This window comes from Thalia democratica, chromosome 9 (assembly GCF_965202585.1).
Source record: "Thalia democratica chromosome 9, ktThaDemo2.hap1.1, whole genome shotgun sequence".
In the NCBI taxonomy this organism is placed as follows: domain Eukaryota; kingdom Metazoa; phylum Chordata; class Thaliacea; order Salpida; family Salpidae; genus Thalia; species Thalia democratica.
This window is the reverse complement of record NC_139173.1, coordinates 30259748-30403926: the sequence shown is the minus strand read 5'-3', so window position 1 is coordinate 30403926 and position 144179 is coordinate 30259748. Positions and strand designations below refer to the sequence as shown.

The window sequence follows — 144179 nt, the reverse complement described above, 5'->3', positions numbered from 1 at the left end:
CTACAAAAAACTAATGTAAAGTTTTACTTTGTACTTTACAGTATATCTTATAATAAAGTTTATCAGAAATTAATCTAGATGAGGTTTATGATTATATCTTGTGAAGGTTTTAAATAAAACCGATTTAGAGTTTGAAGTAAACTAAATAGTTATTAAAGTAGAACTAATTGATTTTATAAAGTGATTAAAAAAGGTTGTTGTAGTATACATGCTTACCTTACAAATATAGAAAATATAATTTGTTAGATATGTAATTTATAAGCAAAGTTATCTGAATATGCAGGGTAAGCACTAGTAACTTAAAAATTAAACTAAAATTTGAGTATATAAATTGAAAAATATTTTTAAGTTCAGAATTTAACAAACTATATAGCATTTTAAATACGACTTGGTTAATTGATTCTCATGTATGTTTTTACATGATAAAAAGCTTTAAAAGCAGTTTTAAATTGTCAAGTTAAACGTGTGTATTTTTAATTGAAACTTAAATTCAAAGGTCTTTTTTATATATCTTATCTAGCCTTTAACTAAACCTAACAATTACTAGTAACATAACACTTTTTTAAGTAAGTTGTATTATTAATTTATACACAGATTACATTTACTTTATTTTACAGTTTATTATCAACAAAACAATGTTTTTCACTCTTATACTAATGTATTAGAGATCATCAGTTGTTATAAATAAATCTTATTCAAATAGAATCTCTGATAATATCTTAGTGTCTGTATAAGAGTGAAACATTGCTTTATTGATAATAAACTGTAAAATAAAATATATATAATCTCCTTAAGGCTACTTAAGTTGAGAACTTTTGTTGTTTGATATAAAACAAACTACAATATTACAGATTATATATGTTAAAAATATCAAAATTATAAAAACTACATTTTCCCAGGCGTCAGGCAGCAGTATTATACAATCGAATCAAATTTGTTTAATTTTTTATTTAACCATAAATTCAACAACTAATATAATAAGTTTCTAATAAAAGTATTAGTTTAGTCCGTAAGGGCATGGGGGGTTAATCATCTTTTCACATTTTAGTTTTATTTAATTGAGTTTTAACGAAGCTGTTTTTTGTTTTTTTTAATCTTTTTACTTTTATCTTTAATTTTTTTGAAACTTCTTCCGATATAATTTTCTAAATATTGCAAAGAACATTTCCTGAAAGTTTGAGGTAGTTATCTCTAAAAATGTAGGAGAAGATAGATTTTTAGTGAAGTAGTCTTTTTCGCAGTTTAAGTTTGCGTGTCCCCTAAGGAACCTATTGTTGCCTCCCATTTTGACCTGCTATATCTCAAAAAATACTTTGAATTTTTAAAATCATTAAAAAGTATCTTGTAGCTTAGTTAAAACTCTATAAAATAAGATTAAATTGTGAAAAACTAACACTCCCCAATGCCCTTAACTACAGCAAACCAATATCACTGATGAAGTATTTTTCAAGTCTCATTTTTGAAACCTATGCAGTTTTGCTCGGGTTGTTATATATCTTATATATGAATGATCAAAAAATCAAAATTTTTCCACAGGCATCAGGAGTACAGTGTCTGTCGGGAACAGGAGCCCTGTGCATTGGAGCAAACTTCCTGAAAAAATACTACAACACCAGGAAGCCTGATACCGACGTTTACGTGTCTGATCCTACTTGGGGTTTGTGTTATAGAATATTTAATAATAAAATATTATATATTCATTATTGTTTTCTATTTTAAGGAGCTTTACAGTTTTGAAAATCCGCTTTGCGGTGGTGCTGGCAAGCCGGTAAAGGTCATAATAAATTAATTCTATACTGTTTTTTAGTTTGTTTGGAAAAAAAAGCGTTGTTTTATGTAACAGTTTTGTTTTGTCTGTTTGGTTTGTAAGCTGTGACTCCAAGTTTTTCTGTCTGTATCAATATTATGTTGTAAGATTAATTAAAATATGTAGTTACTAAAATAAATACCCTTCAGTTTGTTTTAAATTTATCTAAAATTGTTTTTATAACAAGATAAACTTATATTTTTTACTACTTTTGTTTTTTTAAACGGATTGGGACAAATGTTATCTATCATAAATTCGTTATGTAAGTTATTATGATACTAAAATAACAAGTGACATTTTACTAGTCAATAATATTGAAAAAAATCATATATATAAAATAAAAGTTATAATAAAAAATTGTAGGTAACCACTACGGAATATTCAGAAAAGCCGGATACAGCAACATAAAAAAGTACAGATACTGGAACCCAACTACAAAAGGACTTGAAATTAATGGTAATTAAAAGTTTTTTTTTTTAAATTGAAAAATTAATAAGAAAAAAGCTTTTAAGTGTAAAAACTATTCTAATGATTATAAGAGTTCAAATGTAAAAAAAAAAACAGAGTTATTGTGTATGGAAAAGTTTATGCTCATTTATGATTATATAATTGATTGTCTACAATGAAGCACTAAACATATTATACTATGCAATGCAGTATTCTTATTATTATATATATTTTTTTGTTAATTATTTTATATTAAAAAATGTTATTAGTCTGAAGAACTATATGTTATTTGAACATTTAAAATCTAAGCTCATTCAAACTTTTAGGCATGCTCGAAGACTTGAGAAACGCGGATGAATATTCGATTGTGGTTCTACATTCTTGCGCCCACAACCCAACAGGTGTCGACCCGACCATGGACCAGTGGAAAGAAATTGCTAAAGTTTGTTGTTTGAAGTGTTTTGTAAAAGTATATTATTAGACTTATTCAAAAAAAATATATAAAAAACGAAACCTATGAAAATTTCGCACTTGTATTTCCTGTTGGCATTACTTGTAGGTGGTGTTTCAAACATTATTATTAAAATTTTAAAAACAACAGAGGTTAACACTTTTTACTGTGTTTTATTTTTAAGTTACTTTTTAAAACTAGTATTTTATTGAAGTGTAAGAGCTGTGAAATATCATTTTAAGTAAGTTAAATCGTTGAATAGTAGTCTTTGCCATTAGTTAGAAATTAACAAGTTTTTATTTATTTAGAGCATTTCAAAAATGATCACACTGTAAACTTTAGACTTTGTTTAGCCATTGGATTAATTTGGAGGTGTGTTTATCCCTGAGGCGAAGTGGCTACATTTTTGTATAATTTTGTTTTTAACTGGAAAAACTTTATAGCTTTAATTTTTTTTATACGTTTATAAACATATTTTGGCTGGCATGGTACATTTCAATGTGTTGTGTATATGATTCAGTGGTATTTTTACTAAAAAATAGTGTTGTCGGTATATATATCTTTTCAAAATATTTAAGGTAACTTTGAGTATCCAAATGAAAACAAGGTAGCAGTTTTGGTGATAATTAATTTGTAAATGCTTTTCTATAACCATAAAAATTGTAAATATTTTTCATTATTGACCTTCTTAATTAACTTACAAACTTTGCCTATGTAGAAAAATTTTCAATAATTTGTAATTAAGCATCAATTTTTACTTTTTTTGTCAACACAGGACTTGGATGATAAACTGAAAAAATTAAAACATATAGTTTTAACACTATTGTCATTGATCAGACACAACGTACATCACAAATGTATTACGTATAAATTAAAAACTGTAGAAATGTTTTACCTCAATTTAATTTTAAAATGCTTTACAGTTTATTTTTAGTTAGACACACTCTTAGTACAATACATTAAATACGTTTACTGTTCGTTTACACTTTGTAAATGTTATTGATATTATTAGTTTTATCATTTTTCATTACCAATGTAAACTTAAATTAAAAAACTTTGATTTAGAGTTTTCTGGCTTTGCAGGATTATTATAATATTTTCGTTCTTAATTTTATCTTAAAAACAAAAAGCTACTGTACAAATTATTTTTATTTAAATTAAAAAGTATTAAAACACTACTTTACAAATAAGTACTCAAAAACGCATTTTACGCTTGTTTTTAAAAACACTAACTAAAATAAAGTAGACTTAAATTAAGGTTTAAAAACTTTTGCCATTTGTTCTAAAATTGTTTTTTATGAACTTTTAAAAGTTAAAAGTTAATTTAATAAGACTTATATTCACTCATAGGTTTGCAGGGAGCGTAATTTGTTCATCTTCTTCGACTGTGCTTACCAGGGATTCGCATCCGGGAACGCTGATCAGGATGCGTGGAGTGTCAGGTATGGAAACATTAGCATATATATATATATATTTATATATAACTGTATAAGTGTATTAACATGTAAGTATATGATGTTATTATATCAAACTTTTTGGTGAAGATGTTCTGAAAACATTGTTCGTCAGGTGTTTGTTTGATTGTGTTTGGATATACGGTAAGTTTGTAATTAAAATTTTATTGTAATGAAATAGTTTTGCATCTGAATAAAATATTGATTATTATTTAGGTATATTATACGTTTTAAATTGTTACATCATTTGTATGATGTTAACTATCTTTCGGAAAAAAAATATGTTATAAAATTTGTCAGGCGTTTGAGAAGTATAAGTATGTTTTTTCAATGTTACATCAAAATATTTGCTAAGTCCATTATGAAACCATTATTTGTCGGATGTTTTATTGACGGTAGTAAAATATATGGTGAGTGTATAATAAAAGTACTAATTCAGGTAGTTTGATATTAGATTAATGTAAAAAAACATGTTACTTTCAGGTACTTTGTAGAACAAGGATTTGAAATTTTTGCGTCTCAATCTTTCTCTAAAAACTTCGGACTCTACAGTGAGTTTTATTGTTTTCTTTTATGAAATTTATTTATTCGTTTTCTATGTTTCTTAACATTTCTGTATTGGTGGTATTTAAATAAAGTTGGCTTTCTTAAAAAAACTTCTGACTCCATACTTGACAATGTAAAAGTATTTTTAATAGTTTTCATTACATTTTTTTTATTAACAAAATCAAGAATGACTTACAAGCTGAATATTTTAAAGATAAACCTTATCAATTGTATTAAAATAATTTATTAATAAAAATATATTTACTAATGAAACAAACAGAAAAAGTAGATTTGTTTTTTAAGTTTATTGTTGCAGAACTGTTGCTATTCACTAAGTTTATGGTCGATTACAACAAAACCTTAATTTTTGACTACTAAATACGTTTTATGTAATTCAATAAACTAAAAATTTACTTTTGTTATAATACTTATCTTTGTCTCAGAAAATTAAATATTTCCTTAAGTTATGTAAGCATTATCAATTTTAAAAACCTTGGCGCTTTTTGTAGCTTTTGCTAAAAAGTATATATTAGTAAATTGTTTTTTAACGCATCTCATTTTTAGCCATTACGATTCTGCTTAAAATTTGGAAATACGTTTCTAGAGAATATGTTAAATGTTTTGTTTACAGTAAACATTTTTAAAGATTATAAAGCTAAATTGAAGAAAGTTGTTATTTGCAAACTGAATTACAATAATGTAAATCTACCTAATTTTTTTAACTATTTCAACTTGTTAGTATACTCTAAATCTTTTTCTAGCATACAGACATTATAATTTTTTCATTCTAATTAAAATTTTTCCAACATACAGACGAGAGAGCTGGCAACTTGACACTCGTTCTCCGCAACTCGGCAGCAGTCACCAAATGCTTGAGCCAGATCGAGCTGATCATCAGGCAGATTTACTCCAATCCGCCCAATCACGGCGCCAGGATCGTTTCCACCGCGCTGAACAACCCCGCGCTCAGACAAGAATGGTAACAAGTTTAATTTGTTTTATATTTACAATAAATTATTTTTAATGAGTTCAGTTGTATGAATGAAACAAGAAGTAACTTAGAAATGAGATAAACCATGCCTGCAATTTTTTAATGAATAGCGACAATAAAAAATTGTTACTTTTTAGCAAATTGAATTATTAAATGTTTGTTTTAGAAATTTACCAAGAACTTTAAAGATAAGCAGTGTTAAAATGTATAAAAAATGTGTATTTGCTTAAAGAATTTAATGATCACATATTGTTTATTTGATATTATTTAGAAGTTTAAAGAACAAAGTAAATTATTATCATAAGTAGTTATTAAATTGTTTGGAAATTAATTTAAAAATTAACGGAAGCTAAAATAATCTAGTTTATGTTTTATTTTTAGTGTACATAAAAAAGCTTAGCACTAATTTAATGTTTAAATAACGTATGCTTAAAATAAGATAATTTTACACTAATTAGCTAAGTGAATAATAGTTCTTAACTAAATAAGATCTAATTTTTGTGTTTTCAAGTTAGTTATAAAATTGTTTTAGTTGTTTGTAATAACTTTAAACACAAATTTGTAGCTTATAGAAAGTAAATTTATTGTGCTATAAAATATAGTCTAAAGTAAAAAACAACTTTGTCTGTAGACATAGTTTTTTGCCTTTTTTTTTGTTATTTTTACAGAAACCATAATTTTTGAAAAAAGAAAAAAAGTACTTTACTATTTAAAAGCAACTGTAAAAAATATAATTTTTAAGATACTTTTTTTTTTCACTTCGAAATTCTTGAAACTAAATTTGAACTCGCAATAAAGCGACTTTGTTGTATAGATGTATAAGTAGTTGCCTTTATTTTTCGCATAAAATTTGAAATATTTTGTAAACTTTTGTTGGCAAAAATTACTTTAATACTGATTTAGGATTAAGTTAAAGGATATCAACAAGTTCCCAGAAAACGGTAAAATCTTAAATGTTACAAGCTTAGTAAAATTCATCTTTCAGATAAACTTTACTAAGCTTGTAACATACAAGATAGTTAAAATTAGCTTATTTTTAACTTTTTTAGTATATATTTCATATCAAATCTTACACTAACTCCAAGTAGTTTTTTTAAAAGTAATTTCTTACTAAAATAAGCCAGATTAATTTTTCAAGTCTATTTAGTCATAACTGAATAATGGATACTATTTAGATAATGTTTTAATGTTTTTATGTCATACCGAAACTAAGTATAATTAATAAAACTCACGTTTTTTTTCACTTACAAAATAAAATCCTTTACTCAGGAACGAGAACATCGCGCTTATGGCGGGAAGAATCAAGCAAATGAGAGAGTCTCTCTTCTCCAAAATACGCGCCAAGGGGGTTCCCGGAACTTGGAACCACGTGATCGATCAGATCGGAATGTTCTGCTTCACCGGACTTTCCAGTTTGTTACATTGTTTGGAAAGTATTCAGGAATGAAGTGGTATTTTCTTCAACTAAAATGCTGAAGAGTAGCAATCTTTGTTAAGCAACACAATACGTAGAATATATATATTTGCCTGGATATATATATATCCAGGCAAAATTTTTTTTTTTTTAAACTCACTCTGAATCCATATTGTCAAGTATCAAGATGCTAAAATGATAGGATTTAGTTTTTTTTCTACTTTTAATGATACGATAGAAGAATTGTAAAAGTGTTTTGAAAAACCGCTGAGATCTGGACATAAAAATTGGTAATGATTTATTTCTTACAACGACTGCTGAAATTCTTGTTTTTTAATAGGTGATTTATGCTTGCCTTATGCAGGGTTACCACTCAGTCAGGAAAAGTCAGGAAAAATTTAAAAAAATGATAAAAGTCAGGAAAAGTCAGGAAAAAATGGGGGGTTTTGAAAAAAAGTCAGGAAAAGTCAGGAAATTTCATAAAATTAAAAAAAAAGTCAGATTTTGTCAGTTTAAATTTACAAAATTCCTTGTTTTCCAAAGCCTTCAAATGGTAAAAATTAATTAAAAGTCCTTTAAAGTCAGAAAAAAATACCAAAATTTTCCTAGAAGTTTACAAATATATTTAATTTTATTTCCAATGCCTTCATCTGGTATAAATTAGTAAAATATCCTTTACAAAACTGCAAAAATTGTCTATAAACATATTGAACAAGCAGATTTTGTAAGCTTTTTAGTATTGATGATCTGTAGCAAGGACACTTCCATAGTGAAACTGTCATATATATAAAAAGTTTATCTAGCATAATTTTAGAATCAAAGTGTTTTTTGTTTAAGTAAATAATTGAGTTCTTTATAACTAAACAGTTAGTTTAGTATTTTATGTAACAAGTTAATGTGTATACTTTAACTCTTTATAATTTTTTCAAAGTTGTTTAAATTTATAAAATAAGTTATAAGAGAGGTATATGCCAAGATTAAGTTTGTTTGTTTTTTTTGTAGAGTAACTTAAGTTTTTAAAGTAAATAAGAGTATATTTATTTGTTACAAATTTTATACCAAACGATAAGAGGAGTTATTTTATAAATGAAAGTAAAAATAAATGACTGTCAAAAGAAAAGAGATGAAGCCCACAAGTTGTGGCTTGATTTAGAGAAAATATGCTATTCAACAAGTTTAGGGGCAGCAGATGAGAGTGATTTAAATAAAATGATGCAAATGATTTTAACTGCCAAGAAAATGAAGCGGAATGCAGTTCAGATGAAGGAAACCATATCTTCATTAGATGAAGAGGTTGAAGTGCTAATAAAAAACAAAAAAAAAAGAAGTTTTAGTACATACATTTAAAAAAACAGTATTTGATTAAGTTCTTATTGTTTTAATGTTTAAATTGTAAAAGTTCGTTATTGTTTTAAGGTTGGAGTTGTGAAAGTTCCTTATTGATTCAAGGTTTTAATTGTAAAAGTTCCTTATATGTCGTTTGTTTATCTAGATACATTTGTGCTAGGAAATGCTAAAAAATTGTGTCTTTTTTCAGACAAGCTGTGTTTTAAGGTAATAATACAAGTATTTTGCTGATAGAGCTGTTTATTACAAACATCAATCATACACAGATGGTTTAAGCGATGTACTGGAAGTTTGATGATAGTATTCAGCAAAAAACTGTTGTTTTTAACCTGTATTTAAATTAGATTGAAAGCCTTATATAGTTTCAAGTGTTAGATTATGTATTTTAGAATAAGTTTAATTTAAGAGTTTGATTTAGAAAAGTCAGGAAAATTTTGGTAAAAAGTCAGGAAAAGTCAGTAAATTTTTCTCAGCTTGATCAGTGGCAACCATGCTTATGTTAAATTTGCAAATATGAAGAAATTAAGGAGGATAGTTCTAGAAACTATTAAGCAATATGCATCTTGTACCTTAATTTTTAAGATACTGCTTGTTGTACAATTGCAATCTTAAAAAATACTTAAATTGATTGCAAAAAATGCGCGGCTACAGATCATTATTTTTTATTAAAACTATAGATTACTGAATAATGTAATTTATACACAAGAAGGAGTTCAATACAACTTGATACCTTTTGTTTTTTGTATTTTAAACAAAAAGATACTTATAGTAAACTTTTAATTCATATAAAAATTTGCGATATATGTTTCTTTATTACTTTTTAATATTTTGTTGTAAGATAAGCCAACATGTAATTAAATAAAGAAAGGTAGTCTTCAGTTTAGTTAGTCTGCTTCATGTGCAACATTTTGCTTTCATTTTTGCTTAGTGAATTAGTTGAAACAAACTTCAGTTATAATGAAAACTATTCAATGTTATTTTTAATTTTTTTTTATGCCTCCAAGATTTAAGGTTAAGATAACAAAATATTTTTTTATATAAACAGTAATAAAACTTTTTTATGATCAAATCTAATGTAAGTAAACAAACTGCACAGTTATGATTCTATCTATTATAAACATTAAAACTAGATTGTTTATAAATCAGTTTGAAAACAATTTCGAGTTAACACATTTTAATATATTAATTGATGTTTTATTTATTTCAAAATATTTTAAAAAATATTTGCAAGCACGTTTAATTACTAAGCTACCCTGAACATAAATAGTTGTCAAAATTTGATTGAATACAGGGCTATTGTAAACATTTGTGGCATAAAGTTTGTGGTTAAAAACTAATTTTTGTAAACTAATTATTTGAGTAAACATTTTTTTTCAATATGTAGAATTTAATCATAAATAAAGTACTAATGTATAGTTTAAATTTTTAGAAAAACAAAGTTTTAAAACAACTAGTTTTGTTCGATACAAATGTAGAAAATAAATTACCGTATGATTAGTTAAATTAAAAACCTCTTCAACTTATAGTGAAAAGTTATAGTTTTATTTCAAAAAAAAACCATTAATAAAATGTTTAAGATACAAACTATTTGATAATTTTACTCAATTGAATGGCTATATACTAACTTGTTTAGTAAGCCAATATTTAATAATATAGAAGATTATGTTGAGTTTTTTGTTATTTTTTTGCTGGGATGAAACTAGGATAATTTTTTTTCTTTTCAAACTTTATTTGTGACCTTCTAATCATTCAATAAATCTATTTATGTACAGTAAAAACCATTTCAAAAACTCAGAAAAACTTGTTTTAAAGTAAGTTAAACACAATCGCATGCATACATTTTTGTTATAAGAAATCGAATAATTTTATAATCGTTTTGCACAGCTGTTTTTATTTTTTTTAACTAATCATTAGTTATATTTTTATTGGTAATTAATTATATTTATGTAACTAGTATTTATGTTTATTTAACTACATTAAATCAACCCACAGGCGATCAGGTAGCATTTCTGAAGAAGCGTCACTTGTACCTTATGGGTAACGGAAGGATAAATATCTGCGCTTTGAACGAAGACAACATCGACTACTTCGTCGAATGCGTGGCTGAGTCCTTCCAAGATGGCAAGCTTTAAACATTAGTTGCATCAGAATATTATGAGTTTGTAAGAATAAAAAAAAAAACTTCTGTGAGCTTATATCCATCAAAATTAGTTATTTTCAAAAAACAATTGAAATATGGTTTTGTAAAGTTATATGCATCAAAAAAGAATCATTGTTTTTTCTAGTATATTGGACTTTATTTTTTATTTTTCGAACCATCTTTAGTACAAGTTAAATAATTTATTTATGCTCGAGTTTTAATATCACAATGTACTATATTTATCAATTGTTTTAATAACACAATGTACTTTATATTATATATTTAAAATATAAATAATTAAATTCTATAGTTAATTTTAATGACTGTGTTTCTAATGTTTCTGTGCTGATTACACTATTCTTTTAAAGTTTTTAGAATTTTTAAAGTTAATTCGATATTTTACTTTGATATGAACCATTGGTGCGAAATATATGCATGTGATTTTAACTTTCAGTAATAAATTGCTTATACAATGATAACTGATTTAGAATATTAAAAGTATATTTTAAAACTAAATTAACATTACAGGTAAGTGAAGTTTAAAATTTTATAAATGTATTTAAAAAATACAGTTTAGAAGTTCATTTAAAGATACAGATTGTGTGTTTTTTAAATTTAGTTAGTTTGAAGGAATAAAGCTATAAGTAGTTAAGAAAGTTGTTTTTTAATTTTATAAACTTGCTACTTTTTTCTAATAATTTGGTTAAAATAAAAAGACATAAACTTGAAAAGTTTTAAGTTATCAAGAATCCGAGATTTTAATTTAGTTGTTGTAAAAGACCATTAAGTATAAAACTTGAATACCAGAACTACTATGTTTAAATAATTTTAAAGCTGGTTTTCAACTTTTTTATATAAAAGTAATAGCAGTTCTTAAAGAATAGTATAACAAACATTTTCAGCGCAGTGAGAAAATAAAAGAAGTAGAAAAAAAGTTCAAACTAATTAAGTTTTTGTATAACTAAAAGTTAAGTTTTTAGTCTAGAAAAGTTTAAAAAAGTCGTATTTAAAATGCTTTATAAAAATTATAAAGATTTGATAAAACATTTAATTAAATCATTTATTATTGGAGCAGTTATCCAAGTTAGAAAACACGTTATATTTTTTGTAACAAAATTTGTGATCATTATAAAATGTATTAGTTTGTTTAAGTTAAACAAACATGGTAGTGAATGCGAATCTGATTCTTAAAACAACAAATTTTGAAGTTTTTCAAAGCAAACACAACAGTTGTTTCAAGTAACAAAGTTAGTTGGGTATTATGGATACAATTTTTCTAGATAATATTAAAGTTAAAAAAAAAAAAAATAGATACTTCTAGAAAAGTAAGCAAATTTTGAAAGAAATATTCTCATGCATAGAACATTTTTATAAACTAAAGTTTGTTTTCAAATAAAAATTTCTGTTAACCTTGAAAATTTATATCAAATTGCACTACAATCTTTTTCCAACCGTACTAAATTTTTGTCGTTCACTATAACTTTTATAACAAGTTTCTCTTACCAAAAAAATTGTTAATTTTAACATTTTTTTATTGTTTTTTTATAGACTACTGTTTTATTGTTTCTTTTATTACAATATATCGAACTATTTCATTAAAAATACTGTTTAAAATTTTAAAAGTATTAACAGGGTTGCCACAAAAACTGGAATCCTAGAAAAACCTTGAATTTGACAATTTAGGCTAAAAAACCTGGAATTTGCGAAAATTTGAAAAAAAAACTCGGAGTTTTGAACAAAAATCACAAAAAAACCCTGGAGGTTTGTACAAAAATCATTAAACAAGCTAGAATTTAAAAAAGTTTTTTACTTGTTAAGTAGTAAAATATTAATTTAACTCAAAACATCTCCCATATAGATAAACATTTTTTGTCATCATCAAACTTTTTTTTTATTAATAACGCATTTTAATTATCTTTTCAATGTTGTTATACTACTTAGCACACTTTTTATTCTTAAACTTAGCTTAAAACTAAAAATAGACCCAATAACAAATGCTTTTAAAAACCTGGAAGAAATTCAGAAAACCTGGAAGAAATCTCCCATAAAAATTGGCAACCCTGTAATAAAAAATAAGATTTTATTGAAACAAAAGCTAGTTCAATACAATCAACAAAGAAAAATATTGATATATATTTACTTAGGTGACTTTAAAAGAGAAATTTTATGTTTTTATTAAAGCAAGTTAATAATCTTACAGTGCTCATAGTCATTTTAATAACAACAAAAAAGGTATATAAAACCATTTTGCTGTGCTATTTTTATAAATCTTTTGATAGTTTTTATGTATAGATTGTTGTAGGCACAATTTTACTTCAAAACTCAAAGGCAGATAAAGTATAAGCAGAAATCCACTACATAAAAAAAACTTACAAAGACAGGAAAAACAACTACAAATTTTATGCTAAAATATCAAATCATTACAAGATGAGTACAACTTTCAAAACTTTGGTATTTCAACAGATATTTAAACTTGTTTACATAATGATTTCATGTGTGACACGGTAGCATAAGGGTTATAATTATAGCATTGAAAATTTATAGTTGAACGTTGCAAGATCGAATCCTAGTAGTCGACACATAAAAAAAAAATAGTTTCTTAAAATTCAGTGGCTTTAATTAGCTAAAACTTGTGTATAAAGTAAATTTTGTACGTCGAGTTCTTAACTAGTAGGGCATTTTTAAACTTGCTAAGGTTTTTTTATGCAAAAGTCTAAGGAGCATAGAAATATGTTAAAGTATTATGTAAGTAACGACAAAATCCTTTAAATTAAAGAATAACGAACAGTTAAAATTATTCATATAAGTATATATTTGTAAACAAGTGGAAAAAAAAAAGTTTTATATTTTTATAGAAGGAAATAATAGTTATCATCTGACTATATGATACTTGGGGACAAGTCAAGTATGCACGAAGACAAAGGGTCGTTTTTGCCGATGGTAGATGCAACTGCGGTCTGTAACACTAAATTTCAAGAACGTCTGAACAGAAAGTGATCTAAACAGCTTTTATGTCAGTAACTAAGAGTTGGAGGAGCTAGCTTGTGATCGCGACGGATTGCGACTAGATGAGTCTACAAGACAGAAAAGCAACACCTTAAGAAGCTCAAACTGAAAAAGATAAACAGAAAAACTTGATTTTTTTGTTGAGTTACTTTTTTATTTGTTTAACCTTACGTTGCATCATTGTGTCTGTCTTTATTTTAATTGAAAGTTATCATAACACTTTTGTGAGCTTTTCAAGTTATTGTTTTTTCTGGAAAACACGCATAGCTGACTTTGGTAGATATCGGGCCTATTATTACTAAGGGTTATAAAAAACTAACACAAAATTAAGTTTTAAATTATAAAAAGTAAAGTTCATCAGAGCAAAAGATAAAAAACTTAGTGTGCGAACTTATAAATTGCATAAAAAAAGTTGACCAAACAAAAGATAGGCTGAGAAAGTAAAAAATAAGAAATACATAACTTTTTGACTTTTTACACATGACTTCTCATAATAAAGTAATAAAAAGCTTTGTAAAGTTTTTTTCAAACAGTTCATTATAACAGAGTTACAAGTTTAGAGCGGCTTTAAGGTTATTTATGCCAATTATTTTAGTATTTGAACTAGCTGCTTTTGTAAAAAGTTGATAAGAAAATGAATTCTAGATTTAAACTCTTAGTAGTTGTAATAAAGCAATTTTTTGTGTAGCTAATCGTTATAAAGATTGTTCAGTGACTTTTATCAAGATAAAACTAAAGCTTAAGTATAACTAAGTTTAAGAAAATAATTAGTTAACAAAACTAAGTTTAAAAAAGTAATGTGTAATAAAAAGTTAAACCTAAAGTTTTCTTAAAACAGTTTTTAGTTATGTGGTCGCATAATTACGTGACAGGTATTGAAGTAAAGATAATTAATTTAAAGCAAAAAAACAGAAGTATAGAGCTTTAAGATTGTTGTTGCTTTCGAAGTTTAAAAATATTCATGGCAGTTTTTGAAAAGTTTAAAAAAATAGTATAAAAACTTAGTTTAAGTTATATAAAGTTTTCGAAACAGATTTAATATTTGATTTATTTTTGATACTATTTTTGATTAGTTTAACCAATAAAGCTAAGCTTTTAAATATAAAAAACAAAAAAAGTTTGATATAATTTTTTTTATAAAACTTTTTATTGTTTTGAGTTCTATTCAAAAAGTACCTCACTAAGTTAGTTTAAAGTAAGAATGAAATATAATCAATGACAAAACTTCTATATTTTTGAAAAATTATTTTTTTTAATCTTTTAATTTTATTGTTCATTATACTTTAAAAAAAATTTGATTTTTTTGACGAACTAAACAATAGAGTGTATTACAACAAAACACCAATTGTTTTTTCTTTGTGTAAAAAGACAAAGTCAAAACTTATTCTTCAGTTTTTTGTGTAAGTCTTAAGATAAAACTAAAGTTTTGTAGTAGGTTTTTAACATTAAAAAAACAGTTTTGTACGAATTTTATCATTTGTTTGTAGCTATATAGTTGTTTTATGAAACCAAAAATATTAGTTTTTCAAGCCTTTCATGCGGAAAACTAATATTGTTGCTTGTAATAAACTTAGTTAATTTAATTTTTGATCAAACATACATTGTAGAATATATTTACAAGTTAAACGAAAGAAGCTTATGTTTTAAGTTAAAACAAACTAATTGACTTATTTCATTTATCAACTTTTTTTTTTTCATAAATGCAAACGTTTTTAGCAGGTTCTATGTTAATATAAGTTGCACTAAAACTAACTTTTAACCACATTCTCTATTGTGGTTGAAATATAGTAAAGTAAATAAAATAATAATTTTTAGATTAGTGTAGAAGATTTAAAACGTTAATTGTAAATTTAAATTACAATACTTAAATTTAAACTATTATTAAAAATATAATATGATTATAACTATCAAAATTTTATTTTAGATTTATTTCCTTCCTTAGTTTTTAAGCATCATAAAAACAATTTTTTTAACAATACCTAACTATTAACTTTTTATATAAATAATTTAACAACTTTTAATTATGAAACCATTTTAACTTTTTTTATATAAGACTTGCCATGTGGCTAACAATGAAAGCTTCCTTTAGATAGAACCTCATTAGAATAGAAGATAGTATAACTTCCCTCAAAAAATTATCAACTTTATAAGTTATACAAGTTTGCTTTTTATAAAAAAAAAAAATTCTCCAAAGATATTTTAATATAAATTGCTTACATGCAATAAATGCTGAATACACTTTTGTGTTACAGCTCTTTAGTATTTTGTATCTTTAAGTTTAATATACTTTAAACTATTTATTTTTGCTGTGTTTACAAAAATTCTTTTTGCTTAGGTCGTTGGAATGCTGTTTAATTTTAAAAAACTGTTTTGACCCGGTAAAATAAATTTAACTAGTTTTTTTAAGCTTTATTTTTTAGTTAGATTATTTTGTTTAGACGCTGTTTAAAGCTTTCCTATAAAGTGCTTAAAATATTTTTCATGAGTATTTTTACTGTACTACTCTTTAAAACCGCGGAAGCAATGCAAATAAACTTTAATCTTAATGTAATTTTTTTATCGTATTATAAAATATAACAGTAAATATATTTTCGTTTTACAAGTAAAAACGAGCAAAAAGATTAAACATAATAAACGTTCCTTCTATTGTCTTATAATAATTGTTTAAATACTTATCGTAAACTAGTTATCGACCACAAAAGACTATAAAAAATAAAAGTTATACATTAATCTTTAAGTACATTGTTTTATCTGAGCTAGTATTAATCTTGTGTAAAACTTTGGTAAAAAATAAAAACGTTTCAATTTGTACAAACTCTAGTTTTTATTTAATTTTAGAATTTTTTTCTAAAAACTACTATTAAAAGTTAATCCTCTTACTATTAAAAAGACAATTTAACAATAGTAGGATTAGTCTTTATTGTAATTATAAATCTTAATGACAAGCCATTCACGTTTATATGCATCAGTAGAAACATACAATGTTTAAAAAGGTATTGATTAGTTTTTTTTTGCACTTTAAATGTTAGTAACATATACAGAAAAAACTTATATACAGGAACATTAGATATTTTTATTTAAATAGGCAAGCCTTACTAAAAAGCTTGATATATTTTTGAATGAAAAATTAAACCAAAAATTAAAGTTTAAACTGGTTTGTGTACTGCTAACAGTAACAACAGCAGAAATGACACTTTAACTGACTAATGCCAACCCACTAGCCTCGAATACCCATGCAAGTTTTCACTGTGAGCAGAAGAAAAAAACAAGAAAATTAGTCAAACAATAACAAGTGGCTTAAAGTTAGTTGGTACATAGAGTGTGGGTGTTACAGTAGATAGAGAGGAGCAAGTTTTAAATGAATCAGTTTCCGGCGATTGCGTTGTACAAAAACGCTGTTGGCTCAGCAGAAGGCGCAGAAGCGAGGCAGCAAGAGTTGAGAATTCATTGCCATGTGAAGCATTGCTACATTAATTGACTTTGATTGGACTCATTAAAGTATGTTTCTTTTATATATTGTTTGTATATGTGCATCTAATATTTGTTTGTACGTTGAAATATATAGTATTGTTGTGAATGCAGTATTGTAGCTTTAATAAGTCGATGCATGAATTGCATACACGTCCAAGCTTGAACGAGAGTTCAATTGCAAGATTAATAATAGTAAAAAATAATATTAATGCTGATGTTTGATAAGAAAAAAAGTTTAGAATCAGTTTTTAAAGTCACTCCGCAAGTTTGGCTAAGAGTATTTTGTAACTTTTAGATAGAGGTGCTTTGTTTTAAAGTGAATCATACATTTATAAACTAACAACATGAAAAATTTTAGCTTTTTTGGTTAGAGCTTGCTTTTACATTTTATTTATATATGATATACTTTATTTAACTTACTGCAAACTACTTGAAATATCTAATTTTTTAAACTTGAAGTATTTTAATTTCATTTTTATTTCAAAAATTTTTATTTCAAATACTTTTATTATTTTAATGAAAGTAAGTGAAACTTACGAGAGTAATTTTCGTTTGAAAAACTTTTTATGTATTAAATAAACAAATGTTTAAATTAAAACAAAAACAGTTCTAAAAAATATGAACTTTGACTTCTTATTAGTATAAAACGTAAAACAACTACAGCGTTTTAGCTGCAGCGATTTTTTTCGTTCACGTTAAAAAAAGCTTTAAATAAAATTACGACGTTAAAACTTTAATAAAACCAGTGACGAATTATATTTAGGAAAAAATAAGCCATAAATACCTATTAATAAAAATGTATTTATATAATAAAAAACTGTATTCTAGTTTTAACCTTATTTAAATCGCATTTATAAACTAAAACGGTTTAAAAACATAGGTTATATAAAATACAATAAATTTTTACATCGTTAAATATAAAAATACAATATGACCTATCTCTGAAAAATAATTAATAACTTATTTTACAACTAATTTTGACAAATACTAGCTGTATAGGGGCAAAATTAACAGAAATATTAACTATTAGTTATAATTAATTATAAATATGTAGGCGGATTCAAAGTCACGTTTATCAAATTTAAATTTACATAAAAACAGATTAAAACTGTTAGTTTTTAACTGCTTTTTAACGCTTTAAACAATAGTCTTTTTATTCTAGTGATGATAAAAAACTCGTTTTTTGTTACTGCAGGCAAGTATGAAAAGTTTATTAACAATAAGTAAACAAACACCTATGTGCTACTTCTACATAAAATACTTACTAAGCAAAAACAAGATTTTTCTGTAAATTTATTTAGTCTTGAGTACTTTTCTTAACTTTGTTTATTTATAGTGGTAACGCAAGTAAGTATTTTTTTATTATGATAATTAAAAAACGTAGTAACTTTATTTTTCAGAAGCTTAAACAAATAAAACCTCTAATTTTATTGCAACTTTTTTTAGAACAGTTTTAAATAATTCATTATCATAAACATCTGATTTTCTTTGTTAAGAATGATACTAAAATATTGATCCTTATAAGTCTATCAAATTATTAGTTTATTTTATAGAGATTTAATATGTAGACCGTGAAATTAATTGTTCTAGATACTTACTTAAAGTTGTGTATGACCTAAATTTTTATATAAACTAAACTTATTCTGCTCACTTGCTTGGGGTGAATAAAAAACCTTATAACACTTTATGATAATTAGTTTTTCATAATTGTAAGAATTTTTTTTTTCTAATTACTTTAGCTCCTTTTCAGTAAAATTACAACTATTGCTTTTTTTTAATACTCCTTATATCAATATGTAAATGCCAGTAAATTTTATTTTATAAAAAAAAAACCGTTACTACGTGTTAGTTATTAATTTCATAAATAAAAAAAAATTTTATTTAAAAGTTTTTAGAAATAAATAAAACATTCAAAATGCTTAAGTGACCATTCTAAGGCATAAGTCATCCTCAAATAACACCTTATGTAAAACCATAAAAATATTTATCTTTGGTGGATAAAACTATAAAAAAGCAACTGAGACTATTGTACAACACTAGAGTTTATTATAATTGTCATACATCACAAATAATTGGCTTGGACTATTTAGTTCAACTACAGATGATGAGAGAATGTTTTAACTCTTCATTTGTAGTTGAACTCCATTGTTATGGCCACACTCTACAATAAGGCAGCAATTTATAAAGTAAGGGCTAGTATTTTTTCCAAGTTGCTCGCAGGCCGCACTATAAAAAATGAGTTTTTTTTGCAGGCCGCAGAAGTCTAAATTAATTGCTTTAGGTGCACCGCAGACCGCAGATTTGTAAACCGCTACCCAAACTCTACAATGACAGCTAATTTAAGTATACATTTTTGTTAATAATAAAATCATTTTTTACAATAAGTGAAAGTAAAACAAAGGTATATTATTGAGAATAAACTTTAAAGTTACAAACTTTAAGTTCTTAAAGATGTAAAATTCATAGATAATAAAAGTAGGAAAAGCATATAAATACAAATAGATATACTCATTTGATATACTAACTTGTTCGACTGTTTTAAGAGCTATAGGCTGCTTATAAACTAAATACAAAATTAGTAAAATTGTAGTACACAGTAGATTGCGGATGGAAACAATTTTTGATTATTTTCTAAAATATAATAAGTTTTTACCAATCAAGAAATATTTTCACATTTTTGTCAACTAGCAGGTTTCCCACTTAAATCTATTACGGTTTTTAACGTCGTCATTAGAACCCTTACCGTTTATTCAAGCTACACATGCAATTTACCACACGAAAAATAATAAAATAGTCTTTAATTAAGTTTTACTGTTAAAACAGTTAGACAAAAATATTTTATGTGTACAAAACTATTGAAAATTAAAAATAAGATAGAAATAAGCTAAGTTTTTTGCAGTAGTTAACTTTATCAAATACAAAGTAGTAATATAATTAAGTAGTTTTGCAGTGTCAACTTTATCAACAACAAAGACTAAAATATTTGAAAGAAGCTTGAAAAAACAAAAAGCTTTACAGTATAGGAAGTTATATGCTTTTTATACAAAAAAAGTTATATCAATTATTTTATTAAGTATTTTCTATTTTGATAAGTTATATTATAATATATAAAAACAATAAACTTTTTATAAGTTTTATAATAAAAATTACTTCATTTAATGATAACCTTAAAAAAATTAAAAAAAAAAGTTACTGCAATATAATATTTAAGTATGTATATTTTAAAGAAAATGTTACATTTAGAGTTAATACTTACAAACATTTTATGTCATACAATACATTTTAATACAACATTAAAACTTTACAAAATATGTTTATAAGTAATACTACTACATTAACTTTACTTCGTTTTCAACTTAATTTTTACAGTTTTATTACTTGAAACTTTTGTAAGTTTTAAAATAAAGTAGTCAAAGCTTTGAATTTACAGATTTGTTTTCTAAATAACAATTAAAGTTTATTATTAATATTACAGCTTAGAATGATAAACCTTTAGATAAGAAACAAGAATTTTTTTTCCGCAATATTTAACTGATTGTTTTAAATAAAATACCTTAAACGTTAAAACTGGGTTTTCTTAATTAAAAAGTATACATAAAGCTAATATACATGTACTTGTAATATTTTAACTAAGCTGGCTATTTTTTTTTTAATAAAAAAGTTAATACCAGAAGCGTAGCTTAAACGATTCTGTAGATACTACATTTTACTTAAAAATAGCTTATGATTTATAATTGTAGACTATAAAGGTTTTTTTTTATGTCATTATGGCTCAACTATTGTAAGTTTGAAAAAATTGCACTTTTTTAAGTAAACTGAAGCAGATTTGATCATGCTACACCCATGGTTTGTGTTCTTTTTAATTAAATTTTCTCAAAAAGTTCTGAAATATATTAATTTTTATCATATATAAAACTACAAGAGTTTCGTATTTATCTTACCAAAAAAAAAATAATGATTATGTTGTCTTACAAGGCTTAAAATAAAATTCAATACAGTACCAGTAGAAAAAATAGTTTTTTATTCAAAATTTTAATAAATAAGTTGGTCCACCAAACAAATTTCTTATCGAAATACTTCACCTTTGAATGACCTTTTAAATTTTTAAAGGTAGATTTTTGTTTGTTGTGATTCTTTTTGTCATTAAAGTTTAACATGAGATTATACTTTTTTGTGAAGCTCATTTTTATAGAAAATTTGAAAACAAAAATATTAAAAAATGTGTTTAAGTTAAAAAACAACAAATTTTTTAGAATTATACCAAAACTATTTAACTTTTTCAAAGGTAACAAATTAACTTATTTTTTATCTATAATAGTTGAAGTTCATTATTCAATAGACTTATTCTACTTATAGTTAAATACTTGTTTTAATCAAAGCCTATTTTTAAACTACATTAAAACATTTGGAGCCTTCAAATTTGTTAAAATATATCTTAGATTTTTATTAAATCGTTAAAGACTTTAAATAAAGTTTCAAAAAGTCTTTTAAATTACAAATTTGGCAGTAAGTTTAATTAACGATAATTAAAAAGTCAAAATGTGCTGTATTGGAGCTAAAACAATAAGCCATAGCCAAGTATATTCAACAAGTAAATATAAGTTACTACAAAAACAAGGATTTATAAAAAGTACTATTTAAGGCTATAGATATAAAATGTTTAAAAAGCTTACATTAAATTAGTCTAAGCAAAAGTTTCATTACACATTCCTTGCGACTTTGTTTAACTTGATGCAGAATCACACAAAAACCAAAAACTTAATTGAATTAAAACAAGCAGCTCAAGAAATTAGAAGCAGTATAGTGTAGCTTGTTAGAACGGAAGTGTGTACATGAAGCATTAGAAGCAACGTCATCTTATTGTTCACTAATTTGTATTTTCTCACACCACTTTTTATCAGCTTTTCTGCGAATTTCCACTCGAACTTTTTGTTAACTTTTTACTACGTGTCTTTTGTCTTATTGTCTGCTGCTAAAGTCTATTTGTTACATAAGTAATTGATTGACTGCACTTATTATGACTTATTGTAGGTGTCATTTTCACTATTTTGTACTTGTTTATGACAATAAGAAATATTTGAATTAAAACAAAAAGCTAGCTGTCAAGTTGTATTCTTTTAATAATTTAAATTTAGTAATTTTTTTAAAAGCTCAAGCTTTACTGTTATTCAATCAAAAACTAAAAAAAGTTGTTAAATTAAAGAAAGTTATTATTCGTAAACGACAAAAAACTAAATAAATTTTTCAAAACTAAACTAAAATTTATTTTGTTGAGACTTAATAGTTCAAGTTTTTAGAGAAGAACCAAATTTAGCTTTGAAATAACTTTGATAAAAATAGTGTAATGATTAAAAAGTTATTCACTAAGTTGTTGTTAGCAAAAATAAAATTCAAAAAAATTTGTATATAAAATGATTCAATAAAAACCATTTTTGACTCAAAACATAAACCGGTTTAGCATGAAAATTGTTTATAGAACAATAGTTATTGTAACCAAGCTTGCTAAAACCTGTATTGTGCAATGCTTGCTGTTTAATGTTGCTTAAGCTGATGTCATAAGAAAATAATTCCTAATAAAAAGCCTAAAACGTTTTTTTTTCAAACTGCTCATAAACGCTTCAAGCTTAATATAAAAGTATTCAACAAACTTTTAAGAACAAATATAATACAAAAATATTTTCTATTTTTATACTTATAAGCTTGTAAAAATTCAAAAGGTACTTGTATATTAAGCTAATTTTTTTTTTGTGTCTTTGAATAAAATTACCACTTGTTGTTTTATTAGCATACTATAGTGTGTGGTTTATTGAACGAAAACGAAAAATTGCTCAATTTTTTTTTTGGTTCAAGGACCTGGATACGCAAAAAGACCTCACGGTCATCGAGTTGCATACCTAACTTAATCAAATTTATAATGAGCTAAAAATGAAAAAAAAGAAAAAAAAACTTTATAGTTTTTAGTATAGAGCAGTGGTCGGCACGCTACTTCGAGTCCGTGAACCTTAAATCACAAAATTAAAATTCTGTGCACCCCAATTTGCATTTAGTGTTTAAGAATATGTAAAAAATTTTAATCGTTTATTTTTACTAATAATTCGGTAAGACCCAGTTAATTTTTACAGGCTAACTTTAAATTTACCAGTTTACCCTATCCATTTCAATAAACTTTTGATATTGATGATCTAATTTTTACAACAATATTTTACTTATATCACCCAGGTCTAAAATACTAACTAGATTATTTAATACATAGCCACTACCCCAATTAACAATCAGTAGTCTTGGTACTTTTTATTGAATGGTAAATTTAAATATTTAGTGAAGTTAACTTAATAATTTTTTATTAAGCGATTACTATCTGTGTTTAACAAAGGTATTGCCACGTCCAAATAACGAAATCCTTAAGAATATATGCTCACTTTGGTTTTTCTTTGGGCGGCTAGAGTGGAAAAATTTTTACATAATGTAACAGAATAGAACTAGGAGAGTACAAAAATGGTCGTTTTATTAACAACAAAAATGGTCAATTAGATATCAAGGTTGAATATGTCTTAAATGTAGAAAGATTGAAAAAAAAAAAACTTTAATTTAGTTTCTGCGCGAAAACAAAAAAATCATGTACCCCAAAATAAGTTTCATGCACCCAAAAATTCTCGTGCATCCTAAAAGAAATTGTATGTACATTAGTGTGCAACAGTGTACACCGTGCCGACCACTGGTATAGAGTATAGATACTTAAATGCATCGCTTTAAGTTTGCACCTGAAAGTTTATGGATCAAAGCTTTCAAACAAAAGCATCACTAGAATGTCTTCAGCATATTCAATAAGGTAAAAAAAAGATAGATATTATACAAGATTTTTAAAAGAATATTCTTATTTGTTTTATTTGGTTTGTATTATATATACTATGTAATATGAATTTTTTAAAATGCTATAAATAAAGCTTAATTCCCGTTACCTTAGCTAAAAACTTACCAATAAAAATTAAGCAAACTTAATTTAATATTCTTCATTAGTAAAAGTCTCCTTAAGAATGCTCGAATGCTACATTTTATAGAAACATGAACAAGTCTTTAGTTAATTGAAAAGTAAGTTTAACTTGTGTTTATATTTGATTCTTCGTAAAGTATTACTTAAACTACATTTATGTTTGTAAGAACAAGTTTACAAAAATATCAAAAACGATACTTATAGTATTTAGAACATTGTTTAATTTATTATAAGTATTATAATAAAAGTATTTAAGTTATTGACTAACTGTATTGGTATATAAATAAAAGTATTAGCTGTTAGTAAATATGTTTAGGTTTTTTTTGAAGTCAATCTAGTTCTAAATTAATAAATATAACGAATAAAATAGTTTATTTGGTGTACATTAATGTTTTGATACTATTCTAATAAATTTAGCTAGTTTTTACTAGTTCAACGTTAACATGACATAATTTACCTATTTTTAAGTAGTTTTTATACAAAAATCCCATGCTTAGTGTTTAAAAATAAATCTAAAATACAACATTATTTCAATCCAATGTTTTTAAGTAATGTATTGCATTAATAATAAAACTTACAACTAAACAGCATAACAAAGTATATAAACATAAATTTACTCAACACAGGTAATTATTGTTTTTTCTATAAAACAATTGTAATGATAAATTCTAGGTTTAATTTAAATAACACAGTATTGGGAAAGAACTCTGGTATACTTTATTCGTTTTTAAAAGAGTTTTATCTCTTTATCAGGAGTTGAAAAAATTTTGTAAGTAAGAGTTGATTGTATGTAAACAAAGTTTTCCGTAGTTGTACTTTACAAAAGAAGTTTGTTAGGTTTTACTTTTGTTTATTAAGTTTCAATAAAACAGTTATAGATTTAGCAACGATGCTTTTTAAAACCAATTTTTTGCTCATTTAAAAAATTTAACTATTTTGGTTGTTTAAAAAAAGTTTTGTTACATTAAAAAATAAATGTCCAAAAGTTTAATTTGTATCAATAAAACTTTTAGTTTTTATATGCTGATTTTTTTGTGCTTTATTTGCGGATTTAAATAACCCTTGATGAATTTAATAGAGAGCAAGTGTATAAGAATACAGTTTGCCTTTTGGTTGTATCTTTTCTTAACCTAAAAGTTACTTGTGGGTCTGATAACCATGCTCGACAGACCACAGTTTTTAAATTTTATTTTAAACAGTAGAAGTTAAAAAAAAAAAACCTTGACCGTAAGCGTCTAAACTATAATTCACAGTGCAAAGTAAAAATTTACAGAAGTTTTTATTTTATTTGGTGCCGATTTTTGCAGGATAGCTAGAAAAAAATTAGTAAAGTATTAAATTATTAACTTCAAACTTGTCCCAGAGATTAAATCTGATTTCTTTTATAAAAAAAGCAGTGCAGGTTTAGTAGCAAGTTAGGCAAGTACTAAATGTTAAAAAAATAATTAAACATTTTTATTACATTAAGTGAAAATTTGTTAGCTTTTTCGTTTTTGTCATAAAATTACTGGATCAGATAAATCTTTAATAACTTTTAGACTATTAGCTACGTGCCAGATTTGCACAAGGCACCACTTTCACACGACTAACAAACTTTACATAGATAGTTCTGGCCTTAACTAGAAATTGCAAACATCATTTTCCGACCGTAGGAACTAAGATCTGTTCCTTGACCTATATTGTAAGGTGTGGAACCTACGAGCTAAATCCTCTAACCGGTCACGTACTTTTCAGCTTTTAAAAACTTGTGCAAATTAAAATTTGTATTTTTTATAAAAGTGGGTTGGACTGTTCTGTTTGTTTGGTTTTTAGTGCACAACAGCGCTTATGATTTTCGTTTAATTTTCGCTGTTAAAGAGTTTTTAACTTATTTGTTTTCATATTTTTTGAAGTTGCGTGGTTTGCAACACTTTTATTTAATTAAGTTTGGTATATGACAGTTTTTTTGGTGTAGCTCTGGTTCGCCAAGTAGAAATTCACACACATCCACTTTAATATAAACCCTAGTTACTGAGCCCGTATTTTCAAACATTAATCACCTATAACCCTTGCAACTTATTTTCTACACTTTAGTACCCATCAACTCTAACATAGTATCTACAACTACAAGCACTTAATATATAGTTCTTATTTTAAGCTTCAGCCATAAAAATTGCCTAATGCAGTTAGATACCCTTAGCAAGAATAACGATTAGTGAAAAAATGACACTGCGCTGCCAAAATAGTGTGCTTTAATGTTTAAAACTAATATTGTTTCGAGATATCCGTCTCAATATATACCCTGTGAGCTATTTTCATTGTTCATAATAGACCCCAGAACAAACTCTTAGCAAGAAAAAATACGATTGGCGAAAACGTATAAACTAATTGTTTTATATAATAAATAAATAACACATTTTTAATTCAACTTGTGTTTTACATAAATGTCTTTTCTATTCAAGCTTGTAATAAGTTGCTAAATAGATAATATTAATTGTAAAACAAATACTTCTTCCGAAAAAACAATAATATCTAAAAGTTAATATAATTACATGTACATTTATTAAAAAATAGGCAGTGTTTAATATTCCATATCAAAAATTTAAAAGTTTTTGTGAGGAAAAATTTAAAAGGTTTGTGACTAATTTATGCTTTCAACACAAGTAAAATAAGAAAACAACTCATAGAAAAAGCAAACTGGTTGAATCTTTTTGTTATATCTTTCACACATTTTTTTTTCAAATTACAAAGTTTTTGCACGGGTGTTTTTCATAAACAAAGTAAAGAGCTCCCTGTAAAACATCGACGAAAGTCATCAGACCAAAAGCTTTGAGTTACATGTTATATGAATTGAGCTCAAAACTTGTAAACAATCTATTTTGATCATACCACGTCGTTCCTTAGACCAAAGCTACGAATTTAGGTTTTTTCTATTGAGAGCTTGATCTGATGATCTAAGTAATATAAACAGTACTTTTTGATTTTTCTATAAGTTTGAATAGTACATTTTTTCACTATAAAGCTTCTTAATTAGTTAGTTTGCAAACTTTCCAGTAAATGTTATACATAATAGCATGGATTGCCAGTTTTTATTAGGAAGTGCAAATATATAACAAATAGTGATGTACCGGACCCGGATCCGGACTTTTTTTTCAAACTAGAATCCGGCCGGAACCGGATCCGGATTTTTTTTTCAAATTAGAATCCGGCCGGAACCGGACCCGGACTTTTTTTTCAAATTAGAGTCCGGCCGGAACCGGATCCGGACTTTTTTTTCAAATTAGAATCCGGCCGGATCCGGATATCAGACAAAAATGGCAATATCCGGCCGGACCCGGATAGTGAGTCCGGTACATCACTAGAATAAACTAGCCTGAGTCAGAATGAGGTTTTTAAAAAATGAAAAAAAAGAACTTTAATCTAATAATAAGTAGAACAGCTAGCCACAAGGTTTACAAATTTAGGTGTTATTTACAATAAAAAATCTGAAATCAAGTTCTTGAACAAAATACACTAGAAAATTACAAAATATTGAAAACTGGATCAGCTCAAACTCATACAAAATATAAAAGAAAACTAGCCTGAGTTTTTATAAAAAACTAAACTAGCCTGAGGCAGTCCAAGATTTTCTAAAATTCCCAAAAATTTTCAAACTAGCAGGGTTGCCACTGTTTACGTCAATAAAACTAGCTAGAGTGAGTATAAACAAGACTGAGTCAGAATGAGGTTTTTAAAAACTAAAAAATTACTTTAATCTAATAATCAGTAGAACAGCTAGCAAAGGTTGACAATTTGGTAGTAAAGTTGTGGACTGATTGTGGTACACTTAACTTATTAGTACTACCCATCATAATTAAATCCTACCTTATTTAAATTAATATCTAACAAATACTAAATTCTAACTGAGACTACTTTCTATAATCAGACACGACAGTTTTGAGTGATGAATCTTTTATATTAAACACAACAAGAAATACTAGCATATACAAAATTATTAATTACTTTGGTAACACTTTAAAAACCGGAAACTATTTAAATCTATATCAAAAGACTTAAAACAAAAAATTAAATAAAATTTTTAGTAAACAAGAAACTGTAAAATTTTTAATAAACTATTAAACTATAAACCTGGCTTAAATATTTAAACAATTAAACACCTGTTGAAATATTCACTTTTAAGACAAAACACTACTTACAATAACCATTCACAAAAACGTTCAAGATATTTTGTTGCTTCAAGCTACACACCAAACTAACCAACTGCTTACATATAAACTGCCTGTCATGTTCTGATGTTTTGTTGCATCAGTATTTAGTTTGAAACATTTCGTCATATGATTCTCATTGGCTTGTACATTCAACCGTATTAACTCTAAATATTCTTCGAGCTCAACTTTAAACAATAAATAATGCAAGTATTCATTCCTAAGTTTTCAATTTTACAACATATGTAAAGAGTTGCATTTCATGAAATGTTTATTTAGAGTTTAAATGTAAACAAATGTAAATTAGTCACGTGTACAAAGTGAGCCAATCACGGTAGGTGTTTAATTTTAACTGACGAAAATGACTCTTATTAATTTTCACAGGGTTTGTTTTTGAAAAAATACTTTTCAGTATGCTATTTTTACTGACTAGATCCGGGTCCGGCCGGATTTTTGTTAGGATCCGGCCGGACCCGGACTTTTTTTTCAAATTAGAATCCGGCCGGAACCGGACCCGGACTTTTTTTTCAAATTAGAATCCGGCCGGAACCGGATCCGGACTTTTTTTTCAAATTAGAGTCCGGCCGGATCCGGATATCAGACAAAAATGGCAATATCCGGCCGGACCCGGATAGTGAGTCCGGTACATCACTAATAACAAACAACTAATCTTCCATTATTTTGATTAGTGCTTTTTTTCTATGTAATTTTACAACAGTCTTCTTATTAAATTGAAAACATGGTCATTTTTAAGTGTAGATTTATTTAGTAAAGCTAAGTTTAGAACATACCATTTTTTTTCTTAATAAAGTTTAGTTTTCTTAGATTTAAACCTTGATCGAACTAAACTTCAGATCAAAGTTGTTCTTTAAATTTTATTGTATTATTTTCAAGACGTACTACTTTTATTTAGCTGCTAAAGTGGATTTACACAATACATGGTTGCCACAGATCAAGCTGAGAAAAATTTCCTGACTTTTCTAAATAAAACTCTTAATTTAAACTTATTTTAAAATACCTAATCTAACACTTGAAACTATATAAAGCGTTCAATCTAATTTTAATACAGGTTAAAACAACAGTTTTTTTTGCTGAATTCAATCATCAAACTTCCATTACATCACTAGAATCATCTGTGTATGATTGATGTATTTGCAATAAACAGCTCTATCAGCAAAATACTTGTACTATTACCTTATAAACACAGCTTGTCTGAAAAAAGACACAAACTTTTAGCATTTACTAGCATAAGTTTTACTTATATAAGTTGTTCACTTAGTTTAGTAAAATACTATCCAAACTATTTAGTATAAAATCCCTAACCTAAAAATCAATTAAAAAAGAATATATTTAAGTAACTGTAAAAAAAAAAAAAAAAGTAAACTATATATCTGTTGTATATAGTAGTATCTCTCATTTAGTACAAGATTTGTAACAAATAAATATACTCTTATTTATTTAAAAAACTTAAGTTATTCTAAAAAAATACAAATAATAAGTAAACTTAATCTTGGCATATACCTCTCTTACAACTTATTTTATAAATTTAAAGAACTTTGAAAATTTTTAAAAAAGGTAAAGTATACACATCAGTTTGTTACATAAAATACTAAACTAACTGCTTAATTATAAAGAACTCAATTATTTACTTAAACAACAAACACTTTGATTCTAAAATTATGCTCGATAAACTTTTGTGTATACATTACAGTTTCACTATGGAAGTGTCCTTGCTACAGATCATCAATACTAAACAGCTTACAAAATCTGCTTGTTTAAGTATTATTTTGGTAAAATTTAATACTTTCATTTATTTACATGCAAACACTAAGCTTATTCATCAACAATTAAAAAAAACTTTTGATTAATAAAATTGTAAGAAATTATTTTTTATGTATTTATATTAAGAAAATTAGTATAAGCAATAAAACAGGCGTTAGAAAAATTTAGACTAATAAAAACTAAAAACTCATACTTCAAAAAATAAAGTAAAAACAACACCAAAGATACAATGGAAAAAAAAAGTTTAGTTCAATAAAACACATTATAAAAATAGGTATATAAAGACTATAGTTACAATACTAGTTACACAACAATTTTTAAACTAAAACTAATTATTTAGCAAGTATATTTAAAAATAAAGGTTATTCTAAAAATATATATAAACTGGTAATTACACAAATATATATTTTAAAAATTATAAACAAGTGCATTTAAATAGCAAGGGATATCATGTTGTTGAGTCTTTTGAATTGTTCCTGCGAAAAGTGAAGTTTATCACTTGATATTTTCAAACTGGAACTTTTTAAGTGAAGTTGCCCAATAAGCTGTTTGTTTGTTTTTTAATCAAAAGTTGGTTTGTAAATGATTTTTTAAATTATATGTTAATAAATACAAGTTAAAGCCTGAAAATAAAAATAACTAATCACAGATTTGTTGTTACACGACTTTAGTTGCTATATATTTTTATAAATAAATTATAAAACTTTATTTCAGAAACATTTCATAAAGTCTTGTTTTAAAAACAATGATAATAACTAAAAGCTCAAGTTAAATTTAGACTCATTATTTATATTTATATAAATATCATTTTTGTACTACTAGAACAAATTAAAATAAACATTCTCTTTTAGGAAATTAAATATTGTATTTATTTATTGTATTAAACAAATATAATTATCAGCTGAAACAAAAGCTTTTTAACTTACTTAAATAATATAAAAATATTACCAAAAAAATTATTAATACTAATAAAATATAAAGTTGGGTTACAATTAAATAAGTTTTACAGCACTGTTTAAAAATTAACATAACTTATTGACTAGTATTAAAACTTACACATAACTAAAAAAAAATTTACTTGTTGAAGAACAAAACAACTATCGAATTTCTTAAACTTAATTTGAAAAACCATAAAAAACCGAAAATTTATTAGACTTCCAAGTGATGAATAATTTAAAGTATACGTTACATTGAAAGCTTCAAGTTTAAAAGTTCTTCTACTTTTTGATTATCAAACATTATGTATATCAGTTAGGTAAGTAAAAAATTGTATTATGCATAATATGTTGAAAATTTAGACAGTCTATGTTTTTAGAAGTTTTTGTACAACATATTTTTGTCATGCGTATACCTATAAAACTAATAAAAATATAACTGTTTACTACTAATGTATACGAAATAGAGAATACAAAAACTTTTTTGTTTCGTTGTTTAGTACATAATTTACAAATGAAACTCATTGTAACTTCAACTAAAAATTGTTACTTTCATTTTTTTTCAAACCATAAATATTTTTAAATAGTCCTTATTCTAATAACCTGACTCCTGGGGGCAAGTTTGGTTTTGTTGGAGTTCTTCTGCAGCTTGTGCATAATATCGGTTATTTTATCGTTCAATACTTCCTTTTCTATTTGCATGTTGTTCAGCTGCTCAACTGGCGACATGGATCCTTGAAATTGTAAAAAGTTACATTCATATAAATTATTAAAAATAAGAGTTGCTTTATATTTTAAGTGCTTTTTTTAAACCCTTAGCAAACACCAGCCCCGAATGGAAAGTGTGACAAAAGGCAGTGAAAAACTGACATAAATTATAAAAGTTCGATTAAAGGAAAAAAAAAATATCAAACAGTAAATTAATTAAATTTTATTACAATTTAAAGTAAACAAAATTTTCAAAAGTAAGTATGCACAACTAAGGATGTAAAAAATATTAAAACATTTTTACAAAAGACATTTAAAAACTAACAAAAAAAAAAAACAATACATTGTAAAAACGTTTCAATATAAATAACAAAATCTTTACTTAAGGGTAACTTTTATACAGTTATCTAAATCAAATAACATATATAATACAAATAGAAAGCCATACAATAAAGTATTAGTATAAGTAAACATTTCAAAGTTGAGAGTAAAGTATGAACAACAAAGAAATGACACAAAACTTCTAAAATAGTTGAAAAGTTAACTTTGTACGAAAGTATATATCAGAAAGTAAAGTAAATAATTAAATAGAGTGAAAGACAGAACACACAACTAACCCTTAGTAGCTTTAGAACTTTAAAATACAAAACTATCAAAAAACAAAAATTAACGAAATGTAAATTCTTTTAACATAAGAATAAAGTCTAGTTTTTCTTAAGTTATTAAACTTAAACAACATTTATAACTTTCCAAAAACTATTTTATTTTGAAAATAAAATTAATAAAACACAAGAAAATTGAAATGTTCAATGTTTAATATAAGTTAAAAGTCTATTTTTCAAGTATATCAAAACTACAAAAAAAAACAACAAACCCTTGGTAGCTTTGGTGAGGTCAACAACCTTGGGTACAGCCAACTTAAGTGCTTGCTTCTGAAGCTGCTTGGCAACGTTCAAGTTCCTGTTGTGCTCTTTGCTGTGCCTCACTTCCATCAGTTCCTCCACACCGAAGTCAGGCAACGACTTGATTTTTGCAAATAATAATTAAATATTATTCTTTATGAAAATAATGATAAACATTTATATTCGAAAACATCATCAGATAAATTTTGATTTAAAAGTGAACTGTAACAGATTTTATTTTTCAAAGTTTTTTATAGTGAAATTTCTTTTGCAATTCAGTACAAGAAGTTAAACTGTAACCAAACAATGTACGAATCGATAACCGAAATATTTTACGTGCACCAGGGCCATATACAAAACTTTTTGGGCGCTCATTTTTGTTTTGTTGTTCAATCAACAACATTACAGCGAGCTGTCTTTCAAATACGCCAATTAAAAAAAACTAAAACTCTCAAGTCCAACCCAACATATCCAGAACTTAACTAACTCAATAACCTTCTTAGTTAAATTTTGAGTAACCACAACAATTCCTTATGTCAATCTTTAAGGAGACAATGTACAAATTTATAATTGACATTTTTGCACATCCTTTATCGCAACACACTATTAAACAACAGTTCTCACAGGAAGCTTTCATAACTAACTGCGTTTAAAAATTTCAAAAGTAGATAAGATTTGAAAACTTAACCCGTCTAACATCCAGTCCCACCTATACTGTACTTAATAAAAATAACTAAGGTTTTAGCAGTCAAACAAAAAAATTGTCACGAAAAGTTTTCAAAAGTTTTACGAAAAGCTTAACAGTATTTTTCAAGTATAAATAATTGTTGCGAATAAGTTAAAGCTCTTACGTTTAACTCTATTCAGGGTTATCACTCTTTTTCAAATTTTTTTCCAGGTTTTCCAAATTTCTTCCAGGTTTTTGAAAGTACACATTTTTGGGTCTTTTTTTAGTTTTAAGTTAATTTCTATTTAAGAAACTGTGTTAAGTAGTATATAAATATTGAAAAGATACTGTAAAGTTACTTTAAATGTGTTTTTTAATAAAAAAATGTTTGATGATGACAAAAAATCTTAATTATATGATAGATTTTTGTGTCAAATCAAAATTTTACAACTGAAAATGTTAAAATTATTAAAAAATTCCAGGTTTTTCCAGGATTTTGATCAAAATTCCAGGTTTAAAATTTTTTTTAAATTCCAGGTTTTTCCAGGTAAAGTGGCAACCCTGTCTATTTCAACAAGCTAATTATAATACTAAAACAAAACAACAAATCCTCACATCAAGTTCACTGCACATTTTCTCTCCCATCATTTTCATCTTCATCTTGCTCTCCTCCCTCAGCGCCGCCCTCAGCGTTGATATCTGCTGTTTCAACACCGGGTATTCCCTCGAATCGAGAACATATTCTTCCAACTCCGCCGAGTCACCTGGAGTGAAATTATGTACAAGTAGTTTGAAACGTTACTGAGAATGTATACAATTATGAATCTTTAGTTTTTGTTTTAATGATTCTTAATAAACATATGCCTACTGTAAGCTGCAAGCTATTAAGAAATTTAATGAGTTAAGAATAACAGTTTGCCAATTTCGTTTGCCCTCCTTTGAAAACTAAAATGATACGCTTTATCGTCTTGTTTTTTAAAATAGTATTTTTTTTCTAACACTTGGTTTTAATTTTTAACAACTTAAATACCCATGCTCTGAGGCGGTTGGGTAACAGTCGGTCTCCGCATGCCCAGGTCTTGAAACACGCTCCGTTTCTGCTGCGCTTGAATGCGTTCCTTCAGCTCCGACTTCTCGGCTTCTAATTGGTCGATGTCGTTCTGCATCGCGTCCAACGTTTCGTCGAATTCCCTGGAAAACTTTATTTTTAGAAACACAATAAAATATATCCTAATTTACAAATTTTATTTTTGTTTTAACATAAATACTGTTGATGTTTAATGTTTTTTCGAGTTCTCCATGGAAGGTAAGACATAATATTTGGACAAATATAATAAATTTATTATTTTTTTGTACAGGAAAAGTATACTTTAAAAAACTACAAACTTCATTAAACTTTATTTTGCTTGTTTTTTTATATTTTAAACTGTAATATACTACTATTATTCTCAGGTTCAACTTTATATTTTTCTTACGATTCAAATACAAACCACAATTGTAAAAAACGTTTTTTACCTTATTTGCATTCTAGGTATAAATATTTTAAGATAAAATTGTTAATTTAATTCATAAATTCAAACAAACTTTTCTTTTTTCTTGTTGTCTTCGGTGATTGAGTCGAGTTTCTGCTGTAGGTAAGTCACCCTCTCGTGTTTTTCTTCCGAAACTTTCGTCAATTTTCTTTCGTACATGGCTGTGTAAAAATAACAAGTAACTAGAAGTGAAATCTCAGTTTCTTGTTTAATCAAAAGAATATAAAAGCTTCTAAAATTTTCTTTCGTTATTTTACTTAAAAATATTGTTTGTTATAGCGATAACATTAATATTCATGCTTTTTATTGTTATAAGATAAAAATCAATTCAAAATTTTTCTAAATTACTATATTAATCTAAGTTTTACCAAATCTCAGTTTGACTTCTCGTATATTGTCATTCTTATATAAGTTAGAAATTTGTCTAAATCATTATTTAAAAACTTTACCAGATCTCAGTTTAGGGTGCTTGTATAATCTTATAAACTTTGAAACTTACACAAGTTTTCTAAAACAATTTAATTCAAAAATTCTCACCAGATCTCAATTTAGCTTCTTGTATATCGTCGTTCTTCCCCTTGATCTTCTTCTGCATCTCTATAAGGTCCTGGTCCTTCTGACCGATCTTGCCAATCAATTCCTCGCAATCCGCCAACTCAGACTTTACCTGGATCGACCTCCTTTCGCACGGAGACACCACCTGTGTTTGGAATTTAAATGAAAAATGATAAATTCGATGAGATACTTCAAACTATGGCAGCGAAGACCCGAAAGTCGACATCCGAACTTAAACCTTTTTCTCTATCGAAATTATATTCTAATACATTTTAAAGTCTTTAATTAAAAAATTTAAATAGTTGAGGATTTGAAACTAAGTAGTTGTTACAGTGTTTTAAATTTTTATTTTGTAATAAAGGTTCGTAAAAACTTTTTCCACTGGGCTCAGTGTATAAAGTAGAAATCTAACTACTTATTCAAGCTTTAACACAACCCCTAATATTTGATATTTGTTGATTTTAAGCTGTGTAAAGAACAACAGTTTATATTAATTAAAATCTTAAACAATTTAAGTCTCACTTAGAGTTTCCCAAAGTGCGTTACTTCAGAAATTTACTGGACCATAAGCAGCAAAGGGGGTGACTAGTGAAGTGGCCATAAGGCCATAGTTTGAAATTTACACTAGTAGAAAATCTGGAGTTGGTAATGGTGAGCAAAAGAGTCTTAAGTTTATTTGGTAGTTTTGGAACTCACACGAAAAATTTTACTAACACTAGACCAGGGATTCCAAAAAAAGGCTATTTTAAAATGTTAGAGGGACCATAAGGCCATCATTTGAAACTTACACTAGATATTCTGGAGTTGTTGATTATAAAAATGTTTAAGGGTAGTCTTTTGACAAACCTTATTGAAGTGGATCATTGCTTTTTAAATCTCTTCGAAAGGGGCCTTCTATGAAAAAATTTTTAAGAATCCTTGGATTAATTTGTGCGATTTTTTCTCAATTATTCTCAGTGAATTGAAGCGACACAGAGTCAAACACAAAAAGTTATGAAAACTAATCATGTCGGTTAAACATAAAATGTTCAAACTAGAATTTGTACGAAAAACTTAAACTGATTCTAAATATTGCCAGCTAAGACTTAGAGAAGCAACGTCTGAAGTTAAAACAAAACCATACTTAAAAGATGTAACTTATATGCCTTTTTACATGTTGTATGTTATGATATCGCTGGTATCGCGACTTCAAATTAATTGAAAAAAATTATGGAGTTAATTCAGTGATAATGTTAAGAAACTATATTTAATCAAAAAACAAAAAATTGACGATAATAAGTTACATGACGTCACCACGAGCCTTAGAATACAAAATTTTAATTAAAATTTGCAAAATTTAATTTGAGTTAAATAAAAAGTTAAACAGAATAAATTTTTTTCAAGATTTTTCAAAAACTATATTCAATTTTAAACTCCCGCAAACAAGTTTATCAAAAACCCAGAAATTGAGAAAATAATTTCAAAAACCACTGATTGAATCAAAGGATTTCTCAAAGCACTTATGTTACACTTTTTTTACTATATTTTTTTCTATTCTTGTTATATATCTTGAATAATATTCATACTGACAATCATTGTTTTGAAGGTTTTTAATAAATAAAGTATTTAAATCAAAACAACAATACTACAATTTTTTGAATAGTATTTACCTGAAGATAATTGTGTGAATATCACAAATACAACTAATATAAACAAAATATTTATGTAAAATAATTATAAGGTTGTGTATAATTAAGGTTGCCATAGGATTAAAAAAAATCAGGTTTTCTTAATGACTTCCAGGTTTTTGGAAGTACAATATTTTTTGATCATTCTTAGTATAAAACTAAACTTTGGGTGAAAAAACAGTTTTGAATGGCATAAAAATATTTAAGATACTGTAATGATACTTTAAATATATAAAAGATTTTTCGTATCTAATCTAAATTTCATTATTTTTCATGCAAAAATTCCAGGTTTAATGGCAATCCTTTAATACAGACACAAAAAGACTTAATGCTAAAACAATTTCAATTACCCGAGACTTGAACGCAACATCCGAGGTTAAATCACTTTATTTCGAAAGTTACATTTCATTATAAATTTGAACTCATTTTCATTTTCGTAGAATAAATGGTAATTTTATCGGAGTTTGTGAAAATCTGAATTATAACTGAGGAAAAAATTGAGTGGATTGTTTAGTTTGTTAAAAAATTAAAATTTACAACTTGTTTAATCAAAACTACATGACTTCCTTAAAAGTCTCAGAGTAGAGAATTTGAACGAAAAATTGAGCCTTTTAAAAACCTCAACCATATGATTGATTCATTGATGTTATAAAAAATGTAAAATTTGAATATACAACGTGTATTCCGAGATTTCGCATGTAGTGCGATTACAAAATAAATTTTCATGACTATCAAATAAGTGGTTGTCAGAATCAAATGTCGAAACATATTTGTAAAAATTTTTAATTCATAAATTGTTGGTAAAAGCAATGTGACATCACCACGAGTCTCAGAATGCAAAATTTTAATTAAAATTCGAAAAATTTGGTTTGAATTTTTTGAAAAGTCGAACAGAATGAACGTTTTTTGTTATTTGAAAATTCTAAAATATTTTTTAATTTCGTAGAAGAACTTACCAGAAGTAAGGAAATTATTCTTTTACAATTTTGAATTAAATTGAGTTTTTTTGAAAAATTTTACAGAATGAATGATCCTTAAAAACTTTAAAAATAAAATTAAACACATTTTGAAACTCTCGTAGACGAATTTACCGAAAACCAAGAAAATAATAACAAAATTTCACCTAAAACAAATGATTAAAATAAAAGAAATCCTCACATCTTTAGCGTTTGTTAAAAGTAATGTTTTCAAACATATTTTTTCATTATTCACACAATGCATATATTTGATTATAATTTTTCTAAAGCTTTTTGGGAAAAATAATCTTCAAATTTATAAAATCTAAGCAAGTTAAGTATAGTTTTTCGATGCAATTCTTCAATTGTGTTTACCTGAAATTAGTTTCTTTATTCAGCACAAAAAAAAATGCAAAATAATCATTTAAGTTAACAAACTCGATGTTTAAACTAATTAAAAATAATTTTTTACAGCCGAGATAAGAATGCAACTCCCTTAACTAATCCAAAATATATTATATTTGATAGACTGTAATGATTACAAACAAGTTTGAATTGTTTTCCGGCTGGTAGAACATGATGTTACGAATATTTATTGTCATCGCACATGTTGCGACTGCAACAACTTTAAAAATTAAGACTCAAATCGTTCAGTCGTTTTAATTTGTTGATTATTTAATTCATAAATTGTCAGGTAACAACACACGTGACGCCACTACAAGTCTCAGAATGCAAAGTTTTAATTCAAACTCATGTTTTAGAAAATAAACAAAAACATTATTAAACTTTCATTGACGACTTGATCATTAATAAGAAAATAATAATAAAAGCAAAAATAACTACTTTACTTTAAAGATACCCTCACAGCCTTAGCGTTTGTTCAAATAATTAATTATCTTTACCGCAAGATCAAGAACAGCAGCATCCGAGACAATCCTACGACCGGTTTCGTCCCAATTAGGACTCATCAGGCAGGAATACTCGCTAGAAACCTCTGTTATGAGCTTAACCAAGCGGGATTAAGTACAAAGTACTGAAGCGACCGTTTGTGGGTAAAGTTGAAAAAACTGACACAGCTAAATCATTAACAGCCCAACGACTCAGACATTGTCAGCTTATTGTGAGATTATAGTCTGCGCTCGTTTGATCAGTTTTAAGCCGTAGTTATTACGACCATCATCAACAGAGTTGAGATGTTTCGCGCCATCAATAATATTTAATGAACTTTACCGCAAGATCAACTACAACACTTATTCTGCCTGATGAGTCCTAATTGGGACGAAACCGGTCGTAGGATTGTCTCGGATGCTGTTGTTGATCTTGCGGTAAAGTTCATTAATTATCATTGATGGCGCGAAACATCTCAACTCGTTTGTTACAAGTAATATTTTCTAAACTTATTTTTCAATTGTCACACAACACATATTTAGTAATCATTGTTTTGAAGTTTTTTGAAAATACATAGGTTTTATAGTAATTAAAATGATAACATCTCAAGTAAGGTTTTTCCGATGCATTTGTTCGAATTCATTTACCTTAAAACAATTGTGTGGTGAGCACAACAAAGAGCTTATGTGAACAAAAAGTTCTGCAAACTTATCCAATTAATTTATTTATGTTATAAGCAAAAAGACTTGGTGTTTTAAACTACAAAAAACTAAATTTGAACAGCCGAGATTTGGAAGCAACGTTTAAATCTAAAACCTTTTTTTTTGACAGTTGGTATTGACTAAAAAAGTTTATAGGTAATTCTCGATGTCGCAACTATAAGTCAATATCTTAATGATCTGTAAGATAATTTTCAAAACGTTTAGAATAATTTATTTAAATATCTGATTTACAAATTGTCAATTAAAAGCAACGTGACGTTGTTACGAGTCTCAAAACGCAAAAGTTTAATTGAAATTCGCAAAATTGATTTGATTCTTTTGAAAAGTCGAACAGAATTATTGATTTTTCGAGAGTTTTGAAAAATTGAAAACATTTTAAAATCTCGTAGATGAACTTACCAGAAGTGAAGAAAACATAAAAAAAATTGTACTTACAACAGTCTATAAACCTATACGCTAAGTAAATTTCCGAGCTTAAACACTTTAATCAGATAGTTTTCAACAAAAATCAATCAAATAAGTTTTTCTTGTTTGTCAAGTAACAGTTGATCTAAGTCAAAAGTTACAGAAAATAGCGATCTTAAATTTTTTGATATCCATATTGTAAGTGTATTAGTACATAATATTGTGAAAAGTAGATAGTTTCTAATTATAAAAAATCGACTTAAATAAATTATATGACTCGATTACGAGTCTCAGAATGCAAAATTTTAATTAGAACTGGAAAAAATAATTGTTTGAGTCTTTTAAAAATTTAAACCGAATAGTTGATTCTTAAGAGTTTTGAAAAGTTAAAAACGTTTTTAAAATCTCGTAAAAGAATTTACCAGAGATCAAGAAATTGACAAAAAATAACAAAACTTATTGAATACCTAAAATTGTTGATTAAAATAAAAGTTATTGTTACTGTAGCGTTAGGTACAAGTAATATTTTTAAACATTTTTTTTTTCAATATTCAGACAATACAGTTTAAAGTTTACCTTTCACGTCAAGTTCACTTGCAGGCTACAATAACTTATTTAGAGTAAATATTTATTTATATACAAATTTGGTAATCATTGTTTGGATTATCTTTAACGAAAGAAACATTTTCATACTGATTAAAATAAAAGTAACTCAAATTATAATTTTTTCGAAGCATTTAATCAATTGTATTTACATGAACATAACTGTGAGATCAGCACAAAATAAAATCTTGTGTTGACAAAAAAGTATGTAAAATAACCACTCAATATATATCTATTAATAATAATAAAATACAAAAATACTGAATTGATGGTTTTAAACAGGCGAAACTGGAAAGCACCGTTTGAATATAAACATCAATCATTTTTTTTCAAAAGTTATTGACTAAAACAAGTTTTGAAAATCTTGCCCATTGCTAGTATTAAATTCATAATAGTTATGTCAAAAAGAGCGATTTCAAAGTATTCACTACCGAAATTATTTGTTTTCTAACAAAAACTGATTAAAAATATATCAGGATTGCCAAATATTTTTGGCAAATTTTCTCCAGGTTTTTGAAAATATACACCTTTGGGTCTATTTTTAGTTAAATTTAAAGTTTAAGGTAAAAAATTGTGTTAAATAGTATAAAAATATTGAAAAGATACTGTAAAGCTAGTGTTTTTTTAATAATAAAAAATTATGATGATGACAAAAAACTTTTATCTATATAATAGATTTTTTGTGTCAAATCGAAATTTTACTACTTTACATGTTAAAGTTGTCAAAAATTGCAGGTTTTTTAGTGATTCTCGTTTAAAATTCCAGATTTTACTTTTTTTTTTCAAAATCTTTCAAATTTCAGGTTTTTTGGCAACGTCGCCACGGGTCTCAGAATACAAAAAATTAATTTGAATATTGAGTTGAGTTTTTGAAAAGCTTAACAGACCGACTAATATTTCAAAAATAAAAAAATATTGTAGACAAATTTACTAGACATTAAGAAATCAATTACAAAAACCTTAATTTAAATAACCGAGATTTGAAGGGATCGTTTAAATTTTTATCATATTAATAAAAATGTATAATTTAATTAAACTGTGATAGTCTGTTTAAACAATGATAATTTTTTAGTTTTTAAAGACTCAATAGATTTTAATTAGCATGTTAGTTGTATACATTAAAGTAATTCTAGTCGTATTCTAAGCGACTCCAAATTCGTGGTTGAATGCAAAAGTTAATAAAGAGTGAATCATTAGTTTCGATGTTGAAACTACTTATATTGAAAAATTAAATTAACAGATATAAAAAAAAGCAGCATGACGTCACTACAGATTTCAGAATGCAAAAACATTTTTTTTTAGTTTTTTTTTAATTCAACAGAACTAATGATTATTAAATGTTTTGAAAAATATTTTCAAAATCTCGTAGATAAATTTACCGGAATCGAGAAAGAGGCAAAACAATATCTAAACTTTTACTTATTTAAAATAAAACAAATTATCACAGCTTTAGCGTTTGTTACATGTGCTATTTTTCAAACATATTTTTACTATTTACACAATACATTCATACTTGATAGTCATGTTTTAAAGCTTTTTGGAAATAAAAAAATTAACTAAAATTTGGATAATTAATTTGAGTTTTTTTAAAAGTCTAAAATATTTTTAAGTCTTGTAAACATTAAGTGAAAAACTTTATCCTAAAACCTCTTACGATTTAACATTAAGTCCAAACGTGAGCCTTAATCATTTTAGTTCGGCAGTTATCAACAATTATCACTATGAGATGTTGGCTTTGTTTGTGTTATATTTAGACAATCCTAAAGTTTAGTTATCACGAACAACACAATGTCAAACTAAATTTAATAATAGCATATATTAGCAATCGAAATTCTTGAGAGAATATATATACTTAAAAATAAAAAAGTTGTCTAGTACAAACTACGTGACGTCACTAAAAAGTCTCAGAATACAAAATCTTTTATTATGTTTTGAGTCTTTTGAAAAACTCAACAAAATGGTTGATTCTTCGAGATTAAAATAAATATCCTGGACAATATTACCATAAATTAAGAAATTGATGAAAAAATAACAAAACTTTTTATCTAAAGTACATTTGAGACCAAAAATAAAAAAAAACGCACATATTTAGCGCTTGTTACAAGTAATATTTATAAAGATATTTTTTCAATATTCACAAAATACAGTTTTAAGTTGATCTTTCACGTCAAGTGTACCGTACTGCAGACTACAAAAACTTATTTAGAATAAATATTTATTTACATAAAAACTTGATAATCATTATTTTGACTATTTTTTAAGAAAAAAATCCAATACTAATTAAAATCAAAGCAACTTCTATAGAACTTTTCCAAAGCGTTTATTCATCTGTATTTTCAGGAAGATTACTAACAGTGAGATCAGCAAAAAATAAAACTTGTACACATAAAAAACATGTTAACTAATAATTTAAGTTATATTTAACAAAAACAAAAAGACCTGATAGTTAAACTATTTACAAAAACTTAAACAGCCAAGACTTGAAAACAACGTTTAAACTTAAACAATATTCATATTCAGGTTTTAATGTCCACAAAATTTTTTGAGTACACTGCCTGTTTAGAATATAAACCTAGTTACCACTATTAGGGCAACTTCAAATTATCACTTGAGCGTAATTTAAATTGCTCTGTTAGACCCTTTTAAATTTTGAAAGTAATTTATTGAGAACTTAAATTTACAATTTTTAAAAACAAAAAAAAGAAAACATAATTTTAAAATAAATTAGTAATATTATTTTTATGAAAGCTGAACAGATTGCACGATTTTTTGTTGTCTGAAAATATAATAAATTTTAAATCTCATCAGAAATAACTTTTTATACGAGTCTTGTAAATCAAAACTTTAATTTTTACTGAACAAATGTTTTAATTTCAAATTTTATTGAACAGTTAAACAGAATGGCTGATTTTTCAAAATTTATAACATTTATATTATCCCATAGACGAGTTCACCAGAGATAATGAAAATAATAATAATAAATTAACCTAGAAGATTTTGCAATTTCAAATTTAGACATTAAGTAAACGTCCGTGCTAAAGAACCTTAACAATTTTAATTTAAATTAAAATATCACTTTAATATGTTTAGCTCATATACTTTTTTTTTGTTATATAAATACAATATTTATTTCAACAGTTTATTACTAACAAAACAATGTTTCACTCCTATACTTGCATATATGAGATCCTCACTTGTTGTAAACAAATCTTATTCAAGTAGAATTTGAATTCATTCTATTTGAATAAGATTTGTTTACAACAACTGAGGATCTCCTATATGCAAGTATAGGAGTGAAACATTGTTTTGTTAGTAACAAACTGTTAAAATAAATATTGGATAAAAATCTCCTTAAAGGCATCTAAGTCGAGAACTTTAAGTTGTTTAATTCTAACCCAAATTACAGTATTATATAAACACTAGATTTAGTTATCGCGAAAAAAGCGACTCAGAATAATCCAATCTTTATCCGCGCTGTATGACAGTTAACATAGTTTGTTGACAAAATATTCTGTTAAAAATAAAAAGCTGACGAAGCTGCATGACGTCACCGCGATTCTCAGAGTACAAAATTTTTATAAAACTCGCATTTGTTGTTTTATCTTTTTATTTATCAAAATATATCAAAAGTTTGTTTTATCGGGTTGTTTGAAAAGTTTTATTCTTTTCGTAAATAAGAAACGGTTTTAGAATCTCGTAGAAAATTTTTAAAATGTACAATATTAAGAACTGTAGAATAAAATGAAAAATAATTTCTTCAATAGTAAAAACATATCTCGTAAATTAAACTGCGTCTGAAGCAAACAATTACATTATTTATTATAAAGTTTTCAGACCATGTGAAAATGATTATAAAAGTTATGCCTAAAAGTATCTAAAATCGAAAAAAACTAAACATCTTGAGCGTTTGTTACACTCAATATATTTTTCATAGTTTCCACAATTTAAACTGTTAATAACAAGTAATAAAGCACAATAACGTTTTAGCTTCATCTTAAATAACAGTTACAAAAATAATAAATATTCAATAACTTTTTAGCTTCATCATCTATAACAAATAGTAATAAAAATACCTTTTTAGCTCTATCTTCCATAATAAATTTTAAAACAAAATACCTTTTTATTTTCATTTTTCACAACAATGTTAAAAATACCTTTTTATTTTCATTTTTCACAACAATGTTAAAAATACCTTTTTATTTTCATTTTTCACAACAATGTTAAAAATACCTTTTTATTTTCATTTTTCACAACAATGTTAAAAATACCTTTTTATTTTCATTTTTCACAACAATGTTAAAAATACCTTTTTATTTTCATTTTTCACAACAATGTTAAAAATACCTTTTTATTTTAATTTTTCACAACAATGTTAAAAATACCTTTTTATTTTCATTTTTCACAACAATGTTATAAATACCTTTTTATTTTCATTTTTCACAACAATGTTAAAAATACCTTTTTATTTTCATTTTTCACAACAATGTTAAAAATACCTTTTTATTTTCATTTTTCACAACAATGTTAAAAATACCTTTTTATTTTCATCTTTCACGTCAAACTCGCCATCCTGTAGACTCGTGACAATGCTGTTGATGCTGGCCACCAAGTTGCCAAGTTCCAATCTCAACACTTGCAGCGGCACTTGATCTTGGTATATCTGAATGAAAAACATTAAAATAATATAAAATAAAAGATAATATTAAACATAGATAATAATAATAGATAATGAAAGCTAATGAAATACGATACATTGGTCCTGGTATATTTGAAGTAAATAATATATGATAATAAGCATAATATTAGATGATATTAATTACAGATAATAGTGATAGTAACTGTAAAAGATAATGAAAAAGTATATAATATTTCTGGCATATCTGAAGAAAGTTAAGATGAAAATTTTAGACGATTATCACAAAAGTTAGACTTTAAAATCTTTGTTTTGGCGGAAAGTACGTGAATTTTTTATTGTAACTTAAACACAAAAGTCTTCTTCCTAAAAATAAAATTTTTGAAATTTATCACAGTATACCTATATTGAAATTGTATTCAATAAAAAATGACATAAATTTCTACCAAAAAAAATTAAAAACTACTTTAGAGAACTTAACTTAAAGTTCAACTCAAAAAGCTTTCATTAAGATAAAGCTTTGAAGTGTTAACACAAAAACATGAAAAGCAAGTGAAATTTCTTTAAACAAATCACAAACATTAATTTTAAAAAAAATACTATTCATCACTTATGGGTAACATAATAAGTATGAAAATTCAGAAATATTCAAAATACAACTAAGTAGCAAACAAAACCTCTTTGGAAGATTTTCTCAAAAGTTCTGATATTTTGTGAGTGGGCAACTGTACTGAATCAGTGTTGGTCTTACACAAAGACTCCAACCAACTTCTTATCATTCTTTCCACTTGGCTCAAATGAGCGAGGTTGAACAACAGTTTGTCGTCGACCTGTTTGTATAAACTTTGAAGTCAAACAATAGATAAATTAGACATAACTAGTTTTTGAATTTTTAAACTAGATTGTTAATTTAAGATTAACTTTGTTGTCAAATAACAGATATATTTATATAACAGTTTGATATAATCGGTTTATGTATTTCAACGACTACTCAAAAACCAGCATCAGTAATGTTTAAAGTATTTTATTAAAATGATTATCCTTTATTGTTTAAATTATACTAACTTTTTTTAAACTATTTGTCTTCTATTAAATTTGTATTTGTCTAATAAACTATTAAATTAGAAACAAATTTATCATAATATTTACAGTAAAAGAAGTTAAACCATTTAAACAGTAGCATTACACAAGTTTTATTATAAACTCGAACCTCCTTGCCATACTTGAGAGTAGAGTAGGAGGTGGGAATTTTTCTTTTTGCTTTCTTGTTCAACTGCTGTATGTCGTTGGTCAGTGTTGAAACGTCCTTCAACAAAACTGATACGTCTGATGTTTCCTGACCGTCCTGTTACATGTATATTTATTTATTTGTACTTATTGACATTATAGATTTTTTAACTTTTTTATGCAATCAAATTAATTTGTATCATAATAAACCAGCATGTAACACTTAAAGCTTTATCACAAAAAATTGAGAATAAGTAAAAAGATGTTTCCTGAACGTCCTATTATATGTAAATGTTAGTGTTGTAAACAACACAATATGAACAAACTTTTAAACAAATATATTTTAAAGAAATTGAATTCGGACTTGCCTGTATACGTTTACCAGCGACATTTGAACAATTGATTCGAAATTATTAAAAAAAACTAAACAAGGTTATTAAAAAGCAGCATTTATATTTTAAAAATTTAACTAATTCAGTTTAGTAAAAAAGGAAATTGCCAACATTTTGACTCAATAATTTGCCTGTATATGCTAAATTTAATTGTTTGTTTATATAATTTCAATAACAATGTTTATATACTTAAAGCAAGATCCAGGGTTGCCACTCGTTTTTAAAAAATTTTTGCAGGTTTTCCAAATTTTTTCCAGGTTTTTAAAAGTACACATTTTAGGTCTATTTTTAGTTTTAAGTTAATTTCTATATAAGAAACAGTGTTAAACAGTATAAAAACTTTGAAAAGATACTGTAAACTTACTCTAAATGTGTTTTTTAATAAAAAAAAAATTGACGATGACAAAAAAATTTTATTTATATGATAGATTTTTTGTGTCAAATTGAAATTTTACTACTGAAAATGTTTAAATTATGAAAAATTTCAGGGTTTTCCAGGTTTTTTGATCAAAATTCCAGGTTTTTCCAGGTTTTTTACAAGTTTCTCAAATTCCAGGTTTTTCCAGGTTAATTTTGCCTAAATTGTCCAATTCCAGGTTATTCCAGGTAAAGTGGCAACCCTGAAGATCGCTTGAAGAAAGAGTTATAAAAAAAAAAAGCTTATGAATTTGTAGAGCTTAGAAAAAACTGCTTATATTTTAATGCAGAGTTCAAACTTTTTTTAATTTTATCAAAAACAACTTAGACTTTTAGAAAACGCAAGTATAAAACTAGGTCAATATTCAAGAAAATTTTTTAAGAAAAAAATAGTTTTAAAACAAACTCACTACTAAAACTGATTTCAACTTTAATCTTACAATTATACATAACTTGAAAACCAGTTGAAACTTTTACAATTTTTAAAATGAGTCAAGTAAAATGAAGCACAACCCATAAAAAACGACTTGTCAAAATAATTATAATTTCAGAAATAACCGTAAGTAAAAATTTGGTGTGATAATAATCTATCAGAATAAATTTTGAAACCTGAACAAACGATTTCAATGTTGTAACGTTCAACTGAATGGGCAGTATTGTGGATTTTAACATTTTTTACAAGTTAAATATTTCAAAACTTTTTTTATAATAAACGCAAACCTGAACAAACGATTTCAATCTTGTGACGTTCAACTGAATGGGCAGTATTGTGGATTGTAATAATGTTTATCAAATCAATTACTTTTAAACTTGTTTTATAATAAAGAAACACAGTATATGTTTAAATAATTTAGTAGGACAAACCTGAACAAAAGATTTCAATCTTGTGACGTTCAACTGAATGGGCAGTATTGTGGATTTTAACATTTTTTACAAGTTAAATATTTCAAAATTTTTTTTATAATAAACGCAAACCTGAACAAACGATTTCAATCTTGTGACGTTCAACTGAATGGGCAGTATTGTGGATTTTAACATTTTTTACAAGTTAAATATTTCAAAATTTTTTTTATAATAAACGCAAACCTGAACAAACGATTTCAATCTTGTAACGTTCAACTGAATGGGCAGTATTGTGGATTTTAACATTTTTTACAAGTTAAATATTTCAAAACTTTTTTTATAATAAACGCAAACCTGAACAAACGATTTCAATCTTGTGACGTTCAACTGAATGGGCAGTATTGTGGATTGTAATAATGTTTATCAAATCAAATACTTTTAAACTTGTTTTATAATAAAGAAACACAGTATATGTTTAAATAATTTAGTAGGACAAACCTGAACAAACGATTTCAATCTTGTGACGTTCAACTGAATGGGCAGTATTGTGGATTGTAATAATGTTTATCAAATCAATTACTTTTAAACTTGTTTTATAATAAAGAAACACAGTATATGTTTAAATAATTTAGTAGGACAAACCTGAACAAACGATTTCAATCTTGTAACGTTCAACTGAATGGGCAGTATTGTGGATTTTAACATTTTTTACAAGTTAAATATTTCAAAACTTTTCTTTATAATAAACGCAAACCTGAACAAACGATTTCAATCTTGTGACGTTCAACTGAATGGGCAGTATTGTGGATTGTAATAATGTTTATCAAATCAAATACTTTTAAACTTGTTTTATAATAAAGAAACACAGTATATGTTTAAATAATTTAGTAGGACAAACCTGAACAAACGATTTCAATCTTGTAACGTTCAACTGAATGGGCAGTATTGTGGATTTTAACATTTTTTACAAGTTAAATATTTCAAAATTTTTTTTATAATAAACGCAAACCTGAACAAACGATTTCAATCTTGTGACGTTCAACTGAATGGGCAGTATTGTGGATTTTAACATTTTTTACAAGTTAAATATTTCAAAATTTTTTTTATAATAAACGCAAACCTGAACAAACGATTTCAATCTTGTAACGTTCAACTGAATGGGCAGTATTGTGGATTTTAACATTTTTTACAAGTTAAATATTTCAAAATTTTTTTTATAATAAACGCAAACCTTAACAAACGATTTCAATCTTGTGACGTTCAACTGAATGGGCAGTATTGTGGATTGTAATAATGTTTATCAAATCAAATACTTTTAAACTTGTTTTATAATAAACACACACAGTATATGTTTAGATAATTTAGTAGGACAAACCTGAACAAACGATTTCAATCTTGTAACGTTCAACTGAATGGGCAGTATTGTGGATTTTAACATTTTTTACAAGTTAAATATTTCAAAATTTTTTTTATAATAAACGCAAACCTGAACAAACGATTTCAATCTTGTAACGTTCAACTGAATGGGCAGTATTGTGGATTTTAACATTTTTTACAAGTTAAATATTTCAAATTTTTTTTTATAATAAACGCAAACCTGAACAAACGATTTCAATCTTGTGACGTTCAACTGAATGGGCAGTATTGTGGATTGTAATAATGTTTATCAAATCAAATACTTTTAAACTTGTTTTATAATAAACACACACAGTATATGTTTAGATAATTTAGTAGGACAAACCTGAACAAACGATTTCAATCTTGTAACGTTCAACTGAATGGGCAGTATTGTGGATTTTAACATTTTTTACAAGTTAAATATTTCAAAATTTTTTTTATAATAAACGCAAACCTGAACAAACGATTTCAATCTTGTAACGTTCAACTGAATGGGCAGTATTGTGGATTTTAACATTTTTTACAAGTTAAATATTTCAAAATTTTTTTTATAATAAACGCAAACCTGAACAAACGATTTCAATCTTGTAACGTTCAACTGAATGGGCAGTATTGTGGATTTTAACATTTTTTACAAGTTAAATATTTCAAATTTTTTTTTATAATAAACGCAAACCTGAACAAACGATTTCAATCTTGTAACGTTCAACTGAATGGGCAGTATTGTGGATTGCAATTCGCTGCAGTGATTCAGCATCTTGTCCCTGCAATCGACTTCCACCGATGACAAGTGAACTTCGTATACGTGCTACAAAAATACTTGAGTCAAATATAAAAATGTATAGAAATAATTTAAACCAAATTTTAATATTTTTAAATTTTGAATAGTTTTTTCTATTGATACTGCTTAAAATAGTGGTTCAAAGATAAAGAAACACTCGACGCTACTTTTTCAGTAGCAAATACCAGTTGCAGTCGTAAAGCTAAAAGTAGACTGTTAAAATGCTTATAAAAGTATAAAAACACAAAAAAATAAATAAGTAAAGTATCAAGTAAGCTACTGTTGTTGATGGTCGAGTTCAGTGCTTGCTAATGTTTGCAAACAGTTTATGCGTTTATATTAAAAAAAGTAGTTGTTTTTTTGTTTATAGTGACTTTTTATTATCGATATTTATTAACAGTCATGAACAAAGAGCGTATGAGAAGATCACCTTGAAGTACTGCAAAGACCTCAATTGTATTACAAACAAATTTACTTCGTTGTTTACTTGTTATTTTGTAAACTCAAAACTTAAAACTACAATTTCGAAATCAACCTTGATTATACATTGTACTCTAATAAACACATTTATTAAGCTTTTGAACGAGTGATATTTGAAATATATGTCATTTTTGAATGGAATCACTTTTTCACAAAACGACATTTTTGCATTTTTGACTTTTGTATAACAAAGATAAAGTTAAGTCATGGCACGGCAAAATTGATGCCGTGGAAAAGCGACTAGTAGTGTAAAAACAACCTTCTGTGCATTTTTGACCCGACCATGATAAACTAGATTCAATTTTTTATACTGGAATACTGAAAAGACTTAAGATAGGTACTAGTTCAATTGATATCAGGCATTGCAATATTGAAGAATGCATGCAAGCTTAGTATGTTGTTTTAAATATATGTCTGAAAAACTTTCAGTGAAATTAAATCTTCACAACCTCGTAGTACTGAAGAGACTTTTAAAAGTATATTTTTTACATTTTTTTTAATAAAACTATCCTACCTTGAAATACTGAAGACTCTTGCTCAAAGGGGCCGTAGACATGGTTTCGTCCAATGTGTCCTTCTTGACATGGTGGAAGAACATGTTGAGAGTTCTGTCGTGTTGAACCATCTCACCCTGCAATGTTCCCATCTTCTGATACAACTCCACATCGCATTTGTTCAAAATTCTGTTTGAAAAATAAAGCTAATAAAAATTCCACATGACATTTGTTTAACATCTGTTATATTAACTAAAACTAAATATGTTCAGTTTGTGATTAAAAATAACAAAATCACATTTGATCAATACTCTGTAAGAAAAGTTTGAATCAAACCAACTCTAAAATATAAAAAAACTCATTGAAAGTTGACAGCAATAATTTGAGCGACACAAGCTGCAGATGGAAACTAATTAAATATACTCATAAAAATAATAAACAAACAAACTCGTAATAAGTAGACAGCGGTAATTTGAACGACACAAGTTCTCGGTGGAAATTACTAATTATTAATAAACAAATAAACAAACAAACTCGTAATAAACTGAGAGCAGTAATTTGAACGAAACAAGTTCTCGGTGGAAATTACTAATTATTAATAAACAAATAAACAAACAAACTCGTAATAAACTGAGAGCAGTAATTTGAACGACACGAGTTGCTGATGGAAATTGGTGGCAAAAGTCAGCTGATCGCCCTGTAGACCCAACATATCGCCCGATTTCTCAATACTCGCCACCTCATCAAGCTTGTACTTGTCAAACACGTGCTTTGCTGTATAAACGTTATGTAAATTACATTTACTATAGATTAATATTTTTTTAACTATTGGTTGATCAATGTATTGGTAAATATACATTTATTTTAGTATTTTTTTTACCCTTCATTAGAGTCTTTACGTCAACTGACTCAAGCTTTTAACCCAACTTTAAAACTCTAATTTAAACATTGTTTTTAACTAAGCATTCAAAACCAACCAGGTATAATAAACTTTTTTATCATCCTGTGCGCCAACAGCACAGTTTGTATGCATTGGATTTAAGTAAAAATTCATAAATGAATAATAATAATAAATAATAATAATAATAATAAATAATTTATAACTAAGATTATAAAAAAATCTTTAAAATACAATATTTCAACAAACTACTTAAATGGAAATTAATATTTTTAATAATTTCAAAACTAGCCAAGTATGTTGCACTAGTTACAAGAATTTTTAAGTCATTTTAATATAAGACACAGTTTGAGTTTTTAAATGAACCTTTAAAACCAAAAAAGTACATTAAATTAGTACAGAAACCAACCAAGTATGTGACACTTTTTCATCATCCTGTGCACCAACAGCAATGTTTGCACGCACTCGTGGTCCCCGCCCCTCCTCCTGAATATGGAAGGTATGAACATTGACACTAGGTGGAGCTCCAGCTCGGCCTGCTCAACCTGAAGCTTGGACAACTCAGATTCCACCATCCGAGCTGACGTCTGTCAATAATGTTTTGTTCTGATTTTTTTGTTTACTTATGTTATCAATTAAATGAGGTTTTGATATCTTTGTTGGTATATCATCATAATTAAATTATTCTTATTCAACCATTCGAGCTGATGTCTATTAAAAAATTTGTTTTGTTTAATTGTTTTAGGTGTTTTTATAGTTGTAGCTTTATAGAAAAAAATAAAAAAAACGGCTTAAAGCCTGTTGTGTTCGTATCATATTATGTTATAATTTTTAATCTATTTTGACCTTAAATTCTAGTGAATCTTTCACGATAAACTTTTCTTCTTTTGACTCTCGCATTTAGCAACTAATGAAGTTTGATACTGTATGAGAATATTGTGGTGCATAATAAAGTACATAACTTTGTTAGCACCTAACTTAAACTGATTACAAGAACAATTAGCATTAAATATACTTTATTAACAATTTTTACATCAACAACACTAGCGTATGTTTTATTTCAAATGAACTGATTATATGACAGTAAGTTTTTTTTTATTAACAAGTTTTACAACTAAAGGTAAAAAAATGATTAAAAAAATTTCTATTTTGCAGCAACTCACTTTAGTTTCTACCATTTTGATCTGGTATTCGACAGCGGGTTTCAGCTCGGGGAGTTTTTCTTCGGGGTTTTCCCCTTCTTCACTACCGACTTGCGCCCTCTTCAGTTCCTCGTTGGAATCCTGAAGCTCCTTGACGAGGTTCCTGAACTTGCTGATCGTTTCCTGTTGGAATTGTATAAATAATATTTTACTGAAAATATTATTAAAGTTTATTTTTGCTTAAATTTCCTCTGATGGTTTCCAGAATAAAAATTTAAACATATAAAGTTTGGTGCACAAGTTACTTGTCCTTCATACAGCAAATTAAGATAGATAAGCTTCGAGAAAATCACGAATTCTACCAAGAAAGCCCAAGTATCTCCCACAAACTCTGAGCTGTAGCTAATTGGTTTCAAAACTCACAATATAGTCGTTGGCGTTGTCCTGCGCCGCTTGCGTGCGCCTCTCAGCGGCCAGAAATTTCGTCCTTGAAAGGTCAACCTGCTCCCTAAGCTCGAGCTCCTGCTCTTTAGCGCCCTCCTGCAGCTCCTCGTTCATTTCGTTGATCGCCTCCAAGTCTTGCACCTTTCAATAAAAAAGATTTTTTAGGGGGAATAATAAAAAATAAAAAAGGTATTATTATCATCGGTTTTTTTTTTCGAAATTTATTTATTAGATATTTCAGGGGAATAACAAAAATTTTTTGTTCGTTTTGATTGTCTGCGTAAAGCAAACGCAAAATTAAAAAAATTAAAGGTGTTTTTTCCATTACTACTTTTTGTCGAAACTTTATCATATTCATATGAAGCTATAGTCTGTTGGCAGTTTGTTTGCAAAACGAAATTACCACGCACGAAACTACTACACAATACACACAACACTGTATTTATCCGAACCTGCTCCTGGAGATCTTCCAACTTTTCCTCGAGCTCCATGTTTTTCTCGGTGAGGTCCGTAACCATCTCTTCGGCCGCCAGCGATGCGTCCACCTGCTCCTTCAGCTCGTCTCCCAGGTGCTCCGCCTGCAAAATATTATTTGAAGATATGTTTTAATAATACTAGGGTTGCCACTCTTTTTTTCAAAATTTTTCCAGGATTTCCCAATTTCTTCCAGGTTCTTAAAACTGCCCATTTTTGGGTCTACCTTTAGTTAAAGTTAACTTAAAGGTAAGAAACTTTTTAAATAGTATAAAAACATTGAAAAGATACTGTTAAGCTACTTTAAATATGTTTTTTAATATAAAAAAATTTTAATGATGACAAATTTTTCTTATTTATATGATAGGTTTTTTGAGTCAAATCGAAATTTTACTACTGAACATGTGAAAATTGTTTGAAATTCCATGTTTTTTTTTCAAAATTTCCCAAATTCCAGGTTTTTCCAGGTATTTTTTGCCTAAATTGTCAAATTCCAGGTTTTTCCAGGATTACAGGTAAAGTGGCAACCCTGTAATACTAAATTGATGTGTTAAAAATAATTTAGCGCAACTACAAGCTTTTCAACTTGTTACCAAGGTTGTATTTTTCTACAACATCTTTTTACTGATACGGTAGAGCTGTTATCCGAGTAAAAACAAAGCATAAAAGTTAAGAGCTTTGAGTTACCTCTTGTTATCAATTTTTATCTACTTACATCACGAAACCTGAAAATAAAATATTCAAGTATGCTTCAGCTTAAACTTTCAAGCGCATTAACTTGTAATTTTTTCACTTGTTTTTTTCATTTACTTTTACAGTTTAGATAAAGGTTACAAATATCGGTCTGCTTTAATATTATCGCTATAACTTTCAAACAAAAAATTCAAACGCTCACACTAAAGCAAAACAAAAATGTGAAAACTCTACCTCCCTCAACTTCTGCGATATCTTCTCGTTCTTTTCCTTCAACCTCTCAACTTCTTTCTCCTTCTCGTCCAACTTCTTTTGCACGGCGACCGACTGGCCCTTTTCAGCCGCATTCAGGTCTTTCAAGCTGTTTATAAAATGTTTTCTTACAAATTTAATTATCAGAGGTTTTCAAATGCTAAATTTATTTTATTTTTGATAAAAAACTTACTCAGTTAAATAAATATAACAGATAGTACAAAAATAATCAGCAGTTTTTTAAATATGTAAAAAAAACATAACTGTAAATTTTGAAGTATTATTTTAATAAAACTTACCTTTTACCTTATTTACAACTTTTATAATTTAATCTTTAAATCTTCAATGATATGCCCTCGAAGATATATTAAATAATTACCTGATAATCATGTCTAACGGTATAAACTTTTGAAATTTTATCTTGTCTAAATTAAAACTTATAAGAAATACACACCATAAAATAAGCACAACCTTTACAATAAAATCTTCGTATACACTTTTTATAGTTTATATAAAAATCTAAACAATAAAAATTTAACATATCCTGTTTAAACTTAAACGACTTACACTTCGAAAATTACTTCTAGTTTTGTTAAGAAGTAAAAATTTCCCGATACCTGTAATAAAACTTGTCAATACAAGAAGCTCAACTTAGAAAAAAAACAAAGTGGACTCCCCTATGGCTTAAATACTACTGGTCAAACACTTTTTTTTTTCAAATAGGATTGCCAATTTTCTTCCAACTAGAAATTTAATTTTTTTAGTCAGTTTTACATAATATTTATTTTACACAACTATTTTTTTATATTAAGATAACTTCAAGGTAGGAGACACCCTAGAGCCCTTTTGGTAAGCATTTTATTTTATTGAATTAAAAACTAAATGATGACTAGATATGCTAAATATCCAAACTCACTTTATAATTATAATATTTATCCAAACTTTATTTATAAAATACCTCTATATTTAAAATTAACTTTATAATAATTATGATTGATCAAACTCTCTTTTAAAAACATTTTAAACCCACATTATATCCCTGCATTTACTAACAAGTAAACTCATCACTTAACGATATCACTTTTAAATAAAACTCACTTTACAATGTTAACACAACCAAACTAACTTAATGATAATGTCCCGGTCATAAATAGTAAAATTAGATAAATAGCAAAAGTTATAATCACACAAATGTGTAATGATGTATCACGTGTTAACTTGTTCAAGTATTGTAACAAATAAAAATTATAGGAACACAAATTTTCTAATACAATCAAACCAACTTAATGATTAATTTGTTAACCTTATTACTTTTAAAAACTAGACTAATTAATCAAAATTTCAATATAATAATACCTCTGTATTTCAGACCAACCTCATAATGATAATATTTAACGAAACTAACTATTTTATATTTATTTAAACTCACTTTATAATGATAATATCATCAGACCAACTTTATGATGACATTTCTGTACTCTGACATGTTAGGACAACATATTTTTGTATTGTTATACATATACCATTTATTAACATGTTATAGATTTGAAGAACGAAAATATTATAACAATATATACTCACTTTATGATAATATCTCTGTACTTTACAATCAAACTAACTTAATGATGATGTCTCTGTATTTAAAATTCACTTTATAATATTCATTTAAAATCAAACTAACTTAATGATGATGTCTCTGAATTTAAAATTCATTTTATAACAATTCAATCAAACCAACTTGATTATGACGTCACGGTACTTGCTGTTCTGCTCCTCCAGCTGCTTCACCTGGTAGTTGGTGGCAACCGACCCGTCGCCCTCCGTCGCCTCCTCCATTTCACTCTTCAGTATCTCCAGGTCCGTTTCCAGCTCCTCAACTCGCTCCTTCAGCGCTTCGTTCTGTTTGAAAATGGTGGAGTAAATTTTTAAATTATTTTTAATTTCTCGAAACTAAAAAAAGACACGTTAGCGCTACATTAGAATGATATTCGCCAACTTATCTTTTAAAATAAATTAATGAAATACTTGATATATGGATAATTTCTTTTAAGGAAAAAAATTAAAGAGTTAATGAAGTGATATATTTTTGAAAATTTTTAACAGACTTATTTCTCTTTTATCAACCCTTATAAATACAATAATACTTCAGTGCTTGATAGATACGTGCACAAGGAGATAAAAATAAAATAAAATAAACTAATATATGTACGTACATTAACTAAAGTAATTATAAATAAATCAAACTTCAGTTTGCAGCGAATCAGCTTTCTCTTCCGCCATTTCCTTGTCCAATGTGGCCATTTCAATATTTTCGTAATAATCGTTCATATCATCCATATATTTCTCCTTAGCTTCAATTGCTTCGTCCATGGCCTGATTGTTATTATAATCAATTATTTAATCATCAAAAATTAATTCTGTTTATTTAAAAATCGTTTGGAAACCTTTGCTTGAAATATTAGTTAAAAAAAACTCCGTATGCTTTCTTATAAGTGAAAAATTAACTCATAAAGGCCAGTTTTCTTTTACATTCTTAAAACTCTTAAGAAAAACATTGTAAAAATCAAAACCTGTATCTCTAGAAAGATGAGCAACAATAAAAAAGAAGTTTAATTAAATTTAATTATTTTCATTAAAATAAACGAGAACTTTAGCAGTTTATTCACTGATTAATTCAGATAAAGAAATTTTAAATAATAAAGCAAAACATTTTATATTTTTGAAAATAAAAGAATGTACTTGCTTTTACACAGCTAATACTAAACAACTTTAGGTTCTTTAAAACCGCATTATATACGTTATTTTAAAACTGACAGCTTTCGCTTCCCTCAGTTGCTTGGATATTTCCTGAACTTGCTGACTTGATCTCGTCTTCGTATCAGTCAGCTGCTGAATTTGGATTCGCATCTTCTCAACCTCCTTTAGCTTCGCTCTGTCTTCCTGTTAAGTATTTACACTACAATCATATATAAAAAAGTGTATTGTACGACTTTTTATATTTAAAATGCACTACTTTTTATTTAAGTATACTCATTAAAATATTCTAAAACACATATTCTATCTTCCTATAATGTTTAAACTTGTTAAAAATATTATTGTTATAAAATAATCATTAACATTTTAAAAATCATATTTTATACTTCCTTTAGTTTCGCTCTATCTTCCGATTGTAATTATTTTTGCTTTAACAAGTTATAACAAGCTTTCAAATCAAACTTTATTTGCTAACTTATTTTAAACTAACTGAATCTTTTTGATATTAATTTAGCGGTTTTTAACTTAAAGCAGGGTTGCCACTCGGTTTTCAAAAATTTTTCCAGGTTTTCAAAATTTCCTCCAGGTTTTTAAAAGTACACATTTTTGGGTCTTTTTTTAGTTAAAAGTTAAGTTTTAGGTAAAAAACTGTGTTAGATAGTATAAAAACATTGAAAAGATACTGTAAAGCTACTTTAAATGTGTTTTTGCATAAAGAATTTTTGATGATGACCAAAAATTTATTTATATGATATGTTTTTTGTGTCATACCGAAAATTTTCTACCTAACATGTAAAAATTGTTTAAAATTCCAGGTTTTTCTAAGTTTTTATTTTAAATTTTCTCAAATTCCAGGTTTCCCGGTAAATGGCCAACCCTGTTAAGGGTATAGGTTGTACCAACAAGAGGTTTTTATAAAACAATAAATATAGTTAAAAAACATTTTTTTGTTTCATCAAAAATTAATAGTTTGCATTGGTTAAAGAAATGCAAAATAAAATTAAACACTAACCTTGTATTTTTATTTGTTGACAATTAAGTTAAATTACTTTAACTTTGAATAATAACTTATGCATTAAATGATTCAAAACTAAAACCAAAATAATGAATACAACTTTCAACAATTTACTTGTCTTTTCATTCTGATTGTTTCGTACTTTTCTTTCCAGTCTTTAACTTGCGCTTTCAGTGTCTCCAACTCAAGCATGCTCATTCCAGGAGCCAGGGACCTGTACAAAATTGAGTATAATTAATAGAAACTTTAAAAAACACATAAGTATGTGTAAAAATTACTAAACAAATTGCAATCCGAAAATTAGAAATAGCTGATTTAACATGTTGTAAAAAAAAAGAACTGGAAAAAAAAAACTATTTCATTATTTTATTTACCACTGAGTTTTAAAAACAAACGTTATAATAATAAAAAAAACTGAATGGTACACTCATGAAAGAAAAGCAAACAACCTGATATAATTATAAAACTGTACAAAACTAACTGGTAGCCACCAGTAGACGCAGGAGGTTGTTCAACCTGCTGAGGTTCCTGCTTGACTTCTTCCTTCACTGCAGCTGCTGGTTCTACTTGAGGGGGTTTCTCAACAACCTTCTGAAGCTTGTCAACCTTCTTCTCCCTCTGAGGCATGCTGCTCATGCTCTTTCTTGCCGGGTGGCTCACCTTGGTTAAAAAATAAAATAACTACTAGTGGGAAAAGAACAAAAACTTTAATCAGCTGTTATAGCTGTTAGTTGTCAATTAAGTCTTAAATGTGGCTCACCTTTAATAATATATCAAGAATACGTGATTGAAAAAATATGTTGCCAGTTAGAAAATTGAGTGAAAAATCAAACTTTCAGCTATAATAGCCATAAAAATTCATTAAAGCTTACAAAAATCTATCTTCTATGATAAAACTTTGTTAAGTTTTAATTAAATGTAAGTTTAAAAACATTCAATAATCTAATTCCATCTAACAAACATAATATACATGTTACCAGTTAGAAAATGAACTGAAAAATAACAGATTTAGCTATTAAAGCAGTTAGTTATCCATTATGTTTATTTTAAGCACATATTTTAAAGCTATAACTCATTTAGTCATATGTAACTTTGGTTCCATACTCAAAGAATTCTATTCAGAAACATTAAAAAAAAATATAAACCTAATAAAAATTCATTTTTAACATTGAAACATTAAAAACTTTAGTTTTACGTCTACTTAGAAAGTACAATCAAATAAAATGCATTAGTTAATGTAATAGCATCGAAAACATTTAAAACTTTGGTTTTGTGATTATAACAAGCTTCAAGAAAAAACAACCATCTAAAATGAGTAACAACTTGTAAAATAACTCTAATGATTGCTTATAAAAGGTCCACAACATTACTATATTCGTTATAAAACTTTGGTTCTACACAGTCAGCAGCTTAATTGTGCAATAATATAACTATGATGTTTATAATTATAAATATCTATAACTGAAAATAACTGCTGGTAACAAAACAACTTAAAAGGATAAATATTTTAAGTGTATAATCGAAATCTTTCTTTAACGTGCTGTGTTAGCGTTCAAAACACTTGTAATTTTAGTTTAATTTTTAAATCGCCTCCAATATTGTTACCTTCGACTTTGACCGGCTACTCAAAAACTATTTTGAATTTTTGAATTTTTAAAATCTGTAAAAGCATCTTGTAGCTTAGTAAAAAAAACATAAAATAAGATCAAGTTGTGAAAAAAGTGTTTACCCCCCTATGCCCTTAAATAAAATACAGTCATCTTATATATACAGAAAGTTTATTTTAACATGTACTAATATTGCAACCAACCTGTTGTTGACTGGATCTCTGCGGAGCGAGTGATTGTCTCGTCGGTTTCCTGGAAGCCGGGCTCTTCATCCTTGACCTGTTGCCACCATCGTCAAGATCTGATGATTTCAAAAATAGGGGTCAAAAATCAAAAAAATAACTTTTCATAATGGTTCTTTAAACCAGGTTTCCTTAAGTGGACCAAGCTGCCCCATTGGGGACCATGAGCAGTTAAGGAGCCAAAGGGGGGCCATGAGGTCATAATTTGAAACTTACACTAGATATTCTGAGGTTATTGATTAAGAGAACTTTAAAGTGTTTAAAATGAGGCGTGCAAAATAAGTAAATGCTAAAATTATATTGTAGTATTTGTTGAAGCTTAATGTGAAATCATACTTTTTGGTTTATCAAAACTAAAGCTTTTTATTATGTTCTTAAAAAATTAAGGGTATTTTAATGTTTGTTAAAATTTTTTGAAATCAACTTTTTTGGTATTAAAAATTTAAGTCTTTTGTTAGGCTGTTTTTGCAGATCTGTTTACATTTTAGGTGAATAAAAAAAGGGATTTTTAAATACTATTGTAAAAGTTGTCTTCCCATTTTGTTTGGTAAAGTTTGGGTCCATTTAGAATTTTAGGTTAAAATAAAAATTAGTTTTAAATTTTTTATATTTTTAAAAGGATTATTTTGTGTTATTTACAGTTTAAATAGCTAAAACTATTTTCATGCCTACAAAACAATTGAATCAGTATACAGCCAACAAAAAATATAGCTGTTAAAAAATTATTGCCAACAAACTACAAAATCTGTGACACTTTCAAAATCCACCCAGTCAAATTCAAGAACCGCTTACCGAGTAAGGGTTAGGGGTAACAGTGATAGTGAATATAAAAATAAATTGAAAAAAATAAATAATAATTTAATAAATAAAGAAAAAAAATTGGGTGAATTTTGAAAGTAGGTGTATTTTATTGGGGTGGATTTTGATAGTATACCATAAACTACTACTAAAAGCAAAAAAATATGAGCTGTATTAAAGATTTTAAACATTAAAATAACTGAAAACAAATAAACTGACTCTTTCTTCTCACGCTGCTGCTGATCACTTGAATTTGGTGTGGCCTCACAAAAACACCTGAAATTTTAATAAGATTATTTAAACCATGAATTACTAAATACTAATAATATAATTTCCAGGCAATCATGTAGAAATTTTTTCATAGGTAAACTTTTAGGTCTAAATTTATTTTTTAAACAAATTCAATTTCATTCATTAATTTGAGTAACTGGTGCAGTTAATTTTTGTATTACTCTTTAATTGTTCAAGGATAGAAGTTTGACTTATAGCACTTACTTGCATTCAAATTAAAATAAAAAAAAGTTTAGGTAGAAGATTTAACTAATCAAAAATTTAGTTTAAAAGAAGAATTATATATCTTAAAAAAAATGTTTAAGTACAATGTTACACATTTAAAACTGCAGTAAAAAAAAATTGTTAAAAATCAATTATAAAATTATAATTGTACAGAAAACATATCAAACTAAATTTAGATTCAACTAAAATAAAATTTAAAATATTTCCAACCGTGTTTAGGAGCGCATTGAAAGTATCTTTTGCCCTGGACTTCCCCGTCGTTCTTACCAAGAGGTTCATCCAATTTCACGCCCACCCATTCTCCACTTAAATATTTAGTTTGATTTTATTAATAATTAAGAAGTTTCACTTAAAATTTTTCAATGTTTAATCTTTCTAATCTTACTTGATTGTTTGCTGTCTTACACTCAGAAATTTAGTTTAAAGACAAAAAATTCCAATATTGATATTAAAGCATGAACATCTAAAACGAATATGTAACAAAATATTAGTAAAAATGTTAACAAGGACTTAATTTAATTTATAAAAATAGTTTACCTCATAAAATTTCAGTATATAAGCAATTAAATTAAATATGTTAATTGAAAATTTGACATAAGAATAAACACCTGATAATTTACTTATAAAGGCTTTTTTTACTTAAGAAATTGTTTAAAACATACTTAAGAGGTAATTTAAGAAATTTTATTTTATCAAGGTTTACTTTATAAAAACTGATATCTAAAACATTATGCTCTTAATTTTGTAAAATGAGTCTATAACTAATGCTTATTTGTAGCAATTCAAAGAAAGATTATTAAAGGTTTTTAAAACTTAGCTTTCAGTAAAAAAATACTTAAAATTTTTAAATACAATTACTTAACCTTAACTTAACAATTAATTACTTTTATAAGTGTTTTTGTTGCTATTCTTTAAAACAAAATTTCTTTAACATTTTTTGTAGAAAATTAATATTAATCAAATATATAATAATTAATGTGGGAATTAGATATTTAATTTTTTACCCGGATATAATGAAAAAAAACAGTTAATTTGTACATTTATTATTATATTTAATTAAGCTTTTTACTTTATATTAAATTGAACACAAATTTTTATTTAATATAAATAACTATACAGAAAATTTAAAAAAAAATTTAAACTTACGTTGAAAACTGAGTTGTACCAACAAATGCAACAGATCCTTTCAAGTTCTTCCCAACTATCTCAACTTTTATTCCGACTTTTATTTCAGTCATTTTACAACAAAATAACAAACTACAAAAATAAAATTTTATTTTTATGCTTCTTATAAATTATTTAGTTTTATTCATTAGGTGACAAAAATAATCTATAAGTGTTGGGGAATAAGGGCATTTTTTATCAAAAAGTATCTTTTTAATAAAAATTTAAAGTATAAGATGTAGGACAGTTTCCACAAAAATCAAAGCTTTTAATTAACTTTTGTGATATAGTAATTTTGGAAAAAAAAAGTTTCCACCCAAAGTTCAACTTTAGAATTCTTTAACTTTTTCCAAATATATTTCCAGGAAACTTAAAATTTATCAAAATGTTTATTTTCTTCATTTTTCAAGCTACTGACTCAAAATTTTATGGAAATGTTCCTTGCATTATAAAAAAATCATATTTTTAAGATAAAAACAAATGTAAAAAAAAATATGAAAACATATTTTTTTTTAATTACTCAATAATTAAAGTTCATACAACACAATTGTTTATTTTTAACTAAAGACTATACTGATAAATTTTTAAAAGATTGCCTAAAAACTGTAAGACAAAAAAAAAAAGGTGTTTTTCTCATATAATAAAGAACCTATTGAGCTCTCAAATTTTATTCCCGTCATTCCCAAAATACAAACTTTCATTATAATAAATGGTAAAAAGCAACTGTTAACTAAATTAAATTTTCTTAAATAACTTGTTAAAAAGTGCCTTAGTCCCTATGTCTTTAATATTTAGTTACAATAAAAATTTAGTACTAAGGCTTCTGTTTAAGTTCTACTAAAGGACTAGATAGATACTATATGCTTTTTTAAGTAAAACAATAATAAATGTCTATCAAGTTATCACTATACAAAAATTTTACTTTAATATTGCAACATTTGAATTTTATTTCAATTTTTAAAACAATAGAGTTTATTTTAAATTTAATTACTTCACTACTTCATGAGTTTGTTATGTAGGTAAGATACTACATGCTTTTTTGAAGATACAGGGTTGCCACTTTTTGAGTCAAAAAACTTATAACCAAAATATTCAATCTGAGACTTTTTCAAACCTTTATATAAGTTTTGTTTTACTTTTCAAAAATTGAAGTCAAGTTAATAAAATGACAAAATATTGAATCTGGATCAACTAAAGATCAATCAAAATCTAAAAAAAAATTCCTGTGGTTATTAAGAAAAACCTAAAACTATCCTGAGTTTTCCATAAAAAAATATATATAAACTATCCTGAATAAGCATTGAAAAAATCAACACATCCTGAGTTACATTGAGCTGTCCTGAGTCATCCTGAGATGATCACTAACTTCAAAACATTCAAAAACTAACAAAAAAATTATCAGTGTCCAGAGTGTGTAGCAACCCTGACATTAGCGTAAAGTACATAATGATTAATGAAGTTAAAAAATAGGTTGAAATAAGAAAATTTTCAAACCTGAAAATACAGTACAAACAATAAAACTTATGAAAAAATTGACAATTGTATACATGAAATCATTATTACTAAAATTTTATTGCATATTTATACTGTGTACTACTTTTAAACAAACTCTATATAAGACTTGAGATATAAACTTAAATAATATACCTCAATATGATCAATTCAACTTAGTTAAAAAACAAGACCAAGATCAAATAATTAAGACGTATAATAAAAATTTTATACTCACTTTTCTTTGAAAGTTTAAAAAGCATAAGATAAGTAAAACTTTTTAGAAGCGTAAAAAAAATTTTTTTTTTTTTTTTCTTGTTAACACTTTGTCTTGTTTTTCACACTGATAAAAATAAAAGTTTTACAAACTAAAAATATAATAAAACAACTTAAACTATAAACTATAAAGCAATAAAGTGGTAAAAAAAACTAATTTATTTTTATGATATATAACCAAGTTAACAAATTTTTCAAAATGGTGTGTTACAGGACTACAAAATTCTAATTAAATTATTACTCATTAGACTATTTAAGTTTACGGGATTTATCAATAGTAATTAAAATATAATAATACATCACAGATTACTTTAATTAAGAGTAAGTGAATAAACTAACACAACAATCATATATATTTGTTAGTTGAAATAATCAATTACGTCAATATAGTTTATTAAGTTACAAAAAACAATTCAAAATATGTGATTCTAGGACCCTGGTGCACAAATAACCTTTTAATTATCAAGCCGCACATTACAGATACCCTTTAATGTCTTGTCCATGTCTTTATACATGTTTTAATACTTTTTAATACTTTTAATACATGTTTTCCCAATCAAATTTATGCTGTAGTTCCTACCAAAACAAATACCCCTCCATGTCATTAACAAAATGATAGATGTAGTAACGGTATAGTTTGAGATTATTGTTTTTTAAAAATGAAAATTTGATTACATTAATAAACACAATTAAACTGTTTCACTGAACTTCCAAATTGTAAATCTTTTTCAAATAGATCTATTGATTTTTTGTTGCAAACAGCAATAACAACTACAAAGATGCTTGAAGTATTTAAAGGGGGTTTTCTCTACTATGATAAAATGTTGTACCCAATTTCGAAACAAAACCGAGAACTTTTACGAAAGTAGTATTACTTGAGGGCGGGCCAGATGTTTTAAAATTTAGGCGTTGGTTAATTAATTATTTTATTTTTTCTTTAAAATTTTGTGTTCTGAGACTTTTAGTGAAGTTATGTAGCTTTAATCAAACAAGTTGTGAATTTTGTTTTTCAGAATAGACAAACTAAACAGTCTACATTCTATCCATTCAATTAATTTCTTCAGTTATGGTTTAGAGACTCGCAAGAATTCAGATAATTTACATTTATTCTTCGAGTATGTAGTTGACCAAAAATTTTGAACTTTCGAAATGAAATGATTTAAGTTTAGACCTTGCATTCAAGTCTTGGATGTATAAAGTTGTTTAAAAATTAAGTCTTTTTGTGTTCATTATAAAGGATTACCATAAAACCTGAAACATTTACTGGAAAATAATGATATTTAGATTAGATACAAAAAATATATTACATATTTCCTATTTTATATCATTTAGAGCTTTAAATATTGTAAAATACACTTAAAGTATTATTACAGTAGCTTTTCAGTATTTTTATGCTGTACAAAATATTTTTTTTACCTTAAGATAAGTTTTATTCTAAAAATAATCAAAAAAACTTGTGCTTCAAAAAACCGAAAAGAATTTAGATTTAATCCTATGACCAACCTAATTATACACAATCTTATGATTATTTTACATAATTTTTTTGTGTATATTAGTGTAATTTGTTCTGATCACACAATTATCTTAACGTAAATACAATTGAAAAAAAAACTTTGGTTGTTTTGATTAAAATACTTTTCCTTTCGAAACCCTTTAAAACAATGATTATCAAATATGTCTGTATAATGTGAATAGTGAAAATATATGTTTAAAAAATAAGTGTAACAAACGCTAAGGCTTTGAGGGTTTCTTGGATTTCAACCAGTGTTGTTAAGCATAATTTTTAAAATTATTTTCTCAATTTTTTGATTTTTGATAAACTCGTCTGCGAGAGTTAAAAAGTAAAAACATTTTTAATAAATATCGAAAAAACATTCATTCTGACTACAACTATCACATCACAGTAGATTACAATATTACAACTATCACATCACAGTATACCGCAACAATACAACTATCACATCACAGTACATCGCAGAAATACAACTATCACACCACAGTATACCGCCACAATACAACTATCACATCACAGTACATCGCAGAAATACAACTATTACATCACAGTAGACCGCAACACTACATTATCACACTACAGGTGTTTTATAATGTAAGTAAACTTTTTATGCAGTTCTATAAAAGATGTAGTATTGATTTTAAACTTCACAAATTTTCCTACAATCTCTAAAATAAAATTTAAAATAAATTGAACTTACTGCAAAAAGTTAAATTAGAATCACGGATTTTGAATATAACATTAAAACTTTAATTCTAACTCAGGGTTTCCCAAAGTCATTTACTAAATCGCCCCCTTTTCGCCAAGTTTGAAAAAAATCGCCCCCCATGATTTTATAAAGTAATTTTTCTCTCGATTACGCACTTTTAAGCCAAAAAAGTTGTGTTCAAAATGTATTTTAGTCTGGTTATTCTTTTGCACGCATTTTTGAACTGTGTTCAAATTAATTTACAGTGCTTGAAAAAATAAATTACAATTATTTTCTTATAAGCCCAGTAAAGTGTATTAAAATACTTAATTATTAAAAAGATTTGTGTAATTGTAATCAATTCTTTTTAGATATGAATTGTTATAAAACTAATGAACTTTTAGGTTAGTGGTAAATGATTTTTGTAATCAGCAAGTCATTTTTAATAAAAATCCTTTATAATGTGGACTTATTAAAAAATTTACTTGCGGGCTGCATATTTTAAATAACTAACATCAAAGAAGATTAGAAAACTCGAGCAAATTTGTAATGACATGATTTAGTATCATTGTGATCAATGAAGTACTATTTTGAACTGAAAACCAAGTTGAAAGCGTATTTCAAGATAATAAGTATCAAAAAACTTAACTATATTTGTTTTCTCAATAAAAATAACAATATTGAACAATGAAAAAAACGTTTAAGATATCTGGTCCTAGGACCTGGTGCACTAAAAACCTTTCGGTTATTGGGTCGCATACCACGGATAACTTTTAACGTCATGTCCAGGACAGTTTTAACACAAGTGGTTTTCAAGTTACTTAGCGGGCCCAAATTTGACTTGATCTTGACAGTACGTCACCCATCTAAAACCTGACATTATAATAATCTTTCATATAACGGATTTCGGACATTTAGAAGATAATGCTAAGTAACTTATTTAAGCCGAACAATATACTTATATATATCTAGGCATATTTTAAAAATACTATAACAAACATTAAAAAAACTACAAAAGAATGAAGAGATTATTTTGCACATAATTGGATAAAAATTAAAACATCATTGCTTATCTAGTTTTAAAATGTTTGACCGACTGGTTGATTATCTCAAATGAAAAGTGGTTTTATCTTTAACTTCTCTTAATGAAGTAAACTTATAATTTAAATAAGAAGTTATAAGCAAGTTAGTTATAAAGTTATAAATATAATTTTGACCTTTTTAAACTATATGTTTTGTAGTAGAATACCATGAAATAGTATTAGACTTGGAATAACCTTCAAAAAACTAAACCTTAATTCTAACAATATTTTTTATTGATTTAAATTTATAAAATAAAAACTAAAGGTTTTATATCTAAAACTGTGAAGAGAAAGTAATCAATTAAAAATAAACTTTTAAAAAGGTTTAAATTTTGTTTTTTAACTGTAGCAGTCTTTTCGATGGCTCATTTAATTCTGTTCAAAATTGTTTTTTTTTTCTAGCATTCAGTCCTAAAATAATTTAACATAAGAAAATAGTGAAAAATTAAAAGCTTATGTAGAAATATTAAAATAAACAACACATTTTAATTGTCAAAATATTCTGATTTAAGATAAAACAAAAACAGTTGTACTAATAGTTTAAAATTCCTTAGAATATATTTTTTTTTACCAATAATAAATCAAGTTTAAAAATAAAATTTATTTTAAGAATCCTTTAAGTGAAAAATTAAAAAGACCTCCAATCTATAATCTTTTAAAGCCAAATATTTTTTTTGAAATAAAATCTTTAATGGTTATCAAAATTATTTTATATATACAGATAAACAAGTAATAAAAAATCTGTTAAATAAATATCTTTCAAACAAATATTTTACTCACTATGTCAAAAAAAAATTTATTGTAATGTAAAATGACAAATATAAACTACAAAATTAAACAGGTCAAAATAAAATTTTTAATAACTGTAAAGTATAAAGCACTTAATAAATACAGTGGACTTCCGCTTGAGTTCGCACTTTGAACAAAATCAAAAAGTGCGAACTCAAAAAATCATTATCGTTTTTTGTACAAAATGGCAAATTTTAATATTTTATAATGCAATAATGTTATGAATAAACATAAAATCAACTAAAACATAAAATAAAAATTCCTTAAAAAAAATACATATAAGCTTTTAAATATTATAAATTTTTTTTATAAATACTTAGTAAGTAATAGACTTTATTTAACTTAAATTTAAGAAAATATTAATTTCACTTTTTTTTGGTAAAAAGTACGAACTCGAGAGGAAGTCTACCATAATTAATATTTATTAGGCATTAAGCAAACGTGTTGTAGAATAAATAACTTTATTAAATTGTTTTTGTAAAAAGACTACAAAATTACAATACAAACAAGGTTGAATAAGAATTATTTATAAAAATCTAATACAATAAAAAAACTTACATAAGATAATGTCTGCTACTGAAGTTTAATCAAATGTGAAGGATGAGCTTTATGACTGCTTGCAAGATTTTCTATACCTGGTTTTAAATCAGTCAAATAAAGCCTTAAGTCACCTCCTTTACAAAAATCTAGATTAGATCTTTTGCTCAAGTTGTTGATAACTGAACTAAAAGCTTTCTCAACAACAAAGCTAGAAGGAAATATTATAAACAACAATCTAACTTCATCCCAAATGATTGGTAACTTTTGTCTTAATTTTTGTTAAGTCAAAGAGCTTTCATATTGTTCTTTGAAAAAATTTACTTTAAGTTCAAGGTCAATTTGTAATTCTAAAAAGGTTTCCTGTAAGTCAACTTTTACTACATAAAGATCTGCTCCGAAGGGATCACTTTGGGACGTTTAATTGAAAAACGTCAATAAACTGTTTATCAATTTCACTTTTAAGCTGTTCAAGAGGAGATAAAAATACTTCTACTTTACCTTAACTTATTTGAAGTTTTAACTAAGTTTTTTAAACTTGCAAAGTGTGAAAACTGATTAATTTTGAAATTTCTTTCATACAGGTCAGGTTGGTTTCTGAAAATGATTGTCTTACTTTTGACTTTCACAAGGTTAACGTTTTTACCTTTTAAAGTTTTGTTCAGATCGTTGAACTTACCATATAAGTCTGACATGTAAGCAATGTCTATTTTTCTTTAAACAAGATTGTCTGCAAATACCTTATCCTTTTCAGAAAAAAAAATGAATTAAAAACAGCTAAAACCTTTTCTAGACAGTTTCCTTTTGATTACCATCTAAATTGTGTATGCATTATCAAATTAATAAAAACCTCGTCATTGCACAGCTGTTTAAACAGACGACAATATATAGCATGTTTTTTTACTAAGTAACTTGTCAAAAAACAATTGGAAATATCATGATGTGATAGCTAATAATCGATAACATAGACTTTTACAAACCATTCATGATCCAAAATAGCACATATGTCAAGTTATGAAATGGTTAGAGAAATTCCGATAGTCTATACTCTATGACCTATTTAGTTGTTAAATAAGAAAACATGTGAATAAAATTTTGTAATTTACTTAAAAAAAGGAGTCGTAAGAACTTTTTTTACGTAAACAAAATAGACTTTTTCGATTAAATTATACATCAGTGTCAAGTATTTAATCGCAAGCTAAAATTAGTAAAATAGCAAGATAAAAATTAAAAATTTTTTACTGCCCAAAATTTCAAAATCGCCCCTCTTTCGCCCCCTTACTAGTTATCGCCCCCCCTATCGCCCCTTTACTAATTTTCGCCCCCCAATTTACTAAAATCGCCCCCAGGGGGGCGATATCGCCCACTTTGGGAAACCCTGTTCTAACTACTATAATTAATAATTTTAACTATTTTAAAAACCAAGTTTTTTTTCTTGTATTTTTGAACATATTAAAACAACCGGTTTGACCATAACCTAAAATTTAAAAATAATCAAAAATTACGCGTAGATCAACAATTAGTCTACAAATATTTAAAACTGTTGTCCGCAACACTATGGAGTCTAAAAACATCAGATCTCAGTTATTTAATTATTTAAGAAATCAACCTTTGACGCAGCTCTTTAAAAGACTCGCTATTTTATTCTCTTACATTTACATATTTTTTTCCTAAAGGTCTTGGAATTTGAAAGCCATCACTCTAAGTAGCATTCTCCAATATTTTTATCTACGTAGTTGTTTTGTTGCAATCTACTGTGGTGTGACAGTTGTATTGTTGCTATCTACTGTGATGTGGTAGTTGTAACATTGTTATCTACTGTGTTGTGATAGTTGTATCATTGTAATCTACTGTGATGTGATAGTTGTTATGTTGCGGTCTACTGTGATGTGATAGTTGTACTGTTGCTATCTACTGTGATGTGGTAGTTGTAACATTGTAATCTACTGTGATGTGATACTTGTAATGTTGCTATCTACTGTGATGTGATAGTTGTAATATTGTTGTCTACTGTGATATGGTAATTGTAACATTGTAATCTACTGTGATGTGATAGTTGTAATGTTGTGGTATACTGCGATGTGATAGTTGTATTGTTGCGGTCTACTGTGATGTGATAGTTGTACTGTTGCTATCTACTGTGATGTGGTAGTTGTAACATTGTAATCTACTGTGATGTGATACTTTTACTGTTGCTATCTATGGTGGTGTGGTAGTTGTACTGTTGCTATCTACTGTGATGTGGTAGTTGTAGTGTTGTAATCTACTGTGATGTAGTAGTTGTAGTGCTGCGATCTACTGTGGTAGTTGTAACATTGTGATCTACTGTGATGTTATAGTTGTAACATTGCAACCTACTGTGATGTGGTAGTTGTACTGTTGCTATTTACTGTGATGTGGTAGTTATAACATTGTCAATTATTGTGGTGTGATAGTTGTATTTCTGCGATGTACTGTGATGTGATAGTTGTATTGTTGCGGTATACTGTGATGTGATAGTTGTAACATTGTGATCTACTGTGATGTGGTAGTTGTAACATTGAAACCTACTGTGATGTGATAGTTGTATTGTTGGGGTCTACTGTGATGTGATAGTTGTACTGTTGCTATCTACTGTGATGTGGTAGTTGTAACATTGCAACCTACTGTGATGTGGTAGTTGTAACATTGCAACCTACTGTAATGTGGTAGTTGTATTGTTGCAATTTACTGTAATGTGAAAGTTGTACCACTGCTGAAACTTATAATTTAGAATGTATCAAATCTACAATATATATTTTAACATACAAATCAATAAGCAGATGTTGGTGTTTGGTGATATATGATTTGCTTCCTTACAATTTTCGATAAGTTTATCTTTCTTAAAAAATGTTTTTCCAGCTAACTACTCTTTGTATTAATACTTGTTTGTTTGCTATCATTGGTTGATTTGTATTAGTGACGTTATCATTAAAGCATCACTAGCTAGCCTAATAATACTCTAAGAAACAGGCCATATACTAGGCGAGACAGTTGGCCTTTTATTAAGCCTATGCAAAGTTTTTTTTAATTTTATTTTTAGGTTTTGAATTTTGATCGCACAGCAAGTTGTTATATGTTTGAGACTACATGAAGAAAGTTTTTGTATTGAAATTAAATTTTTTTAATATATGATCCATACAAATTTTTATCCCTCAAATTACGTAAACAAAGTACTCAAGTGCTGAGAATTTAGGTAAAACTTGTATGGATTAAGTATTAAAAAAATAATAATAAATTAAGAAAAAAATATAATAACGTCATAAAATTTAAATATATAAGTCCATTAAAATAAAAATTATTGTGTAAAGTGATAGAGGTCTAAATTTACACTTAAAAACTACCATAAAGATATTTTATTTATTAAAGTTAATATTAATAGTAGCTTGACAGTATCTTTTTCATAATGCTATTTTGTTTAAGACAGTTTTTTTACCTATAATTTAAATTTAAACTAAAAATAGAAGCAAAAACTTGTAGTTTCAAAAACTTTTAATTGGTGCATTGCACCTTTGCTTAAAAATGTCTTTCTCTATTGTTGTGCTTTGCATTGAAACTAAACCTAGATATTTTACTAAAATGTATAAGTTAGTAAAAACACCACTAATAAAAACTCTAAGATGAATAATATTTGTTGTATCAGTACTTTCATCTCAACAGGTTGATTAAAGTCCTAAATTGATTTATGCGGCTTTATAATCTTCAGACATTTCTTAAACACGAATTTTTGTTGTCATTGAAGAAATAAACAAAAATATTTTACTACCGCCAACACGAATTCTTTAAAAAAAATGTAAAAACAAACAAGCTATTTTAAAAATTTGAAAAACTCAGATTAGGTTAAACCTGTTTAAGAATTTTTTTTAAACTCAGGTGTGTGAAACTTTTGTTTAAAACACTTTGAATAAATCTTCGAGTTTTCAGAATAGTTTTTATGTGTAGTGTAGCATACTAATTGCAATCTTTTTCTTTTTTTCTTACATATTGTGTACTTTTTTGTAATGATGATATTTTAGTTAGCATCTAAGCTTATTTTGAAGTTTTTAGATTTTTCAATTTTGAACAAACTTAGGTTGGTTTGATATAACTCAAAAAATTTTGCTTTTAAAGTGGCAACCATGTAAGAAACTAATTAATTACTAATAAGGCATTTTATCAAAGTATTCAAGCATTAATTGTGTTAAAGAATTAGTTTTAGCTTTTTTACTATACAAAAAGGTATCAATTGAAACTAATTAATTACTGAACTTTTTAAAGAGTGCAAATTATTTAAGACGCAAAAATTAGTTATAAAAGTTATTATTTATAAAATTATGAAAAAGTGGTTCATAATATCAAAAATGTATAAAAGTGACCCATAAATGTTTTCCAAGCTCGGTTTTTATAGAGAGCTAGGTTGTAAGTAAAATAATAAAAATATTAAGTTTAACAAGTATTTGAAACAGTACGTAGTCTAATAATTCTTAAGTATAATATTCAATGTAAATTTTATTCCAATAAATATTTATAATTTGAATATGTATTCTGTGTGTAGCTAAAAGTCATCTAAATTAGTATAAGTAATAAAAGTAAATTTTCTCTAGTGTGACTAAAACTAAAAATAAAAGATTATTTAAATGTCACTAAAACTTAAACTTCGGCTCGCAAAGAGCTTGAAACTCGAAATTTGGCCCGCGAGCACCAACTGCCTGCCAATCCCTGGCCTAGATCTTCAATTCGAAGTTAATGTTAAAAAACAATATATAGAACATTGAGATAAACGAAATAATTTTAATTTAAGAAAACAAGTTTTGATTTTTCATTTTGGTATTTTTCTTGACAAAAAAAAATCTAAAACGACCATTTTTTTAAAGGACCTTTGCGTCAAAAATAATTCCCAATACTTTTCGAATTTTAATTGCTTAAAAGTCGAAGTAACGTTCTATTAAGCATAAAAAAAACTTTGTTTTAGAATTATTAATAAGAAAGATATGCTATGAGGAAGTGAGGCTAAGTTGGAAAAAATGGAAATTTGAAGTTTTCTGAAAATCTATGGTAGTAAAAGTTTGTAGCTTTAGTTAGTTTGTTGATCTCTTGTTAATAGTTTTATGTCTTACAAAGTGCATTCATTTTAAACAGAGTTTTTAAATCGTGATCACTGCATTTGTATGAAACAATGTGTAGAATAAAAACTCTCAATTTGAAATTGCCTAATTAATGTTTATTAAAAACAACCATTACAATACAAGTATACTTTAAAAAGTATAAATTTTAAACTAACAGTCTTATTTAAGTTTATTGTTTCATGTTTGAAGAGTCTTAAATGTTTAACTGATTTTGAGAAAATGAATTTTTGGTAATAGTTTAAATTAGTCAAGAATTTTTAAAATTCAAATACAAGTATGATAAAATTTTCCGTAAGGTGTTACAACTTAAGAGTTCAATTAAAAGAAACTGGTTTTTTATACTATAGTGTGCTTAATTATACTGATAGCTCGCATTTAATTTCAGCTTTTAGTCGTAGTAAACCTATTAATTCTTACTTAGAAAAATTTAAAGCCTGGGCCGGCAAGTTTTTATAAGTAAATCTTTAAATCATCAAAATCTTTCGTAGACCACCACTTTATTTAGTTACAATAAACAGAATCGGAATATAACAGTTATTTAGTTATTACAATGATTGATTCTAAACTTAATCTAAAAATTTTAATTTAAAGTGGCGAAGGTTGCTTTAAAATAGTGTATTTAATTTAAGATAAGTTCATTAAACTGATTTGTTCTTATATCTAGTCCTAAAGAATATGTCGTGTAATTCTAATGACAAACAAAAATTAATTATTACGTCATTTTGGTACAAACAACTTTTGCACTATACTGTGATTCAAAAACTTACTTTTGTTATAAAAACTTAACATTATGCTTTCTTGTTTAACAGCTTTAAAAGTTGTTAAATCTTTGAACAAATTAACAGTCTTAAAGAAACCTTAAACAACATCTACTAAAGTAGAAGATGATACTTAAAAAGAAGAATTTATTTGTCAACAAAGAGAAATTAAATATACATTTGAAAAAAGTTAATTTTTAATCGTATTTGCGATTTTTAAGTCTGAGTTGAATTCTTTCATCGTTGTATTCTTATTTTCTTTTTATCTACAATGAAAAGTCTATGCAGTCTTCTGTATTTAATCTTACATAGTTCTTTAAGAATTCAATTTATTGTTTGAAACTAAAACTATACTAACAATTCTTACTACACTTACTTTGTATAATTCCAAAATACTTTCTTTCTTTTTCTATTTATAGCACTAAAGTATAAACTTCAAGCATTCTGAATTTTTAAAATTTGTTTAGCCCTAATTTAACGGGTTTTGTTTTATTTAGTGTCCACTTTTAATCATCTTGATTTTGAAACCAACTGAGTATTTATTTTTTCGTAAACCACTCAACTTTTATTATGTATTTCTGTTCATTAACACAGCTTCATTTTTCTCGACCTATCCTATTTCCAAAACTATTTTCTTTTCACATCTTTGTTTGAACATACAGTTACCTTCACTTCATTATAATAATCTTCATTCAGTTCTACTTCAAAATAGTACTCAGCATGGTCAGTGTTTAGCTCGCTTTTTAACCAATCGCTGCAATGGTTATTTTCATAATTTGATGTCGAAAATGGTTTTTGTTGACATCGGACATTTTTCCAACCGTTGCCATAATTGACTTTTTTTCAAATCTTTGTTTGAACATACAGTTACCTTCACTTCATTATAATAATCTTCATCTAGTTCTACTTCAAAATAGTACTCAGCATGGTCAGTGTTTAGCTCACTTTTTAACCAATCGCTGCAATATTATCATTTTTTTGATCATGACCCCTACATGCTGCCTCAACAAACAGCTATCTACCTCAATCTTGATGGTCTTTTTTTAAATAAACGAGTTTTAAAGCATCTGTGTGAACTTAACATGCTTTAAAACTATCTTTTATCTTGTACTTGAAACAAATAAAAATAAAAATGTCAGTTTCCAAAAGTTTTTTCAAGCGAGGATCTCAATTTTTTCAACAGCAGAATCCAGGATTTTGCAAAAATAAAATGTTTTCTGAACCTATTCAGCTTTTATTTTTTTACACTTTTCAGCCAAATCATCATTAACACTTTAAATTATCAAACAGAAAGTTATTTAGGAAAGCTTGGTTTTAACTCATGTTTAAGTGATTGAGTCTGATATAAACTCTTCGTTGTTCTATTACTACTTTTATCTTTATCTTGGGTTGGATTCCATACAGTCTTCTGTATTTATTCATGTAGCGTTCTCAAGTAAATTCAACTTTTCGGTGTGATGCTGTTAAAGTATAAATAAATTGTATTACATTTACTTTAATGTATTAATTTACTTTGTTGTTTTACTGAAGTAAAACCTCGTGCAAAAACTCAGGTATTTGTTTACTTTTTATAAAACACATGCAATATAATACTTCAATATATTCATAGTTTTGGATGGCTAGACTTTTACTTCAACTAAAGTAAAAAACTTGTGCTAAAAATTAGGTACTTGTTTTTTTTAGCACATTCAATATAGTTTTTTGATGTTTTCGATTTTTTTGTTTGGTTAGAAATAACTTCATGGGTTTTTAAGGAATTCCACAACAATCCTTATTTTGTAAGCAACTGAGTATTATTATTTTCTACTAGATTTTCGATAGTTCTTGTTTTTCTTTTTTTATGACAGACAGTTCACTATTTTTAGTTATTTCCAAAACTATCTTCTTTTCACATCTTTGTTTGAACATGCAGTTACCTTCATTTAATCACAAGCAGCTTCCTTTATTTCATCACAAGCAGCTTCCTTTATTTCATCATAAGCAGTTACCTTCATTTCATCACAAGCAGCTTCCTCTATTTCATCACAAGCAGTTACCTTCATTTCATCACAAGCAGCTACCTTCATTTCATCACAAGCAGCTTCCTTTATTTCATCACAAGCAGCTTCCTTTATTTCATCACAAGCAGCTTCCTTCATTTCATCACAAGCAGCTTCCTTTATTTCATCACAAGCAGCTTCCTTTATTTCATCACAAGCAGCTTCCTTTATTTCATCACAAGCAGTTACCTTCACTTCATTATAATAATCTTCATCTAGTTCTACTTCAAAATAGTACTCAGCATGGTCAGTGTTTAGCTCACTTTTTAACCAATCGCTGCAATATTTGTCATTTTTCTCAACCATGACCCCTACGTGCTTCCTCAACAAACAACTATCTACCTCAATCTAGATGATCTTTTTTAAATAAAATAGTTTTAAAGCATCTGTTTGTACTTAAAACTATTTTTATTTTGTAAGTTCATCTGTTTTCTACTTTTTTGTTGGATTCCAAAAGTTTTTTAAGGTGAGGATCTCAATTTTTAAAAGCAGAATCCAGAATTCTGCAAAAAAATAATGTTTCCTGAAGTTATTCAGCTTTTATTTTTTTACACTTTTTAGCCAAATCTCATTTGAAAAGTTTATCTAAAAAAGTTACCTAGCAAACCGTTTATTCAACCATATTTTTGTGGATTTATTTATTTTTTTTGTTTCTACCTACTGTTCAATGTAAACTTTACCTTTTTTATTAGTTTATGATTTTACTTATCAGTCTTTGTAATAAATCTTCATTGCTTTACAAAACAGCTCTGAAAGCTGTCATTATTCTCATTGTTATAATTCTCAAACTTACCTTTCATTCGATGTTAATTTTTATAGCACGATGTTGAAGATGATACTAACGGTGAACAAAAAACATTTTAAAAATATCAAGCAAAATTTTATATTGGAAAGCTTGATATTAAGGCATGTTTAGGTGTTTGAGTGTGATATAAACTCTTCGTTGTTCTGTTGATATTTTTATAGTTATTTTTAATTCTTATAGTCTTAAGCATCGATCTCAAATAAATTCACTTTCTCTTGTGATTCTGCTGAATTATAAATAGTTTGTAGTACATTTAATTTAGTGTGTTTAACATTTTTATTTATTTACTGAAGTAAAACCCTCGTTCAAAAATTCAGGTATTCGTTTATTTTGTAAAAACACATATACATTATGTTTTTCAATGTTTATATCGTCCTGGATGGGTTAGATCCTAACTTCATGGGTTTTTATTGATCTCCACTACAATTAATCCGTATTTTGAAACTAACTGAGTATTATTAATTTCCATTGGTTTTTCAATAATTCCTTTTTTTCTATTCTTAGGTTAGATATTTCATTATTTTCAGCAATACCACCGCTCTTTTCATTTTCTTCCTTCAATGCAGTCATTTCATTTTCTCAAAGGTTAATAAAGTTCTCGCGTCTTTCGTTGAAATGTTTTTTCCAGTTTGACCCGCCATAATTGACTTTTTTTCAAATCTTTGTTTGAACATACAGTCACCTTCACTTCATTACAATAATCTTCATCTAATTCTACTTCAAAATAGTACTCAGCATGGTCAATGTTTAGCTCACTTTTTAACCAATCGCTGCAATGGTCATTTTCATAATTTGATGTCAAAAATGGTTTTTGTTGACATCGGACATTTTTCCAACCGTTGCCATAATTGACGCAACAAAAGTCACGCTCGACTTGCAATCACGATTCTGACATTCCTATAAAAATTTTTAGCGGTGCAACACTTCATTGTGGCTTTTTTGATGTCAGCAGAACTTGTCTCTGTTTGCTGTACTTTTGGCAATATAAACATACTTTTTATTTTCTTCTTTTAATACAGCCACCATTCTTATCATACTAATCTTAGATGTTATTATACTTGCCACTTTAATATTCGTCAGTTTGTTTGTTCATTAACTCTATCTTTAGAGTAAAGTAGTTAACGATAGTAATTATAGAAAAATTTATAACAGCTTATACTTGATAATTCTTTACTTTTCATTTGTCGAAAAAAGTAGTTTTAGTTGACATGTAAGCTTAAATTTCCCATAAATATTAGTGCAGACTGTTTTGCTAATATTTTCTATTGCAGATGGCCCAGCATAAATAATTCTGTATCCCTCTTTTACCTCAAGTATTTATATTGTTAAAAGTTCAAGTATAATTTTATCTCGATTAATTTTCTTCTTTATGTCGAAAGAAACTATTTTTTTGGTAACATCAGAGCTACCTTCTTTATTTTAATTATCTATTTTCATAACATATGAAACATACTTGACTGTTTTCATCTAGTTTACAGATATTAAATGAGTTCATCTAAATTAAAATCATTTTAAACTTTGATTTCAAACTTATTTCAAAAAATTGAGTTAACTTTTTCTAAGTCTGACTTTAGTTCTTTACTTCATATATATAGCTTTACTTTCTTAATTTTTATTTACAAGCTGTTTATTAGCATCTTCTAATTCAGTCTTTACACTTTTCGTACCACTATCAAGGTAATGTTTCTCTTAACTCAGCCTGATCGTAATTATTAAATATTAAAAAATATGCCTCAGTTGGATATCAAACACAAAGATTTATTTCTTAAGTTCAAACTTTGTTACTTTTTAAATTCAATATAGTCATGGTGCTTCTTTTTATAAAAATATAAAACTAATAGAAGCAATCATAGTTTTTCTATAAACTTTTTAGAATCTAAATTAATTTTAATATTTTAAAGTAAATTTTAATAAATAGTCAATAATTTAGGGTGCTTTGTTCAATTGAATTTTCATAAAATATAACTTTCCGACCAAAATATCTTTAAAATTAAGTACTAAAACTATGTTCTTTAAAATACTAGTGCTTTGTAGATAAAACAATTTTGTAATTTCAAAATGTTATAAACGTACAATAAGCAAAGTTATAATTATTACGTCATTATTGTACAAACAACTTTTGAATTTTACTGCTTTTCAAAAACTTACTTTTGTTATAGAAACTTAACGTTTTGCTGTGTTATAAAGTGTTATAATCTTCAAAGAATTTAAAGGTTTTAAAGAAATGTTAAATATCATTGCATAGTGTCGAAAATGATACTTCAAAGAATAAAAATCATTCTAAAAAACAACAAATAAATGAAGACTTATAAAAAGTTAACTTTATTTACGATTTTATGTCTAAGTTGTATTCATTCATAATCTTTTTAGTGCTACTATTACTACTTTTCTTTTTCATTTATAAGGATAAAACTTTGCAATCTCTTCTAATTTGTTTTAGCAGTATTCCAGGGAATTTAAACTCTTTTTAACTGCTGTTATACAAATAAATTCTTTCAAACATACTTTATGCTGTCCCAGAAAACTTTTTTCTATCCATATCACTGAAGTAAAAGCTTTGTGCCAAAAAAAAGGTGTTCGTTTAACTTTTAAAAACCAGACAAGGTATTTTTCAGAATGTTTTGAAACCAACTGAGTATTAATACTTTCTGTTATACTTTATTATGTTTGAGAAACACGGGTGTGCAAGCCGTTAGAAACGAGAATTTTTTTTAATCATCTTCGAGTTGCTTGTTTTTCTCCACTTTTTTCTGTTGTCTTTTGTAGTTTTCTTTGGAATCCTTGTTGTAAATGACAACCTTACATTAGATCTTGGTTTCCAACTTGGAGGATTGACTGCTGTATTAGGTCTTTTTCAATGTCAACAATCGCTTCACCAACCGACGCGTCAGAAATATATACAAAGACGTTAAGATCTTCCACAAAATACTTGTAACGTTGCAACCCACGACACAGATCGGCCAGGTTTACCGTGTATCCGTCTTTTTCCGGAAGTTTTCGCTCCTTTTTTCAACATAGGTTAGGTTCTTCTTTTTTGATGTTCACAAACCTCGGTGTAGAGCGTTTTTCTCTTGTTATAATTTTTATTGCAACTGGGGCTCTCTACACTTTTTCTAACCTTTTTGCCTAAAATATCAATTGTTTGTGGCTGATGAATGCTAAGATTTAACATCATCTTGAATATTTTTTATTCTTCTTTTGTTGTAACAAGTTTATTTTTAAAAAGCTGCCCCGTTCTTTCGTTTAAATCTTTTATTATTACTCTATATGAATCATATTTTAGTTTTTATAAGGTGATTCACAGAAAGCAAATGTCTTAGCAGCAATATAGGCTTATACTTTTTTGTAATTATGTTGAAGTTGTATACATTTCCAATCTTTATTAAAAGATGTGCTCTTGGCTGCAAAACAAAACTACAATTTATTTTATTATACTTTCAACTGATTTTTCAATAAAGCATTTCATTGCTAAGCTGGTTTTCTAAGAACATCATCGTAATATTCTTCTGTCTTTTAATGCCTCTTTTTCGTATCTTTTTGCTTAATTGTATTGCAAACCAGTTTTAACAATTAGTTAAATACGGTAAGATTTTATATAACAATCAACTTTATTACAAAGTTGTTCATTGTTTTTAAGACAGTAACTAACATGTTCTATCAAACGGTTACTTTTGTTAAACTTTTCCTGTTCTTTCACTTATACATTTTTTGTCTTTTTGTAAGTTATTTTGAAAATAAAATCTTAAAATTATTGAAACCTTAATTGACTTTTATCAAATTTAAAAAAATAAAGAAACACAATAAAAATTTTGGTAAAAAATATACTAACGAAGATGTAGTACAAAGTTCTATTGGAAAAGTTTATTTAAGTTTTGTTTACGATTTCTAATTTGAGACAAGTTCTTTTAAAACCTTTCATTTTTCTATCTTATCTTAAATGGTAAATGTATGAAATAATCTGTATCTATTCTTCAGCGATCTCAAATAAGTCCAACTTTTGGTTTGAAATTGCTATTGTTATCGTAACAACTTTACAATGTTTCGCACATTTCAGTTTTTTTTTCATAGCACTAAAATTAAAACCTGGTGCAAAAAAAAAACACAGGTATTAATTTGTTTTGTGGAAGTCACTTACAACATATATGGTCAATGTTTTAATTGTCATAAGTATGTAAGCCCTTGTTTTTATTGATTTCATTTTTATTTTGCAACCTACTGAGTATTAATACTTTCTAACATTTTCTTACTAATCTTAGATTTCATTATACTTTTCACTTTAACATTCATCAGTTTGTTTATACAGTCACGTTGTTGGTGACAGCAAAGCTGACTTCTGTATTAATTCTTTCATTTCTTTTTTTAAATTCATATTATATGAAGCACGTCTTACTGTACAGAAAGTTAATCAACTCATCTGGTTTTTTGAGTTAAATACAGTATACTTCCAACTTTTATTAAAGTTAACGTTCAAGAAGTGTAACAAGAGCAACTTTCGTTAGTTTTAAATTGATTGTTTAGATTTTTTTTTTCTTCTAAAGATCCAAATTTTCAAGCTCAGTTTTTTAAGTTCTTTTTTCATCGTAATAACTTTTTCTTGGTTTTTCAATGCCTATTTTTTTGATTTCTCCATTACAGGTTTGTTAGAATTTTTTTGAGAGGTGCTTTTGGTGGCAACAAAAGCATTTTCATTATTTTAAGTTGATTGTTCAAGTCCTTTATTTTTTAACTCATTGGACTCTTTTTTGTTAACCTCACTGCTTTTAACTGTTTTTATATTTTCTTGGTTTGTTGCCGACTCTATTTTCATTTCTTTGTGCTTTATTGAGTTACAGAGATGTTAGTATAAATATTTATCTAATATGGTAAGGTTTTCAGTATATTAAAATCTATTTTTTAAACTTAAATTCAAAACAAACAGTTTTGCAATTGTATATATATATATAGTATAGAAATAAGTTGATTAACTTAATAAATTAAATTTTTCAACACAGAGCCCACTTTAAGGTTTTTAATAAAAAAGTTTAAACAAGACGTAAACACTTGCGGAACTCAAGTTTCGTGCCTACGCACTCCTCAACTGCAAAACACGTTCAAATTTATATAGAAAATTTCTCCAAAACAGTACTTAATAATTAACCTAGCTTATTAAAGCTCTATTTTTATTTTCAAGCTTTCATATTTTCTTTATCAAACCATTTGTTGGTTCCTTGTGCGTCCTTGAAAAATTTAAACGCACTCTTTGTTTCAACATTAAAACACAGTTGAAACATTTTGAAGGTTTAATTCGAATGTTTACTCACCACTTAAATAGGTGCTCTTGGCAACAACAAGAGAATTTTCACTAAATTTAAGTTGATTGTTTAAGTCCTTTATTTGATTTTTTAGTGTTGTAAAACTAGTGTACTTTACTTATCACAGAGTTAGTCTACTAATGCTTACAAAATACCTTGTTTCGTCTATTAGAAAAAGTAAATATTTAAAAAACTAGCTGTCTTCATTTTTGACTTTTATTCATAGTTAACTTGAGGTACATTGTTTTTCCAACTATTTTTATAAAGTTAATTGGATTTATACTTAAAACATTTTTTACTAGATTTCAAGAAATAAATAGGTTTATAAGTCGCACATTTTTAATATTATTAATTTATTGTTCTTTTTAAAGCTGCTGTAAGCTTGTATTCAAACAAAATTGCAATAAATGTTGTGGAATCTTTACATCAAAATTTTTAACTTAACTACATAAAAGTGTTACTTTTTGAACATAGAAACTGTTTTCTTTATTATGCTTTTTGTTTGTTCTTTCTTGTGGTCAGTTAAAACTCAGTATTTCTCAAAGTTTTTATATTAGTTTATTTTGCACAAAAAGTTTGGTGAGTAATGAAAACACTTTTGAAATTGTCATAAAACTTGTTATTTTTTAAAATTCAAATGCGAACTTTTTAGAATTTTGTACAAGCTTTAGTACATCATCATGTAAGTCAAATACAAATTAGATTTAAAAACTGTTATTCTACAAATATAACTTTATCTATGCTGTAATACTAAAGTACGTACTTTATATATAACCGGTATGCTTTTACTTATAAAAGTTTGTGCAAAACAACAAAACTTAAATTTCATTGTTGAAAGTATACAGATTTGCTATAAGTTTGCTTATTTTATTGAATTGAGAGTAAGCAAAAGTTCTACTTTTATGTTGTTTAACAATTTTAAACAAAATACTATGAAAACTTTTTTCTATGAAAAACTGCCCGCGACTTATAAAGAGCTGCCGATTTCTAAAACTGTAAAACATATTAACTCTTTTTTTATAACTTATACTGAAGTTTTTTAATAAAATATAATCATTATTCACTATTTTATATGTTTATAAATAACTTTATAAATGCTAAACTAAACATAAAAGTTTATTATAAAAGACAAACTATAAGTTTTAACTGAAAAACAACAAGTTAACAAATAATAACTTTGCATGTGAAAGTTTCTAATCTTACAGCTCTTTCAAAGCTAATATAGAAAGTAAAAATCTTATTATTTTGTTAAAAAACTGATACAGCAAAAACGATATTCATTAACTTTTTCAAAGAATATTTAATGTTAGATGCGTAAAAATGAGATCCTAGTAAATTAGCCCAATGTAGTTTGAAATTTTTTTATTTCAATTTTAAACACGTTTTTGTTTATAAAACTATAAAAAACTTACTTTACATAGATTTGTAAAAAATTAATTGGCTGTGTCTTTTGATAAATCGTTTATAAATTTCAACAAAACTTTCTAACTTAAGGATAAAATACAAACTAAACTTATTTATCAAAGACTTCACTTCAATTACCTATACTTTACTTGAAACATTTAGTTTTTTCCTAAAAATTTGCAGTAAAAAATTTAGTTGTTGTTTAATTTCTTAAATGTAATAAAGAATTTGGAAAAACAACTATACTGTTTAAACTACACATTTTTATCTAAAGAAAAGTTTTAAAATTATTCAGTATTGAAGAATGTTTTTGTTTTCTACAGCAAACTAAACAAAAATAACTAGTTTCATTTCAACTATATATCTTGGTTCTTGCCAGCTGCACGTAAGACAGAAAGAACAGTCCGAGAGAAAGTACGAACAGTGCTACGTAATTCTGCCAAAGTTGCCACTCAGTAACCACCGTGCCGTCGCCAATTCCGAGTTGCGACGCGAGAAAGCATTCACCCGTTATGTTGTAACTGTGTAAACATTTTGGGTTAAAAAAAACTAAATCAATTTACTATTTATATTATTAATGTTTACATCTACTATATATATTTCACAGTACAAAATAAACTACGTTGATTTACTTTGATTGTAGCTGTAGAAATATTTTTTTGATGTTACACAATCTATGATTTTTCATAGTACTAGATATACTTTACAACAAAACTTTGCTTTGCACTAATTTCTAAAAGTATTATTGATTTCAAAACAAACCACAGCTGCCCAGTGTTAGTATCGTTGTAGAATTTACTGCAGCCGAATCTGTCTTCGCTAGGTGGAGACGTGGAGTTAGTCAGGCACGCGTTGAATGTCTTACCTCTAAACTCGTTTATTGCGAGCCCCTTAAACATAAAATAAACGTTGTTGAGTTATCTAAAATATGTACATACTTATCTAAGTTATATGTTGAAAAAAAAACTAGAAGTTTTGTATTTTTTGAAACAAACAATATCTGCTGTTATTCAGTTTTTATTTTAGCAACAATGGCTAATAATTGTTTGAAAATTTAAATGAAAATATTTTTACTAAATTTATTAAAGTTTACTTCATACTAATGAAGTGTCTTTAGAAGTTATCAAACTTGCACTAACAGTGAAGCCGTATTTGGAAATACTAATGTATTGGATCCAAGCAAGCCAGGGTAGAACAGTATCAAGATTTAGAAGTAGTCCCGAAAATAACTGCAGATTAAAAGAAAATTATATTTTCTACTTACAGTTATTAGTAGTAATAAAATTAATAGTTTATATCATTGATCCCAAAAACTTTTCACAGTAAATCTATATAACATAAATAATGTGCACACTAAGAAAGTTAAAAAATACTTTGTTATCGTATTAGTTTTGTTTTTTTATTGAACTCTTTAAATAAGTATTAAGAACTTAATAACAGTTACCAAAGCTTTAAATTTAAAATTTATGAATTAATTGTCTATTAACAAAATGTAAATTTATAAACTTCAGAACGATTTTTTTCACTGTAAATTTAACAAACGCTGAATTATTCAATGCTTAAACGCCCAGCAATGCAATTAATTTATCAAAACTCACAATAGCGAACACGAATGTGAGGTTGACCAGCGTGTTTGATGCTTCGTACGTCTTCAACGCCGTGCTGTAGAACAAACAAACAGCCACTGAGGAGTAGCCGATCAGAAGGACCATCAGCAGGAACAAGAAGAAAGCTCCCACTTCATGTTTAAGACCTTTGGAAAACGCAAGTTTAAAATTTAAGTTTGATTAAATATTGTATCCACGTTTAACACTTATATTACTAGCAACTACAGCTTTTGTTTTTTTGATTGGCTTAAAATAAATCTTTACTTTGTGTTACTTTACATAACTACTTTTGTTTTTTAATCTATTTTAGTATTTTAAAAAGTCATTATTTTTGCTAAAGATGTGTTTCAACTTCATTAAAGCTTTAAAGAAAATACAGAGTCATAAACTTAGTTTTACAAAAAAGAAAAACTAAATCAAAATTGTTTTTGTTTCTTGACAGAACAGCTTATTTCATTCGTTCTGTTTTAAGTTTTGTTTCTTTGCAACTCAATTAATAATTACATGATTCAAACTTAATTAGAAATTTTGTTAACTACTGACACTAATTTTAAGGATTTGGCTATTTTAAAATTCCCTACTTTTTCAATTTAACATACAACATTTCAAAATCAACTGACCTACCATCCAGTAGGTGACGCTGCAGAAAATAATGGGGCCCAATGTTCGCATGGGTATGAGCTCGGCGAAAAGTCTGGCGAGAAAATACGAGATCACGCGGTAATAACCACTCACATATTCGTGTCTGTGTTTTGATTAATAAAATATTTGTAATAGAAAAGAAAATACGAGATCACCCGGTAATAACCACTCACATATTCGTGTCTGTGTTTTGATTAATAAAATATTTGTAATAGAAAAGAAAATACGAGATCTCCCGGTAATAACTACTCACATATTCGTGTCTGTGTTTTGTTTAATAAAATATTTGTTATAGTAAAGAAAATACGAGATCATCCGGTAATAACCACTCACATATTCGTGTCTGTGTTTTGTTTAATAAAATATTTGTTATAGTAAAGAAAATACGAGATCATCCGGTAATAACCACTCACATACTCGTGTTTTTGTCAAGTATTTACTATGCTTAGCTAAATAAGAGATTTAAAACACACAATAAACGTATTTTCTGTGTTTTGAATGAAATTTAGTTTAGTTGTGTTTTAATAAATTCTGCCTTAGGTTGCACAATGTTAATAGTAATAATTTTTTTTTTGAAAATAGCTAGTACAATATGTATATACATATACACATATATTTTCTTAATGGTCCTGACTATATAACATTTCGGTTTAATAAACAAAAAGTTTTTTTTTTGTCGCAGATTTTTAAACATGTATTTATACAGTGACAGATTGCTGCCTACTTTTGGTTTAACAAAAGTTTAAATGCACGGTAAAATACAGTCTTGCTACGTGTTTGTAACGTAATACTGTATTAAAAACCTTGGTATAAAAACAAAGTTTCGAAAAATCGTATAGCATATGATTTAAAACAATTACATAAAAGTTAGCACTTAAACTTTTAAAGTAAAACCTCATACTTATTTGCAAGTTTTACAAACACATAGGCAACTGAAAGTAAAAGTATAAACAAACACGAATAGTTCTTTGTCTCTGATGAAAACTTGCACTGCACTGAGGGAACTGAACAGAAGATTAGTTGAAATGAAGAAAAGAACCCCGAATCTAAAATTCGTATGGTAAAGTATTATTTTTACTCTTTGATATTTATTCAAAATAAATCAAACCTGTTTTGGGTGCCAGTTGTTGCACTGCCACCTAGCTGATAGTACAAAAGTCCGAAAATAACTCCAATGAAAATATTTACAACTAGCTGGAAAAAAAATGCTTTTTTTAATCAAAAAATTAAGATTAAAAGATTGAAAAAGTTTCTCCAAAGTAAAATAAATGTTTATCATGTGCTTAGTTTTTTAAAGAACGTCAAAAAATATTTACAGTAAATTCATCAACATACTTCACATTTTAATGTGTACAAATTTGGTTCAGAGTTTTATTCAAACACTTTTCACAAACTGTTAGTAGCGATCGAAAAACAGTTTTACTTTTCTTCATTAAAAACTTTACAATGAGTAATAATTGACAGTTTTGAAAATCATAACGTTATAACAATCTCACAGTTCCAAAAGTAGCAACTGGATTTCTGATGACATTGTAGAAAGATCTTTTCAGCAGGATTTTCAGTTGGTGTAAGAATGGCGTGGCGTAGGTTGAAATGTCTTTAAAAATGTTACCACCTGTGGTTGAACATCAGTTTGCGAAAACTTTACAATCAAGTTTCTTATTTTTATTAACATATTAATAAAATAATTTTTTTGATAAACTATTAAACTTACAAGTTATACTTTAAACTGTTCTTAGAATTTGAAAAAGAAAATCTTTAGTTTTATAAATTTAGTGGAAACAAGTTTGTTCTATTGCAAACAAACAAAAATTGTAGTACAATAAACTTGATACTTATAATCTTGTGTTAAAGAGCTCATAAAAGGTTTGTAAGTCAGTTACAATCACTTCATTGCGGAATTGAAAATTGCAAAAAACAAACTACATGATTACTATAGATCAGTGGTCGGCACGGTGTACACTGGTGCACACTAGTGTACATTAAATTTAAATTAACATGATTAACATAGATATAAGCAGCTTAGTGCTGTATTTATAAAAACTAATCATATCTTGAACTAGATTTCCAAAATAAAAAATAAATTAATTTTTTTCTAGTTGTAGGGTTATTATTGTAAAATTATGTGTTTTTTTTAACTACCTTTTTCCTTTTCGTTTATTCCATTCAGCTCACTCCTTACATTCTTGCAAAGGTCGCTCTTCTTGTAACAATCAACGAATCTCTCACAAACTGGAACTTTCTCCCCATCTTCATTGTGACGTAACACCGTCGAGTCGCCGTTGATGACGTCAAGAATAAAGTCGGCCGGGTTGTTGTGCTTCTCGCATTCGTACCCTGTTACGTCATAGTTCGATTGTTTTAATGTGGTTAAGTTTTTGTTTAATCAAATTAGATATTTATTTTAGCGCATCCTACTTTTAAAAGCGATACAACAACTTTTTGATGTCATAATCCGTTTGTCAGTTGTCAGGCAATTCAGGTAATACGTATATCTACAGTTTTATTGTAAAATACAGTAAAATTTTATACTTGTTACCTTAAAACTTATTTTTATCTAATGGTAATTTATGTTACCTCAAGAAGTATGAACAAAAGTAAACTATTATTTTAATCAAAAAATATATATGAATTAGCTCTATATACCGGTTATCTAAGTAGCATTAGTTTGCATTTAAGCAGTTTAAACTTTATTGTATAGATGGACAACATCTGTCCGAATAAAACAACTAAATGTTTTAAAAAGGTAATTAGTTTCGACATTTCAAAAGATACTACAGTAATTGTAAATGATTAAGAAAAAGTTTGTTTTTCCATTAATCTACTATATAACATGCGATTATGCTAGCAATTTATTAAAATATTCACAAATTGATGTAGCGTAAAAGAAGGAAATTTTAATGGCTACTCATGCGTTACCGTTCGTGTGAAGTTTGTTTTCTACAAATTTCACAATCACTTGTAATTACCAGTTATATAAAACAATGTACTTTAAGCACGCAATATATAAATTTAATACAAAAAAGCGTTATTTGTAAAATTAACATTAATCAAATATGTAATCAAATAATAATTATTACAAACATACCAAGCTTGGCGAAGTAGGGTAGGCAATCCGACGTTTTACCGTGGTAAACCAGCTGACCCATGGACAACAGAGTCAGTGAATCGAACAATCTGAATATCGAGTACCTGGGTTGGTGGATTGAAAATATTATCGTCCTTTTCTGATCTGCTAACCTTACAAATAAAACCTTTTGTTAATTTAATTGACCGTTTAAATATGTACGAACGATTGAATTTTATAGATGTTTATTTTTGCTAAAAACTAAAAGTTTTAACATTTTTATATTACATATTATACTGTAATAATGATTAAACACAAATCTTAATTTTAGATTAAAACATAAATTATAGTATTTTAACAAACACACTAAGTTGTTACAAAAGTTATACCAATCATGTAGTGCTATAATTAATCTAATAGCAAAAATTACTTAAAGTTTCAAAGATCAAACTTTTTTGTTGCTTTGTTTGTTTTCAACTATGCTTTCAGTATTTATAAAACTAAATTTTAAACGAGTCAAAACAACAAAAACATTTCATGAAGAAAAATAAAGTTATGTGCGAATTACGAGTCCAATAAAACTGATAATAATTAACTTTATTAAAAGATAAAATTAATATTGATAATTTACTGAGTAACAATCAATAAATACTTTTAAAGCAACAACTTAACTTTATGTGCGGTTTATAAGACCAATAGTAATTATAAAAGGATTTCCTGGAATTGAAAAAAATCTGATAAAATAACAACAAAAACGTTCTATAGAAAAATAACAAAAACTTTCTAAGCAGCAACACAACAGAATGAGCGGTTGAAGCGTCCAGCCCAGTGGTCGGTTCATCGAGGAACAGTACGGACGGATCTGTTATCAGCTCTATTGCTATACAAGTCCGCTTCCGCTCACCACCACTGATCCCCCTCATGAACTCCGTTCCCACCTGTGACGTCATAATTAAAATCAATATACAACTGTTTGTGACGTCACAACTAAAATTCAGACTTTGAAATGTTTTTGAATGTTGATTTTTTTATTAACCTATGTGAATTCATAACAATAATTTTTTTTTACGGTTGATATCTTTCATAAAGTTGTGAAGTTACGCTTTTTCACTAAAAAAGATACTCCAGGAATTAAAAAAGGCATACTTTTGATTATTTTCAACAAAACGTATAAAACTAGCTCTCGTATCGGCGCAGGAGTTGAGACCGAGATCGAGCAAGCTGTTTTCAATTATTTCCTCCTTTTGCTGGTTTGTGGTGGTTCTTGGGAGCCTCAGGTTGGCGCTGAACCACAAATTCTCCCGCACCGTCAGAGTCCCTTGGCAGATATCGTTCTTTGAAAATATCGGTTAATAAAAAAACTTTATTTATATGTAAACTTTATTGAATTTTTATATCTGTTGTACTCAAAATGTTTTTTATCTATTTGAAAGCTACATTTCATTTATTTCAAGCTTTCAAAGTTAATAGAAATGACTTAATTGTTTATTTTATGCTTATACAATTTTAAGTATTTTTTCTTTTGTTTACTAAACTCATAACTTTTTTGTTTATTACTTTGTTTACCTACTTTGTTTACTAAACTCATAGTTTTTTGTCCTTGTAAACAATAATCTTGAATATTCTTAAAAACCTGTATAACATATCCACTGATCCTTTTAAAGTTTTTCGGCAGAGGGCCTCCATTAATGAGAACTTTACCAGAAAGACCTTTGGGATTTTTTCGACCGGCCAAGATGTCCAACAAGCTGTTTGTAAAAAAATATAGAATGATTTATATTTTACATAAATATTTAATTTTAAAATATTACTATGTTAATTAAATACAGTTTAAAAAAAATTGTTTCAGTTTATTTAAAACTGCTGTTTTAAACAATACATTTCAAAGTTAAGTTAATTACAAAGGTTTCAAACACACTTAATTAATGCAAGTTTAATTTAACTAGTTTAAACCATATGGATTTTTTATAATATTTTTATTGTAACCTAGATTTTCCACTTCCAGTTGGTCCCATGATTGCGTTCAGGCCTGGTCGCATAACTCCGCTGAAAATTAAAATAGTTTGAACTAGTTTAATATAAAAAATACTTGGCCAGTCGCATCATTTTTTTATGTTTTGGGTGTTACAATCATTAATCAATGCATTAATCAATTAAACTTTTCTTTTCATGATATTTAAATATCTTGTAGTAGAATTAAATCTGTGAGTTAAATCTATTAAGCTTTAAAAAAATTGTATTTGCAATAGACGTTTAGCTTGCGTAGTTTTGAAAACTTTTAGGTTGCTAGTTTACATTTTGTAAAAATAATAATAAAAAAAATATACAAAACCAACTAACTTGACATCAGATAGTATATTTTTGTTTTGTGCTTGTTTAAACCAAACGCAACAACCGGATTTGGTATTCACATTGTAGCTGACGTCACTAAAGCTCATCAGTGTGTTTCTTACAGAAGATTTTTCATCCATTTTGAATATTATTTAAAAACAACTAAAATTGATTATGTATGTAAGCTTTTGAACACAGTGTAGTGTTTAGAAAAAGAATTATTTCGTTTTAGCTTAGCTAAATTGTTTTCTTTAAATTTTTTTGTTTCAAGTCAAAAAGTTAATAAATTTAATTTTTTTTTAATGGACTAATCATAATTTAGTTCTTAGACTTGAGTATTAAAAAAATAATAATTACGTGAACTTTTGACACCTGAAAAAGTAGGTAACATGTTTGATATGCTAATTTTCAAAAAGTATGTATTAGCTATACCTTCACGAACGAAACATACTTGAATAAAATTTGTATCTCTTTTACTCGACGCTAGTTAATTAGGTGATTAAATGTGCATATATATAACAAAAAACTGTGAAACAGCTATTATTTTCTTTTGAGTGTTGTTTAAAGTTTCGACTAGTGTGTTAGGTACCACTATATATTCTATCTGAAAAAAGTTTTCTTCACAGTTTTTAGACTAACAAGTTTCTAACAAAACTAAAACAACAAATCCTTCAAAAATAAAATCAGGATTACAGTAAATATTTATTACACTGTTAACAAAGTTTTTCATCGAACTTTATAAGTCTCTAAAATTTAAAATATTTTGAACAATACTTTTTGTTGCTTGAAAAACTTTTGTTTTATAACTATTAGTTTAACAAAAACAACAATTTTTTTAATGAGTTTTTTTTTAACAAAAACTAAACTCAGTTAGCAAAATGTTACAGTTTTTTTTTCACTTAATTAGTTTGCTAACAAATTAAATAACAACTTTTACTAAACTATGTATGGTACAGTAATTATATGGCTAAAAAACAAATTTCAACATAAGCAAAACAAAATTTTTAAATAGCTTAACTTGAAAATGCTAAAACATCGATACTATTTACTGAATAGTTTTTAAGAAAATATCATTCAAAACCACGCTAAAACTAATATCCTGTAAATATTGTTTTATACTAAAATAAAATTCAACAAAACTTTTGAACTTCTGTAGCTCACAAAACTTTTTGTTAAGCAACACAAGCTTTTAAGTTTTGCTTGAGTAATTCAAAGGCGAAAAATATATAACTTCATACAATTGTCGGTATGTTGCATAATTTTCCAAATCAACCAGCTATAACCTAATACTGGAAAACAACTAGAAGCAAGCTACTTTTTTAAAACGATTAATGCAGAAGTATTGAAACTATGAAAAGTTTTAAAACATCCAAACCACTCAAAAACGATTAGGAGTGTTTATTGTTCTTATGTGTTCTGTCTATAAAACTAAATGAAATTAAATTTGAAAAGTTTAAAATGAATTTGATAGATAAATTCGAAGAAGACTTAATTTTACTTTTGGTAGCTTTACTTTATTAATTTCTTTTTTATACAGCGATTTTTAAATGTTTTATAAGGTTTTTTACAATTAAAAAACAACACTTAATATTATATAAAGACCAAAATTTAAACACTAGACTCGGAAATACTTTAGATTATACATTTAAAATAGTTAAAAAAAATGAAAAATGTACATAGTTCAAAAAAAAAATTATATAAAGTTTATTAACAGTATTTTCTTAAGTGTCAAAATATATTTTTAGTAACATAATGTACCATAACCCTTTGTTCCCAACTTAAACTATCTAAAATATAACTTTTTAAACGAAAACAAACTTTAAACAAAAAACTTATCTATTAACACTTCGAGTTATACTTATCGTTGGCTTACTTTCGAAGCTTTACAAACAGCCTGAGGGAAAAACGTATGCTTTGAAGAATCTTAATAAACAAATATCGCAGTATTAGATTTTTAAAATGAAAAATTGTAGTAAAATTGAAGCAAAACGGATTCGGGTAAAAATCAATTTGTTTTTTAGTTTAAACTTTATGTGTGTAAGAAATGTTTTTTTTTACTATGTAATCAGAGTTGAAAAGGTTTTCGTATATGCGAATCATGTATGCTTCTGTTAAATTTAAACTTTCACTTGTTCTGTAGTTTTTGAGTAAAGTGTTAATTAAAAATGTAGAAATTTGACGATGAAATCAAAAAGCAAAGATTTTTTATTAGTTTTTCAAGTATTTTTCCATGTCATATGTTAAACAAACTTTCCACAGACTTTCGATCGCAAGTTGTTAGGTTTTTTGCTTTTTAAACTTTCAATACTTATTGTACCTGGCTAAACACATTACGAAAACTTAATATTAGTGAGCAAGTAAGAATTTACAACTTGTTTTATGGTTAATTAAAACTAATTAGACAGCAGCTTTGCCAGAACTAATATAACAAATTTATTTATTTTTTTCGAATTTTTTTCAGTCAGAACATTTATGTAAAATGTGTTTACTGCATCAATAAAAAATATTTTCTGGTCACGCTGGATTGTTGTAAATACTTTTTTATTTACTGTATATTATGTTATAGTTTCTAAAAACTACGGACTTTTCGAAAACCTGCTTTTGAAAATTAAATATGATAATATTATTCGACTACATCAAAAATGTTTTTATCACTCACCAAATTTTCTGTGCACAATAAACTGGTATCCACTGTTCTCACTTTGAGAAACACTGAGTTTAACTCCGAGTAACAACGAAAAATACAGATCGAAGAACTTAGAGCTTCTAGAATAAAACTTTTCATTTGAAAACGAGATAACGCAAAAATGCGATAAATAACTAATAACACAAAATGTATCTACTTTTGTATTGGCTATAACTAGTATAAGATATTAATCCAACTATTTTAGAAACATTTTTTTAAAACTTTATGCTTGTTATTTACCAAATAAAATAAAACAAACATACTTTTGTCATCAGCTACTAGCTCAAAAAGATGAACTAAAAAACTGTGAAAAAGACAAAAATGATGTAGAAAAATTAAAGTCAGTTACATTAATTTTAAGTAAAATTTGTTTGCTTTTATTAATTTTTAGTACGCCGGATTTAGATTCTTAGAAGTTATTTTTTTTAAATGAAACTTTTTCCTGGCTTAATTCTTGAATTTGTTTAAAATAGCATCAAGATTGTAATAAATATAAAAGTTAAAGTTTTTCAAATTTAATAAATAAATCTCTTAGTTTGATATCCTACTGAGTTATTTTTTTTATACAGAATAGTTACGATGAGGTTGAATAAAGAGAGATAACACTTTGATAGTGAGAAGAAAAGTGTGAAGACTGAATTAGAAGATGCTAATAAACAGTTTGTAAATTAAAATTAAAATAAGAAAAGAAAAGTTGTATAAATGAACTGAAGAAACTATAACTGTTCAAAATATAGTTTTAATCGTTTGCTAACAAAAGATCCTAGTAAAGTAACTTCACTGGAATATAAATAAAAACAAATTATACAGTAATCTTCCTTTATTCTACCAACATTTGTTTCTGTGTGTCAACGAATCAACACACTTCAACTGGGTTCTGTAAAAAAATAATTACTGTAATGAGAGAATAGAAGCATAGAATAAATTCAATATAGTTTCTGTGACTTTTATTGCCTTCAGCGTCGTTAAGTTTTATTAGATTTTATTGATTTACTAACTAATGGTTAATGTTTTATTTTTGTTCAAAATAGATTACATAAAAACAAAATTAATGTTCTTGCAATACAAATTAAATAGTTTAAATAACCTCATTTACATTGTGAAGTAATTATTAGTTGTAACGAATGTATTTTTTTCTTTAGTTATCAACAGTAAATTTTGATTTAGTTATCTTTCCTATTAACGTAAGTTGTTTGTTTATATTATGTTTTGTTGTGTAATTTAGCTTACTTATTCATTTTAGACTTAATAATTACAAATATCATATAGTTTTATAACAGTCGGATTTAATATTAAGTATTTCACCTATCAATAACTATTATCTGTAGAAAATATCTTATTTTAATGAAAACATATATACACCTACTTTATTCTATGCTTCTATTCTCTCATTACAGTAATTATTTTTTTACAGAACCCAGTTGAAGTGTGTTGATTCGTTGACACACAGAAACATATGTTGGTAGAATAAAGGAAGATTACTGTATAATTTGTTTTTATTGAAGAAACTTTAGTCAGAAGTGAAATCAAGAAATTATTCATTGAAACATACATACATTTCACACTTAAAACCATACTATTTTATTAGCTTGCTCAAAAACTTTTTATATAGCCTAGGGGGAAAAAATATGCTTTAAAAAGCTTTATTTTCTCGTCGAACTGAGATTAAAGAATTATATATTTTTTTTATTATCTGAAGAAAAGCTTAAAGTTTATAAAAAAATTTAAAACTTAGCCAGTTTAGTTCATAAGAGAAGTTATTAGTTTAAATGAAAAACTATACATTAAAAAAGATATTCTCATTAAAAAGCATTGAAAAAGGACTCAACAAATATTAGTTAAAAATTTATTGTGTTTATAATGAACTATATTGACAAATTATAAACAGAAAGAAATAGCAGTTGTAACTAAACACTTTTGTAAACTTTTTCATTACTTAGATTATTCAAAACAGTACATCAGTACAGTACAGGGATCTGAATTTTTTTAAAGCATATCCCTCTAAGTCTTAGTTAAACCAAACTAAATAAGAAATTATTGCAAAGCATCTTTCTTAACAAATTTTTAACGTTTAAGCTACGGTTCAACTGTACAGTAAGATGTTATTAAAATTAATATATCTTTCGAATGTTTAAAATGTTATTTATGAGCTTTTAATGCTTAATCAGTTTCTAAATTAGTATAAAATTGAAATCATCCTTTTTCATGATATAGTCATCTCAAACTTTGAATAAACTACTAAAAACTATTTTGGTTTCTAAACATAATTAAATCTGAATCATCTTTAACTTATAAGATTAATTTATTTGTTACTATGTGAAAATCAGAATTTAAATCATATCATCAAACATGTTTACTAAAACTAAAATAATGATATTTGCACAAGTTTTCTGATAAGATGCACATACTTAAAGATAAATATTCAAAACTTATTTTATATTGTGTCACTAGTAGTAGTTGTAAATATATTTCATAGTCCAAAAACAAAAAAAAGTAAATGAACGAACTTGTAGTTTCCATAATGAATTTTAAATAAAATAGTTAGTTTTTTCCAAGTTTCTTTACACAAGTATAAGTTTTACAACTAACAGATTGACATTGCAACCGTTTTTTATGTTTCAGTCGTAAATTAAAATTTAAAATCTTATATACTTATTAGATTTAGCAAGCTACTTGTGACTAATTTGATGTGTTAATTAAAGTTTTAAACTATATTGTTTTCTATTAAGAGTTTTATATATTTTTTCTAAAATACCGTAAAAGTTGTTAATACCGAAAAGATAAAGTAAAAACGCGAATAAACAATGAACTAAGATAGAGATGTCTTATCAATATAAAATCAAACCTTTAAGTGATAAATAAAACAAAGTTATTTTTAATTTTTACATTAAGTTTTGCAGAAAAATTGTTTTGTACTGAAGTTTCATCTGATAAGGGTGAAGTATATAAAAGTTGAGATATAAATATATTTTTTTAAGTATTAAATAAAAAACATATATGCTACGAAAATTGTACTTAAACTAAGTATTCCAGTTATATGGTTTTAAGACACTATAACATTAATAATGCCTCATAAATTTTAAAAACTTTTATTTTAACTCTAATTTTTAATACCATTTGAACAACATTCGAAACATAAAATTTGTAAACATTTAGAGCTATTTTAAACTTTATATTTTCTTTTATTAATAGCCTTGTATAATGATTAGACTTAATGATTCATTATAAAACCAGTTTGAAACATTTAAAGTCAAATAAATTTATCAAAGACTTTTATTTACTCTATGGTGATTTAGATTTAAACAATTAAGTAAATTTTAAAAATCTTTCTATAAATTAAAAAAAAAATTAAATTGGACTTACCTTAATTGACTTATTTTGTTTACTAAATTTTTTATTAGGTTTTTTAATGTATATTTATAGAGTTAATTAAATTAGTTAACTAGATAAAATCATTTCAAGTACCTCCTATAGACTTACAAATGTTTTAAAAAACAATTGCCTCAATTCAACAAAGCCTATTTTAATACTTATATTACATTAAAATTTCCTAATGTCTGGTTTTAAAAGCTCGCTAGGTATCGCTAGAGTGAAAGTTTCATAATCAGAAAGTAAAAGCAAAGAAAATGTATGAACGACTAAGACTAAAAAATTGTAAATATAAAATCAAAAACTTCTAACTGAATTGTTTTTATAGCATTATATTTAACCGTAAGTCTTTATTTTGTAACTAACTATTCACAAGTTTTATTAATAATTTAATAAATTTAAATTACAAAGTAATCAGTATAGGATTTTTACGTTAAAACTTCATAAACAGCTAAGCAACATATTAACTTTGCTTAAAAGAAGTAAACTGTTAGTTTTATAGGTTGAGATATTTTTAATAAAGTTTTAGATATACTTTTTTTTTTCAATAACTTTCACTAATATTAAAAAACTAAAATAAAAATATTTATTTGTAAAGTAGTATAACTTAGTTGTGGCGTCACATAATCAACATTTTCATTTCTTACTGAGAATATTAAGTTAAAATTATAATAAACAGCGTTTTTATTTAAACAAATATGAAATAAGTAGTAATAAGCTAAAAGTTCGGCTTTTCTAGTTTTTCTGCTTATAGTTTTTGTAGTAAATGAAATTTAGAGTACAATATGTTTTAATGGTAAAAAAGTGGATTTTACAGACACAGATAAACGTTTTATGGCAAATTATAGCTTCTAAAATTATTGAAAGTTTTGTTAAAAATAACAAAATTGTTTTTGTAAGTGCAAAGTTGTTGAGACTGGAAGCTAACGAAGCTAATTAAAACAAGTGAAAGTTATGTTATCAAAACATTACAATGACTGCTTATAAGCATAATATTAGAAAAAATCTAAAAAGTCTGACGGTTTTAGTATGACTTTTTCAACTTGTTTATACCAAAACTGTAGTAACAAACAAGACATGTATATACGATTACAAATATATGTGTTCAGCAGACAATTGTTACCTAACAGCAATATTATTTATCTGAACTTAAAGCATGCGTTAAAATATATTTTCATAACGAAAACATATATTAATGTAAACTCTTAACCTAAAACAAATATTCATGAAGCATATTATTGGTGTAATAGTTCTTTTCGAATTTTAGCAAAGTCATTTGTAACTTAAAATGAATAAATTTACACGTTTACTTTAAAACTGACAGTTTTTAACAAAAATGTCAACTTTTTTTATTTGTATGTGATTTGTAATTCATAAAGTAAGTTTACCGTTTAATTACAATAAATAGAAAGTAGCACATGACATTTACCTTAATTACAAAACAAATAAGTATTGAGTACAGTTTCACTTTTATAATGCAGTATCTACAACTACTTATTATACTACAAAAAATTATGTATTAGTTAAAAAAGTAGTTATTTTCACTAATAATTTTTTTTGTATTAGTAACTTTTTTACTATGAACCTGGTTTTTAAATAGAGAAATGAAAAGCTTACATTCAATTGTTTTAGATGCTCAACAACTTTACAAACAAATTCATGTGATAACCTAGACTTTAGAGTTTTAGACTAAATTAAATTACTTTTGGTTGTACTTTTAAAGTTCTTTTGCTTAAATTTCTTAATCACATATTTTAGATGCTTTCAAGGTGGAAACGGGTCTAAATTGCGCGTAGACAAAATTGCTTGAGGCTACTAAATTGCACGTGGGGACTAAATTGCATGAGAACAAAATTGCACGAGAGTACGAAATTGCACGAAGACTAGTTTGCACGCGGGTACAAAACTGCACGAGGGGACAAAATTGCACGAAGACTATTTTGCACGGAAACTCAATTTAGCACGAGTTACAATTTTGCACAGAAGGTTAATTTTGCACGACAGAAAGTTTTGCACGGAGGGTCAATTTTGCACAAAAAAATACTAACTTAAAATAAGTAAGTAAAAATTTTATAAAACCTTTATATTTTATAAAAGAATAATAATAAGCATGTATAAGTGTAATTAAATTAGATTTATTTAGGTTTATATTAATTTTATTTATTTTTTTGAATTTATTTAGCATTTTTAAAATTGAAACTAAATTATTGTGTCTAAAAAATTAATATAAATTTAATAAGTTTTTAGTAAATATAAAACTAGAATTTTATTTTCATAAAAATATCCATTATTAAAGAATAAACATGTATTTATGTAAACTTAAATTAAATTAAAATTATACTAAACTTCAATATGAAAGAAAACAAGATTTTAAATAAAAATAAATAAATAATATTTACATGGGTAGGTGTTAAAATTGCACGAACGTAAAAAATTGCACAAAGGGACAAAATTGCACGAAAGTACTTTTGCACAGAAAAAAAACGAGCATGCAAAATAGTGAGACAATTAAGTAAATTTAGAAAGGAGAAAATCCGTCTGATGAAATTTTTATTGTGCATTGTACAGAAAGTTCTGTTCTAGTAATAAAAGACTACCTAGAGTGATATACCTTTTCGTGAAAAATCTGTTTACGTTAGTTGTAGTTTAAATAATTAACACTAAAATTGTGAATTAAGTGTGCAAACAAATCATTAACATTATATCTGTTTCAGAGTTGTTAAAATTTTAATAGTTTCTATGCTAATTGAGCACTGAAGCGGTTAAGCTTTGATTAGCTTTAAGTCAGTGATTTCACGCTTGAATAAAAAAACAATACCTTTTACCAGGCTAGATCTGCTTTTTTACATTCGACATCAGTTTCGTTTTGTTTAACAAAATGTTTTATTTAGTACTATTTGGATAGTTACTACTTGTTTTCATTAAAAAGCTAGCTTTTATACCGATATGCAATATTTTTTTTGACTTAACACTTTATAATTATTTTATTGGTTGTAAAACTGCAAAAGTTAGAGCTATAAGAAGTATTTTTAAATATTTATGATGATTTTTTTTTTAACTACAAAAGTATACTTTAAAAATTGTCTAAACATATTTTGTTTAGCATAATATCAACTACAGGTCCATAAGTAGTAGATGAATAAAGTTTTTACCACTAACAGCATTTTAGAGATGTTTTTAAAAGAAAATAAAAAAACAAAATAAAAGTTTGTTTTTTCCATTAAACTTTCTAAAAGAAGACAAGACGAACAGATCCATTCATTTTATTAATTGAATCTTAGTTTTAACTTTTATTCAGTAATAAACTTTTCAACAAAAGTTCTTAAGTCAAAGTTTAATAAACTTTAACAAATTTAATAACGTTTACTAATGATATTAAGTGATTTAATGTTAATGTTAAACAAAGATGTGCTAATTATATGCAATATTTTTTGTACATTTTTTGAATGATTTTGTGTCGACTAAAACATCTTGAGGAGTTATAGACGTAAGATGAAATTTCGAGGAATTTTTTACATTATTTGAAATATACAATCAATATCAAATTTTAAGAGTGGGTGGAGCTAAAAAATAAAACAAAAACAGTCGCACGAAAAAGCGGAACGAAGAGAATATTTCTACTAAGCATGCTGATACCATAAACCTCTGTAATGATCTGTATGGCTCGCCACAAATTTGTCTTACAAAGCAAAGCCTAATGAAAGCGGAACTTTCTAAGGCTGGAATTTATTTTAACCAGGGAGAAAAGAAATATGAAGGACTTTATTTTCTAATAATTTTAGTAAAAAGTACATGGGTCATGTCTTACATTAAAACAGTTTAGGTAAAAAATGCGTGGACAGTTTAAAATAGTCATAATTGAGGGTATTAAAAGAAATTTAAGTTTTTTTTTTGCTTCGGTGACCATTAAAAAATTGAGGGTCTTTGAAATTTACAATCGGGCTTTTTTGTATATATTATTAAAATATAAGAAGTTTGGAAAAAAAAAATACAGCAAAGAAAAAAAATTAAAAAAATTAAGAATAATTTCATCGTTTGGAGTTAAAGTATCCAAAAAAAGCATTTTTTTCTAAAGGGCCCCATTCAAAAAGTCAAACCAAAATCCAATGGATTTTTTTGAAATAAACGGTAAAGGAGCGTTCTCTAGAATATAAAAAAATTTAGTCAGCTTTAAAGATAATGAAAATGATAGGATGTAAAGTTTCGACATTTTTTTTAATGCAAAAAATGCTAATCGAGCTAAGTTAACGGTTGTAAAATAATTTGGATTTAAATCTTTCTTTTTCTAAATTTTGAACAAGCTATAAACTTCAATTTTACATGTGATTTTTTTTCTCTTTGACAAGGAAAGCTTTAACTCTTTAATATTTGTCTTTTACCAGAAATTTTATTCAAACCTCCTAATAAATTTGTAATCTTAGTATTACTTTAGCTTAATTCTTCAATTTTTTCCTAATGAAAAAGGTTATAAATAAAATTTGTATTTAACTCTAACATTCTAAACTGCTTTTTTTTTTCCAAAATCGCGTTGTGTTCATTTTTATTATGTTTTATTCAGGTGTTTTCAGTAACAATACTAAAAGTACGAAACTAAATACAAATTCTAAATACTAACTTAAAGGTTAAAAAATGAGCGAAACAGTATCAAAGGACAAATCGCACGACAGTTTGTTTACGTTTAAAGTGTTTACTGATTCACAATTGTTAGAAACTCTCAAAAGCATTAATCAACATCAAGTTTATTTGGAACTGAAAGACTTTTGCAATGATGAGTTAAAGGTATATGTTTTTACAACTTTTATTTTAAATATGTTATTAAAATAACAAAATTTCTTTTCAAACATTCTTTGAAGTTTACAAAAATAAATTTACAGTTTATTTTTACATAACCACTTTTATAACATAAGTTTTAATAGTTATACAGTTTAATAGATTGAATAAAAATTTGAAAAACAGCAAAGTATTGAGGTACTACACAATGAAGGGCAATTTTACAAGATGGCAGAACTTGTTCTGCAAAAAGGTGAACTTGGACAGTTGAAAAGTGGTTGGACTCTGGCGTTAATCAATGCTTTGGAAACAAACGGTTTGGTTGAAATCGCTTCGGTTGTTAGGCCTGGTAAGTAAATATTTTTAGTTACAAATATAGTTTTCAAACATGACTATTGCTCAGTGAACTAAACATATTTGTAGCAAAACACTTGAAATCTATAAAAAAAAGCTTTCAATTTAAAGCTTAAATTGATATCTCAGTTTTTAATTACTACCATTTTACTAATGTTAAATAGCGAAATATGATTTTTGTTTTAGGTTAATCACTTTTATTGGATAACTTATATTTAATTTTAATATTATTACTATTATTATATTTAATTTTGAAAATACGTTTACTTTTTAGATTACTCTGACTACATCATCTACAACGAAAACCAAGGCCTTTATGGTAATTTTTTTAATTAAATAAAAATAAGAATTCAAAATGAAAAGGTTATGTGATTTTTAGTTTATGTACAGTGTATTTTTTGTTTCGTTTATTATCTTTTGATTAAAATATGGTAGTTAGTGTAGTAAACTAAACTGTTACTTATAAAGAAAAGTTATAACTAAAACAAGTTTATTTCGAATTTTTTGTACTTAAAAAGCATATATAAACAATATTGTTTGGTTAAAAAGTTCAAAAACAAAGAAAAAAGCTATATTTTCTAAAACCTGTATCTTTCAAACACTAATATAGGTTTTAAGGGTGACTGTAAAAGTTTTATTTTAAATGTAAAACTTCAAAGCCTCATCGAAAACTTTTCAAAAAATAATTTAATACATACAGAAAGTAGCTTAATACGCGTAATCGAAGAAGATCTTAAGAAATTCTGTAGCATCTTGAAAGATCCAATAGGAAAAAATGACAGTGAAGAATATATGCAAGGTCTACCAGTTGTCCACCCAGTTATAAAGCTCAGTGAAGATCATTTCACGAAAAACAACGCTATAACAGATGGAAGGTATCGAGTTCTTGAAGAACAAAGAAGAGCTTACAAAGATGCTGAAATAGTTCTTTTTGATGAACTTGTTGGGTTAGATTGTTTTAACTTGAGCATTTTGAAAAAAGGTTTCTATCTTATTTGTAAAATTTTTACAAAAAAAAAATTTTGAGAAACTTTGAATTATTATAATATTTTAATAAATGAGTCAACCTGTGTTAAAAGTTTAACTTTTTATGATTGTTGTTAACTACAGATGCTTAGTAAATATATTAGAATAACAACTAATAAGGACTTAAGAGTTAATATACTTAAAATATATAAAAGTTTACAGAACAAATAGATTTTATTTTTAACTATTTTAATATGATAATTTTATCTAAAGACAGATTTTAATTTATAAACTTTCAAAAAAGTAATTATTTAAAAGATATTGTTGTCTTTAGTTCAAAACAAGATTTTGTTCATCCAGCTTCAGTTTTGTAGCCTACAATTTTAAAAATATTCATGCAGGTTTAAAGTTTAGTTTTGGTTTCGTTTATTTTAAGTTAGTTTTTTTACTAGGTCCACTAGTAATGATGAACAGAGAAACGAAACATCACGTCGAAATTTAAGAAGTCACTCAGTTTATATGTTGATAATAGGCCCAGCTGGTGCAGGAAAAACTACTATTAGCAAGAGGGTAGTCCTCAAAACAATAGAAGAAAAGCGACGCTGTGTGTTCGTGCCTCTAGCATTTCTAGATCCAAAAAAACCAATTAGTTTAAAACAGCTGTTACTAAGACTTCCTTTGATGCACTTAACTAACAGATTCCAAGTGAAAGAACATGACTTAGATGTTGCGTTTAAATGGTTACTGCAAAATCAAAACATTATAACTGTCATTTTTGACGGTCTTGATCAAACTGATATAAAGTTTGAAGGTTTAAAAGTTCGATCTCAAGTAGAAGTTAAGGAAGAGTTTAACCCTTCCGAATTAATGTTTCTGCTTTTGTCAAGAAAAGTTCTACCAGACGTCAGACTTGTTTTAACTTCTAGGCCGCACTCAATCCTAAATTTCCATCCTGACATACAACCAGATCATGTGCTTTTTTTGGATGATTTGACCGAACAAGACATGAAATCTCTTATGGAGTTTTATATAAACACTAGGGATGTTGACAAAATAGTTGCAAAGCTTTTAGAAAAATCACCAAGAGTGCAACAGCTGATTTACTGTCCTCTTTTCTTACGCATATTCTGCCAACTGTATGACCTAGTCGGAAGTGTGGAAATTTGGAAGGTTGTTCAATCAACAGCCAATCTTTTCGACGAGCTTTTGAGACGGTTGCAGCATTCATCTCACAACGCTGGAGAGATTCAAGACGAAAACAATCTTAAAAAGATTTCAAAGTTAGCTTTTACTAAAACTATGGTTGGGTCGGTTGTAATAAATCAAAACGACCTCAAAAACTTCAACATAGAGGCGAAAGATGTACAGGACCTTATTATCGGAATTCATGGGGACACAAGTGCTGCCCTTATTGGACCATGCATGTTTTATTTTTCTCATCAGAGCATACAGGTAGGTCAAAAAAGCTTAAACTTTTTAAATTAGTATACAAGACCTCTGTCTATCTTTTAGCTTAGAATTAGGGAAACGTATATATAACTCTAATTAGTGTTGGTTTTTATGTAATCATGAAATGTTTACTTTAGTTTTATGTGCCTACACTTTTTACAGGAATACTTAACCTGTCAACATGCCTGGTTAAGACTTTCATTTAATCAGTTTTGTTGGTTCTTGCCACAAGTTTTTCCTGAACTTGATAGTTTTGGTAGTCCTAAGAGAAAGGATAAACTTTCTACAGTACGGATGTTTTTAATTTCGCTGATGAATATCATTTCGTTTGGTATGGTTTTTGTTTATTGTTGATTCTTAACCCTCTTTTTTCTAAAAAAAACTAGCTTTTAATAATAGTTTATCAAGATTAGTGTACGTCATTTTTAATACTTTACAATATAAATAGCAGTTAATATTTTTAAGCTGTAATAGAAAGTTAAGTACGAGAAGCTAGTGGAAGAAACTTTGACACCATTTTTATTTATTCCGTAAATGTTGAAATATGTTTATATGATGATAAGTATAAATATATAAACTGTTGTTCTTAAGCTATTATGTATGTAAACAACAGTCTCTAAAACATAAACATTTATTAGACTCGAACGATTTACTCCAAAGGAAAGATAAGCTCATTCAAGCATCAACAGAACATATAATAAAATGTCATGGAGAAAAAACCTTTAGTTAGTTGCTTTAAACAAACAGAACTAAAATATAACTAAAACTGTTATAGCAAATATATTTTTCTAATTTAACTATTTGAGTATTTTTTTGTTTATTTTTACAGATCATTCATACGTAATAAGAACAGATTATGTCGAAATATGTAAGACTAACATTGTGAATCAGCTAAAACAAAAGCTAGAAAACCATAAATTCAATATATGGACTGATCATAAAAAAATTTGCAATGATCTCGATTTTATCACAAAATTTACTAGCAAAATAGAAGAGATAAGATTCAACTCATATGACAGTTTTAATTCGAATGATATGAAAAAAATAACAAACTCTCTCTCATCTATCAATGTTAATGTGTGTCTTTATTTATAATTTCAAACATTTTACGCTGCAAAACTAATTGAAACTGATTAATATAAATCTCGTTATGTTTAACAGTAGCTTCATCATATATAATGTTTAATACTGGTATTAAAATAAACAGATCGAAAAGTTTAGTTTGCATTATGTGAAACTATTTGTTGATGAAGTTATTAAACAATGCTTAGAACTAATTTCTAACCGTAAAATGAAAACACTTTTTATTAAGTTGGACTATTCAGTAAAAGATGAAATGCAAAAAAAAATTAGTTACAGACTTGCAGAAAAAGTTGTTGAAAATGTTGCTCGTAGCAGAAGTACACATCAAGTTAGTGCACAGTCTTACTTAATCTAAAATCATGCTTGTGCATTGTATAACACAGTTTGCACGTGTTTCAAGCTTAATACTTTATTCCTTCAAACTTTTTCTCACAATAATGTTTATTTTGGGGCAAAAATAGTTTTTATCTATAAAAATTAAATAATCAGTTATATTAACATAGTTATATTGTTAGTATTACGATACATTGTTATAGTTTGGTTTTTATTAGTTAATATATGTGTTTTTTTTAATTGAAGCGTTGCTAGTTTAAACACTCTTTGCAACTTGCTATAGTGAAATATTAAAACATTATATAAACACAGGAAATAATTGTAGAACTTGAAGACTGGGACATAACTAACTTGCTCAAATTTAAAGTTTCTGGAAAATTTATAACTGCCTACATAAACTGGTTTATTTGTCTTATGTTAAGTTGTTTGTTTGATTTACAGATAATTTTATTTGCTTTTAAAAAATAAGATATTAAACTTTAATAATACTTTTAAAAACCAGGTTTGTTGTTGCTGAAAGTTTGAATTCAACTCACACTGACACAAAGTTAATTTCCTTGTTTTCACAAGTAAAAGTATGTTTAGTTGATCTATAACAAAACTGCTAATCATTCATAGTACTTATGTAAAATCTACAAGTTTTTAAAAAAATTATAAACATGTACTTCAAAGTTTTATTGAAAAGTAACAGTCTTGTTGAAATAAAAATTTTAAAAATAGTTATAGTAGTTAGGTAACTTTGCTATAAAAAGAAAATAACTAGTATAGGGCAAACAAGTAAACAGTTAAATAACTATTAAACGAGCGATATCTAATAAAGATTGCGATAGTTTTTTAAGTTTCTGCCAAATGGGCGACTACAAAAATGATTTTGAGAAACCATGGTGTATAATGAAATTTATGACTTAAAATTTCATCTAGTTTCATAAAACAAAACTAATGTCCTTAGTTTATAGTTAATTAAAACATAAATCGAAACTTCACTCAAATAAGAATATTTGAAAATATTATTACTAAAATCCGAAAAAGTTAAATATTGCGTGAAAGTTAGTTTTTAAATAAAAAAATTATAGCTAGATTTAATTTATAACAAATAATACTATCAACTTGTTTTAACATTTGTTCATATTTTTCTTATAATATTTCATGATAAAAAAATAATTAGTGTTAACTAATTTAGAAAATATATTTCAGCAAAGTTTTAAGATGTAATATTAAGTTTTATTTATTAGAACTTGAACTACGAGCTTGTAACAACTGTTTAAATACATAATCAAAGTTTCCAAAATTGATTTACAATAATAAGTTTCAATTATTAAAAAGATGGAGAAGTTTGGATTTTCAAACGTAAGAGAATGCAACGAAGAACTATTTATATTAACAAAAAAAGTCTTAACTACTATTCAACTAGAAGTTTTTTGCATAAAACTGCATTATGACCTATCAAACGACGAAGAAAATAAAATTATTTCCGAAATTTTTATAAATATATCTGAATTACATTTTTCTACTAATAGAGTAAGCCGTCTTTGCTTTTTGGTACATACAATTAACAAGTATAAAGCAAAATTTAAAAAATTATATAAGTTCATTTAAAATTTAGAACTTATGTATACTTATTTGATTACGTAAAAAACAATAGCTTTATACGACCGTTTCGTATGTGAGATATATTACCTGATATACTCATCAGTAAAGCTAAAGTTTATTAACAATGTTTAACAGAAGTTTAAAATTTTATATTTTATGAGTATTATGACGTAGTATTAATGAAAGTTTTTGTGAAGCAATTTAAGTTTGAAAAACACTCTGATTTTGTTAGTTTAAGAGTTTGTGCGTTTTAAAAAGTTTGGAAAGTTTGTATTAGAAATTTTTTTTAAACTATGTTTAAAAGTAAAATTCGTGATCGCGGCTTAATTTTACTTTTATTTAATATTTAGTTAGTTTTGAACTTTAAAAAAAATAATTTTTGGTAACGTATGTATATATTTTGTCTTTCGCATTTTTTGTTTAGTGTTATGTCCTTCAGATTTATCAATTTCTATTTTTTTTAAGTTGCAAAGTTTGCAGCCGAATTTAGTACTGAATTTTGATTTTGTCCTGTTTAGTATTTCCCATTTAATTTTGCAGTCTGTATTGTTATCTTTTAAACTCCAAATATAGTTTGCCAGTTCTGTTCTATGTCTTTTGTTGATGTTGTTGAATGATGATTTGTGGTTCCTATATCTTTGTCTAAATCTATTTCCTGTAGATCCTAAGTACTATTTGGTTATTTTGTTTGATGTTTTTGTTGCTCTATATATTATGTTTGAAACTAGGCATTGATTGTTTAAAGGGCAAGGTTTTTTGTTGCAATTGCAAAGTGTACCTTTTGTGTTGCTTTTATCGTTTATATTGTTTTTGTTAAATATTTTATTGTTTAGTGCCACTTGATTGCTTCTGAAATTACTTGTACAACTGTAAGGTACTTTAAATACGTTGCGGATAAATATTAAATCATATGTGTGGTTTTTATCAAAGGATGTGGTAATCAGATTTAGAAATTGTTTGCCTATTTTATAACTTAGACTTAGACTAAACGGTGGGTTGAAAAATATTGTATCTTTTTTACTTTGTCTTTTATTTCTTTTTAATAGGATGGTCTTACCTATCAATCTTTTTTTTTTTTATATTCAGAGTATCTTTGCAATTGGCAGAAATTAATGCTTTTTGGTTAACTTCTTTTACATTGTTAAAAGATTCTTCATTTTTAGATGCTTTTATTAGTCTTCTGTTTATTGGTTCGGTTAGTTGTCTTAGTACTTGTCGGGGGTGATTTGAGTTGTTGTTTACGTATAAATTTGGTGACTTTAGTTTGTTGTAGGGTTGGTAACTTGAGTTTAATATGTTAAACGACACATCTAAAAAATCTGTTTGGATTAATCCTGATTCTGTTGTTATTTTAAAGCTGTTTTGTTTAAATAGTTTAATCAAATATTTAGCAGTGTTATCAGCTGATCTCGGTAACTTACTTCTTGTTATCCATAGTCCGTCATCTCTATATAATCCAAATTAATTATCTGTAAAAATCTTAGTTTTTAAAATTTCATTCAGTAAAAACAGCCTCTAAAATCGCAAATCAAATTAAATCAAGCCGGGAACACGAATAGCTTAAAACATTTTCTAATACAGTTTATAGCGTTTTTTTTTTATACCTTTCCAAACTTTTCAAAATGCATGAATTCTTAAACTAACAAGATCAGCGTATTTTTTCAAACTTAACTTACTATACAAACAACCTCTAATATTACTACGTCATATAATTATAAAATTTTAAAATTCTAAACTTCTATTAAACACTGTTAATAAACTATAGATTTATTGATGACTATATGAGGTTATTAATCTCATATACGAAACGGTCGTATAAACATATTGTTTTTACATAGTAAAATATAAAATCACTCCTTAGCAAGCACTATTGGCCAGAACTTTTAAAAAATCTTTTGATATACATAAATTTATATAGAAAACAAAATGATTATTTAAACTTAATCGCTTTCTACAGAGCCCACTTTAAGGGCTTTTTATAAGTTTGTTAGGCAAATGTGATTAAAAAATTCCAGAACATACTTTTCATTAGGACAAAAAAATAATGTCTTAATCTTCAGCTAGTTCAATTCAAAGTAAATAGCACTTTAGTAAATAAAGGTTTAAAAGTTATACAAAAAACAAAAAACATTATGACGTAATTATTGAATGTTGTACAGTACAAATATTACAGATTTTTAAAAATCGTACCAGCAGAATATTTAAACATTTAGCTTTATGAAACATATGTTTTAGTTTGTTTTTAAAATTTACTTTTCTTAATAAATGTGGGCTCTAGGAAAAGTGCTTAAGTTTATTTAATTACACTATATATTTGTATATAAGCTTTTCTTTACAGTGTGTTGCTAGATTTCTATACATTTTTTAGTAACCTTTTCATTTAATTCAAAATTAAACTTGAATTTCATTTAAGATTCTATTTGCCATTTTTAATAAACAATATGCTATATCTTAACTTCTACTAGTAAGTATTTTTAACAATGATACTTTTTTAAATAAACAAAGTATCCCTTAAGAATGCTTTGTGTAAACATTAATCGGTTTATAAAATATTTAACCATAAAATGTTTTTATAAGTTTGGTACAAGAAGAATTTTGTCTTCTATTTTTATACGATTGATTAATATTACTATTTTAGGAACACAAATTTATTTTTTGTAACAATTAAAATTTTTAAACAGATATTTTCAGTCATCGTTGAAAATTTTGAGGAACAAAGTTTAATAAAAGTAAAACTAATAAAAGAAGACCAAAAAAAAGTATTCTATGAGTAAATAACGTTTATGATTCAAAGAAATATCAAAGCGTATAGATACTTACTAATAAAGCAATAGTTATTTTTTTCAAGTTTAGCCACAAATAAAAAAAATAAAAAATTAAACATACTTTTAGAAAAAATTTTTCATATAGTTGTTCTATCTGACTTTTGATACCTCATTTTTATACTAGTTGCAATAGTTGCAAACAAAATAACAATCACTAAACATTTTGTATATAATATTAGAAATGCTTATTATATATCCCAAGGATTTAGAAAAATAAAAACATACTAAATGGGTGCACGACTATTTAAACTCTGACAATTCAAATTCTTAAAAACAATTGAAAGGGCTGCAAGTAAAAAAGTAATAAATATTTGTTAAGTATAAAATATATATATGTAGGTCCTATTAATACCTACCGGCAATTTTATTTTGCAAAAAATTAAATATATTTTGAGATATGGCTTAAATAAAGTAACAAACATAGTTATTTTTAGTAATTTTAAAATATTTTGAAAATGTTTAAGGTATGCAAAAAAAAAAAATTGGCTAGTAGATTTTAATAATATCTACATACTTATTTTTTCGAATTTTGATTACTTTTTTAGATATAGTTCTTTAAAAACTATTTAAGAACTTGAATTGTCAGAGTTTGAAATGTAGGAGTTTGAATTGTCATGTAACCATACTAAATGTAAATTATTTTGTTAGAGATTGTTAATATCCATAAAATTTGACATTTAAACTAAGTAAAAGACTAAAGATATGAATATAGGTATTCTAAAACACCTTAATTAAAGTTAAAAACTAACAAAAAGAATCTTAACCTTACATTTTAAAAATATATAAAATTTAAATAATAAATTTTCTTGATTTATATGACTAAACAATCTCAGTGACTTTATTTTATAGAAATATTGAACTCAATGTTAGTGATTCTGATGAATTTGCAATAATAAAACTTTTAGACTATCTCCGTGATTCGAAAACAAAAGTAAGTTAAATTAAAGTTTTTATACGTATAAAGACAAGACAAAACTTAAAATTGTACAAAGCTTAGTGAAGCAGTTATAAGTTTATGATAACATTTTTTGAAAATTTTGAATGGTTTTATCTATAATAGGTATTTTTATTATTTTAATTAACAAAGGTACTATATACTAAAAGTAAAGTATTATTTTTAGAAAACGAATAAGTATTCTTCAATCAATTTCTCTAAAGAGCGATATCTAATAAAGATTGCGATAGTTTTTTAAGTTTCTGCCAAATGGGCGACTACAAAAATGATTTTGAGAAACCATGGTGTATAATGAAATTTATGACTTAAAATTTCATCTAGTTTCATAAAACAAAACTAATGTCCTTAGTTTATAGTTAATTAAAACATAAATCGAAACTTCACTCAAATAAGAATATTTGAAAATATTATTACTAAAATCCGAAAAAGTTAAATATTGCGTGAAAGTTAGTTTTTAAATAAAAAAAATTATAGCTAGATTTAATTTATAGCAAATAATACTATCAACTTGTTTTAACATTTGTTCATATTTTTCTTATAATATTTCATGATAAAAAAATAATTAGTGTTAATTAATTTAGAAAATATATTTCAGCAAAGTTTTAAGATGTAATATTAAGTTTTATTTATTAGAACTTGAACTACGAGCTTGTAACAACTGTTTAAATACATAATTAAAGTTTCCAAAATTGATTTACAATAATAAGTTTCAATTATTAAAAAGATGGAGAAGTTTGGATTTTCAAACGTAAGAGAATGCAACGAAGAACTATTTATATTAACAAAAAAAGTCTTAACTACTATTCAACTAGAAGTTTTTTGCATAAAACTGCATTATGACCTATCAAACGACGAAGAAAATAAAATTATTTCCGAAATTTTTATAAATATATCTGAATTACATTTTTCTACTAATAGAGTAAGCCGTCTTTGCTTTTTGGTACATACAATTAACAAGTATAAAGCAAAAATTAAAAAATTATATAAGTTCATTTAAAATTTAGAACCTATGTATACTTATTTGATTACGTAAAAAACAATAGCTTTATACGACCGTTTCGTATGTGAGATATATTACCTGATATACTCATCAGTAAAGCTAAAGTTTATTAACAATGTTTAACAGAAGTTTAGAACTTTATATTTTATGAGTATTATGACGTAGTATTAATGAAAGTTTTTGTGAAGCAATTTAAGTTTGAAAAACACTCTGATTTTGTTAGTTTAAGAATTTGTGCGTTTTAAAAAGTTTGGAAAGTTTGTATTAGAAATTTTTTTTAAACTATGTTTAAAAGTAAAATTCGTGATCGCAGCTTAATTTTACTTTTATTTAATATTTAGTCAGTTTTGAACTTAAAAAAAAATACTTTTTGGTAATGTATGTATATATTTTGTCTTTCGCATTATTTGTTTAGTGTTATGTCCTTCAGATTTATCAATTTCTATTTTTTTTAAGTTGCAAAGTTTGCAGCCGAATTTAGTACTGAATTTTGATTTTGTCCTGTTTAGTATTTCCCATTTAATTTTGCAGTCTGTATTGTTATCTTTTAAACTCCAAATATAGTTTGCCAGTTCTGTTCTATGTCTTTTGTTGATGTTGTTGAATGATGATTTGTGGTTCCTATATCTTTGTCTAAATCTATTTCCTGTAGATCCTAAGTACTATTTGGTTATTTTGTTTGATGTTTTTGTTGCTCTATATATTATGTTTGAAACTAGGCATTGATTGTTTAAAGGGCAAGGTTTTTTGTTGCAATTGCAAAGTGTACCTTTTGTGTTGCTTTTATCGTTTATATTGTTTTTGTTAAATATTTTATTGTTTAGTGCCATTAGTTTGCTTCTGAAATTACTTGTACAACTGTAAGGTACTTTAAATACGTTGCGGATAAATATTAAACCATATGTGTGGTTTTTATCAAAGGATGTGGTAATCAGATTTAGAAATTGTTTGCCTATTTTATAACTTAGATTTAGACTAAACGGTGGGTTGAAAAATAGTGTATCTTTTTTACTTTGTCTTTTATTTCTTTTTAATAGGATGGTCTTATCTATCAATCTTTCTTTTTTTTATATTCAGAGTATCTTTGCAATTGGCAGAAATTAATGCTTTTTGGTTAACTTCTTTTACATTGTTAAAAGATTCTTCATTTTTAGATGCTTTTATTAGTCTTCTGTTTATTGGTTCGGTTAGTTGTCTTAGTACTTGTCGGGGGTGATTTGAGTTGTTGTTTACGTATAAATTTGGTGACTTTGGTTTGTTGTAGGGTTGGTAACTTAAGTTTAATATGTTGAACGACACATCTAAAAAATCTGTTTGGATTAATCCTGATTCTGTTGTTATTTTAAAGCCGTTTTGTTTAAAAGTTTAATCAAATATTTAGCAGTGTTATCAGCTGATTTCGGTAACTTACTTCTTGTTATCCATAGTCCGTCATCTCTATATAATCCAAATTAATTATCTGTAAAAATCTTGCTTTTTAAAATTTCATTCAGTAAAAACAGCCTCTAAAATCGCAAATCAAATAAAATCAAGCCGGGAACACGAATAGCTTAAAACGTTTTCTAATACAGTTTATAGCGTTTTTTTTTTATACCTTTCCAAACTTTTCAAAATGCATGAATTCTTAAACTAACAAGATCAGCGTATTTTTTCAAACTTAACTTACTATACAAACAACCTCTAATATTACTACGTCATATAATTATAAAATTTTAAAATTCTAAACTTCTATTAAACACTGTTAATAAACTATAGATTTATTGATGACTATATGAGGTTATTAATCTCATATACGAAACGGTCGTATAAACATATTGTTTTTACATAGTAAAATATAAAATCACTCCTTAGCAAGCACTATTGGCCAGAACTTTTAAAAAATCTTTTGATATACATAAATTTATATACAAAACAAAATGATTATTTAAACTTAATCGCTTTCTACAGAGCCCACTTGAAGGGCTTTTTAATAGTTTGTTAGGCAAATGTGATTAAAAAATTCCAGAACATACTTTTCATTAGGACAAAAAAATAATGTCTTAATCTTCAGCTAGTTCAATTCAAAGTAAATAGCACTTTAGTAAATAAAGGTTTAAAAGTTATACAAAAACAAAAAAAGCATCATGACGTAATTATTGAATGTTGTACAGTACAAATATTACGGATTTTTAAAAATCGTACCAGCTGAATATTCAAACATTTAGCTTTATGAAACATATGTTTTAGTTTATTTTTAAAATCTACTTTTCTTAATAAATGTGGGCTCTAGGAAAAGTGCTTAAATTTATTTAATTACACTATATATTTGTATATAAGCTTTTCTTTACAGTGTGTTGCTAGATTTCTATACATTTTTTAGTAACCTTTTCATTTAATTCAAAATTAAACTTGAATTTTATTTAAGATTCTTTTTGCCATTTTTAATAAACAATATGCTATATCTTAACTTCTACTAGTAAGTATTTTTAACAATGATACTTGTCTACAAATAAAGTAAGCAGGTTTTGCTTTTTAGTTGTTAAAATTAGGTAATATTTAAACAAATAAAAACTTTAAAAGTTTATTTTGCTTTTTTATAGAGAATAAATTTATTTAGTTATTTTGCATAACTGAACAGTTTAATTATTTTAGAAAAAAAAAAATTCTTTTAACAATTAAAATTTGTAAACAGACATTTTCAGTCGTCGTTGAAAATTTTGAAGAAAGAAGTTTATTAAAAGTAAAGTTTAAAAAAGATAATCAACAAAAAGTTTTATTTGAGTAAGTATTATTTATGTTAATTGAAATTATATAGACGTCCGTACAACCACTTACTCGTAATGTATTTAGAATTAGAATACTGTTTTTATTCAACCCCAGCTGAAAAAATAAAGCGATATTTAGAAAAAAGAACTTTCACAAAACTATTTTATCTTCATTTTTAAATTAGGCTTTTAGACTAGTTTCAAACATAGAAATAACTACTAAACATTTTATTTTTACTATCTAGAGTGCTTTTCATACATACTCCAGTGTATATAATAATATGTATACACATTTTTTACATGTAATTTAGTTTACAAAGTTATTTGTAAACTACAGGTACTATTTAATCTGAAAATTTCGAGAATTTTAAACATTGTTTAAACACAATATTTCAAATAATAACTTAAGCAAATTTTTTATGGTTTAAATATTAACTTTTCTAAAATAATGCATTCATAATTTTTATGATTTCTACGTCTATACAATCTTATTAAGATGTATTTTAGAAATATTCGATTAAATTTCAGCAGTTTTAATGAAGTTGCAGCTAAAGAAGTTTTAACTTATTTACAAGTTTCTCAAAAAGAGGTAAGTTACATTTTATTTGTAATGAATACAGACACAAGGTAATCTTTATAATTATTTTTGGTTTAATTAAAATACTTTTTAATGATAAAATTCTTTGAAGACTAAAGTACATTCCTAACTACAAAAAATAAACTATAAGTTAAACTTAGGTCACATAAATATTATATAGTAAAACAAAATGTGTAACACGCAACCAAACATATTTTACATCAAACAAACAGGTAGGAGAAATTTGTATTTATAATCTAGAAGTAAATGATGAAGAGTTTTTCAAAATAATTTTTTCAAAAATAAACAACATTCAGATTAAAGAAATTCGTTTTCAAATGATGAGTGGCCTTACTTTTGAAAAAGAACTAAAAATTATTTCTAGAGTTCTAATGGCAATGTGTTCCGTAGATGATTTTAAATTTGCTACCGTTAGTTACTTAAGTGGTCCTTTTTTAAAGTTCAAATCGAGTTTAAAACTTTACCTTTTTTAAGTATTTTTATATTAGGAACCGAGAATTGAAATAGATCATGAAGATAACACTTTATTGCAAGTTGAAGGAAAACCAACAAAGAAAACAATTTTATAGTTATTTGTTTTTACGTGTTTTTTCAATAGACATTTTATAAACCAAAAGTATTGAAACAGAAACGGGTTTTAAAATCTTGTTTAATCCGTATTAACTATGAAGTTAAAATTCTAAATTCACTAATTTTCGAATTTAAATATTGTTGAGCTATGACAGAATAAGTTAAGAAAGTTTAGTTAAAAAAATAACTATTATAGTTTTAGTTTTAAGAGTTATTAAAACTTGTTTTTTAATTAGTTGTCAATTTAAAAACTAATTTTAGTTGCTCATATGGATACAACGAAGAATTTACACTAATCAAAAAAAATTTAAAGACTAAACCCTTGCAAGTTTTTTTCATCAAGCTTTGTTGCGTAACAGCACAAGCTGTACTTTGTTTCCGAGTTTTAAAGCTTTTGCTTAAATTAGGTTTGGCCAATAGTGAAGTAAGTTTTTATTTTTGCTTCGTTAGTTTTATCAAGTTATTTAACACAAACTTAAATTGTTTTTATATATAACAGATACGAAGTGTAAGAGTTAAAATAAAGTTTTGTTAAACAGATGTAAATTTTTTTTTTAATTTGTTGTCTAAATTAAGAAATGAAATAATATTCTTTTATCACGTTATCAAAAAAGTGAGTTGCTATTCAGTTTCTAAATACTTACGCCAGAAAATATATTATTTCTTACCTTTTTATTCTAACATGAAGTTCAAACTCACTTTTACTTATTATAAATATTTCTTTCAAACAGAAAATATGTGTGGTCATAAGTAATTTTGAAGGTGAAGAGTTAATAAAAATGAAATTAAAAACTGGAAACCTACCGAAAACATTTGTTCCTGAGTAAGCATACTTTTAACTGTAAATCAAATAAACTGTAAAACCAACACAAAAACAACAATTCCTAAAACAAATGTTGTATGCAAATAAAAGACCTTTTTACATAATGTAACTAAACTACATTTACTTAAGCTAGAATTTATCAAAAAACTATAAAAGAATCCTACGTTACTACAAGTCATAAAAATTTTGTATTTTAATGTAAATTTTATACAATATTTATGTTTCTTTAACCAATACTTCTTAAGCTTTTCTAAAAATTAATCAATTACAATTCATAAAGTTTAAAGTTTATACCAAACGTTAGTTCTATTTACAAACATTGTCAAATAGTATATTAAAAGACCATTAATATTTTACTTAAATTTTCTATAGTAGAAATACGATCAGAAAATTACAATCAGTTTAAAATTTCAAGTGTACTTTGTTATATTTTACTTAGTTTTTTTTTTAGATTTAGTGTTTATTCCAATGACAAGTCTGAAACTAGTTTAGAGAAGAATGTTTTTAAAAGTTCATCAAGCTCAAGTGCAAAAGTATGTTTTTTAAATAAACTACTGTTTAAACATATTTAAGTAAAATATTAAAACGATACCAATTAAATAAATAAAAATATTTATATAGTTTTCTGACATAACTTTTTGTCTAAATTTAATTAATAGTTGGAAGAGTTTACTTTCTACGAAGTCGAAAAGTATGAAGAAATCTTTTCTTTAATTCAACGAGCCCTAAGTTTAGTTGAAGTGAAAATTATTCGTATTATGTTGCATCGTGACATAACTTTAAACAAACAAACTACAACTTGTATCAAGATGGTAGAAAAAGTCTATGAATTAAATACAACTTTTGATAATGTAAGTTTTTTTCTACTTAACTTATTTATGAAAAATAGTCTTTTTTGTAAATTAATTGAACACTTGTAAAACAGGGAACAGTATTTATCGTAAACAATTCTAAAGGTAGATGTCTTTCTGAAGCAAAACTACAAAATATTAAAGGAGAACAAAAATATAAAGCGACTTTTAAGTAAGTACTTAATACTTATACATAAATTGTTAAAGAAATATTTTTTTGTGATCTTTTATAACTATATCTGAATTTAAAACTTTTGACAAAAGATATAGAGTTGTATTTTGGACCTATCAATTTATTCATACACCTAGTTTAAAAAGATATTTTCCAATCAAAACTTGTTTTTTTAGTAGTTTGTTTCAGTTTTCAAGACAGTTTTGAACATTAAAAGTTTCAAACTATTTTAAAGAAATATGATATAAAGTGCATATTTTGTTCAAAATATTTGCAAGCAAAGAATATTACTTAAAAGATAGATATCTTTTGTAAAACAAGTGTTTTTACTATATTTGTAAATATCAAAACATTGTCAAGAAATTTTTTATAAACTTTTTGATAAAAGTAGACTTTTAACTTTATACTGATGACATTTTAACAAACAAAACTAATCAGTTATTCAAATATGTCTTGAATTTGATTTCAATTTTATTATTAAAAAAAAATAAACGTAAGAAATGACATTAGACACTAAGAACTTCAAAGATTTGTAATATCTCTATCATGAGTTTTCAACCTGAGTATAGCATGAAAACATTTTTAGTGTTTTAAAACACACTGTATTTTAATATTTTTATTTACTTTTTAGAAAAATGAAATTGAATGCTGGTCTTTTAAATAAAAAGGAAATTCATAATAAAATATGCACTATCTTATCTTCTGATGTAATAGTAAGTTTACTTTAAATATGTTTTGTTTTAAACTAGTAGCAAGACGACAAACTTGAACAAACATTCATACATGAATATGATATCTAGCCTAACAATACACTTCTAAAAAAATTAAGCATGTTTTATTCGCCTATCATAAATTAAAACTTTCTTCAAAACTTTTTACTTATTGTTTATTTAGTAGACTAATGTGAAAAATATGTATAGTATAAACCAAAAGATTAATGTAAAAATAAAATTTTGTTTCGCAAACAGATAGAAAAGTTTTATATCACTAATTTGAAAAATTTTGATGAGGAATTGTTATCATCTATTTTTTCATTTCTATGTGATTCAATAACAAAGAACATTTTTATTCAATTTATGAGTCCTTTCACACTTCAAACGAAACTCGAAATCATAACTAGTTTTGCAAGAAAAATATCTGATATTGAAATGAGAAATTTGACAAGTAGTAATGTTAGTTGTAACAAACAGTAGTCTAAAACATTTTTTTTTGTTTCATAACGCTTTCTTTCGTATTTTTAATTAAATTAAATTAATTATTAGGAATCGTCAATTTCTATAAATGATTCTGAGGAAAAAGGTTTTATACGGATTGAGATTATAAAGAAAAATCTAACAAAAATCAAGATTAAAGAGTTTACTTTTGTGTTTTTAGTTTCTAAGTAAATGATTATTAAACTAATAAGTACAAAACTTCAAGACTTACGGTTTTTATTTATTAATCTAATAAGTAAAGTATTAAGATTTTATCATTTTAATTTCTAGTTATGCTTAACAAGAATGATTTATAAGTTTAATATGTTTTTTAAACATATACTTCTTTAGATTTAATGAACTATAGCATTATAGTTTAAATGAAAAATAAACAAAATCGTTTCAAATACTTTAGTTTAAAAACTTATATTTTTACTTTTAACTAATGTTTCAGCATTAAATGTGATACCGGTTCTCAAATAAACTTGATGAAAAATTTTCTTAAAAGTTTACCAACCTCATTTATACAGGTATGGCATATTATTAGTTTTAAGCGTAAAGTTAGTTATTTTTATTTATTTAGATTATCATTTTCTAATTTAGTTTTCAACTTTTAAAAATATTACATTATAAACGTTTATAGGTTATAACAAAAAATATTCTTATAGATTAAAATTACCATTGTATAAAATCTAAAAACTAATAAAAATAATTAAATAAGTTGAATTCATTATTAGATGGATGAATTTGTTGTGGAAAATGTGAAAACTTACGATGAAAAAATAGTTTTAATGATTCAAAAAATCCTTAAAAGGTTTGAAGTTAGAATAGTCCAAATAATGTTGAAACATACAGTCACAAACAAAACAAAAACTGATATATGTTCTAAAATTTCCAAAAAGTTGTATAAGTTAGACCTGGCTATTAACAAGGTAAATTGATCCTTTTCTTTTCAAAAAGTTATATAAATCAAAAGTGTTTAAAAAAACGACTAAATAAATAAATAAAAAATAACTCATAATTTAAAGAAAATAATTTGTTTAATATAGGAAATCAAGTTCACTGTAAAGTCAAGCACTGCTACTATTTTGCTCAAAGCTTATCTTAAACGAAGAAAAAAAACAATAATTTTAAACTTTTAACGGTTAAACACTGTATAAAAACCTAATCAATAAAATTGTTTTTATTCAAGACCGTTTAAAGCTTTTGTTTACCACATTTTGTACTGGTTTCAAGAACAAAATTAGCCTTAAATAGTTTTTTGTTACAAATAACTTAATGTTAAAAGCTTTTATTAAAACCTTGCTACTAGATTAACAGCTAAACATAAATTGAAATACTTTAAAACTAATTGTTTAATAGTGTAACGTAACAAGCTTTTTTTTTTTGCATTTAGTCCTTGATTTTTATTTATAACTTAACTCTCATTTTATTAAAGAATGTATATACAGTGATAAATTTATATTATATTCAAGCATAGTCTTAGAAATTTCATTTTATAGTTGTTGTTGTAAAATGTTTTTTTAAATTTTTGTACATGATAACATTTTTATAAGTTAAGTTTTGTATCTTCTACTATTACAATAATGCTTTGTTGAAATTTTAGTGTTACAATTTTACTAACGATATTTCATCAAAAGATTTTTTACCACGTTTTCAAATTTTATTTTCTTTTTTCAAATTTTTTCTTAATTTAGAAAAAGTTGACTTAAAATTTCGTTTTGAAAATTTTAATGAAGCTGTAAAGAATTTCACTGATTTTCTGAAAACTTTTTATTGTGTTTTATACATAACATAAAAATAAACTTTTTGACTTATGCCTTATTTTTTTTTTATAATAATATTTTTTTACAACAAATAAACTTAAAGAATATATTAGTTTAAGTAGTGCAAAAGTTTGTGTGAAGTTTAAACATTTAGTTTCTTAAGATTACATTTTAACTTAAAACTTAATTTAAAATAAAATTTTTCTGTAGTGAAAAACAATTGTATCATACCATAGAAGAAAAAAATTGTTTGCCTACAAATTAAACGTAGTAGAATATTAATCAGTAACTTGCTACAAGTATTTAAAAAGTTTTTCTACTTTAAAATCACAGTAAAATTACGAATCATATATTAATTAAATATTTCAAAGACTATCATGTTTACATGAATTTATATAAAATATAACTTTCCGACCAAAATATCTTTGAAATTAAGTACTTAAACTATATTTTTTAGAATACTAGTGCTTTCTAGATAAAACAATTTTGTAATTTCAAAAAGTTATAAACGTACAATAAGCAAAGTTATAATTATTACGTCATTATTGTACAAACAACTTTTGCAGTTTACTGCTTTTCATAAACTTACTTTTTTTATAGAAACTTAACACTATGCTGTGTTATAAAGTGTTATAATCTTCAAAGAATTTAAGGGTTTATAGAAATGTTAAATATCATTGCATAGTGTCGAAAATGATACTTCAAAGAATAAAAATCATTCTAAAAAACAACAAATAAAATGAAGACTTATGAAAAGTTAACTTTATTTACGATTTTAAGTCTAAGTTGTATTCATTCATAATCTTTGTAGTGCTACTATTCCTACTTTTCTTTTTTATTTATAAAGACAAAACTTTGAAATCTCTTATAATTTTTTTAGCAGTATTCCAGGGAATTTAAACTCATTTAACTGCTGTTATACAAATAAATTCTTTCAAACATACTTTATACTGTCCCAGAAAACTTTTTTTCTATCCATATCACTGAAGTAAAAGCTTTGTGCCAAAAAAAAGGTGTTCGTTTAACTTTTAAAAAACCAGACAAGGTATATTTCAGAATGTTTTGAAACCAACTGAATATTAATACTTTCTGTTATACTTTATTATGTTTGAAAAACACGGGTGTGCAAGCCGTTAGAAACGAGAAATTTTCTTAATCATCTTCGAGTTGCTTGTTTTTCTCCACTTTCTTTCTGTTGTCTTTTGTAGTTTTCTTTGGAATCCTTGTTGTAAATGACAATCTCACATTAGATCTTGGTTTCCAACTTAGAGGATTGACTGCTGTATTAGGTCTTTTTCAATGTCAACAATCGATTCACTAACCGACGCGTCAGAAATATGTACAAAGACGTTAAAATCTTCCACAAAATACTTGTAAAGTTGCAACCCACGACACAGATCGGTTAGGTTTACCGTGTATCCGTCTTTTTCCGGAAGTTTTAGCTCCTTTATTCAACATAGGTTAGGTTCTTCTTTTTTGATGATCACAAACCTCGGTACAAAGAGTTTTCCTCTTGCTTATGATTTTTATTGCAACTGGGGCTCTCTACACTCTTTCTAACCTTTTTGCTTAAAATGTCAAGTGTTTGTGGCTTATGAATGCTAAGATTTAACATCATCTTGAATATTTTTTATTCTTCTTTTGTTGTAACAAGTTTATTTTTAAAAAGCTGCCTCGTTCTTTCGTTTAAATCTTTTATTATTACTCTATATGAATAATATTTTAGTTCTCATAAGGTGATTCACAGAAAGTAAATCTCTTAGCAGCAATAACGGCTTTTACTTTTTTTTATTCATTTTCAAGTTCTATACATTTCAAATCTTAATTACAAAAGTGCTCATGGCTGCAAAACAAAACTAAAAATTATTTTATTATACTTTCAGTTGATTTTTCAATTAAGCATTTCATTGCTAAGCTGTTTTTCTAAGATCATCATCGTAATATTCTTTTGTCTTTTAATGCCTCTTTTTTCGTATTTTTTTGCTTAACTGTATTGCAGATAGTGATGTACCGGACCCACAATTTCGGGTCCGGCCGGACCCGGATCCGGACTTTTTTTTCAAACTAGAATCCGGCCGGAACCGGATCCGGACTTTTTTTTCAAATTAGAATCCGGCCGGACCCGGACTTTTTTTTCAAATTAGAGTCCGGCCGGAACCGGATCCGGACTTTTTTTTCAAATTAGAATCCGGCCGGATCCGGATATCAGACAAAAATGGCAATATCCGGCCGGACCCGGATAGTGAGTCCGGTAAATTACCAAAATAAACTAGCCTGAGTCAGAATGAGGTTTTTAAAAACTGAAAAAAAGAACTTTAATCTAATAATAAGTAGAACAGCTAGCCACAAGGTTTACAAATTTAGATGTTATTTACAATTAAAAATCTGAAATCAAGTTCTTGAACAAAATACACTAGAAAATTACAAAATATTGAAAACTGGATCAGCTCAAACTCATTCAAAATCTAAAAGAAAACTAGCCTGAGTTTTTATAAAAAAACTAAACTAGCCTGAGGCAGTCAAAGATTTTCTAAAATTCCCAAAAATTTTCAAACTATCAGGGTTGCCACTGTTAAGTCAATAAAACTAGCTAAAGTGAGTATAAACAAGCCTGAGTCAGAATAAGGTTTTAAAAAACTGAAAAAAAATTAGTTTGATCTAATAATCAGTAGAACAGCTAGCAAAGGTTGACAATTTGGTAGTAAAGTTGTGCACTAATTCTGGTACACTTAACTTATTAGTACTATCCATCAATCCTACCTTATTTAATTAGTATCTAACAAATACTAAATTCTAACTGAGACTACTTTCTATAATCAGACACGACAGTTTTGAGTTATTAATCTTTTATATAAAACACAACAAGAAATACTGGCATATACAAAATTATTAATTACTTTGGTAACACTTTAAAAAACTGGAAGCTACTTAAATCTATATCAAAAGACTTAAAACAAAAAACTAAAAATTAAATAAAACTTTTAGTAAACAAGAAACTGTAAAATTTTTAATAAACTATTAAACTATAAACCTGGCTTAAATATTTAAACAATTAAACACCTGTTGAAATATTCACTTATAAAATAAAACACTACTTACAATAAGCATTCACAAAAACGTTCAAGATATTTTGTTGCTTCAAGCTACACACCAAACTAACTAACTGCTTACATATAAACTGCCTGTCATGTTCTGATGTTTTGTTGCATCAGTATTTAGTTTGAAACATTTCTTCATATGATTCTCATTGGCTCGTACATTCAACCGTATTAACTTTAAATATACTCTGAGCTCGACTTTAAACAATAAATAATGCAAGTATTCATTCCAAAGTTTTCAATTTTACAACATATGTAAAGAGTTGCATTTCATGAAATGTGTATTTATAGTTTAAATGTAAACAAATGTAAATTAGTCACGTGTACAAAATGAGCTAATCACGGTAGGTGATTAATTTTAACTGACGAAAATGAATCTTATTAATTTTCACAGGGTTTTTTTTTTGAAAAAATACTTTTCAGTATGCTCTTTTTTACTAACTAGATCCGGGTCCGGACTTTATTTTCAAATTAGAATCCGGCCGGAACCGGACCCGGACTTTATTTCAAATTAGAATCCGGCCGGAACCGGATCCGGACTTTTTTTTTAAATTAGAGTCCGGCCGGATCCGGATATCAGACAAAAATGGCAATATCCGGCCGGACCCGGATAGTGAGTCCGGTACATCACTAATTGCAAAGCAGTTTTAACAATTAGTTAATACGGTAATGTTTTACATAACAACCAACTTTACATTAAAGTGAAGTTGTTTACTGTTTTAAAGACAGTAACTAATATGTACTATCAAAAGGTTACTTTTGTTAAACTTTTCCTATTCTATTACTTATAAATTTTTTGTAAGCTATTTTAAAATTAAAATCTTAAAAATATTGAAACCTTAATTAACTTTTATCAAATTTAAAAAAAAGTAAAACAAAAAGATACTAACAAAGACCTAGTACAAAGTTATACTGGAAAATTTGATTTAAGTCGTTTTTACCATTTTTAATCTGAGACAAGTTTTCTTAAAACTTTCATTTTTCTTTTTTTATCTTAAATGGTTAATGTATGCAATACTCTGTATCTATTCTTCAACGATCTCAAATAAGTCCAACTTTTGGAAATTTATTTTTTATTGCAGGTTGATAGATTTTAGCGGTTAAATTATTTTATTAGATACAAATCGCTTATAAAATATAAAACTAAAAATTTGAAAACATATAATTTCGTGCGAGCTTAGAAATTTTGCATGGCTTGAAACTACTTAGCGTTGGCCTTATTTGTAAAATATGGAAATTTTTTATTTTTTGACATGGTTTTATTTTTAGATGTCTAATTAGCATTACATGATTTTTTTAACAGCTGCGAACTTTTTTTATACTCATTAGTATTTATATTTATTAAAATATGCACTCTATAATGTAAGTAGTTTACATTTGAAATCATAATTATTCTGCCTTGTTTTTAGTAAGATCTATTTTTATTGCTATACTTTTAGTTGACAAAAGTTACAATAAATAAAATGCGTTTTTTTTTTAAAGCAAGTTATAAAATTGTTTTTGTTAATAAATAGTTGACTTTTTTTGTTACATTACAATATACATGTGTTTTTGTTATATCAAAAAGTTTTGTATAATACTTAAAACATTTTTAGTGTTTTTATTTTTTCGTATTCTTTTGTTTTCTTACTATAAAAACCATTATCTTTAGCGACCTCTGGTGAGCTTTTATTAGCAGACTTTAATGCTTTTAGTTAAAAAAAAATAATAAATTAATAAATCTATAAACTGTGATAAGGGTTATTAACATTCTTGGTAGCTTATTAAGAGGCACTTGAAACCATTTAAACTTGTAAAAAAAATTCATTAAGTCTAAATATAAAACTTTAAAATTTTATAAATAATAACGCTATAAAGCACAATAAACTTTGCTAACTTTGTCAAACATCTTATTAACTACATTTAACAAAGTTTTAGAAGATTTACATGACAATAAATATCTACAATTTACATACATATAACTCAAACAAACTTTACCAATAAATGATTTAAAAAAAACGTTATCAAGGTTAGTATATAAAACTTTAAACTTAACAAGTCGTTTAAAATGTCTAACGTTTTAAATATAAATATCGAGTGCTAAAAGGAATATTAGGAATTTAATTTGTTTTATAAAGTAAATTTCTTTGTTAACTTTTCAGTAATAAAAAATGTAGTAAATAAACACTCTTTTAGTTAAACTTTATTCTTGAAGTTTTTTACTAGTACAATAAAACTGATTATCAAGTAATAACTTAGTCTTTAGAATTAGTTACTAAATCTAAATTTATTAAGTGTACACTCTTTTTAGGTTTCATTAATTTACTTAAAAGCTATTTAAATACATTGTTTTTTAAACTAGGGCTAGTCTATTCATTTAAAAGATTATGTAAAAATAACCGTTCAAAATCATTAGGAATTGTTTAAAGAAACAGTGTAAGAAAAAGTGATACAAAATTCCTTTAAACAAATAAACTGTTAATTAAAATAAAAGATAATAAAAGTTTGAATAGAACTTAAATCAAGTTTGATAAAAGTTAATTAAAGTTAGACAGTATGTTGGTAAAAGTTGTTTAAGTAAAGTCAATAGTTAATTTAATTTTGATTTTACGATAAAATAAAGGTGTTATTAGATTATCAAGTTAAACAAATCAAATTCCTAACACTATTTATACCAATTGAGGTACGAATTGTAAACAAATTGAATAAATTGTTTTTTCATACCTATATATGATAAAAACACTTCGAGTAACTCTATTTATATTACAGTATTTAAAAATTACTTTCTTAAAACATGTTAGAATTTCTCATTTTAAAACATAAAGTTTAATAAAGTTATATTCCTTTAAGGTCACATTAAAGTATAAATTCAAAACATTTCGAGCTACAAGATTACAACTTAAATTAAATTATATTTTCTTCTAAAGTTTTAATTAATATATTGACTTATTAACTTTGTTTTTTTAGAGCATGTATAGCGACATTAATACATTTTATAGGTATTTTACAAATAATTTGTTAATTTACCCATTAATTGGAAGGTAATGTATTAGTTAATATAAGCAAAAACAGAGATTTTTAAGGAATATATAACAATTTGTTTAAAAAAATAATTTTCTCAATATCTTCACTTAAGCTTTTTTACAATAAATTAAAAAACAATTAAATCTAGAAAGATATCTTTTTATCACAATAAACAACTTAAAATCAACAGTAAAAAATAGTAAACCTATTTGACAAAAATAAAATAAAACAGTTCATAAAATTAAAGAAAGTTCTTATAGCTAGTTTTTAATTAAAAAGAGTGACACACTTTTAATATTTAAATAGATTAAGGGAACATTCTAATATGTTAAAGTACTGTACAACTAAGTTAGTTTTGAACAATCTACATTATAAAAACTATAAATCTTTATTCATTCCGTGGAAAAAAATAAGTAAAATATGCATTGTTTTTTTTTAATATGTAAAACTTTCTCAGTGTGTAAATAGCTTAATAACGTACGGAAAAAACAATCTTATTAGAAGTATTATAAAAAGTTATAGTTTGATATCTTTGGATTGACCAATTATTTGAATCTTTAAAAAAAAAAACATTGCATTATACGTTTAGTTTGAAACCAAAGATTTAATTTTTTTATTAAAAATGACGTATAACTAAAAAGCTTATTGTTGTAAGAACAGATGGCATTATAACATTTATGTTAATGAAAAAAAATCATATTCTATGCTATGCTGTTTTCATTATTATTGCTTTTTTTGTATTCAATTTAAAATACTTAAATAAAAATAAAAGATAAATAAAAAAAGTAAGTAAAAAATAGTAAAAAGATAAATAAAAAAAATAGCAGAAACAGCTAAAATCAAAAGTACCTTTGTATGCTTCTACATTTTTTGTTGAAAACTTGCTGTAATTTAAACACATTTATATGAACATTGTTTTACAATTAGTTTAGTTGTTGACCATGTAAAAGTTTAGATAACTTATTTTAAATGACTTTTCAATTTATCAATCTTACACTTTAATCCAAGCTTTAAAATTCGAAAGCTCCTTTATTTTTAAATTTCAGATATTTTGAGCTACAAGTTTAAAATTCTATTGTTTTTACTTTCTTCTTCTACCAGCTTAGCTCTTAGTACTTTGTAACTATATTTCTTTTAAGTCTTTTACATTTACTCTAATACTTTAATAAGTGTGTTAAAATGATTTAATTTTAAATACTGTCTTATTTAACAATTAATCTTCAATAGTAACGTAGAAATAATTTGCTTACATCAAAAAATTCACAAGTATTTTTGAAAGTAATTTTGATGTCAAAATTAACTTTTTTCTTAAGTCTTTAATAATTAATTGAAAAACACATTCTAGCAGTTTGATAATTTTAGTTTTGATTATACTGAAACAACTTTTCTGATTTAACAAAGTTTTTCTTATCAAAGTACTTTAAAAATCTTTAAAAACGTAACTTTAAGTTTTTCTAGAAATTAAATGCTTCAACTCTACTCAAAAAATATCTAACGATAAATAAAGAATAAAATCTGAATGAGTAAATATAGTATAAAGTAATAAAACATCATGATTGTAATATTTTCAGTTCTGATTTTTCAGTCAGATTTTCAGCCCAGACAAATCGTATTTTTGTTTGTCACATACTTTATGAGTCTAACTAAAAGTGCCATAGAAGACGATTTGTTTCCAAAATTTATATCATATATAGAGAATTTTTAAAATAAGAAAACTGTAAACTGTAAAAAACTTCATTTAAAGCTGTGCCACTGAAATATTTATTTTGTTTTACACAAAAAAGTTCTACGCATATTTATAATTTTAAAGTAGAATAACTTACTAAAAATTTTCAATAACTTTTGCCTGTATAAATAAAGTATATCTACTACCTGAGTTGAGGTTAACTCTATGTATTAAGTTTGTCTAAAATACTATGTTTAAAAACTGCTATAATAGTTTCAGTTGTTACAAATATCGTTAAAAAATATAACAGATTATTAAATGTTGCAAAAATTAATTTAATTTACTTATATTTGTTAATTATCTAATTGCGTTTTAAATAGTTTTATTTGAAAAATAAATATAGAAAAGATCTTTACGTAATTAAAGTAAATAAAACAAAAAATCTTCAAGTTATATATATCGTTTTTTGAACGATAAAAATAAAAGAACTAATGGTTTTTTTAATTATATGTCTGGTACTTTAAAATAATCCTTTGTTTTAGTTCCAAAAATAATCATGTTGAACTTAATATAAAACATTGTTATCCCAACAAAAAAAGTTCACGCGACCAGTATGAGAACTTTTTGGAAAATCTTTGTTATACACAAACTATATTTATATTAAGTTTCATAATGTCTACACATAAACAAAAGCTGATAAAGTCTTTTATTACTTATAAATAGGTTTTTTTACTTCTCGAAATGAACTAAATGTATAATAGCTGTTAAAACATTATGTCATTAAATATAGTTTTATATCTGTAGCTTAACCTTTATTTTGTAAATGTGGATTTTTAGGTAACCCATTTATCTTTTAAGCTTAATTACTGCATATGATGCAACTAAAAGCCGTGAGGTTCAAAAACTTTTAGTAAACTTAAGTTTTAGCTTTAAAAGCTTAAACATAAACGTTAATCGAAACAACGTTTAAGCTGAATGCTTTCAAATGCATTCAAACAGTTTAAACATAATCTGTTACGCCTTATAACACACCCAAAGAAGTTTAGTAAAAAGTTAATGCAGACTGCTATTTTTTATAAACTACTCTCTTAGTAAAAACTTACTTAAAACTCGTTTTAGTTTTCACTACTACTAAACTTATTCGTTGATAATTTAAGTGAACATTTAGTCTTTGTTTATGATACGTATCAGAAAATATATTTAGTGTTTAATAAACTAATCACTTTGCAAATATTTTCTTGAAAAGTTTACCACATTAAAACATCAAAACTTTTATCTTATTATTCATTATTCTAAATACGTTTTGTAAAACATCTTGTGCAAAATAGTGAAGGGTAAGGGTGTGGATAAAAAATTTTACACGTTGCTTTTTATTTTGTAAAAATAAATGAGCTAATCAAACTATAGTTTTGCAAAAGTTAAACCTTCGTGTAAACAAACGACGACTTTAAGAACGATTTAGGCTTTTTTCAACTTTGCAGCACTCAACAAAGAATGTCAACAATAATACTTAGCAATAAACGAATTTTTCTTAGCTTGTAGTTATGGATTAAATTAAATGTACCAGTTAAAACTGCTTCAAAATTTGCTTAAATAGCTACGAAGGTTTTCGACAATAATACCTAGCATAGTTTTATCTTTAATTAATCAGTTTTACTTGAACGGTACAAGTAGTTTGTGTCTTGAAAATAAATATCACCTGAGGCCGCTAGAGAGTAAAGTTTTCGAAATAAATTTGAAAAGGTCACTTAAGGGAATATTGAAAAAAACAAGTACATATTACATACAACCCTTAGTCTAAGCTAATTTTAGTAATAAAATTTTGTACTTTTCTCTTAAGTGGTCATTAAAAAGTAAATTAATCAAAATAATGACATAAAATTTTAAACTAAACTCTCAGGCTGAAAAATTTCTAAAAATTTTTTCCTAAAATATTAATCACAGTAAAATAAAATGTATATATACCTCAACATTAGAACATTTCAGAAAACCAGTAAAATAAGGGTTTATTTTAACACTGAAGTACAAATTTTCAACAAAAAACTTATTTCCAAAAATTTTTGGTCCTACGTAGTTTTTATCTTTTTGTTGTAATGAAACTATAATTAATGTTTAAAAAGACGGCTGTAATGCTGATTAAAACAAATAGTAGCAATAGTCTTTTTTTTTGTAGTCCTACCGAAGTGTATGTTACTTAAGTTCTCAAAACTACTAGCTTTTTAAATCGAGTGTGTGATTTTTTGAATTCAGTTAAAGCTAAAAAATTCACAATTTAAATTAACTAAAATTACACAGAGCTCTAAAGCATTATAAACAAACTTTTCTACGAACTATAATTTATCAGATAACATGAATACTTTAAAACTATTTAAAACCGTACACCAGAGTAGTAAACTACTGAAAAACAATCTTTAATAATACTTTTTAACTACTCAAAGAAGAATGTAAAGTACCCTATGAATGCTAAGGGTGCTTAATATTCAAAAAGTTTATGTTTTGGAAATATCACAAAAACACGCTGTGCAAAATTTTAGTTGATTTGAAGAAGTTATTACCTTGGCTCTAAACGATTTTATAAAAACTATCCCAATGCAAAACGTATGAGATTCAAAAAATTCGACGTTGGAGTTTTAATCTAAAACTTTTTTTACATGTGGCTAATTATTATATTAACTAATATAAAAGTTTAAAGAAATTTTTTTGATGAAACTTTTCGATTTTGAGTAACTTTTATTACTTTTTTTAAGTTTTCTTGAAATTCAAATTTTTTTTAAATACATTCTTTATTTTAAACACTACCATAAACCTTTATTTGAATCGTTTTAACTTGTTCATAATGTGTTGGTGTAATATTTAGCCACATTTAAAAAACTTTTCAGCTTAAAAATCCAAGGTCGCATTATTTTGATCCCATACATTTTTCACTGGGGGGGTTTGTAAAATTGGTTTGATCTAAGATAAAAGTCTTTCCAAATCATCTAAAATTTCGCACAGGGTAGTTTTGTATTATTTTCAAAACATAATTTTTTTTCAGCCAGAATTCAAAAATAGTTGTAAAATAAGTACCCTAACTTGCTGGTAACTTTAATTTCGTAGGACTACTTTCATAATTAAATACTTGCTTATTTACCTGCTATCTTATAAAAAATAGATGCTACTTTGAATAAATCAGACAAGTCAATTTGAACAACAAATATAAATCTATACATAAGTATAATATGAATCTAATATAAAACTGGGGCACGAAGGGACACTTTTGCACGAAGACAGTTTTGCACGGCGTCAGTTTTGCACATGGGGTCACTTTGGCACGAAGGTTAACTTTTGCAAGGGTTGAAAAGTTTTAATTATTATTTTTATTAACTTTAGTTTTTAATTATTCTATTTTTACTATGACAGTTATCCTTAACCGTTACCACGTAGTAACTTTTTAATTCTTCATTTTACTTTTTTTTTACAAAACTATCTTTTATTTACTTCTGTATTTTGTAGAACTTATTGTTAAAAGTTTTTATTAGTTAATTTTTTGTTTATATTTTATATTTTGCTATCACTTTTACCCCTAATTCTTACCCTTGGTCGGTAAGACTTTTTTTTTTAGTTGTTATTTTTCTGATAATTTTTATTATTATTTAACTATCACTTTGTGGCAAAGGTGTCTCTTTTGTGCATATTTGACCCTTCGTGCAAAAGAGTTTTCCTACATATTTGACCTGTTCCCATAAATATAAACCACAAAACACTATTACAGAAACTCTGTTTGAAAAATGTAAACATTTTTATGAATCAAATGAAAATACTTAAAACGTGAGAACAGTTTAATTTCAAAGAAAAAATACTTAAAAAACTTAAACTAATGAGAGAACCCTAAAATATTTAAAGAAGTGTAACAAATAAATATTGTTTAAATAACAATTTTTGTGTTTAAACCATGAAAATACAATAACAAATTTACATGCAGTATTTTCACTTAATCTTTACACTATATTTCACATTATTAGACTTTAGGTCTAATTTTCATTCTTGAGGTCTTATAAAACAACTCTATCTTATAATAATAATGATATTGCCTTAGATACTTACGTTCTGGTTGACTGCTTTTGAAACTCAAAATTTAAACAAATCGCATTCAACATTTAAACAACTGAAGAGCATATGAAATATGCATTTCATTACAATGATTTACTTGGAAACTTAATAGAAATTTCGAACAATAAATTAATTAAATTACTCAAGTTTAGAATACAATACTTAGATGTTAGTATACTAGAACTGATAGTATATCATTTATTACATAAAATTATTGATGCAGTAATATAGTTTTTTAGAATTAATGTTCACACAAGCAATGATTAATCTGTTTAAAAAGAAAAAAAAACTATTTATATAATGTGAATTAATAAAGTTTTAATTTTGCAGTTCAATGATTGATATCTTGATTTAAATTAAATAAATATGTGTGCATTAAGTATAATAAAAAATAATTTTAGAACTTTTTTCAAACGTGTTAGTATTCCATAGTTGCGTATATTGTAAATAAAAGACTTATTATATTGTTTTAAATAGTTATATAGCTTGATTTTGAAAAATTTTAGTTAACGATACTTACCGAAAATGTTAATAAATTTAAATTTCTTTTATTTCAACGAACATTACAATTTTATAAATGACATCGTTAAATATGAAAATTACTAATTATTTTGACTAAAATCATTTAGTTTTGAAAAATACTTAAAGTATGAAAATTCAATAAGCAAGGAAATATTCAATAATTAAAATAAGTGAATTAAAAGTTAGAACTTTATCGGTTTTATGAAAAAAAATCTAAAGTTGTTGTTTATTTTCTATTTTATCAGTACAAGGACACAATTAGAAGTTATAGTATTGTGGGTATAATTGTTATCATAATCTTTTTTTTCTTTGTTAAAACATTACAGCTTAATGTAATAAACAACACTAATAATTTACCTTGTTGATAAAAGTTATTCATAGTATCCTCACGAAAATATGTTTTAGCATTTTTTCTAATTAACTTCACAAGTTGATACTTGTCATGAACGATACAATCATCCATATTTTGTTCTACTTCTTTTATTCTTCTGTCTTTCCCACCAGCTTTTTTCAGACTTTTTTCTTTTAACATTACTTGATTTTGATAATTTTTTATTAGTGTTAAGTAAGAGTAAGCTGAAGAACAAAAAATTATTAAAAAGTATACTTTTGAAAATAACGTTTTAAAACTGTTTCTAAAATTGATAATAAAATTAAGTTAGTTTAACCAAAAACTTCTTTACTTCTTTGTATAAATTGTTAAATTCATTAAAGGTTATTTATTGGTAAGTTTTGTAAAGGTTTAAAGGTGAATTTACTCATACTTTATTGTTTTTTATTTTTAAAAGACGTAGTGATAGACTTATTACGTCTAAACATATACGAAATTTTGTTTAACTCTACAGCAGATCTAGGCTTATATAAATAGAGTAGCAAAATGAAACCGTAATTTTTAATTAAAAAAAGAATTAAATAAGTTTTAATCAGATGAAAATGTTTGTAAAAAAAATGTTGCTTTTATACTTGACTAGTTTATTCTAAAATGCACGGAACTAAATATTGTCACAGTCCTGCTAAGTGATATATCTCCATTGTATAAAGTAGAAGTTCAAATAAAAACTAAAAATAAAAGTTTTAATAGTTTTTTTTTAATTTTCGTATTTTTTTATAATTTTTTTAGTTTAGTTTCAACACTTTTCATCAGGCTGATCAAAACTTTTGCACCCTAGATTGCAAAAAATATTCGGTTTACCCCTAGACTAACACGCCACTAGTGGTAAAAAACGGAAAACTATTTTTTTCAGGTCATAACGGAAATTTCTGTGATTTTATTTGGTTAAAATTGTTTTATTTATTATTGAATTATTCTTTTAACTAGATTAAGAACACAGAAATAAACTATTCAGTTACTCATGTTTTGGTTCAAAAACACTTTTTCCTTTATTGAGTCTGCTTTTATTTATTTACAGCCCTGGTATTAAAAAATTATTAAATAATTTATCCGCAACTCTTTAAATTAGCACTTCTGTTATAAAACGTTTTATAACAAATATATAGTTAACTTAACTTTTGAACTTTTCTTTAAAGATTACCATCAGTGTCAAATAAAGATATTTAAGCGTGAAACAACGACAAAACGAAAAGAAACAAAAATACTGAGATAGTTGAAAGTTTAGACCACTTGTATCTGTTGCTCTTGTGCCTGGATCGTGTTCTCGGTGCTTGCAATGGCATTTCTTAAATGCTGGGTGTAATAACTGTTAATGAGTGAAAAATAAAAAAATATTAAACTGGAAAAATCTACATGGCTTGAAATACTTTAGAATTAATGTGTTTTTAATTTTGTTCAGTATTGTCCTGGACATGACTTTAAACTGTATCCTGGTGGCTCGATAACCGAAAGGTTTTTTCGTACACCAGTTCCTTGGACCAAATATTTGAGCGCTTTTTTTATTTCAATAAACAATAGTAAAAAGTAAAGTGTTGTTTTAGAGCTATGTTGTTTTTTTTTTTTGAAATACATCTATTAAAAGCTCTCTAACTTTTGAGGAAATGTAAAAGTAAACTTATTCAGGTGAATTTTTGTTTTTGTTAATCAAAAAAAAACATATACTATTTATCAGATTAAATAAGAAATTGTACAAGCAATTAAAAATATTCTTTAGAGTTAAAAACGCTATAAAGACCTGGTAGACAAGTTTATTTAATATTTTATACTTCTGCTTTAATAATATTAATATTTTTTTTTACAAACTCATTTTTTATGGGTAGCTGTCTATGTTGCACGAGGGAACTTAATTGCACGAGTTCACAAAACTGGACGAAGGGATAAAATTGCACCAAGATACTTATGCACGAAGGGTCATTTTTGCGCGAAGACACTTTTGCACGAGCAGACGATTTTGCACGGAGACATTTTTGCACGGGTCATTTTTTTTTACTATCACCGTTACCCCTAAACTTTACCCGCAGTCAGTAGGTTTTAAATATTTTTTTATTGACTTTAGTTTTTTTTTTATTAGATGCTTTTTTTATTTTTATTAATACTATCATTGTTACCCCTAAGACCCTCGGTCAGTAACTTTTTTTTTATTAAGTTATTTTATATTGTTTTTTCTGTTAATTTTTATTTTATTTTTTCTTTATTTATTTACTCATGTTTACAAATGTAACTCTTGCAAAATTGACCCTTGGTGCAAAATCGTTTTCGTGCAATTTTGGCTTTGTGCAATTTTGTGTACTCGTGCAATTTAGTAACCTCGTGAACTTTTGTCTTCTTGCAATTTATACCTGTTCCCATGTTTTATATTTAGAAAAAACTTTTGTTTTAGAAAAATACTTTAAAAATTGTCCTGTATTTGGTATAAACAAAAATTCAAAGTATTATCAAAATAAGATGCACATAAACAAAAAATAATAATAGTTTAAACTTTCAAACAATAATAATTCATAAAAAAATTACCATTTAAAATCATAAAAATAAATTTTATAAAAGAAATTTCTTCTGTCTTTTATAAAGTTCTTGTTCGAAATTCTTTTAAATATTCTGTTTGTATTTACTTTTTTGCTGATAAGGAAGTTGTGCTTAAAATTTTAGTTAGAGATACGTTTTTAGTTAAAAAAAATAAAAACTTAGTATTTAGCCTTGTATTGTACAATAAAGCTAAATATTTTATTTTAACTATGATAAAGTTACTATATGCTTTAATTTTTACTATACAAGAGTTAATAACTTAAAAATAAATGAGATATAATTCAAAAATATTATTCAACCATTTTGCAACTTAGAAATGAAAGAATTTTAGTTATACCTGGGTTCCTACTCTTAAATGCCAAAAAAAAGCATTTTCTAATAGAGTAATAAACAAAAACTAAAAGAAAATATTTATTAAATAATATTTAAATGAATGGTTTGTATCAAGAAACATAATTTTAAAAAAATGATATTTTTCACACAACAAGTTTAAAAAGACAGTCTGTAGTTTAGGAAAAGTGTCTAAACAAGCCTGAGTTTTTCCTAAAGTTATTACTAGTCAAAATTTGAAAAAAAACTTTACACGATAATTAGTTAGCCTAAATGTGTGGCAATGATGAATAATATTGATTGAATAAAACCTAAGATGAATATCAACAGGGATAAAAACAAACTGTAAATCAAAATTTCCTTCTCAAAGTATATAGGTATTCTTAATTATGTTTAAATATTTTTTTTAACTCAAAGCTAAAAACTGAAAAGTGTTTAATTAAACATGTTGCTGATAACTAAAAACATCATTTAAAAACAAAATTTACAATCATAGAATGAAAAAAAAAATATTTTAAGAAAAACAATATTTGAAATTTAATAAGACCATCCTAAAATATAAGAAAAAATATTTTTTCCTCCGAGTTTTGCAAAAACAATTTAAACAAGTATGAGTCAACCTGATTCTTCGTAAAATCCTGAGAAGGTTTAAACTATTCTAAGTGTAGCAACACTATTTAAAAAATTTAATCCTTTTTTTCAATACTTTTATGCATTAGTGAATTAAAATAAATAAGTTAAAAAATCTTAACTATTTATTTTAAAAGACAGTAAATCAAAGTCAATCATTTAGTGAGTACAATAAATTTAGATTATTTAAAGTTAAATAATGTTATTATGTTACAGATAAGATATGAAACAACTAGTTTAAAATAAATTCAAGATTTATCAATAGTTACTAAACTTTACCTGTTAGTAAAGAGTTAAGCTATTACTGAAATGCATTATTGAAATGATTTTTGAAGCTTCCTAATAGAAGTATATAAATAGATAAATAGTTAAATAAATAAATAAATAATATATGTATATATATATATATGTGTGTGTAGTTGATGTATATTTAATATTTAGAAAAAGGAAACTTGTTTGTTTAGTCATGAAACTGATAAATCTAATGTATTATTACAAACTAAATAAAACTATAGGGTTGTAACCCTTGAAATAAAAAAGATTACAAGTTAGTCTTGGAGCTTTAAAACTATAATAAATTACATCAGGTAGCCTTGAGATGGCTTTAATTTTTTTAAATGATAAAACACAACTATTATGAGTCAAAAATTTACAAATAAATTTAATTAAACTTAAAAACCTAAAAATGTATAAATAATGACTAAATGAATTTTAAGAAAAAATAAACCAATAAAGATATTATAAAAAAAAGTACAGCCAGATATTTAAAACGATATACAAAAAATCTAAATTCTAAAAAAAAATGATTACTCTGATTTAGGCTGAGTTTTTGTAAAAAGTTACACCTAGCTTTAGTTAGCCTTAAATTATAAAAGTTTAAAACTAGCCTGATATGCCCTGATAGACGAGAGTGAAAGAAATTTTGAAGTATGTTTTATGATATACTACACCTTGATTACAAAAGTGAAAATATAATAATAGTTGACAACTTTTAAATTTATTATAACAAAAACTTACCTCATATTTAAAGGAGTAACCTGCATTAGATATTACTTCATAACTTCCATAAAAGAAAAATTCTCAGCTGAAATCCTTTATGTTCTACTGATTTGTCAAGCGTTCAGGTTTATTGAATAGTGTAAAATAAGATATTTGAAACCCCTAAAAATAAAAAATAAAATAGCCTAAGTAAGTCTGAACTTTATGAAACTAGCCTGAGTTTACCTAAATTTTTCAAAAATCAAAAAACCAGGGATACCTGTTTTTGATTTAAAAAAGTATCTTAAGTGGTCTTAAACTGTCCTGAGTCATACTGAATTTTAAAAGTTCCTAACTTAATAAAGTCTATTTGTCCTTAAAAAAATTTAAAACATTTGAAAAAACAAAATAAATAAACTTTTCAAAATAAAAAAACTATGTTTTGATAAATATTGGTTATATAGCATCAAAGTATTAAATCGGAAAAACTGAATCTTATTTTAGTAAAGGGTCTAAAAATAATGATTAAGGCTTAAAAAAACATAACTGTGCTGAGTTTTTTATTAAAAAAATCAATTTTGGTCAAGTTATCTTAATATTTCCCTTTTTTTAGTTATTTTGAGTATTCTGTGTGTGTGGAAGCCTTAAAAAAATAAAACCATACTGAATTATCTTGAGGGACCAGCTTATACAAAAAGCTTAATAGTACTATTCCATTTTTAGTTTTAAACTTATTATAAGTACAATTGTTTGAATACAATACAATAGAATGATTTATTATGTAAAAATAATATTAATTTACAGTGTTATACAATATGTATTCAGTTTTTTAATATATTAGAAAGTCATATTATAGCATAAACCTTAAACTAGAAGGTTTAATAAAGTTAAATATAAACTGAATACTAACCTTTTTAAATTGTAAGTTTCTGAGGTTTACTATGAGGAAAGACTTATAGTTCTTTCCATATTAACTTTCATTAAAAGTATTTAAAACGTACAAAAATGGTACTTTTTTACTAAAATGGACAAAAAAACTAAAATTAAAATAAGCTATCAGGGATGTAATTAATTTTAATTTCAAATTCTATTGTTTTAAAGTTTAAATTATATAAATCTTTCATTTTGTTTCTGCTTGACTTAAAGAATTCATACGACCAAAATAAGTTTCGTGTACACTAGTGTATACCGGTGCACACATTGACGACAACTTATGTTTTATTTTATTACATTATTGTACTAGTTTTATATTAGATAGTGTGTCAAATATTTAGATTAGTTAAACATTTTTGATGAACTAAAAAAACTTAAAATAGTTTTATTTTTTAGAAAATTAGTCTAGCTTAAAACTTTTATATTGCAGTTCTAAATCTAGTTTATACAAGTTCCCTTATTTAAAAAAGTTTTATAAGAGTTTTAATATATTTTAGGAAGTTATTAAGTAACCAAATAAAATAATATGAGCACTAAATTCAAACTTACGAGTTACTTTTATAACTTTTAACAACTTGGAAACAGTTCAAACTTGATACTAGACCAAGTTAAGTAAGCAGTTAATTATAAAACACTTAAAAATATTGAACGTAAAATTTATCTCAAAAAATTAAAAGTAATTAAATTTGATCGAATGATAACATAATTTATCTTCAACAACAGTGTTTAAAGATCTTTAGATTTTTCAATTAAAAAAATTAAAAAAGGTTTAAGTCTCCGTGCAAAATATTTTATGCTTCAATGCTGCCGTAAAAAAATGTCATCGTGCAAACATAACGATGTGCACAAGTAATGTAGTGCAAAAACGACCCTGCGTGCAAAAGAGTCGCCGTGCAAAAATGACGCTCCGTGCAAAAGTGACCCTCTGTGCAAAAAAAGACGCTATGGAAAAGTGTACCCTCGTGCAAAATTGACGCCGTGCAAAAGTGTACCCTCCGTGCAAAAGAGTCGCCGTGCAAAAGTGTCCCCTCGTGCAAAACTGACCCGTTCCTGTTGAAATTAAAACGGACATTTAATAAACGATGCATACTATGTTTTTCAACATAGCTACAATAAAATGCCACAATGCTTTAGTATTTATTAAACTGTTATAAAAACTTTAGTTTGATATATATATGTATAGGTTTATAACTTAAATTTATATAAAAATGTTTCAAAACTTTTATACAATTAAAGTTTTTTTGGCATAAATAATTATCAAAATGTTTTCGGTGTTAAAAAAAATTAGTTTTATGCAAATATAATTATATCCAAAGCTTAAAAAAGAATGATATCAAACTTTTATATCATTATAATGTTTTAATCAGTTCTATTGTTTATTAATATATTATTATTTGTTAATATTTTTAAATGTTTGTAATACCCATATTTCAATATTTTAAACATATTGATTATTTTATTTTTTTACCTCTTTATACTTTATTTCTTTTTTTAAAGCTTTTATTTATTTAAGTTTTCAAACTATTGCTTTTTTTAATTTTTTTGATTCTTTTTTTAAATTATATACATAAAGTTCGTATACATTTTGATACAAGTTTTTTGTTTGCTACTTTAATAAAAACGTTAAGTTAACTTTATTAAGTGATTAAGATAGTACAAAAAATTTTAAGTCTTAAGTATATTAGTAACTGTAAATTTTATTCAAATAAATATGTATAACTAAATAGGCAATTTTTTTAGCTAAAAATCATTAAAAATAATAAACTGAACAAAAGAATTTTTTTTAGTGTGACTAAAAATAAAATAAATTTTTTTTTAGCTGTTACTAAAACTAAAACTGCGGCCCGGTAAGATATTGAAAACTTAAAATTTGGTCCGCGAGCACCAACTGCCTACAGATCCCTGCTCTAAACAACAGTAAATAATCACTGAAATTGGTTGTTTTTCAAGTTTACTTAAAGCTTTTTTATTTAATTGTAATTGCACAGTACTTTTACTTTAGTAAGACATTATTTATTTTCATCTTAATATCTAAAACCATACCCTGTACTAAAATTACTTCTTAAAATGCATTTAAAACACTAATTATTTAGCTTAATAAACTAGATTTATTAATAAATATAACTTTTGATGTAGCCTTAGAGTTTCCACACACTTAAGCTAGTCAAAATAACTTAGGCTGGTTTGAAGTTTTTTATAAAACTCAGGCTACTTTAGACCACTCTACTAAAGCTCATTTTATGATCATAACCTTGTTTTTATATTATAATAAATGTGTGTTACTATAAGTTCATATAACTTGTACTTTATAATAAAATAGTATCAGAAACCCTAAAAGAAATTTGTAAAACCTGGAACAAATTCACAAAACCTTAAACTAATTTACTAAAATCATATATCAATCTGGCTGTTGTCATATATTGTTTTTTGTTTTAAATACATTAGTTTATTATGAATAAAATGGTTATATTAATTTAAACTCGCTAATGCTTAAAAAAGCTGTTAAATATCATAGGATTAACTTTGTAAGATGGATTAGTTTTTTAAGTATGATTTAATTTACATTTTAAGATAGTTTTTAACTTAAATTAATCATGAATCAAGGCAACAGTCAAAGAAGTCCACTAGATGCATGGAAAAGAGACACTTTACGTATTTTTGGTGCTAGGAATCAAGGTAAGACAAAATTTTATTTTTTTGCTCTATTTAAACAAATTTAATCAAATTGGTAGTAGCATCTTATGTATTTAAAAAACACTAAAATATTTTTTTTTTGTTTTGAAAAGACAAAAATAACAACTGTTGTAGTTTAAAATATAAACTTAAATAATATAAATTGTAATTATAAAATTTATGGTAAATATTAGTTTTATTATAGTTAAAACTTAGTATACTTGCAGAAGTCCTTGAGACTGATAAGAATAAACTAATCATGGACATTAAAACCAATAGCGCGATGTTAGATGAAGATAGAGACAAGAAAATCTACACAGAAATTCAAAAGAAATTGCGCTGCAACGAAAAAGAATGCAACGTTGTAATGCAGTACAAATTTGCGAGTCTTTTTAAACTAAAAAGATCTTCAAAACTGGCAATGAGAATCGTTGAAAGCGGTTTTCCGTGGATAATTATAATCAGCAAAAATTTTAAGTTATTGGACCTTATTTACTGTATATTATGTTATAGTTTCTAAAAACTACGGACTTTTCGAAAACCTGCTTTTGAAAATTAAATATGATAA

General features: G+C 26.0%; 5 protein-coding genes and 2 long non-coding RNA genes across 7 annotated transcripts in view; 5 read left to right on the top strand and 2 right to left on the bottom strand.

Annotated features, from left to right (window-relative positions):
* The window catches only part of LOC145843991 (aspartate aminotransferase, cytoplasmic-like), a 14214-nt gene extending 3144 nt beyond the window's left edge, over positions 1-11070 (top strand). The window contains exons 3-10 of the mRNA XM_082951294.1: positions 1537-1657; positions 2171-2263; positions 2581-2696; positions 4056-4147; positions 4643-4710; positions 5519-5684; positions 6966-7108; positions 10450-11070. Of these exons, the coding sequence (XP_082807420.1) occupies positions 1537-1657; positions 2171-2263; positions 2581-2696; positions 4056-4147; positions 4643-4710; positions 5519-5684; positions 6966-7108; positions 10450-10589 (939 nt within the window). The 3' untranslated portion in view covers positions 10590-11070. The remainder of the gene's footprint in view (positions 1-1536; positions 1658-2170; positions 2264-2580; positions 2697-4055; positions 4148-4642; positions 4711-5518; positions 5685-6965; positions 7109-10449) is intronic.
* An 18991-nt stretch (positions 11071-30061) lies between these two features.
* On the bottom strand, positions 30062-63324 carry LOC145844718 (dynactin subunit 1-like). Its single transcript, XM_082952132.1, has 27 exons — positions 63218-63324; positions 62282-62376; positions 61775-61831; positions 60719-60816; positions 59390-59568; positions 59023-59122; positions 57954-58079; positions 57384-57512; positions 56878-57038; positions 55122-55248; positions 54173-54298; positions 53700-53861; positions 53298-53459; positions 52544-52721; positions 51857-52010; positions 51257-51425; positions 50158-50289; positions 46415-46549; positions 45882-46034; positions 45106-45231; positions 35313-35475; positions 34828-34936; positions 34274-34434; positions 33859-34007; positions 32549-32696; positions 31570-31700; positions 30062-30576 (listed from the first exon to the last, which is right to left on the bottom strand). The coding sequence occupies exons 1-27, from the start codon at positions 63307-63309 to the stop codon at positions 30463-30465; spliced, it is 3636 nt and encodes a 1211-aa protein (XP_082808258.1). The 5' UTR covers positions 63310-63324; the 3' UTR covers positions 30062-30462.
* Positions 63325-85383: 22059 nt separating this feature from the next.
* LOC145845176 (broad substrate specificity ATP-binding cassette transporter ABCG2-like) lies at positions 85384-92785 on the bottom strand. Its single transcript, XM_082952598.1, has 15 exons — positions 92688-92785; positions 92334-92393; positions 91981-92095; positions 91529-91681; positions 91128-91285; positions 90369-90520; positions 89423-89617; positions 88777-88895; positions 88389-88474; positions 88237-88326; positions 87259-87383; positions 86630-86784; positions 86171-86260; positions 85794-85921; positions 85384-85552 (listed from the first exon to the last, which is right to left on the bottom strand). The coding sequence occupies exons 1-15, from the start codon at positions 92783-92785 to the stop codon at positions 85384-85386; spliced, it is 1893 nt and encodes a 630-aa protein (XP_082808724.1).
* A 10515-nt stretch (positions 92786-103300) lies between these two features.
* Positions 103301-107367, top strand: LOC145845175 (uncharacterized). Its single transcript, XM_082952597.1, has 8 exons — positions 103301-103512; positions 103690-103852; positions 104132-104176; positions 104558-104804; positions 105276-106275; positions 106435-106603; positions 106911-106997; positions 107102-107367. The coding sequence occupies exons 1-8, from the start codon at positions 103363-103365 to the stop codon at positions 107365-107367; spliced, it is 2127 nt and encodes a 708-aa protein (XP_082808723.1). The 5' UTR covers positions 103301-103362.
* Positions 107368-107978: 611 nt separating this feature from the next.
* LOC145844595 (uncharacterized) lies at positions 107979-112026 on the top strand. Its single transcript, XR_014370295.1, has 4 exons — positions 107979-108089; positions 108191-108263; positions 109012-109206; positions 111960-112026. It is a non-coding gene; the product is annotated as an uncharacterized LOC145844595 (long non-coding RNA).
* Positions 112027-116764: 4738 nt separating this feature from the next.
* LOC145844636 (uncharacterized) lies at positions 116765-117789 on the top strand. Its single transcript, XR_014370301.1, has 3 exons — positions 116765-116818; positions 117331-117391; positions 117697-117789. It is a non-coding gene; the product is annotated as an uncharacterized LOC145844636 (long non-coding RNA).
* A 128-nt stretch (positions 117790-117917) lies between these two features.
* LOC145844462 (uncharacterized) lies at positions 117918-122123 on the top strand. The gene is made up of 11 exons (XM_082951866.1): positions 117918-117968; positions 118232-118394; positions 118702-118793; positions 119245-119326; positions 119453-119644; positions 119719-119816; positions 120785-120988; positions 121079-121170; positions 121464-121539; positions 121747-121941; positions 122059-122123. The coding sequence occupies exons 3-7, from the start codon at positions 118750-118752 to the stop codon at positions 120786-120788; spliced, it is 420 nt and encodes a 139-aa protein (XP_082807992.1). The 5' UTR covers positions 117918-117968; positions 118232-118394; positions 118702-118749; the 3' UTR covers positions 120789-120988; positions 121079-121170; positions 121464-121539; positions 121747-121941; positions 122059-122123.
* Positions 122124-144179: the final 22056 nt, after the last annotated feature.

Excerpts from the sequence above, each read along its gene's own strand:
- LOC145844718 (XM_082952132.1), bottom strand. The coding sequence starts at position 63,309 with ATGACTGAAATAAAAGTCGGAATAAAAGTTGAGATAGTTGGGAAGAAC. Across the intron at positions 57,513-57,953 it reads AACTGAGGGAAGCGAAAGCT|GCCATGGACGAAGCAATTGA; the intron begins GTCAGTTTTAAA and ends AATAACAATCAG. Across the intron at positions 57,039-57,383 it reads CTGATTCGCTGCAAACTGAA|AACGAAGCGCTGAAGGAGCG; the intron begins GTTTGATTTATT and ends ATTTTCAAACAG.
- LOC145845176 (XM_082952598.1), bottom strand. The coding sequence starts at position 92,785 with ATGAGCTTTAGTGACGTCAGCTACAATGTGAATACCAAATCCGGTTGT. Across the intron at positions 88,896-89,422 it reads AATAAACGAAAAGGAAAAAG|GTGGTAACATTTTTAAAGAC; the intron begins GTAGTTAAAAAA and ends GTTCAACCACAG. Across the intron at positions 85,553-85,793 it reads ACTAACACTGGGCAGCTGTG|TTACAACATAACGGGTGAAT; the intron begins GTTTGTTTTGAA and ends ATGTTTACACAG.
- LOC145845175 (XM_082952597.1), top strand. The coding sequence starts at position 103,363 with ATGAGCGAAACAGTATCAAAGGACAAATCGCACGACAGTTTGTTTACG. Across the intron at positions 103,853-104,131 it reads CGCTTCGGTTGTTAGGCCTG|ATTACTCTGACTACATCATC; the intron begins GTAAGTAAATAT and ends TTTACTTTTTAG. Across the intron at positions 106,998-107,101 it reads TCATGGAGAAAAAACCTTTA|ATCATTCATACGTAATAAGA; the intron begins GTTAGTTGCTTT and ends TTATTTTTACAG.
- LOC145844462 (XM_082951866.1), top strand. The coding sequence starts at position 118,750 with ATGAAATTAAAAACTGGAAACCTACCGAAAACATTTGTTCCTGA. Across the intron at positions 119,327-119,452 it reads CATCAAGCTCAAGTGCAAAA|TTGGAAGAGTTTACTTTCTA; the intron begins GTATGTTTTTTA and ends TTTAATTAATAG. Across the intron at positions 119,645-119,718 it reads TAAATACAACTTTTGATAAT|GGAACAGTATTTATCGTAAA; the intron begins GTAAGTTTTTTT and ends CTTGTAAAACAG.